This window comes from Myotis yumanensis, unplaced genomic scaffold, assembly GCF_028538775.1.
Source record: "Myotis yumanensis isolate MYYU_CA2020_CCGP unplaced genomic scaffold, mMyoYum1.0.hap1 SCAF_13, whole genome shotgun sequence".
Classification (NCBI taxonomy): Eukaryota; Metazoa; Chordata; class Mammalia; order Chiroptera; family Vespertilionidae; genus Myotis; species Myotis yumanensis.
This window is the reverse complement of record NW_027223764.1, coordinates 16,423,689-16,562,322: the sequence shown is the minus strand read 5'-3', so window position 1 is coordinate 16,562,322 and position 138,634 is coordinate 16,423,689. Positions and strand designations below refer to the sequence as shown.

The following is a 138,634-nucleotide window of genomic DNA, read 5'->3' as shown; positions in this document are numbered from 1 at the left end:
TGAGGAGGAACAAGGGGTGTGTCAGGCACAGACGTAGCCCAGCCCAGACTGTCAAAACTGAGTGGTTTATTACAAAGGCTTGAATCCCAAGTTTCACAAAATTAAATGGCTTGAATTTCAAAGGCTTGAATCCCAAGAGAAGCTTCACAAAGTTAAAAAAGATTAAATGTGATAGTACACAGTACTTTTCATTGTTTTCATTTTATTCCATTACTTATTTTCATTTTATTTCATTACAGTGTTTTCATTTTATTTCATTACCATTGAGTCAACAAAGCGATTGATTACCCATTGGCACAATGTTTTATAGTTGTGGGGTCAGGAGGCTTAGAAGTGGAGGAATTTCTCTGCCCTTAAGGAGATGGTTTTCTGAAGGATGAGAGTTGGTTGGACTCTCAGTCTTAGTTTCTAGCTAATATATAGTAGTATTGAGATGGTAAATTGGTTCAGTTATTCAATCAGACAAGATGCTAGTGGTCTAGGAAGTAGCTAAGGCAGGTAGAAGTAACTGACACGGGACTCTGAAGGTGCAGTGAGATGATGAGTGTTGCTACAGTTCCAGGAGGGAGCTTATCGGAGGAAGTACATTTGAAATAGAGATGATTACTCCTTAGATAGTCAACAGGAACCAGGGAGGGTCTGCAGCTGAGATTATTATAGGGAAAGAGAGAGAAGGTTCTTAGGAACGACCATGGCCTTTGGGTTCAGGGGTTGCAGAGACCAGCTCTCTTGATAACTGGTAACTTGATGACAGCCAGTATCCTTTCCCTAGGTTTTGCTTTGTGACCCTGAAGCCAAGAAGCTGATGATGACCCTGAAGAAAACCCTGGTTGAGTCCAAACTACCTGCCATTACCTGTTATGACGACACTAAGCCTGGTCTGCAGACACATGGCTTCATCCTCAGGGTCAAGGACTACGGCTGCATTGTCAAGTTCTACAATGATGTGCAGGGACTGGTACCCAAGCATGAGCTCAGTGCTGAGTATGTCCCTGACCCAGAGAGGGTCTTTTACACTGGCCAGGTAATACTCTTCCCTGGCGGGCCCCTACCCTTAGTGACCCCATGAACACAGATTTAAAGGAGTAGCATGGAGAACTATTTTTTAAGGGATGAGGAAAAGAGCATGTGGGGCACTGGGCCTGAGCCAGCTTGGTGTAGGAGATGGGAACAGAACAGAGAGAAACCCTCAAGGGGCTTCATTGGATGCTGGCAAACGAATGGACCACCAGGGGGCAGTGCCATAAAACCAGTGAACCTGGGTCTGTCTGGGAAAAATAATTTTTTAAAACTTGGGGTTATACCAAAGATTTATTCATGTCTTCTTTACCCAAAAGCTGACTCGGGGGGTGTTCTGTATAGCTCTTTTCACTGCGTTCTGAACTGATCTAGGACCTGGGTGGCTCTCCCAAGGCCCCTGCAGCGCTGGTGGAGGGCCTCTCTCCAGGTCCAGACAGGCCCGTTGGGAGGAGTTAGCCAACCAGGTGTGGTTTCTCTCCAGGTGGTGAAGGTTGCGGTGCTGAACTGTGAGCCATCCAAAGAGAGGATGCTCTTGTCCTTCAGGCTGTTGAGTGACCCAAAGAAAGAGCATGTGGGACAAAGTCAGAAGAAAAGAAAAGCCGTTAACGTTGGGCAGGTACCCAGACTTCTCCAGACAAGTTATTCTAGTTTCTGGTTGCTGAGAGCAGGGTGCCACTGACACATGGGATACTGAAACCGCTGGAGGGGAAAGATTGAGGTAGTTAGCTAAGATCCTGGGGCCAGAGGAAATTGAGGTTTTTGTGGGAGAACCTCATATGTTTTTTCCTTTGTCTCAGAGCAAATGGAAGCTGTCCAGGAAAGGAAAGTTGTGTCATGGTGTGGCTTTTTGGCCTTGTACTGCTGCCTTCTTTCCTCTCTGGTCTCTAGGGCCGTCCTGCAAGACTGTCTTTGCTCTGGGACCCTGAGGAGGGACTTGGGAGAGGAATGATATCACACAAATGGGTCCTGATGTGTGTGCATGTGCGTGTGCGGGCTTCCTGGGTCTTTGGGGATAATGGTGTGGGGTGTGGAACACAGCTTCTCTGATCTTGACCTTTCTATGGTTCCTGGTGCTGGAATTTGATGCCTCTGATCGCTGCCTGGCCCAGACGAGGCTGCTCTCTGTGCACAAGACAAGTGCTGTTTTTTTGTCTTTCTTCCCTGGTAGTTGGTGGATGTGAAGGTTTTAGAGAAGACTAAGGACGGGCTGGAGGTGACTGTCCTGCCCCACAACATCCCTGCTTTCCTTCCCACGTCGCATCTGTCAGACCACGTCGCCAATGGCCCCCTGTTACATCACTGGCTCCAGGCTGGTGACACCCTTCACAGAGTCCTGTGTCTGAGTCAGAGTGAGGGACATGTTGTATCCTTTACTGGTATCTGGGGAGCCATGGAAGGTTGTGGGGGAGGACATGGGTACTCTCGGGGGGGAAACTGGGTTGGGCTGTGCTCTTAGCTGGAAACTCCATGGAAAAAGTAGGCCATTTGACTACAGAAATACTTCCATAAAACCAAACCAGTGAACAAGCCTGCACTTTCCCTGTATTTCCCTGGTGGAAAGTAAGAGTAGGGTGCCAATCCTGCCTGCAAATGCTGGTGGTCAGGGCGAAGTGGGAGTCCAGGGGTGGAGGAGGCAGTGTGGCCTGCCATGCCCAGCGGGGTATTTCCAGTATCTCACTGGCCTTGGCAGGGCACTTGAGTTGGAATAATTAAGGTAGTTGCTGTCCATCTTTTTTCCCCTCCCCCCAAAGGGATTTGGGGCTCAGAATATTCCCTTTGACCTTGGGATGGGTGTTTTGAAGGAGAACATTGCCTCTTTTTTCACAGAACATAAAATCTGCTTGAGGTGAAGCGAGGCAGAGGAGGTGAGGTAGGGTGGTTAGTGTGAGGTCGGTGGAGAATTGTGTCATGGCCAGTCTAGCTGCCAAGCCACAGGAAAGAGCCATTCCCATTTTGGTCTCCCCCAGTAATCTGGAGGCGAGTTAAGGAGAAGAATAGCACAGGGATGCTCAAACTTTTTTTTTTTTTTTTTTTAATTAAATCTTTATTGTTCAGATTATTACATTTGTTCCTCTTTTTTCCCCCCATAACTCCCCTCCTTCCAGCTCCCACCCCACCCTCCACCCTCACTCCCCACCCACTGTGTTCATCCATAGGTGCATGATTTTTGTCCAGTCACTTCCCGAATCTCCCACACCCCTTTTTCCCCCAAGAATAGTCAGTCTATTCCCTTTCTATGTCCCTGATTCTATTATAATCACCAGTTCATTCTGTACATCAGGTTATTTATTCACTTGATTCTTAGATTCATTTGTTGATAGATGCATGTTTGTTGTTCATAATTTGTATCTTTACCTTTTTCTTCTTCTTCCTCTTCTTAAAGGATACCTTTCAGCATTTCATATAATACTGGTTTGGCGGTGATGAACTCCTTTAGCTTTTCCTTATCTGTGAAGCTCTTTATCTGACCTTCAATTCTGAATGATAGCTTTGCTGGATAAAGTAATCTTGGTTGTAGGTTCTTGGTATTCAGCACTTTGAATATTTCTTGCCATTCCCTTCTGGCCTGCAAAGTTTCTGTTGAGAAATCAGCTGACAGTCGTATGGGTATTCCCTTGTAGGTAATTGAGCCTCTTTCTCTTGCTGCTTTTAAGATTTTCTCTTTGTCTTTTGCTCTTGGCATTTTAATGATGATGTGTCTTGGTGTGGTCCTCTTTGGATTCCTTTTGTTTGGGGTTCTCTGCGCTTCTTGGACCTGTAAGTCCATTTCTTTCTCCAGGTGGGGGAAGTTTTCTGCCATTATTTCTTGAAATAGGTTTTCAATATCTTGCTGTCTCTCATCTTCTGGCACTCCAATGACTCTGATATTAGACCGCTTAAAGCTGTCCCAGAGGCTCCTTACACTATCTTCACACTTTCGGATTCTTTTTTCATTTTGCTTTTCCAATTGGGTGTTTTTTGTCGAATCTTTGGTTTGATTCTTGTACTCCTCTGGTCTGCTATTGGGTATAATATTCTTTATTTCAGTCCGTGTATGCTTACTTTCTAATTTCTTTATCGTAGCATCGAGGGTCTCATTAGTTTTCGTGAGGCTCTGCACAAATTTATGGCAAGCCCTCAAAATTGCGATTCTTAGCTCCATATCCTCCATTTCTGTCATGTTTCTTTGTCTCCGCATCTTTTATGCTTTCTTGGTGCACCCCCTTGTGGTCTCTGTGCGCAGTCTTGTTCTAGCCAAGCCTTAATTGTTGTAGTTAACACTAGAGGGATTTGACCCCCAGGCCGGCTGGCTGTAGGAATCAGCTGTATGGAAAACGTCTGCCTTCTGGGGAGGCGCTAATCCAGCCTTTGCCTGAGGCGATCGGCAAATGGCTGTGCGCAGGCTTTGGGCGGGGCGGGATCAACAGGGCGGGCGGAGGGAGCAGTTATGGCCACGCTCAGTCCCGTTCCCAGAGGCTCTGCTTCTCAGAACCCCGGCAGCCACTGCAAACCTCGGAGAGAAAGCTGCCCTCAGGTTCCAACTGATGCCGGATAATCCCGCTTCTCCCGTTTGAGTCTGGGTCCCTAGAGACTCGCCCGGATCTGGAGCCCAGAGTCTGAGACTCACTCCCGACCGAAAACGACAACCGCGCCCTCAGCCACCAGCCCGCTTTGCGCGCGCACCTCGGTACCTTTGTATTTTCCACACTGCGCCGCCTCTGAGCCTCGATTTGCTGTTCTCTTTCCTTCTAGTTGTAGAGTCTCTCTTCAGCCAGCCTTCCTGTGGTTCTGGGTGATGTCCGTTCAGTCTTTTAGTTGTATTTTTGAAATGGTTGTTTGCGGCAGCGGTCTCCGGTGTTTACCTACGCCGCCATCTTGGTCTCCCGGGATGCTCAAACTTGACGGCATCAGAATCATGTGGAGAGCCTGTTCAGACAGCTTGCTGGGTCCCCCTCAGAGTTTCTGATTCCTAGGTCTGGGGTGACGCTTAAGAATTTGCATTTCTAACAAGTTCCAGGTGCTGTTGCTGCTGCTGGTCTGCACACATAGAGAATCACGCTAGTAGCGGAGGGCGCATAGGGGAGAAGGATGGGAAAGACGGATATTTCATCTGCCCTTTCTGGAATATTCCTTGATGAAGCACCACTAGCTCCTTTGTAGGAAGCCAGCTTTGGTCTCCACAGTAGAGGGAGGCCAGGATCCCAAGACCTTCTCAGAAATCCATCCTGGAATGCTGCTCATTGGCTTTGTGAAGAGCATCAAGGACTACGGTGTGTTCGTCCAGTTCCCCTCAGGCCTTAGCGGACTGGCCCCCAAAGCTGTAAGTTCAGCTCCATGCGCAAGGGCACAGGGTCATGGAACCTGGGGTTGATGGGAAGGAGCAAGACATTCCCTTGAAAGATTTTCAGGGCCATGGCATGGAGGCGCTTGGCTCTGGGAGCGGGGCTCAGGTTCAGTCCGGGCTCCTATTGCCCAGCTGTGTCCTCCTGGAGGAAGGAATACCTTTCACTTCACAGCAGTGGGTAGATGGGCAGAGGCCCAGTATCCAGTGTAAGGATACTGAACTTGTTTTTATACTCTCGGCATGTTAGTCGGGGAAATCAATTTTCCTGAGCAGCCGAGTACAGGTGTTACAGCCTGCTGGGGTTTTTGAGGTGTTATGGTACCAGAATACCCTTGGCATTATCCCCATCCTTAACCACCATGTCTTTGAATTTTAAACTTTTCTAACTGGAAAAGAATCCTAGGGATCCCGTGGTTGAACCCCTCAGGCCTGCTGAATAAACTGAGCCAGAGCGGGGAGGAGTCTTACCAGAGTCCGTGTAACACAGTGATGAGCATATGGCTTGTAGCTCATTTCTGCCACAGATAATTCGTAAATATTTCTTCCCTTCCATAGATTTGTCTTTCTGTTATTTTGTCTGGGAAAATCACATTTGCATCTCCTGCCAGAACAGTTTAAAAAATGGGAGCAGAGGGGTGGACCCCAGAAACATACATAGTGAAGGGAGGAGGGCTGTCATTGGATGTTAGAGACATGGGCAGCGTGGGGGCACCCTGGCTTGCCCCTGATGTGCCTTCTTGGCTGGATGCTCTCCGGGAGGTTGTGTTGAGCAGCCTGGGCCTCTCCTGTTTTTATGGAAGGGCAGTGGAGCTGCACTCAGAGGGCCGGGGGCAATGTCCTGGGTCCTATGTGCCCTCCCCATCTCTCAGACTCCTTTCTGGGTACATTAACTGGATTGTCTTAATAGAGACTTCTTTTCCTTTTTAAATTTTCTGCCCATTCCTTTTAGATCATGAGTGACAAATTTGTGACCTCCACAAGTGACCACTTCGTCGAGGGGCAGACGGTGGTTGCAAAGGTGACCAACGTGGACGAGGAGAAGCAGCGGATGCTGCTGTCGCTGCGGCTGTCGGACTGCACTCTGGGAGACCTGGCTACCACCAGCCTCCTCCTCCTGAGCCAGTGCCTGGAGGAGCGGCAGGGCGTGCGCAGCCTCATGAGCAACCGAGGTGGGAGCAGGAGGGAAGAGGTTGAGGGTCAGGGATGGAGAGCATGTCTTATAACTTATGCCCGTCTGTTCCCTGAAAAGTTGGGCTTCCCAGATACTGAAAAAATTTTTGGTAAACTTTTCAAAATGGGTGTATGACATAAAGTGCACAAATCCTTTAGGGTACAGCTCAGTAAATGTGTATAAAATCAACACCCCTGTTTAACCACCACCCAGCTTCAGGTAAAGTTCATTACCAGCATCCCAGAAGTCCCCCTGTGTTCCTGCCCAGTCCAGAGCCAAAATTTTCCTTAGTTCTGTGGCCTCAGGTTTGCATGTGTTGTGAATCCATTTACCTCTTCACTTTTTGTTCCGTTTTCAACAAATATATAGTGGATGATAAACTGGAAAGGGACCCGCTAGAACACTTTGTGAGGGGTTATTCCGACCCTCCTAAGCTTTGAACCATTGTGTCAGATTGTTGGAACCCTTTTCGGGATTCAGGAATAAGAAGCTTGAGAGGGTAGATTCTAAATAGAAAGAATGAAAATTCAGAAACCAAAGGAAAGCATGTGTTACTGGCATTTGCTGGCTATATTCATGAATCGTGGCCAGGTAGGATTAGCAAGAGGCAGAGGTGTCTCCCTTTATGATAGGACTTTTCATGGGTATGGGACAATTTTACTAAAAGTGATTTTACCTTCACTGTGGTTCCAGCACTCCACTGTCGCTCTGTAGTAGCACATTTCTGAAGGAAAAGAATGTTAAGAATGTTTCTGCTTGCTAATTCCTGTTTCCTTTGGGTCTCTGGTAGACTCTGTGTTGATCCAGACGCTGGCTGAGATGACCCCAGGGATGGTCCTTGACCTAGAGGTGCAAGAGGTGTTGGAAGATGGCTCTGTGGTGTTCAGTGAGGGCCCAGTGCCTGGTCTGGTCCTGAGAGCCAGCAAATACCATCGGGCAGGTGAGTGCTTCGGTTTTGCCCACCATGGTTGGTGAGGGAAACCCTTTGCCCCTTGCTTCCTCTCCTGGATTCAGAATTTCCAAATATATAGGGTAGATGAGCTGATGCGGTAGAAACTTGTGGTATGCAATCAGGACAACGGACAGCAGGGCTCTTGGAGAGATGCTGTCTCCCTCCCCCCTGCTCCAGGGGGTGATCATGTTGTGTTTGGTTCTGCACTGTAGGGCAGGAGGTGGAATCTGGGCAGAAAAAGAAGGCTGTGATCTTGAATGTTGACATGTTGAAGTTGGAAGTACATGTTTCCCTTTGCCACGATTTGGTGAATAGGAAAGCTAAAAAGGTAAGCTTGCTGATGACTTTCATTTCCATGATTTTGAAGGCATTATATGCCCCTTCAATCCCACATACTTTGTTCCGGGATTCTGACACAAATGCTTGGAGGTAGGGTGGATTTATCTGCATCATTCCCACCCAGTTTATACCTTTCATCCCCGTGTAGTTATTAATAGCTCAGACTTTCGGGTTCAGATGATAAGTTTTATGGTCACCTGTTTTAAGGGCCAAGCAGGTTATGTAAATGAGGGAAGTGAGCCAGGTGGGTGGGTTATAGGGAGTGGTAGCAGTAAGTGCTGACAGCCTGCAGCCCGCTGAGGGACAGAGACCATTCGTTTCTATTTGGTTGTTGTCAGGTGGGAACATCTGGGTCTGGTGTTGCTGTCTCTGATTTTTTAAAATATAAATAAAGAGAAGGCAGAATTTGGATTTTTATTTGAAATAAGAGTGGGAAAGGTTGAAAACCATGTTTTAAAAACATCGTATGACCCAAACAAAACATGTCTGTGGGTAGTTCTGACCTCCAGGCTGCTCATCGACACCCTCTTCTGATACTTTTGTGTGAGAGAAGAATGGGTTCAAGGAAAATCTCAAAATTAGTAGTATTTTTCTCTGGATGACATATATTTGGTCATTGTCTAAAGTTTTAAGCACCCAGTTGCGTAGGGTATGGTGCAGAGAATTACATACATATAATCCTTAACCTCTAGTTACTTGTAAGTTTGAGACTTTGAAAGACAAAGAGAAATAGAAAGCAATACTAACCCCTCAGTAAGTGTCTTTGCAGGTCCTTGTTCCATTTTATCCAAGTGAAGCTGGTGCACTTGGATGCACAGTTTGGACATGAGCACAGTTTGGATTTGGGGGCAAGATAGACTGAATGGCTTGCACATAGTAAGCTCTTAGGAGTGACTCTATTTGTTGAGTGAAAAAGTAAAAAATTGGGGGAGAGCTGTAGAACTAAGAGAGTAGGAGCCAGTGTCTTAGAACTGGAGAATAAGTAGAAATCACCTGCTGATTCCACTAGTTCTAGGGTAAAACAGAAGCTAACGCCAGATGATTCTGATCTAGCCTTGGGTCCCTGGACTCCAGGCTCTTCCCAGCCCCACCCACTGTATTATAGCCCGGTGGGTGATGAACAGGTCCTGTGCTCTGTACGAAGTGGGAATGGTGGGTTTCCTCTGTTTTCCAGCTGAAGAAAGGCAGTGAACACCAGGCGATTGTGCAGCACTTGGAGGAGTCCTTTGCCGTTGCTTCCTTGGTCGAGACTGGCCACCTGGCAGCTTTCTCTCTGACCTCTCATCTCAATGACACATTCCGCTTTGACTCGGAGAAGTTGCAAGTGGGACAGGGTGTCTCCCTAACTCTCAAGACCACGGAACCCGGAGTGACTGGCCTTCTTTTGGCTGTTGAGGGACCAGCTGCTAAGAGGACAATGAGACAGACCCGGAAGGACTCTGAGACGGTCGACGAGGATGATGAAGGGGATCCGTCCATGGTTGTAGGGACTAAAAAGAAGCACACCCTCTCCATTGGGGACATGGTCACGGGGACTGTCAAGTCCATTAAGCCCACCCATGTGGTTGTGACCCTGGAAAATGGCATCATTGGCTGTATCCATGCCTCCCACATTCTAGATGACGTTCCAGAGGGCACATCTCCTACTGCCAGGCTGAAGGTTGGGAAGAAGGTCACTGCCCGTGTGATTGGAGGGCGAGACGTGAAGACGTCCAAGTATGGAGGCTTTTGGGGATGAGCGGTTTCGGGGGGAAGATTGTAATTGTGGGAGAAGGAATGGAAACAGGTAGGTTTCCAAAAGTTGCATAGGAATCAGATTTTTTTTTTCAGTTAACAAAAACATTCACCAAAGAATCCTTTTATATGCCTTTTTAAAATTTTAATGGTATAGTGGTCAGGAGCATCGGTCTAGAATCAGATCTAGTTTCAGACTTACCATTTAAGATTATGTGTCCAGGAGATAAGTAGATACTTCACTCTCTGAGTTTTATTTTCTTAATTTGTAAAGTGAGAGTAAGGGTAGTGACTACCTTGTAAGGATGTTGTGAAGACTGAGAGAGCAGCTAGTACGTATCGTGCCTAGCATCAGCAGTTATTATAATTCATCCCGCCCTGCATCCATTAGTTATATTCATTTACTTTAAATCTTGTCACAATATGTTATTGTAGCAGAAATCCTTGCTATAATAAGGAAAGCAAAAAAAGACTTCAACTTCTAGCTAATAACTTGCATAGTAATTTCAGTAACTGTGGAATCTTTACTAAGCCATTTATTCTCTCTAGACCTCAATTTCCTAATTTTCAGAATGAAGGAGTTGGAGTAGATAGTCTATAAGGAAAATTCTTTTCAGGGTTTCATATGACAATCCTAAAAGATCGGATGAGCTGGCTCCTTAACATGTACCGCACAGGATGAGAATGGGAACCTGCAGGCCCGACACGTCACCCATGGGTGGTGTGGCAGTGGAGCAGGTGGTTTTTTAAGCTTGGCTTGGTGGGGAGTAGAAAGAAACTGATCTCCAGAGTATGGTGTTACAGAGAAAAGAGAAATGATTTGACCTTATTTGTATTCCCAGGTTTCTCCCAATAAGTCATCCCAGGTTTATCCGAACCATCCCGGAGCTGAGTGTGCGGCCAAGGTGAGGGGAACCAGTAGCATGGTCTCCTGGGAAGAGCTCTGGGCCTTGGAAATAGGAACCCGGGACCTAGGGTTGTGACTGACTTTGCCTCTCTATCCAGGTTGACTTATTCTCTAGTTAGGATATTTGGCTCTCAGACAGCTATTTTGTGAGGTTAATCTGAAATTTAATGTAAAAACTGTATTCAGGGCTTAAGTATCATTTAAAGGCTTGATAGCGGTTCTGTTTGTAGGCATGTAACAAAAAGAAATAATTTTTGCTCTCGACCCAATTCCCTAAATAAACAACACCTAGCCAAGAATATCTGTTCTCTGAGTGAAGACTACTGTTTGGTGACTGGAATTTTAGGTCATGCTCTAGTGCAGTGATGGTGAACCTATGACACGCGTGTCAGAGGTGACACACGAACTCATTTTTTTGGTTAATTTTTCTTTGTTAAATAGCATTTAAACATATAAAATAAATATCAAAAATATAAATCTTTGTTTTACTATGGTCGCAAATATCAAAAAATTTCTATATGTGACACGGCACCAGAGTTAAGTTAGGGTTTTTCAAAATGCTGACACGCCGAGCTCAAAAGGTTCGCCATCACTGCTCTAGTGGATTCTACAGAGGGGAGTTCTAGGGGGGGATTCTAGGTGGAGAAGAAGTAAATGGTAGTTCCATGTAGTGGTGGGTGCAGTTTGGGATAATTTTTTCAGAAGATCTTAAGCATTTTGATCCATGGGCCTATCTGCTTCTGCTTCTTACATTAAAACAAAACACAGCCATTCAGAATCGATAGGCCATCAGTGAATGAAGCTAGGTTCATGGCTGTGCAAATGGCTCTGGAGACTTAGGGTTATTGTGGAAGGGCCTCTTAAGTAACTCTCAGGGGTGAGGTTTGGTCCGTGTCCTGAGATGATCAGAATAGAAGTGGAATATTTCTGAGAAGGCTTGTATCTGAGGTAAATATTCCTGAAACATTGAGTTCCAGATGCTAAGAACACTCTTAGAACTTCAAAGTAAGCCCTTTACTTCCAGAGCATTGAGATTTGGTAGAGCACATAATTCCTATTTGTTTAATATCTGGTTTCAGACACACACACACACACACACATATATTTTTATTGATTTCAGAGAGGAAGGGAGAGGTAGAGAAAAACATCAATGATGAGAAAGAATCATTGATCGGCTGCCTCCTACACGCCCCATACTGGGGATCGAGCTCGCAATCTGGGCTTATGCCCTTGGCCAGAATCAAACCTGGGACCTTTCAGTCCACAGGCCAACGCTCTATCCACTGAGCCAAACTGGCTAAGGGCGTTTTATGACTCCTTTGAAGTAAATTGTAGACTGATAACTTTCAGACCACATTTTCCTGTTGCTCTTCTGAGAAGAAAGAGAATCAGGAAAGTGATATTGGCAAGGTAGCATAGGGGACAAAGCCCTGGACTTTTGAGTCAGAGCCTGACTTCACCTTCTGCTTCAGTAGCATTAAATGAGTTTAATAATATCTACCCTGACTCATTCACACATGAGAGTGTTGTCACATTCAGTGAGAGCTTATTTGTGGAAGCAGTTCTGCTAAGTATAAAGCAATAGCTAAGTATTAAGAAATAATTAAAATACGTTTGTTTCCTAAAATTATAAAGATTATTGTAGGATACCTACTGTATAGCTTGCTCACACCTATGTGAGTGAAATGGAAAAGATTAGCTGTCATGCAAGTATTGTGAACCTTCCCCTGTAAGGAGAGAAATGGGGGTGTGGAGGGTGTGTATGAGTTGGGGTAATCCTATATAATCTGTCCATGGCCAGTTGGGGGAGGTGTTTTTAAGCCAGGGTTTGGTTTACTCTTTCCATTGCCTTTCTGCAAACAGTGTGCTGGAGAAGGATGGCCATGCTGCTCTCAACACTCACTCTGTTAGCCCTTTGGAGAAGATTAAACAGTACCAGGCTGGTCAGACCGTGACTTGCTTCTTGAAGAAGGTGAGTAGTGCATGCCTTACAATGTGATGCCATCCTTTTCTCAGAAGAAACGGAGAAGCTGGAGAGGGGCCATTAGCACTAGGCTTTGCTACCGTGGTGGTTCATGGGAGATGATAGGCCTTGCTCCTGGAAAACTTTCTGGCCTAATCGAGGAGCTAAATTTACAGCTTATGAAGCAACAGTTCAACATGTTTATAGATTAATTGTACAAAATGCAAAGAAAAATACACGATAGAGCAAGGTTTAAAATGAATGCGAGATTGGACTTTAGATTCTGGCCTTTTGTAAAGCAGATGTGATGCAAAACGATATGTAATTGGGTGACAGATAGTGTGTTCTAACCCCAAGTGGAGCGGGAGTTCAAAAAAGGGGAGAGATCAGTGAGAATTATACTGGTTGGGATATATTGGAGAGAAAGGTGGACTGGGCTTGACCTTGAGGAATAGCTCCTTCATTGTTGCCAGATTCTTCTATAAGTATCTGTCTGAGCATATCACTGGTGCTGACCCCTTTGTTTGCCTGTTGTAGACCTTCATAAACCCCACATGCCTTAAGGCTCTTCACAATCTGATCTCACCAATCTGGTGTACCAGTCGAGTTGAAAACCGCCTCTACCTCTTTCCCTTCTTACCTTTATTTGTATTCTATACCTGGAGTGCCCTCCATTCCTATTGCCTGTAATCCTTCAGGCTCCAGCACAGATAATCCTCCCTTATTACTGATTTCTCCTATATATTCCCATAGCATATTGTACTTTCTTCATGATGCTTGCTGCTCTAGTTATTTGCATACTTTCAATTGATTTATTCTCTGTAGACTGTCATCTCTTTGAAGGCAGGGCCTGGCCTTGATTTATCACTATCATGCCATGTGCATAATGGCTGCTTGATAGATGTTTTGTTAGATTGACTTGAATGTTGGGATGTGTGTTTAGAAGACTGTGTAAATAGTAAAGGATCAAGATCTAAACTGATCTAGAAATAAGACATTGAAGCTGCTTAATAGTCACTGGGCTCATCTGAGCTCTGTGGAGGCTGCGGAGGTCAGGGGAGGTGGTCCTGATGCTTGAGAGCCTCTCCAGGGTCTTTTTTGCTGAGCACCAAGAGGGAAGCACATCCTGCTGGGCTGGCGCAGGCTCTGAGCGAGACTCTGAGTGAAACCTATGAGAAGTAGAAGTTGAGCTTGGGCAATAGGATGTTGGAGTGGATTTCTGTCCTTTGGAACAATGTAGGATTAGAGTCCTTTCAACCCTGTGATTTTAGGAGATGATATTTTAATGAAGGTTAAAAAAGAAATGCTTGTATTTGTTTCATTCCATTTCTCCTCCTGTTTTTTCTCCTCAGTACAACGTGATTAAGAAATGGCTCGAGGTGGAGATTGCTCCAGACATCCGGGGAAGAATTCCCATGTTGCTCATTTCTCTTAGCTTTAAGGTCAGTTGCTCGAGATCCCTGGAGAGATCCTCAGGCGCCTTAAGCTTGGCTCGGTGTCTGCTGTGTGTTCATAGTAGGTACAAAGATTCAAGGATTGGTTTGGAGGACACTTGCTTTGGAGACTTAATGCTATGTGGTTTGGATAAATGATAGACCTTTCTTCAAACATGAGGAGTTTTCTTGTCCTTCCAGGTTCTGAAACATCCAGATAAGAAGTTCCAAATTGGCCAGGCCCTGAAGGCCACCGTGGTTGGTCCAGATTCCTCGAAGGCCTTCTTGTGTCTCTCACTCATAGGTGTGGTGATGAAATGGTACCTGGTCAGGAAGGGAGGGGGTGGAAAGGAGTGGGAAGGGGTCTTCTGTTATTGCCCAGGTTGAACGGTGCCTTGGGTATTAGAGTCCTCAGAAAGCTTCATGTGCTTGGTCCCTTCTTGTAACTATTTTCCTGGAGTTTTACTCTCTGGCCTGTGTTACTCAACTGCTGTCTGAGTCACCTTTACCTACACAGTTGGTTTCATTAGGTCTCAGAAAGGGTTGTCTACTACATAGCCCTGGGATCCTTGACTACATGGCATGTAATCTGGGTCTTCATGATCGTTCTGGTCCCAGCCAAAGTCTGGGTAGCTTACTCCCCAGCCGGTGGTTGGTGAGCATTCCACCTTCTTTCTTGGCTCATTTCCTCTTCCCTGAGTCAGGTTCCTTCTCCCTCCAGGTCCTCACAAGCTTGAAAAGGGGGAAGTGGCCATGGGCCGAGTGGTGAAGGTGACCCCCAACAAGGGGCTGACTGTCTCCTTCCCCTTCGGGAGGATTGGAAGAGTCAGCATATTTCACGTGAGCGACTCCTATTCAGAGGCGCCCCTGGAAGACTTCACCCCGGAGAAGATCGTCAGGTTGGCTCTGTTTTCTTCCTCTTTTCAGCTCTTTGTGGGATTGCGGTGTTTGTTTTTTTGTTTTTTAATTATAGACGTAATACATGATTATGTACCAGAAAAAAAATTGAATAGAAAATGAAAACTTATGTGGCTTCTTTTTTTTCTCTGCAACTTTTCACCATTACGTATTTTGGTCTTTGTCTTTCAAGTCTTTCACACATATATAGGTATAATTTCCCTTTATATAATAAAATTTTATTTATATACTTTTCTGCAACTTGCTTTTTTCTAATAGCAGCTTCTCATGATGTTTTTCTTTTCCCAGGCTAATATGTCTAAATCAACCTTGTTCTTTTACCTTATTTTTAACATATTTTTAGTATTCTGTCATGTGTTTTTTGTCATAATTTATTTAAAAAATTTTCCTGCTGATGAACAATAATGTTGAAGTAAATATCTTTGCATATGTTTCAATGCTGGTGTAAGTATATCTGTGAAATAAATCCCTAGAAGTAAAATGGGTCAAATGATGTTATATATTTTGCCTAAGTGCCCTTCAAAAAGATTGTGTTAGTTTATATCCCCATTTACACTAAATACAACTGCTCTTTCCTATCTCAAGCCATCAGCACCTGCCTGGCTTCTCAACCATTGATTAGAGCTGAACAGCACAAAAATATCCAAGGCCTGGGAGGACAAAAGGGAGTCAGAGAGAAATCCCGATCATCTCTGCTTTCTGTCTCTTAAGGCTAACAAAATGGGGGTGTGAGCTTCAGCGAAATATTTATTTTAAATAGGTTTATTTATAGCCACAGCTAAATAGATTTATTTAGTAACATTCAGTTATAATTCCTCCATTCGTCAAATGTGGATAGTAAATTAATTACGTAAAGGAGACGATCCCTCCAGGTCCTCTCCTGCTTTAGGGGTTATGATGCCGTGTTATAAAACGCAGACGCCTGTCACCAGGAAAATTTGGACTGTACCGTTGCTGAGATCCTTTCTACTGCTAAGATTCTATACTTTGTGACTTCAGGCTACTAATTGCCATTTTATATTTTTGGGTCTTTTTTTGTTAATTCTCACCCAAGGATATTTTTTCCATTAATTTTTAGAGAGAGTGTAAGGGAGGGGGAGAGACAGAGAGAGGGAAACATTGACGTGAGAGGCACATCGATTGGTTGCCTCTAACACATGCCCTGACCAGGGCCAGGGATTGAGTCTGCAACCGAGGTTTGTGCCCTTGACCCGAATCGAACCCGCGACTCCATTCCACGGGCTGACGCTCTATCCACTGAGCCAAACTGGCTAGAGTGAATTGCCATTTTAACGAACTGCCATATGTTTGGAAACCCTGCTTACCTCCTGGGAGCCTCCCCGTTCCGACCTTCCTGCCTGGCTGCCTGAGTCTGCACAGTCCTAGGTCATCCCCTCCTCACAGTTCCTGTTGCTGCTGTTTCTTCACTGAGTCACACACTCCCAGGACCTGACAAAGGGCTGCTCTCATCTCCTAAATACTCGCTATAAGACTGCGTCTGCCAGAGGGCTTACGTGTCTCCTCTTGTTTTCTTCTCTCACACCTTTTTGGGTAAGAAGAGGGGATAGTGTTATTTTTACCTGACAGACTAGTAAACTGAGGCTCAGAGAAGTGACAGGACTTGTCTGGAGTCCCTCAGCAGGTTTTCAACAGAAGGAAGCACAGAGCCCAGGCCTCCTGTCTCCTCGCTCTGGCCTGTTGGTCAGCCTGTGCAGAGGACACTGAGGCCCTGTGCTATCTCCTGAGATGCTCAAATGTCAGTATTCCCTTCTCGTTTGCTCTCATTCCAGGTGTTATGTCCTGTCCACTGCAGACGAGGTATTGACTTTGTCGCTGCGATCGTCCAGGTGGGTTTCTGTGTTTTGGGACAAGAGCAGGAGGACCACTTAGAGCACTGAAGAGGGCAGGGCCCCATGGATCTGATCTAGTCATTGGGCTTCCCACTTTCTTCTCTGATCGTCCACTGTAGAGCTTGCCCTATTCTTACCCCGAAAAGCCGAGCACATTCAGATTGCTAGAAGAACCTGTCTGCTAGGCTCTTGTTTCCAGGGAAGGGTTCACACATCCACATGTGGGTATTAAGGTCGCCAGATGGTAGCCCTGGTGAGGGAGATGACTTAGCCCCCAGGATCCCATAGTAGAAGTGAGTGTGTCATCAAGTGGATTGGCCTGAGGTCAGCTTGCTCCATGGTTAGAAATGGATGTTGATAAGGCCAAGGCTTTAGGTTTGAGGCTTGGTCAGCGTCTCCCTGTGTCAGCCAGCTCACAGCCATGTGTCCCTGGCTGACAGGACTTCAGGAGAGAGTAGGGCTGTGCTCTGTGTCGGCGATTTTCAATTGGTGTTTCGCTAGAAATTTTAAGACATGCAATACCTGACCAGTCAGGGGCACTGGCCTCTTTTCCCTTAGATTGTCAGTTTAGAAATGACAGTAGCCAACACAATAAATAGCTGTCTGCTGTGAATGAATCAAAATCATACCTATTTTTTTCAGATCAGCCAAAAACCGTATTTTTTAGTGTGCCGCAGAATTTTAGTAATTAGTTTATGTGTGCCATAAGATGAAAAAGGCTGAAAATCACTGCTCTCTATCTTATTGGACTTATTGGCAGGTCCAGAGTCATTCTTTGTACATAACAAGTTTGTATCCAGGTGAGGGGGGAGGATGGAGGAAAGGGGATTAGAGGTATGTGTATGTAAGCCTTTTATTCCTTTAGGACAAACCCAGAGACGAAAAGCAAAGTACCGGATCCCGAGATTAACTCCATCCAGGATGTTCAGGAGGGGCAGCTCCTGAGGGGCTATGTGAAGTCCGTGCAGTCACACGGCGTGCTCCTTGGGTGAGTGGAGTGGAGCCTGGGGTGTGGCCAGGCCAGTGCCCTCCCCGGGCCTGTCCTGGCCTGCAGTCCGCTGCATTCCTCGTCACCTTCTCTGAAGGGAATATGAAGAAGGAGATTCTATTTATTTTTTAAAAATATATTTTTATTGAGTTCAGAGAAGAAGGAAGGGAGAAAGAGAGATAGAAACATCAATGATGAGAGAGAGTCATTCATCAGCTGCCCCCTGCCCGCCCCACACTAGGGATCGAGCCCACAACCTGGGCATGTGCCCTGACCAGGAATTGAACCATGACCTCCTGGTTCATAGGTCGACATTCAACCACAGAGCCTTGCCAGCCGGGATCCATCAGTCTTTTAAATTCTAAGTTGTTTTTTCTTTTTACTTTAAAAAAGTTTTGACTTATTGTTATTTGGTGTTTTGGACAAAGCATATGGCATGTCAGTTTTAAGTACATGCAGATTTTCTTTGACTTAGTGTTTGATCACTATTTGTAAATGTTCTTTGAAATCATATAATGTTCACAACCACCAGCTATTACAGCCTTCTCTGCTATTAGGTTTCCTCATTTTTTTCTTGTCTTTCTATATATTGTGATGCCCTGGTGTGGGGTGAAAAGTACCCTGCGATCACATGTTCATTGTGCTTGATAATTTTTTCCAGTTTACAAAGCCCTCTGGGTCCTTTTGAATGCCAGGAACTTATGTCTGTCCTAAATCCTGGTCACAACTTGGGTGGTGGGACTCTTGTTGTTGTATTTGTGACCAGAGGACCCTCGTCTCTCTCCTGTCAGCCTTGGCCCCTCAGTGGTGGGATTGGCCCAGTATCCACGTGTCTCCCAGCACAGCCCGTCTGAGAAAGCCCTTTATGAGAGATACCTCCCCGAAGGGAAGCTGCTCACAGCCAAGGTCCTAAGGTAGGTGCCTTCTTCCCTCCCACCCCCTTCAGCCCTTTCTCTGGGAGGAGATTTAGAGTAAACAGACAGGACGGCTTGAGTAGTGGTGGGTGCAATGTTCTGATGAACGAAGCCCCTTTGTCTGGAACTTTCTCCCTCTGCTCTTAAAAGCAGATGTGGAGACATTTCTCTTCAGAGGCACCTGTTGTTGGGGACAAAGTAGGGGAACATCACAGCTGCCTCCTGTGTTTCACTACTAAGCCTGGGAAACGTGCAAATCGTTCCTAACCATACTAAATGGATTGCAAGATGGGTGGGGCAGGGCCCAGAAAACTGTGGGTCGATGAGGAGAGGACGGCCTGGCTGCCTGCTGTGCCGTGTCCTCTTCTGTTGCCTTCACTGTCCGCCCTCCCTCTCTTCCTGTCGCAGCGTGAACCACCAGAAGAACCTGGTTGAACTGTCGTTCCTCCCCAGCGACACTGGGAAGCCCGACGTGTTTCCTGCCTCCCCAGGACTGTCACCTCTAAAGCAAGGGGAGAAGCAAGTAGAGGTAGAGGAGAGAGACCACAAAGGAAAAGAAGAGAAGGAGAAGAAGAAGAAGAAGAACCAGAAAAGGAAGGAGAAGCAGAACCAGAAGGGGCAGGAGGAGGCCCAGCTGCCTAGCAAAGAGAAGAAAGAGCCCCAGAAACCACACGCAGAGAAGCAGGGCAAGCGGCCACATCGGGAGTCAGCAAGTGAGCAGGTACGTCCCCAGGGAGGATGGCCTCCCCACGTATGACAAGGAGAGCGATTCAGAAGCCCGGGGGCAGCTGCCTGGCCTTCTCTCGGACCCAGATTAGTGTGAGTTTGGAGGCTGGGTACTGGGTAGTGCCAGGAGGGGCAGGGGGAGCATTGCCCTGGGCTGTCCAAGAGTGCTCCTGGGCAAGTGGGGCGGCTCGGCATTTTCCTGCCTTCGTCTCAGGAAAGGGCAAACAAGAAGCAGAAGAAGGCTGCTCCGGCCGAGGAGGACGACAGTGGAGTTGAAGTGTATTATCGGGAAGGAGAAGAGGAGATGGAAGAGATCAGTGTGCTGCCCAAGGTGAGGGGGAGGCTGCTCTGGGGAGGGGAGACCTGGACTCCTGCCGAAGAGCTGGGTTCTTTTTGGCATCATCCTCTTTCTTTTTTTTTTTTTTTTAATATATTTTATTGATTTTTTACAGATCAGAAGGGAGAGAGATAGAGAGTTAGAAACATCGATGAGAGAGAAACATCGACCAGCTGCCTCCTGCACATCTCCTACTGGGGATGTGCCCACAACCCAGGTACATGCCCTTGACCGGAATCGAACCTGGGACCTTTCAGTCCGCAGGCCAACGCTCTATCCACTGAGCCAAACCGGTTCTGGCCATCCTCTTTCTTGTTTCCTGTAAGATATGAAGAGATGGGGCTGCTGGTTTCTTTAGTTGGTCATCAGCTCCCTGGGGAATAGGGACCCTGCCTTACCCATAGAGTGTGTTGCATAAAATAAATTGTAATCAGATTAAATTCTAATTTATTAGGTGGAACTGAATTAGATTAGTGGGGTGGGCAGGTAAAGAGGCGGCGTGGTGTTCCTGAGCTCGAGTTCCCCTCTGAAAAGTCAGAACAGTGCTACTTGAACTGAGGACTGGGTATGGAAGGGCTTCCCAGACTTTAGACCGCTCAGCCACGCTACCCGCCTTGGCTTCCCAGACTTTAGCTATCAGGTCTCTGCCACCCTCAGAACATTTATCATGTCCGTCCTAGCTTGACTGTTATTTTATACATGTGTTATTTTATATGTGTGTGACACACATGTATATGCACACATATATTTAAAAATGTGTCACCCAAATGAATTTATTTGCAAAGGAAGTTTTTTGTCACTACTATAAATTTACTGGGTGGACTGGGTTTGGCCCTGGGAGGAGGGCGTGGTGGGAGTCCTGCTCCTCCGGGCGAGATGGGGCTGGGGAACAGGGAGCAGCCTGAGCCGAGTGCCTTCCTCACACACCTCCATGCTCCTCCAGGGAAAGCAGACCAGGCCAGCAGAGGTGCCCCGGCTGCAGCTGTCTTCCGGCTTCGTTTGGGACGTGGGGCTAGAATCTCTGACCCCGGCCTTGCCACCTCGAAGAGAGAGCTCAGACAGCGAGGAAGACGAGAAGCCACAGCAGACCACGGTGTCGTATTTTGCAGGGACCCCTTGGTGCCAGTCTCCTGTGTCTGTCCTAGCCTGTGGGTGTCTCTTCTGGCAGGGTGGGGCGGTCTCGGGCTAGGGAGTATTTATAGACTTGGGGATTGCCCTGCCGACTCTTGGCTTCTATCACAGACCTGCCCAGGGTCTGAGGAGCTAATTACTCACTTGTTTTGGCCTTTCATAGCAGAAGAAGAAAAGCAAGAAGGAAAGGGAGCTGGAGAAGCAGAAGGCAGAGAAAGAGCTGTCCCGCATGGAGGAGGCGCTGATGGACCCTGGGCGACAGCCAGAGTCAGCAGATGATTTTGACCGATTGGTGCTGAGCTCCCCCAACAGCTCCATCCTGTGGCTGCAGTACATGGCCTTCCACCTGCAGGCCACAGAGATCGAGAAGGCCCGGGCCGTGGCCGAGAGGGCACTCAAGACCATCTCCTTCAGGTCTGGGCTTCGTCTCCCTGCTTTAGGGAGGGGCCTTTGGACAGGAAGGGCCTTGTCTCCCCAGGTTGCAGTCTGACAGCAGTTGGAGTGGCTGCCACCTGGGGTTCCCGGACTCTCAGATGTGCCGTCTGTGAAATAGATCTGCTCATCTAAAATTTATAGTCCTTTTCACTGTTAAGTTGGAGACTTAAATAATGTGCCCAACTTGGAGCAGAAGTAGAATAGGGAACACAGGGTGAAAACTCTGCATGTGGCCATTTTCCAGGCAGAGGGTAGAGTGAGTGCCCTGAGGCTGATGAAGGAGGAGTGGTGAACCTTTACTTTCATTCTCTTAGTCTGGGGAGAGAAGCAGACCAGAGATTCTGCTCCTTCCAGCTCAGACCTCAGCCTGATTGAGACCTGGTAGGCTTCCTTCCTGGGAATGGAGGTAGAGCCTCCGTCTGGGAGCCTCTGGCCCCGCAGTCAGGGTGGGGCTTCCTGCTGCTGTGAACTGCAGTGGGACAGGGCCTCTCAGGGCCTGCGCTTGAGGGCGGGAGCTGAGGACATGGTTGCAGCCTGGGGAGGAGGAGGATAGAGTTCCAGTCGACATCCCCGGAGTGGAGTGAAGGGCTCTTTGGGCTGAGATGATGGAGCTCATGCACCGACTGCTCTCCCTCCAGAGAGGAGCAGGAGAAGCTGAACGTGTGGGTGGCACTGCTGAACCTCGAGAACATGTACGGGTCTCAGGAGTCACTGACCAAGGTCTTCGAGCGGGCTGTGCAATACAATGAGCCTCTCAAGGTCTTTCTCCAGCTGGCTGACATCTACACCAAGTCAGAGAAGTTCCAGGTAGGAGTCTGGGCCTGGTGGCCTGCTGCCAGAGGGTCCCCAGCCACTCAGAACCTGTCTCCTCGGGGTCACGGAGGCAGCAGGGAAGAATCCCCATGTTCTGGATCCTGTTCTAGTCTTAAGACCTCTGTGTGCCATAGGATTAGTAGGGAGACTCCATCTTGTCAGGCCTCCTCATCTCTGGGAGCCTGCCCTCCCCTCAGTAGCTAGAATTGGGCCTGCGTAGCAGTTGGCATCTGTGAGCCCGTCTGGCTTCTCCCAGGGGAGCTGCCCGTCTTTATTGTTGCCCCCCTCTGTCGCATCACCTTCCCCAGCTTGCCTGGTCTTTCCCACAGGAAGCTGGTGAACTCTACAACCGGATGCTGAAGCGTTTCCGGCAGGAGAAAGCTGTCTGGGTCAAATATGGGGCCTTCCTTCTGCGGAGGGGCCAGGCTGGGGCCAGTCACCGTGTGATGCAGCGAGCCCTCGAGTGCCTGCCTCAAAAAGAGCGTGAGTGCCCAGCCCACTTTCGGCCCGATTCCTGAGCACATTGGGCTCGCCCACTTCTGGGCACAGGGGTTATGGGTCCCCTCATCTGAGGGTGGTGGCAGGAAGCCTCGTGGCGGTTACATACCTGTCTGTCTCTATTGATTGTATGCTCATGCATGTAATGCGTGTTGCAGTTAGCACTAATTCTGTTGCCCTTGCGCCCGGAGAGTAGGGTGTCTGCGGTGGGAGTCATAGGGCAGTGCCCACCTGTGTATGTGGCCCTGATCTACCCCACTGACCCTCTTGTCGCTACCTGTGTCTTGGGACACGAGCAGGGAGTCAGGAGTCAGACTCAGTCCCTGTGGCACATTGTGTTGTGGTGCGGGCTCTGCCTGTTTGTGTGCCTGAGTGTCCTCTCCCTGCAGACGTGGATGTGATCTCCAAGTTCGCCCAGCTGGAGTTCCAGCTGGGGGATGCAGAGCGGGCCAAGGCTATTTTTGAGAACACGCTGAGCACCTACCCAAAGCGCACGGATGTGTGGTCGGTCTACATCGACATGACCATCAAGCATGGCAGCCAGAAGGAAGTCCGGTGAGAGGGGCAGACAGACCGGGCTGAATTCCCCGTGGGGGTTGGGGACATTGGCCGAGCAGATGACTTTAGCACCCACAGCAGCTCCAGCATCCCCAGTTGTCTTACTCTGTCTGGAAAAACAGCTTTGACCTGACACGGCAGGTCCTATGGCATTCACTTTTCCAACGTCTTTTCCTGCCTCGGGCCAGCCTCTGGTCGGTATCTGGAACCTTGGGTGGGAGGTAGGCTGGCCACTCTCCTGGGGTCCGGAGACTTGGGTTTCCCTCATAATTAACACTGTACCTGACTCTCACTGTAGAGAATGTTCACAGGCATAACTCACTGTTGTCCGCCAGCATCCCCACAGGCAGGGAGGATTGGAGATGGGTAGACAAGTTCCAGAAAGAACTAGTGCCTCCCCTCAGCCCACCAGTGAGCTTTAAGCAGAGCTTTTCTCACAGATGCGTGTCTCATGTGTGTTCCCTCCCAGTAGCTTTGTCCTGATTTACTGTGTGACTTTAGGCCAGTAAGTCCTTTAACATTTCTGGGTGTCTGTCTGCTCACCTGGACGGGAAGGGTGGTATTCTCTCGCTCTCCCAGTGGACATGATGGGAGTGGATGATGGTAGTAAAAATGAAGCTAGAAGTGGGAGTGCTGGGTGACAGAGGGCCTGCTCCAGAGCCTGAGAGCAAGTGGGGAAGGTTAGCCAGGAGTCGAGTGGCGGGGGACCGAGAGGCAAACGCTGCCCTGCCCTCCTCACAGGGACATCTTCGAGCGCGTCATTCACCTGAGTCTGGCCCCCAAGCGAATGAAATTCTTCTTCAAGCGCTACCTGGACTATGAGAAGCAACACGGCACCGAGAAGGACGTGCAGGCAGTGAAGGCGAAGGCCCTGGACTACGTGGAGGCTAAGAGCTCCGTGTTGGAGGACTAGCTGCAGGCTGGCTCCGGACAGCCCCTGCCGCAGGGCCCAGCCCACCCAAACCTCAGGCACCCGGCAGTTGGCAACTGTGTTGCCTGGGGTCTCTATTTATATGCTGCTTTTTCTGCAGCAACTTTGGGACAATCCTGAGGATAAAAAGGCGTTTCTTATAAATTCCTTTTTTTACTTTGTTTCAAGTACCAATTGCATTTTTCTCCTTTTCTGAGACTGCTCCGGTTTCTCCTTCATGGGAGTTCCCAGCAGCAGGACGGCTGACTCCTGACCATCTTTGGCCCTGGCAGGCTCTTGGTATAGTCAGGGGGGTCAGCAGGGTCCAGGAAGTAGGCCCCTCCTTTAGATCCTGGAGTCTCTGGGCATTCTGTTAGCCTCAGCTCAGCCTTGTACCCTTTTGTGGAGGCTGTGAGTTGGGATGGAAGGACAAAGATAGAGCCCAGGAAGGAAAATTGAGGCACCTGAGAGGAAAGCCACCTGGTGATGTCACCTCTCAGCCCAACAGGGCCAGGTGACCCAGCCTCTCCAAATGGGTGTCTCATTGTATAATGCGGCTAAAAAGTCCTACCTTGCAGGGTTTTGTGGATGAAGTGAGAGCATGTATGTCGTATGCTGCCTGGCAGGCAGGAGTCTCGGTGAGGACCTACACTGGTGTGCTGTGTGGCTCTGGGGAGAGCCCCCTTCTAGCTCCTCTGGGAGAATGATTGCTGGGCGCAGGGCATTGACTGACTTGATGGTTATTCCTTGAGTCCTGAGGGAGAGGTGATATGATGGGCCCAGGCCTCCCTCATAAAATTCCCAGAAAGACAGTCTCTCTGCATCATTTGATAAGTAATGATCTCGTACGGTCCAGGGATCTTGGAGGCCAGCACAGACCCAGCTAGTTGTTAAAGCCAGTTCTTTTTTGGCTTGGTCTTAAGAGAGTGAATCATTTTCTTTGGCAGAGTTTTAAATGTCCCGAGAGCTAGGGAGCTTTTCCATGGGCAATGACTGAGTCATGTGCCAGGAAGCAGGGCCAGGACAAGGGAGGGCATCAAAGGTTTCCGAGGTGATGGAGGCAATCGGGCAAGGTGAGCGTGGGAGGGAGGAGGAGCCAGGGCTGGGCTATGAGAGCTAGTCTTCCCTACTGAGTGCAGGATCTTCTGACCCAAGAAATTAAAGCTGAGCTTCCCTCCAGGGGAGACTAGGCTCCCTCTGTTCCGCCAGATCAAGTGAGATACCTGAATCCAGCTGCTAAGGGGTCATCAGCCCCAGAGCTTTCCCTCCTGTGGGAGCCCCTGCCCTCCCTCCTGTCCATTTGAGCCCTGCCCAGGGTCTCCCTGTCCCCTTCCCTCTGTCCCCACGATCACCGATCCGCTGTGGCATGTCCCATCCAATCACATAGACAGCGAGTCCTTTATCCTTAGAAAAGCTTTATCAAAAATGTAAACATATAAAATAAAGCCAGTGGCATGCATCGAAGGGCAGCTTCCCAGCTGAGCACCACTGAGCTGGGTGTCCATAAGCAGTTAGACACAAATTAACTGCACAATATCCTATACAATGAGCCTGCTGGCAGGTTTCACTGTCACCTCGCTGTGCTGGCCAGGGCTTCTCAGCCTTGGAGCCCACCAGTAAAAGGTCCTCCACATCATAGCTGATTAAGGACCAGTTCTGAGTACGAGTCTTCCCTCCGAAGCTGTTGACCAGGTGGCTGATGGCAGTACGAGAGAGGAATTCTTTAGGTCGGAGAGCCTTCCTTTCACGCTGACCACATTGTGCATTAGCTCTCTCCTCTGTACCCAGATTACTTTGTTTCTTTCTCTTGGTCTGTTTTCCCAAAAAGCTATGGTTAAAAGAAAAAAAAACCTGATGCTGATGTGAGCAGACAGTGGGCTTCAGTGTTGGACCAAGGATTGCCATTTGCAAAGAGTGTGGGAACAGGAACCTTAGGAGACAAGCAGGGCCATCTCCATGTTGTCCGGGGCTGTGCCGTTGCCTGGCAGCCCCTGGGCCCACTTGTGCAGGCGGCTGTAGAGGGGGAGGCCCTGGTTCTCACGGTACAGATAGACGCCAGTGATGGCGTTCCACTGCGGCCGCGGCTGTGTGCCTCCCACGGGGAACTTGGCTACCAGCTCCTCATCGTCCTTGTCGAGGGCCACGAAGCCGAAGAAGCGGCGCACGTTGTTGGCGGCCAGCACCCTGGAGTGCACCTCGGCGGTGCGCTGGAAGAGCTGCTCCTCGTTGTTGCGGTACTGCGTCCAGTAGGCCTCCTGGCGGTAGCTGAGTGGTGAGCAGTAATGCTTGAGGCACTTGGTCAGGAACACCAGGACGGCCACCACACCTATGAGCAGCCACCCAAAGAGCTGGCCAGAGAAGGGGCAGGGTGAGGAGGGCAAGTTGCTGTCTGGACCCCCACCCGCCCAGGTTGAGATAGGGGCTGGGCTGGGCTGAACCTGGGCCTCAGAACCCCCTCAGAACTGGCCCTCACTTCCCTGAATGAAGATTCTGCTTCTATAAGGGAAGCAGGCCCTTCTGGTTATAATTTCACCGCTTTTTCCTTACTCTTTCGAATTCACAGTTTCTTAGACTTTGCCTCCTGCATTTTCTGCCATTTCTTTTCCTTTTTAAAAAAAAATAATTTTTTTATTTTTTATTGATTTCAGAGAGGAAGAGAAAGGGAGAAAAAAATAGGAACATCAGTGATGAGAAAGTATCAATTGGCTGCCTCCCGCACACCCCCTACTGGGGATTAAACCAGCAACCCAGGCATGTGCCCTGACCAGGAATCAAACTGACCTCTTGCCCTGACTGGTTTGGCTCAGTGGATAGAGCATCGGCCTGCGGACTGAAGGGTCTCAGGTTCGATTCCGGTTAAGGGCATGTACCTTGGTTGCGGGCACATCCCCAGTAAGGGGTGTGCAGGAGGCAGCTGATCGATGCTTCTCTCTCATCGATGTTTCTAACTCTCTATCCCTCTCCCTTCCTCTCTGTAAAAAATCAATAAAATATATTTAAAAAAACAACAACTCTGACCTCTTGGTCCATAAGTCAGTGCTCAACCACTGAGCCACACGGGCCGGGCTCTGCTGCCATTTCTTTAGCCCCAAGGTTTACCCCCCTCCATTACGTCATGTCAGCCCATCAAAATCCAGGTCAAACTGCCAGGCTCAGCCCAGATGCCACCTCTTGCCATCCCTACCTCCCCCATGGCCTGGTCCTTACTCTCTGCCTCGATTTGAAAACGCCCATGTGCTTCTCTCAAACACTTGCTTGGGTGTGAGCCTATTTCCCCATTTGCTCCTTTAGAGAGATCTGTGGGCTTTTGATCATCAAATTTTATTTCTATGTCTTTCATCTCCCATCTCCTTTGGTGCGTCTCCAACCCTGCTTCTCTGTTTGTGTTGCTTACGTACCTGAGAGACCTTATAAAGAATCTTATGCTCTTCCCTATCTGTTCCTCGTTCCCTGTTTCTCTAAGTCAATGCTTCCAGCTCAGTTTTTCTGTTTCTGCCCAGGTCTCTGCTCTTCTGTCCTCTGACCAACCTTCACTCCCTCAGGACTAAGCCAAGGCTGAGGCTAGAAGCAGGGCAGCAGCTTCCTGGGTCAAAGGACTGCCGTATGTCAGCAGTGCCTGAGGCTAATTCATTGCTGGCCCCGGCCTTCCTGGGATAGGAACATTCTGGTCCCAGGAGCTAGCCACACCCCACTATCAGCTCATGGCCCATAGCAAATATTTCATAGGCTTGCAGGATTTGTGCTCCATCTGGCTGGAGTAAGGGGTTTAATGCATGACTGGGATCAAGGCTCAGTCTGAGCCAGGACATTCCCTTTAACATTTAAAACGTATTAGTGACTGAATTGACCTTTGTCCCACCAGACACCAACCCATGGGGTTACCCAGCTCTGATGCCTGATGCTGATTAGTGCTTTCCTGGAGACCTTGGCCCCTGGGGACCAACTCCAGCTCTAGCACAGAGCCATCCCGACACCCGCCCCCTCCCAGCCACCACCAAAAGGAGAAAAAAGGGGTGCTTTCCTTTGCACACCTTACCTGGGACTCATACTTGAGCCTGCGACTGACCTCCTCCCGGAAGCCTGACAGGTTGGCGGGGCCCTCCCCGCAAGGGAACCTGGCCAGGATTTCTGTGGCATGGTCTCGCGGGAAGCCCTCTCCCCCGGCTGTGAGCGAGGAGGGATCCACAAACTCGCTGAGAGCACAGACATAGGCCTCACCGCGCAGCAGGGAGATGACAGACCAGGTGATGGGGGCCACGGCCGCGCGGCCCAGGATGGAGCTCAGGAGGAGGAAGGTGGGGGCAGCCGAGCAGTTCTTGGTTCTCCGGTACTGGCACTCGGTGACGAGGTTCCAGGTGTGGTTGTTGAGGATGACGCCGATGATGAAGAGTGCTAGGGCGGGCACCCCGATGGCCGTCAGCCCGTACAGGTAGTTCCTGGCCGGCGAGCAAGGGCAGTGGAAAGCCACCACAGAGAACAGCTCCTGGCTGCCCACCGTGCCCAGTGCCACCAGCCCATTGAAAATCATCACGTCCTTGCTCTTGAAGAAAAGCGATAGAAAGCGGAAGTTCTCGGCGATCAGGGCTGCCATGGTGAGAGGTCGGCTGGAGGACTGGCTGCAGGGGTGGAGACAGGCGGTGACAGGGGTCGACGGTGCCTGGTGAGACTAGCAAAGAGTGCAGGCAGGTGGGCACCTGAGGGCAGGGCACGGTCCTGTCATTCTATCACCTAGAGTGGCCGGCCTGGTACGCCCTGCGGAGAGCAGATAACGGATAAATGTTTGCCTCTGAAAATGGGGAGAGAGGGGACCTTGTGTGTTCAGGCTGGTGAGAAGGGAAGGAGATGGGGAGCTCCGGGGCCTGGTGGGAAGGATGGCAGCCACATTTCACTGAGCTCCTGCGTTACAGTCCTCGTTGCCCAGCACCAGGACCCACACTGAGCTGTCATATTCCTCGTGTATAGAAGGTGGAGGCTCCTGAGGGGGAGCGGCTTCGCAGGGCCACATAAGTGGCTGAGACCACACCTCAGGTCTATCTGCCTCTGACACAGGTTCGTGTTGCTACTGCAAGATTCTCTCGAGGTGGAGGTTAGGAATGGCCCTGTGGCCTTGGGGAATGTGGGACGTTGACTGGCTTTCCCACTGGGATTCCAGGCTGAGGGACCCAGGACTGTTTGGAGGGTGTGTCCTCAAAGGGGTATAGAAGCTGGAGTGGGTGTCCTGGTGGATAAGGGACTTGGACTTGACCCTGTGATGTGGGGCAGGTGGAGGAAGGTAGTGAACCTGGTTCAGCATCCCTGGTGTCCATAAGAACCTTTCCATCTTGGAGACCTCAGGCTCTGGACTGGTTTAGGACATCCTGACTCAACACTCTTCATGACTTTTCTCTGGGCCTCAGTGTCCTCATCTACGAAAAGAGCATAAATCATTCTGGTCCTTGCTCCCTTAGGAATGAATGCTGGAGGGGAGGAAGGGCATACACAATGCCTGCTAATTGTCCTGTAGGACACTTTGTCCCTCCATCTCTCTCACCCTGTGGAGCCTTCAGGGTGCTCCCAGAGGTGAGGCAGGGTGGGATGATTCTCCTTCCTGCAAAGATCAGGCAACTAAGGTCTAAAGAGGATAAAATAACTTGCTTGGGGCCATTCAAATGTGGAGGTGCTCAGGCGGGACTTTAACCACAACCTCAGGAGGCCTAAAAATGGACCAGGGTGAGTCAAGCTAAATGAGTCCTGCATTGCTCTGTGCCCATCTACGAAAGCCCTGGTGAACCTCCCCTTCCTCACCCACTACCCGTTCCCTATCCAGCAGCCCCCCAGCAGCCCTCTTGCACCAGGTCCCTGGACTCAGGGATCACACAGCTGCCAGCGACAGGAAGCCTTGATGAAGCTAAGGCTCGGCTGTGCTCGCCACTGGCTCTGCCCCACTGGCTCTGCCTTGGTCTGGGCTGCAGCAGCGCTGGCAGCCTGCCAGGAAGTGGTCGTGGCCTAGGCTCCAGGCTGGTTCCGCCCCAGCTGCCTTCCCAGGCTCCACCCACACAAGCCAGAAACAAGCCAGGGTGTGGCCTGGCCCCATGTGTCCTTCTCCCCATCCCTGGGGTGAAAAAAATCCATAGGCCAGGAGGGGGGTGGGTAGATGTGGAAGAGGGCTTAGAGGGGATAAATGGTGATGGAAAAATAAAATAAAAATTTTAAAGATCCCATAGGCCAGAGGAAGCCAGGGAGTTGGGGGCTGGTGTGGGCAGCTAAATAATGTGAGGAGACTTGCCCATATTTCCTACTATGCCTCCTCTCTGCCCAGGTTGCCAGATGGGCAGGGCGAGCTGGCTGACCATGTGTGGGATGCCAGGAGATGGAGGCAGAGAGGGATCCAGCTCACAGCCCAGGGCTCCAGTCTAACTCCCTGGAAAAGGGAGTAATATTGCTGGGGATGAATGGGTTAAAAGCAGCCCCTTCTCCCTCTTCCTCCTCCCGCCCCCGCGCCCCCCCCCCTTGGTTTCAAGGTTCCTAATGAGCTCTGTGGGAGGCCCTGGGTTTATAAACTACAAAGTGGGGTATAAGATGCCTGAACACTGGTGGGCAGAGGCGGGACCAGGCCAGCTTCTGAGACTACTGCCCCTTTCCCCCCAGCTGGGAGTGAGACCTCCAGCAACAGTCAGGACAGGGGTCAGGTGGCTGGGGGAGGGACAGGATTGGCCCCTGCCAGAGTTAGGGTGGGGAGGGGGGGAGCGGGTGCCGAGCGGGGGTGGGGGGGGGGGGGCGGGGATGCCTCAGCTAGGGGCCTCTCTCCAAGACAATCCCTCTGGGCAGCCTCAGATTGGCCCTGCCCTGCTCACCTGTCACCAGACACACCCCAGGGAGGGGACCTTCCTTACCTGGGACCAGCGGCAGACAGGCACGGCAGAGTGGCTTTGGCCTCCTTGTGGCTGGGCTCTCTGAGTGGCGCTCAGACTTGGGAGCGTGGGGCCTGTTGGGGTGGGGCTGTTCCACCGAAGTGCCTTCTGTAGACCATGCCCTCCAAGAACTCTCTCTCACTTTCTTCTGCACAGCTGGGGGAGCCCTCAGGAAAGTTTAACTCCAAAAAGAGGAGGAAACAGCGGGATGGAGCTTGCACGCCAGTGAGTGGAAAACATCCCCGAGCCAGGCAGAGGAGGGCGGGCAGCAGAGGGCGGTGCAAGAGGAGAGGAAGTTGGGCTGCCTGTTGAGCAGCTCTTGGCCTGCGGCCTGAGCCTGGCGCTGCCTGCCTTCCCGAAGAAGAGAGCTGCTGCCGGAGCCCACCTGGTAGTGCCCTACACCAGTGGGACTGGTTCCGGGGCCAGGCTGGGGGCCTGTGGGAGAACTGGCCTGGGCCTGCCTTCCCAGCCAATTACAAGAGCAGCCCCTATGCTTGACACCCTGCCCCCACCCTGGCTAGACAGAAGCTGCTGGGACAAAACCTGGCAGGGTTAGGGGAGAGATGCCATCAGACTGAAGCTGACCCATCACAGGATATGCAAGGCTAGGCCTGCCCCCTGCCCGCAGCCTCCACCCAACCCCACCCCTCTGCTGGCCCTTCTCCTTCAGCCACTGCCAGGACAAATCCTTCCATCCAGACTCCAGCTAACTCCTCAGTTACTGCTTCCAATCTCAGAGGACTGGTGATAGAATTCTGGAGTCTAGGGATTCTCTGAGGCCCTGTGGGCAGAACTCTGACTGGTTGATGGAAATTACAAGGAGGCGGGCTTTTAAGAAAAGCCTCTACAACAGTGGTTCTCAACCTTCCTAATGCCGCGACCCTTTAATACAGTTCCTCATGTTGTGGTGACCCCCAACCATAAAATTATTTTTGTTGCTACTTCATAATTGTAATTTTGCTACTGTTATGAATCGTCATGTAAATATCTGATATGCAGGATGTATTTTCATTGTTACAAATTGAACATAATTAAAGCATAGTGATTAATCACAAAAACAATATGTAATTATCTATGTGTTTTCCAATGGTCTTAGGCGACCCCTGTGAAAGGGTCGTTCGACCCCCAAAGGGGTCGCGACCCACAGGTTGAGAACCGCTGCTCTATAATGATCAGAGCTGCCCAGACTGTGCCAAAAAGTGGTCGTGAGCCCCCCATCTGTGGAGTGTGCGAGCTAAGGCTGAGAGCCATGGGTCAGGAATTCTGCAGAGGAGAGAGTCTTGTCCAAGGACAGGCTGGATGACTCCTAGGATCAAGGGAAAGACCCCCAGCTCTGTAATGCTTGCGGCTCTGTCACAGTGGAACTGCTGAGTGACATGCTGGCCTCTGAGCTGGACTTGTCCATGTGCAGGAGTGAAGGGCAAGGGACCAGTGTTTATTTTTCAGATCCTACCACGTGCCAAACACCGTTCCAGATTCTTCCTTCAAAGTTATCTCCCTTTATCCTCACCATCATCCGGGAAAGCAGATCTTTTAATGTCCATTCTACAGATGGACACCCTGAGGCTCGGAGGGATTCGGTGACTTACCAGAGGTCCTGCAGCTCTAGTATTTAAACCCACGTCTGCCTGACCCAAAGCTTTACTCTTCGCATTTTTACTTCCCAATACCTCCTGGCTGGCTTTTCCCATTGGAAGCCCCACCCCTTCCCCACCCCACCCCCAACACACACCTGATCTTTACTCATCTGAATCCTCCCCCTCGTTCAGGGTCTAGATCAAGTCCCACATCCTGGAGGAGCCCTCCCTCCCAGCTTGGCCTACAGGGATGGCCCTTCTCCCAAACCATTAAAGGGAGGGAGACCAGGCTTCACACGTGGAAACAGAGAGAAGGGTGCATATGGAAGAATGGAAATTATTAAAACAATGTTGTAGGGCTCAAGATCAAAATGAACTCTTAGCCCAGCCGATGTGGCTCAGTGGTTGAGTGTCAACCTATGAACCAGGAAATCATGGTTCCATTCCTGGTCAGGGCACATGCCCGTTGTGGGCTCAATTCCTGGGTTTCTATTTCTCTCTTCCTCTCTGAAATCAATACAAATATATGTTAAAAAAATGAATTCTTAGATGAGTAAGATTTGCATCTTTTTAAATATATATATATTTCTTTATTGATTTCAGAGAAGAAGGGAGAGGGAGAGAGATAGAAACATCAATGATGAGAGAGAATCATTGAATGGCTGCCTCCTGCACGCCCCCTACTGGGGATTGAGCCTGCAACCCGTGTATGTGTCCTTGGCCAGAATCAAACCTGGGACCCTTGTAGGCCAATGCTCTGTCTATTGAGCTAAACCAGCCAGGGCAGGACTTGCATCTTAAAGATAGGTGAGGGGACAAGAAGCCCATCTTCTTGGCCTATTTCCTCCTCTTCAACAAAAATGGCTGCAGTTCCTGATGTCCCTCCTCTCATGTCCAGGGGGACGAGGAGGTTAAGCCCACAGGTTCAGAAATCAACAAACACGTCAGCAAAACACACTGAGTGCCTACCATATACCATGGCCTTTATACACTTCACTCATTTAATCACACAACAACCTCGTGAGGGAGGTGCCCTCATCTCCATGGTACATAGGAGGAAACTGAGGCACAGAAATGAAGTATCCGGCCAAGGGACACAATTTGTAAGTGGTAGAGCCAGCTTCTGACCCCGTTCTATCTCACTCTGGACTCTTGAGCTGTTTCCACTCCAGGCAGCCCCCTTCCACCCCTGCACCCTTATCCCCACCTCAGGGCAGCGCCTCAAGCACTTTAGAGCCTCCACCCAGGAGGTGGGGCCTTTGAGAAAATGGGAAGACTCAGCTTGTGTCCAACTGCCAAGCCCTGCGGATGGCCTGATTTTCCCTGGAAGTGATGGAGGTGTCAGTGAGAGGACCTTCACTATGAGAGGTGCTTTGGTCTGAATGTGCCCCCTCCAGGATTCATATGTTGAACCCCCTAAAGTGATGATACTAGGGGGCGGGGCCTTGGTGGAGCCCTCACGAATGGGATTGGTGCACTTATAAAAGAGGCTCTTCTGCTGTCTGAGGACAGTGAGAAGGCACTGGCTATGAGTCAGGAAGAGAGCCTTCACCAGAACGGGGCCATGCCAGCACCACGGTCTTGGCTTCCAGCCTCCAGAACTGAGAAATAATTGTCCTTTGTGTATAACCTACCCAATCTGGGATATTTTGTTACAGCAGCCCAAACGGACTAAGACAGGAGGCCTTTGGTGTTAAATAAACGTGCAATCCACCCTGACAATTGTCGCGTGACCTCCATGGTGACCACATACCCTGGCTTCTCCCTAACGGACCTAGATTCTGGCATCTTTTGTGTCACACCAGGTGTGACCCACCTTGGCCTCGTCAGCCTCACTCAGGAGACTGGCCAAAAATCAGGGGACTGCTGTTTCATGAGACGGCTGGATGCCCGCTCACTCCCTGAGCCTTGAGCATACAGGAACGGAGATCTCAATAAGTCACAGACAAGCGTGGATCCTGGGGCAAGGGTGTCCGTAGAACCTGAGTGCAGATCATGAACCAGAAATAAAGTGGCCTGGGAGGGGATGGGGACGTGGGAGCTTGTCCCCTTCAAGCCAGTTTTAAACCTTTGACTAACACTGCTTGTGGCTCCACTGTCCACTTCTCTGGGGCCATCTAGGGCGTGTGACAGCTGCAGGAGTGAGGTCCCCTTCCAACTCCAAATTTCCAGCCTCAAATGGGCAGGTGAATGCCTGGGCACGTGGGTCTGCTCCAGGGCCTACTGCCCAGCACCTGTAGCCTTCATTTTTCCATCTGGTTTGAGGTCAGATGGGCCGTGAGCTCAGACCCCCATTCCTGCCTCTTCATCTGGCCACAGCTCACACTTTGCTGAAGTAGGTGGCCACCTCCTTGCGTGGAAGCCGGGGCCCGCCCCCTGGCCAGCCATTGCCCATCAGGGGCTCCTCCTGGCCCAGCTTCAGGGGCGGCTTGCATTTGTGCCAGCTCGTGAGCAGTCTGTTCATGGCACCTTGATCGGTGATGCCTCGAAGCTTCTCCCTCTCTTCCTTGGCACCGTCGGTGGTAGTTGGGGCAGCTGAGCTAGCAGGGGCCATGGCCAGCGCCCCATGGGTGTGACCCAGCTCCAGGTCATGGTTCATGGCCTCAAAGAACTGCTGGATACAGACCTTGGCGAAGGCCTTGGCGTGCTCCGTGCATGTCTCATCGAAGAGCTTGCGCTCAATGTCAATATAGTGGGACCAGTACTTGCTTTTGAGGAAGGCGGCCTGTGTAAAGCAGGGTCGCACAGAGCGCACGACAAATGCCAGCAGTGTGGTCAGCAGCACGAAGGACCAGCCCAGTGCCTGCATGGGAGAGAAGGAAGAGTCAGCAGGCATTGCCCTCTGGCCTCCCAAGTCTGTCCGCACCCCCCATAGCACTCTCTATGTCAGGCCCTTTAGTGAAAAGAGCACCAATTGGACAAGCGACTTCACCTCTTGGCCTTTATTTACGTGGCTGTAAAATAGGCACACATATACCCTTTCCATGAAAATCAGATCAGGTGAAGAATATGCCCCATGTGTAGGCCTGGCACTCAACAGGCAGGCGTTAACTAGGCAGACCCTGGAGTTAGGCTGCCTTGGGTTTGGATCCTGTCTCCACTACTTACTAGTTGACCAGGAGTAAGCTGACTTCTCCGTGCCTCAGTTTCCTCACCTATAAAATGGGTTGGTGATAGTTCCTATCTCATAGGATTGTTGTGTGTGGTACATAGTTGCTCAGTAACTGTTAGCCACTATACTTATGCCAATAGGCCCTTGCTGACCAGGCCTCTTCCTTCAGGAAGCCTTCCTTGACCCCCCCAGGCCAAAGTGACCCTTCCTCCTCTGAGTTCTCTTTCCCTCCATTGGCTCCTGGTATTCTCTGCCATGCAGTCGCCAGCACTGAGTGCCCACTCTCTGTGGGCTCTGAGCTAGGCCCTGGGGTCACAGACAAATCAGACAATCACTCAAACTCTGTGCTGAAGAGCTGTCACACAGCCCTAGGTGACCCGGAGAAGTGGAAGCTGGCTCTGTTCGGCCAACAGCTCCCTATGGGGTTGGGTCAGGAAGCTCTCCCAACCTGTGCTTCAGAGTCAGGCCCCAGCTGCACAGAGAAGCATTTGGCCAGATCAGAAGCAGGGAGGAGAGCAAATCCAATGACTATAATGGGTCTGGCAGGGCAGATATCCACCGGGGAGCTACAGAGCATGTGCTTGGTCCAAGGGGGGCGGGGTGAGGGGGGGGGTACCCCTGTGCTGCTCCCTGAGGAAATGTGTGCCCTGTGGGGCCCGATCTCCTGAAGTTTCAAATAAAGCTGGAAATCTGCTTTTTATGTGAAAATTTCTACTTTTCTAGATGATGCCAACTAATTCTAAAAATGAATTTTAATTCAACCTCCGAAGGCCAAATGGAATATGTGTATAGGCTAGGCAGCCTGTGCTCTGGGAGCCCTTTTAGCTTGTGATGTGATCAGGTGGAGGGACAGCTGCCCCAGGCCCTGAGGCCGGGGATGATGGGACAAGTGCCCATGGGAGAAGAGGCACAGGTTTGGGAGGGAAGTGGAGTTTGTTTATTTATTTACTAGGAGCCCGGTGGTGCCCAACATTCATGAACTGGGGGGAAGGGAGTCCCTCAGCCTGGCCTGCGCCCTCTCAGAGTCTGGGATCCCTCAGGGGATGTCTGCCTGCTGGCTTAGGCCCGCTCCCTTAGTGCTGCTTGCCAGCCATGAGCTCAGCTTCTGGCTGGGCAGCGCTCCCCCTGTGGGAGCACACTGACCACCACGGGGCAGCTCCCTGGTGTTTGAGCATCTGCCCCCTGGTGGTCAGTGCGTGTCATAGCGACTGGTCGTTCCACTGTTCTGTCAATTTGCATATTAGGGTTTTATTATATAGGATTTTTAAAAATATATTTTTATTGGTATCAGAGAGGAAGGGAGAGGAAGAGAGATAGAAACATCAATGATGAGAGAGAATCATTGGTCGTGGAAGCAGAGTTTGGATTGGACACTCAGAGTGTGAGATTCACTTGGGGCTGGTAGTGGTGCAGGCCTCCAGGAGAGAGTTCGGGCAGGGTGTCTGGACTTGCCCAAGCAGAGTATACAAGTTTCTCTCTTCCTTGCAGGGCAGGCCCAGCCCCAACTCCTTCCCTGACATCCCCTGGTCCACGGGCTACAAGGGCACGCTGCCCAGGCTGTCCTCCCCACACTGCGATGCCTGCAGGGAGGCCTGACGGGCTCTGATGGGTGAGTGCCCAGAGGGGCAGAGGACTCAGCTCTGGATTTTCTCAGTGGGCCCTCCAACCCTGCCTTCAGGGCACATCCCCACACTGCATCTCCCTCCTGAAGGGGCAGTGGACCCTCAGCTCCCACTCCCCAAGCAGGGAGACACCAGCTGGGGGCATTTGCCAGGGAAATGTACCCAAATGGCTTAGCCTCTCACCAGCCTCACCACGGTCCAGCCTGGGAGAGGAAAAGGATGCAAATTCCCCCAGGTTCCAAGCCGGAGCTCAGGATGAGGCTATGGCGCTGGCTGGGCCATTGGGTCTGCGCTGGGGACCTCAGGGCGGGAACAGGCCTCTGGACTGAAGTGGTCACAGCACTTTCCCCAGGTGGCCCCATCTGAAGAGACATGTGGCCTTCAGAAGCCCCTGCCTCTGCTGGGAAAATATGCCCCTGCCCCACAGAGCTCCATCTGAGGGGCCCACCCTGTTGGAAAACATGACTGTTTCTGAGAGAGCCCCGTTTTGAGAGGTGGGGGAATTGGGCCCTTGCAAAGACCCAGGTCTGTGCAGGGAGACCCAGCCCGGGCCACTGTCCCCTCACCTGGGAGATGCAGCGCAGGTAGCGCACGGCCACCTCACGGGCCAGCAGCCAGTCACCGTCGTAGATCTCCGGGCAGGGCACCCGGGCCAGCAGGCGGGCGAGCTCTGGTGGGGTAAGGCTGGGTACCAGGCTGCTGTTGCCCAGCACAGTCACGGGCACAGCGGTGCAGAAGGCACAGAGGAAGCACTTGCCATCAAGCAGCGTGACGGCCAACCAGACGACAGGCGCGATGAGGGCGCGCTGGGCCATGGAGCAGAACATGTAGCGGAGCACGGCGGGGTCCTTGGCCCGGCGGCCTGGCGGCCGCTTCCACTCCTCAGCCAGCATGGACACGTTGTTGTTCAGGACCAGGCCAAGCAGGAACAGCACCAGGGGCGGCACCAGTAGGATGCCAGCGCTGTAGGCTGCGTTGTAGCCGGGCAGGCAGGGGCAGTTAAAATCGAAGGCTGAGTATATCTGGGCGCTGGCCAGGGCCATGATGCCGCAGATGCCGTTCATGAAGGACTCCTGGTTGGACTGCAGGAACTGGAAGACCATCCGGAATTTGTCCATCGCGCCCCCCACGGAGCCTGGTGGCCTCCTCCCACCTCACTGCTGCCTCAAGGATGGTTCTTGCAGCCCACGGTGCCCACTGGGTGCCCACCTCATGGCTGAGACGGGTAGAGCTCAGGGCAGTGGCTGAGGTCACTGTCTCTCTGAGAAACCTTCTAGTTAGGTGCTGGCTGGGAGGCGCGAGGTGGCCAGTGCTGTGGGTGTAGCCAGGATTTTGCCCCTCCCCTCTGGGCTCTCTCTCCACAGCCACCTCCGGCACAGGGAAACCACCAGGGCCACACCTGATGGGGACCAGTTCTCTATGGGTGTGGGAGGAGGGCCAAGAGTGCAGACAGGCTGGGAAGACACTGTTTGCCGCAGGGTTGGAGTCTGGGACAATCCAGAGCTGCTGCAGAGGTCTGAGCTTCTGAACCGTGTCCCCTGGGCTCCAGGGAGCATGTCACCCTCCTTCAGCCCTTCCATTGGGTCTTTCCTCCATGCTATGCCAGGGTCCCCCATCCGTTCAGACAATGATGGTACGATGATGCAGTGATGGCAATTGTAGTGGTGGCTGTAAGGGGGGTGATCATGGTGGTGCTGGGGAAGGCAGTGTTGGTGTTGGGGATGGTGCTGATGGAGGTGAAGGTGGTGACGGCGGTGACGATGGTGGTGGTGTGTTAGCAGTAATGATAATGATGGCAGTAGTGATTTTGGTCACAGCAGGAGGGCAGCAATAGTAACGGAGACAGTGCTAACGCACAGCATGGCGTAGAGTAAAAAGCCCTGAATTTGGAGCCAGAGGATTTAAATCTGAGGTTGCTGGGTCTCCTCCCTACTGGGCAGGGAGCTATAGCCTGTGGGCATAACGCAGGTGCTTTTATATCTGGTTTTCTTATGTCTCTGTAGGTGTCCGTGTTTGTAGATTATGGAAGAAAAATCCTTTCCTGGCCCCGCCTCCTACTTCTACTCCCCCAGATTAAAAGATAAAGGGGTGGGGGGTGGGGTTTCATGCCTGAGCTCAGGCCCTCAAGCGTCTGTGGGAACCAGGCCAGGGCCCCTCCTATCAAAGTGGGGAGGAGCTTAAAGGGCTCCCTTTGATGCCCACCAGTTCTCCCAGAAGAGCAGGTCAGACCCAGCTCCAAACACATGGCTCCTGTCTGGGGTGAAAGGGTGGGGCCGGGGCTGACACAGAGCCAGAGCCTGGACAGGGTAGCTCTGTGCATCCCTGTGGGTGCTGTGGGTGCTCTCGGTGCCTTTGGGCCTCGGGATCTGTGTATCTGCATGTGTGCATGTAACCACATTAGTGGTCTGTGCGTGTCTGTGTGACCAACAAGAACTTGCATTGACTGGGCTTTCCCTGTGTCAGCCCGTTACAGGCATTGCCTGGTGAAATGCTCATAGAACCCTACGGAACAGGTGCTATTGTCCCCATTTTACCGAGGTGGGGACTGAGGCTCAGAGAGATTAAGTTACTAGCTAAAGTGTACCCAGTTTGTAGGTGGAGGAGTGGGATTTGAGCCCAGGCTAGGTGGGCGTGGCGGTGGGAGAGGGGGCGGAAAAGTGTTCTCTGGCCTTTCTTTTCCAGCTGCGTCAGTTCTCTGGCCCACTGGTCCAGGTGGAAAAGGTCGTGTCACAAACAGGATGCGGTGGAGAAGGATAGTGCTCTTTTCAGCCCTCTGGCTGGGCCTGTGGCAAATGGGGCCTCTAGGATGGTGGCCTCTGGAGGACCCTTGTCGGGGGCTCCCCGGGGGGGACCCCCAGGGGGAGAGCAGGATGAGGGTGGGATGTGCACTGGGCCCTTTGCCTCCTGTCCTGGCCCCCACCTCAGTGCTGGAGGAGTTAAGTATCATGAAAAGCAGCATGCAAAGGGGCCGCTGGGGAGCGGGTGCTGGGCCTTTAGGAAAATGTCCCATTTGCGTAGGAGAGCACGTGTGCATGGTGCTCCAGTGGGCACTGCTCTCCACCAGCAGCTGGAGGAGCACCCACAACTCTGCAGGTCTTGGCCCTTCCTCTCCTCACTCAAGCCTCTCTCATGCTTTCCATTCCTGCAGCTCAGCCATCTCAGCCATGTGGGTGAACCACAAGTTTCAGCCCCCCTCCTGAGCTTGCCTGCAAGCACTTTCTCATCACTGACTTCCTGCAGAATAAAGTCAAGGTCCAAACTTCCAAGTCTCCCACCATCCTTCCCTCCTCACGCAGAACTGAGCTGCCCAGGCTGTATGGGCAACATGGGGGATTTAGACAAGCCACACCCTCATGGCTAGTACATTTCTGCCTTGCCCACTGGCCACTGTGTCTCCTACGAGAGAGGCTCTATGTACAGGGTAGGCACAGGAGGGCCATCACCCAGAGTGCGACGAGGCTTGGGGAATGAACTTAGGCACCCCGATGGCTGCTCCCCTGGGAGGGAGGGTCTTCAGGTGCAGGTGGAAGCCTCCCACCTGTGTCCCTCTTTCCCAGGTGAGGTGGCACACGCTGCCCCAGGCATCTCTTTCTCGAGGGATGTGAACAAATGATGGTGTGGACGGACATTGGCTAAGATTTGGGGTTTGAAACCATGTCGTGTTTGGGGGCTAAAAAGGGTGGGGAGGCATTTGAGGACCATCCATGGCAGAGGATCCCAAGAATGCGTCCCTGGTCCTCTTGGTGGACTCCATGTGGGGTGGGCTCCTCAGCTCTCCAGCCAAGGTCCTCACTTTAGCCAGGCTGGATTGCACACCCCTTCACTGGCTGTTTTTTTTCACTAGCTCATGTTCTATCTTCCCTTCCAGACTGGAAGCTCCATTAAGATAGGCCCATGTCTGTCCTGCTCTCGGACACTCTAGGCATTCCATCAATGTTTGCTGAAAGAATAAATGAAACATGTGCGACCCCTTCCCCAACTCTTTGCCTTTGTTCTTGCTGTTTCTTCCCTTGAGGTGCTCTGCCCCACCCCACATCTTTCTCTCCTTGTCCAAACCCTCCCCATCCTTCAAGACCCATTCAAATGCAGTCAGTCGCCCGGCCTGGAGCGTTATTCTACATGCTCAATCCCCACGGCACCTGACTTGCCTCTAGTCTACCATATCACTTACACTCTTTGCTGTGGATTATAATGATTCCTGTACCCATCGTTGACTCTCTCTCCATTAGACAGCGGGCTTTATCATCTGTGTGTTCTCTCTTCCTTATTCCCTGGTACAGGGTTGTCTATGCAGTCGGTGCTCTGTAAGTGCTCAGTATTAGAAGGCAAGAGTATTGATGACAGTCAGTGGCTTTTTCCTGGTCCAGATGCTGCGTCCTTGCAGCCCAAAGTGAGGTCCCTGAGCCTCCTTTCCCCGGCTGGGATCTCACCAGCCATGACTGGGCCATCTCCAAGCTTTCCCCACCCCCTCCTGACCCAATCCCTGCTAACACTTTGCCTAAATCTTGCCCCACCTCAGTGCCATTTCTGATATTTGCATGGCCTGACCACAGCAGGGTAGGTGGGTGGAGGCTGAACTGCAGGGATTGTCTGGTCCTACAAGGTCCCTTGGCAAGAGGTCAGGAGAGCAGGTATAACTATCCTGATATGGAGGGGCCTGGGCTCTCGGGAGACATCCTGGGACTCCTGGACTACTCCTAGGCCTGACGACTAGAAAAGCACGGGTCTGCACCATTTGTGCTAATGAAGTCAACAGTGGGATGTGAGTGAGTGTGTGTGTGTGTGTGTGTGTGTGTGTGTGGTATGAGTGAGTCATTAGGGAGGAGCTCACAGGCTAGATCTTCCCCAACCCTTCCTGTTTGGGCCACCAGACATTGAGTGGCAGTTTTTTCACCCCCCCCCCCCCCCCCCAGCAAGATCAAACCCTGGTGTTTCAAGGGTTTTCATCCCGTAGCCAGACCCCACACCCACAGTTGGCCCAGAGTTTCTTCAACACTGGAACTTACAAAATCTTGTTCAACGTGGAGATGTCTAGGTCTGCCCCCACCCTGGTTTGCCGATCTGGTCCTCACACCACACACCAGGGGAAAGCCTCACCAGGGTGCCAGCTTCTTGCTGAGGGCCGTGGGTAAGATAGCCCTGAAGATATCTGAGGAAGGAGGCAGCCTTACACAGAGATGCTGAGCTCAGGTGTCAGGCCGCAGGTGTGGGGGAAGGTGGTGAGTGGAAAGGTGAGGGAGGAAGCACCTGCTAACTGAATGTGGGTAGAAAAGCTGGGCCGAGAAAGGAGCTGCATCTCAAAATGGGGTGCACCTTGAAGGGGGCTCAGCCTTGGTCTGATAGAAACAGAATTGGTGGGGCTTTATCACCTGTGCAGTCTCTCTTCCTTATTCCCTGGTACAGGGCTGTCTATGCTTTGAATAAAGCACTTTTGATGTTTTCCTTGAAATTACCATGTTTTCTTTGATTACAAAATTCGCATTATTAACGGGTATCCCCACTATTAACCGGTTAACGATTAATCCGCATTATTAAACAGTATCCGCATTATTAACCGGTATCCCAGGGCTTCCCCCCTTCCTCTGGCTCGGTTCGGTTCGGGCTGGCGGTGGGCGGCGCGGTGCCTCCCGCGCGCTCCCCTGGGGCCATAGAGTCAGAGCTGCTGGCGGGGAAGCTCAGAGGCTCAGCCTGCCCGGAGGCGGAGTCCATCATCTTATCCGCTGAGCAGTTACAAGTTTCCATCTGACTTCCGTTTCCCACTTCTCTGACGTCTCCTTTTTTTTCTTGCCTTGTGACCTGGGTTTTCACCCTCGTGACGGGGCTGGTCCACATTCTGCAAATATTTCCTGCCCCCGCGCCCTTCAGCGACACTCGTGGCTGTCGATCTGCTGGTGGGTCTCCACGGTGTGCTTCCCCACCAGCGCGGCCTCCACCGCCTTCTTCTCCACCTTCTCGCACAGCTTCCCCACCCGCTCCTCTGCCTCGGCGCCGGGGCTGCGCGCCGGGTCCAGGGCGCTCTCCGCCGAGGCCGCCAACTCGTTGTGGACCGCGTGCAGCAGGCGCTCCATCTCCTGCAGTCTCGCGGGGGGGGGGGGGGGGGGGGGGGGGCGCAGGTGCGCGCGCACGTGCTCGCGCTCGGGGGCGCTGACGTCACGGCGGGCGGCGGCCAGCCCAGGGCTCGGGACCCTCTCCCACTCCAGCTCGGGCTCCGGCGCCTCGTCCGCGTCCACGGGCTGCATCGCGCCGCCGCCCTTCGCCGCCCCCGAGAGGCCGGAGTGCAGACAGCGAGCGCCGAGCGCGGGGCTGAGCTCTGCCCAACCGCCACTGTGATGAGCAACAGGTTCTTTCAACTTTTACAGCAGAGACGGCGTCCTGCGGGAAGTTTTAACCTATTATTTTGAAGAAAAGTGCTAGCGATGCACACTTGAATAAAGCACTTTTGATGTTTCTCTTGAAATTATCGTGTTTTCTTTGATCACAAAATCCGCATTATTAACCGGTATCCGCACTATTAACTGGTTAATGATTAATCTGTATTAATAACCGGTTAATAATGCGGATTATCCCTAACTGGTTTGGCTCAGTGGATAGAACCTCGGGCTGTGGACTCAAAGGTCCCTGGTTCGATTCTGGTCAAGGGCATGTACCTGGGTTGTGGGCACATCCCCAGTAGGGGGTGTCCAGGAGGCAGCTGATCAATGTTTCTCTCTCATCGATGTTTCTAACTCTCTATCCCTCTCCCTTCCTCTCGGTAAAAAATCAATAAAATATATTTAAGAAATAATGCGGATTAACCATTAACCGGTTAATAGTGCGGATACCGGTTAACATGTTACGCGCTTGACTGACACTATACTTCCGGTCAGGAAGACAAAGCAGGCTGGGCGCTTAACGTGTTAATAATGCGGGATAACCGTAACCGGCTAATAATGCGGCTTTTGTAATCAAAGAAAACACGATAATTTCAAGAAAAACATCAAAAGTGCTTTATTCAAAGTAATGTCCATCGCTAGCATTTTTCTTCAAAATAAAGTAATGAATTAAAACTTCCCGAAAATGCTTTATGGCACGAAATTCGACATTTCGTGGAAGGGGGCCCACAAGGGTTAGGCTGCCCTGCCTCGGGTTCCCACAGCCTGGTCAGCGCGGCCACTACCCGTGGGGACCGTGCGCCAGGGCGGACAGGCTACACGTCCGTGTGCTGGGACAGCCTGGTCCCGGGCGCCGCCGGGGGAGCGCGGTGACTGAGGCCACGCCCCCCGAGGCCCGGGGGTGCCGCCAGGTCCAGAGGTGGTTTCCGTGAGTACCAGGTGCTCAGGAGATGGTTCACCTGCTCCCGGCTGGAGACTGCTCGCAGGTGGGCTTTCCCACTTTCGCCGTCCATGCCCTCCTGGGGCTCTGACGTCTCCGGGGGCTCTGACGTCTCGGGGGGCTCGGCGGCCCTGCCCGCGGGGTCCCGCCCCAGCCCCCGCGCCCGCATCTCGCTCTGCATGCTGGCGAAGAAGTGCAGCACGCAGCGGTGCGCGAAGTCCCGCGCATGCTCACAGCACGTCTCGTCGAAGAGCTTCTGCTCCAGGTCCATGTAGTTGCTCCAGTATCTGCGCTGCAGGAAGACTGTCTGGTCAAAGCAGGGCCTCAGGCAGCGGGCCAGGAAGGCCGCCACGATCAGCAGCAGGGTGATGCTCCAGCCAATGGCCTGGGGGGGGGGCAATGAGGTTAGGTGTGGGCGGGGCACAGCGCTGAATGGGGCGGCAGGCACAGGTGTTCAGTCTCTTCCTTTATCTCTTCCATCCTTCCTTAGATATATTTATCTTCCTATTTAGTCATCCATCCAACCAACAACCTCCATCCATTCTCCCTTCAATATCATCTCATCCTTGCATCCATTCATTTCCCCAGCTATCTCTCCCCCCATCCATTCAGTCATCCATCCTCCCATATGACTACGTTTCTATTATATTCCTATCCAGCCATCCTCTCAACCATCTTTCCACCTGTCCATCATCCATCTTCCTATCCAGCCACCTATTCTCCCATCCATTCACGTTCTGATACTCTCATCCTTCCTTCAATTTGCCTATCCTAACCATTCATGTACCCACCATTCATCTTCCCAATTTTTCTTCTGGAAATCAGAATAGATCACTCTAAAGTAGGCCTCTTGGACATAAAATTGTTTTGACTGAAGAAAATTAAAAAGCGGCAAACATAGGAGAAGCTCTTTCTACCTTCCCCCTTTCTGCCTAAAGGCAAGATATAAATTCTCCTTTTACTGGAGACAGACTCTTATCAGCCCAGAGGCAGCACCAGAGGAATGTGTGAACAAACCTTACTCTATTGGTAAGGAGTAAGAAACTCCATGCTTCCTCTCATGTATTTACCTTCCCACAGTTTCTGCCCTTGGAAGCCTAAAACCGCTTTCCTTTGTCCTGTCATTTCTCTACAAAGATACTACTCTTTGCTGAAGATGCTATATAAGCCAGAATTCTAAGCCACCACTTTGAGTTACTCTTTGGTTTAGGTTTCTCCTGCGTGGTGTCCACTGCACATGTTAATAAACTGTTTTCCTTTTGTTAATTTTTTTTTGTTAGCATCTCAGCTGAAAACCTAAGGTGGGAAGAAGTAAAGTTTTGCCTTCCCGACACTCCATCCATCAATCCATCCATCCATCCATCCATCCATCCATCATCCTTTCATTTTTGATTAAGTGCTCCATCCATCCTCACATATATTTATCCACCCTGTCTATGTATCCATCTATTCTATATTTGGGGGGAAGCACTGGGGACCCAGTCTTTTCTCTCAGAGAGCTCACACTTAAGTGGAGGAAACAACTAGTAGGCGATGACTGGCTATGTTAAGGGATGTACAGGGAGTCATGGGAATTTGCCCAACCTGACCTGGAGTGCTCAGGGAACAGTGAGGTTTAGGCTGAGACCGGAAGGGTTAGTAACAGTTGTGCAGGATACAAACAGGGAACAGTGTTCCAGGCCAAGAGTGAGAAACCATTAGAGCATCTCCCTCCTCTCTGCCCATCCACAGCGACAGTCTCTTCAAGGCCTCGCTTCAAACCAGAGCAACTGTGTGGACCTGGAACCGAAAATTCACTCCTCTCACACAAAGACATATTTGCATTCTTATCATTTGTAGATGTGATTTACAATCCCTCTTTTGGCCTCTCACAGAATCCTCCCCACTTACCAGTTTAAAATACTTGTGTGAGTATTTTACATTCTAGGAGCATTTAATGTGCCTGATAAATGTACAGCTGTGGAGTAAGGACTCCAACCCTGGTCTGATGGAAAATTCTACACTCTTTCCAAGGAGCTGGTGAAGCCTAGAGTGTGTCAGCCTGCAGGGACCATCAAGTGAAGGAGACCAAACTTCCCTTGATTTCGCAGGAGAAACCAAGGCCCAGAGGGAGAGTGACAGAGCCAAGGCCACAGCCTGAAGCAGAATCAGTGCATCCTGAGCACTGGTCCTCTCTGCCCTGCCCCACGGGCCTGCATCTGCCACCAGCCAGTCTCAGCTCCACAAAGGGCTGGGGTCATGTTTTTATTCTCTGTGGCCCCAGGGATACTGGGCATGTATAGGTTCAGGTAAATACTTTTTGGAGGACACAGCCGAGCCTGAGGCTCTGGGAGTGGAAATGGTAGAATCTAGAGTTTGGGCTGGGGTTTGTTCCCAGGATAATGGAGTTGATACCCTGTGGGGAGCCAGGCACCTAGGGAGAACCTGCATTGTATGGAGGTGGTTAAGAGGGTCAGGAGTTACAGTGTGCATCCAGATCCCTGTCCTGCCTCTTCCAAGCGGTGTGACTTTGGCCTAGTGAGCTAAACTCTCAGAGCCTCCACTTCCTCATCTGTGAAATGGGATGATAGTGACTGCATCCACCTCATGGGGTTGTTCTGAGAATTAAATGAAAGAATGAATATGAAATGCTTAACACAGTGCCTGACACATAAGTGCTCAATAAAGGGAAATTCGGCCCTGACTGGTTTGGCTTAGTGGATAGAGCGTGGGCCTGCGGACTGAATGGTCCCGGGTTCGATTCTGGTCAAGGGCATGTACTGGTTGCGGGCACATCCCCAGTGGGGGGTGTGCAAGAGGCAGCTGATCAATGATTCTCTCTCTCATTGATGTTTCTAACTCTCTATCCCTCTCCCTTCCTATTATAAAATCAATTATATATATATATAAAATTCGTATTATTTCTGAGGGATGGAAAGAATGGGGTGGACAGAGCAGTGTATCTGCAGTGCTTTCTGCCATCCAGCCCCCTGAGGACGGGCCTAGCTGACTCCCGGAGGATATGGGTACCTGGTCTCTGTCCTGGGGTGAGTCAGCATTGATGACCAAGTGCCCACTTCCTAGGGCCCAACATTGTTCTGTACATGAGTCAAGCTCCTGATCCCCCTGGGGACCACCTGCTCCTTGGTTGTGTCTCCAGCAGTAGGGAGGGGATTCAGACCGTCACCTGTACCTCCTCACCCCTCGGAACCCACTCAGGATAGTGGGAGGCTTCTCGGGAGAGGACTGTCCACATTACCTGTGACAGGCACCGCAGGTAGCGAGACACTGCCTTTCGAGCAGGGCTGTCCCTGACCAGCTCATCCTCCTTGCAGGGCACCTTGGCCAGGAAGAGCTGAACCTGGCTGGGGGTCATGTTGGCAAAGTCCAGAAACTTCTCAGGGTCCACGGAGCTGCTGAAGGCACACACGAAGCACTTCCCATCAAGGAGGGCCAGCAGGATCCAGAGAAGGGGGGCGGCCAGCGCTCTCTGCAGCACAGAGGAGCACATGTACCTGGGAGCAGAGGAAAGGGGGCGGGTCACAAAGGGCAGCTGGAATTCAGCTGAAGCAGGAAGGCTACAGGAGAGATGCAAAGATGGACTTCCCAGGAGGGCTGGGAAATACTAGTCGTAGTTACACCAAAGGAATGGCTGCAGCTTCCATTGCAGGGGTGCCAGCGGCAGAGGGCAAGGAGGAAGGAGGGCTGGGGGCCCTGGGTGTCCCAGGACTGCACACTGGGAGCTGGGGCTCTTCTTGCTCCGGGCCTGGTAGCAGACTCTGCTGGAGAATAGTTCCTATTCACATGGAGGCCAGAGGGCCTCTGCCTCAGCCGCCTCAACCACTTGCATGGCTCTGCCTGAGGGCTAGGCTGCAAGCGATAGAAAGTTCACAACCCCAATTCAACCTTCAACCCAAGAGGGATGGGGCCTGGTGAATAAACACCCCATCTTCCTAGACCAGGGATGGCGAACCTTTTGAGCTCGGCGTGTCAGCATTTTGAAAAACCCTAGCTTAACTCTGGTGCCGTGTCACATAGAGAAATTTTTTGATATTTGCAACCATAGTAAAACAAAGACTTATATTTTTGATATTTATTTTATATATTTAAATGCCATTTAACAAAGAAAAATCAACCAAAAAAATGAGTTCACGTGTCACCTCTGACATGCGTGTCATAGGTTCGCCATCACTGTCCTAGACCCTCAGTGCGCCATTTCTGAGGTGTGTCCCACACACTCTCTTAGAGGGTCCCCAGTAGGGCTGAACTCCAGTTGCCCATTCATTATCACATTCTTCCCAGAGCCTGCTTTCGAGGGAAGCCTAAACTCAGACAGCCCTGCCCAATGTCCCTCCCAGACGTAGCACCTCCAACACCTCTCCTAGCATCCAGGGAGCCCACTCTCTGACTGTCCAGGTGTCTCCCCTGACCCACTCCGCTCCTCTCTGGCCTGCATGGGGTGTTGGTCCCAGGATAGGAGCCTAGTGGAGCTGCAACCACTGACTCCCAGAGGAAAAGGTCACGGGCACGCCCAGTGTATGTGACCCTCCTTGTGTGGCTGGATGACAGGGAGCACAGAGCCCCTGAGGAACACGAAATAGTGGCTGCTTGTGCACAAGATGCAGATGTCTCTAACTTGCACTGTAACAAACATAAAATGATGTATGCTGTGTGTGTGTGTGCACGCGCACATGTGTGCAAGCGTGTGCATGACCTGCCCTGCAGAAAATTATAAATACGCTGTAGGTAGGGGCAGCTCCAGCATTTTCTTCGGGGGCAGTGTAGTCAGAAGGTGGAACTGAGGGCTTCTCATGACATTGGCTTACATACCCTTGAGGACACCTCAATGGTCCTTGCCAAAGCATAGGGCAGAGAGGAGATCATGAGTGGGCGAAAACTCACCAAGCTCCTCCCGCCACTGCCCATGGGTCTAGAGCACTTAGATGTTTTGTTGAAAACACGCAGGGCAGCGGAGTGAGCTGTGCTTCTTCCTACCTGTGGGAGCTCAGCTGAGTTACTGAACTTCTCTGTGCCTCAGGCCCCTCATCCTTAGACATGGACCCTAATAGGAACAGACCCAGGGCCGAGGTGAGAATCCAGAGGCCGTGCACACACAGTGCTTGGCACAGGGCTTGGCACCAAGGCGATGTTTAGTGTTGACCAGGGAGCAATTCAAATTGCTAAACTCCATCAACTGGTTTTGACAGAGGGCACCCACCAGGTGGGAGGCTCTAAGGACAGTAGAGCTGCCCTGGGGAGTGTATGGGAGAGGGAGGCAGCCTTTAGGCCAAGCATGCCTCTCACTACAGGCAAAGCCCCTATGCATGTCAGGGGATGGCCCTTCACACGTGTGGTGAGGTATAATCCATGGCAGCGTGATGGATGTGACCTGGGAAATTGTGGGGAATTCTGGATCATTCATGTGTCTCTAGCACTGGCCACAGAAGGGAGACAAAGGACAGGAACAGAAATGTCTGTTTCCAGAGTGGAAACTGCAAATGGGTCTGGTGAGCTGATGATGCTTTCGTTGGGGAAAGGAGGGGGCACATGTGAGAGTACCTGGAGGGGGGGGCAGGTGAGGAGCCCTGACAACACCCATGGGGGTGATGGGGGTTTGGGGGGTCACCTAGCAGTGTTTGTGCAGGTGGGGAGCCTGACAATGCCCATGGGGGAAGGGTAGGGTTTGGGGGTGTCCCTGACAATTTCTGTGCTGGTGGGGAGCCTGAGAATGCCCATGGGGGAAGGTCAGAGTTTGGGGTGCCCCTGGCAGTGCCTGTGCAGGTGTGGGCGGGGCCTGACAATGCCCACAGGCCTCTGGGTGTATGGGACCGCACACCTGATGATGCCTGGGTCCTTCCTCCGGTGCCCCGCGGGCCGGCGCCACTCCTCAACCATCACCACGGACTGCCGGTTGGCAAGGAGGCCGCAGAGGAAGAGGACGAGCGGGGGTGTGAACAGAAGGCCCAGGCCGTAGAGGGTGTTGTAGCGCGCCAGGCAGGGGCAGTTGAAGTCGAAGGAGGAGTACAGCTTGACAGTGACCACGGCCAGCACCAGGCAGACGCCATTCATCACCGACTCGGAGCTGGACTGGAAGTGCTGGAAGAGCATGCGGAACTTATCCATGGCTCCTGCCTGGTGGGTGTGGGCAGTGAGGCCTCAGCCGCCTTCCTGGCCAGTGCTGGGGGTGCGTCCGATCCCCAGGAGGTTCTTCTCTTCCAAGAACCTCCAGCTCTCCACGAAGGCTCGGATGCCCAGCGATTGTCCCCAGTGCCGCTCGCTCCCCTCCTCTCTGGGGAGTGAGTCACTGCTCTGTGACCAGCCAGCCCAAAGCACCTCTAGGCAAATGTGCCCTGCGCTGTCACCCCATCCCTCCCCTGCCCGTTCCCTCCTCTCTTCAGGGTGTGGATACTGATGCCTGACAGCTGGCAGGGTGTCCGGTGAGGTCAGGCAAATTCTGGGTGTGGTAAGGCCAAGACACAGATGGAGCCAATGATGTTTTCTGGTCTCGGTCAAAAACATGATTTGATTCAGCTGAGCCGGGGGAGCGTTCATGTTGGCTTTTGTGACGGGAGGGGTACCTCCTCTTGCCTGAAGGTTTCCTGGAAAAGAAAGCCCTGGAGAAGAGTTTAAACCATGTTTCAGCGTTTGCCAACGAAAGGCTTTGGACGGGGAGGGCCTTCCAGGCAGAGGAACGCATGGGCAACGGCATGGAGGTGAGAAGCAGTCCGGTGTGGCCGGCGGTGTGGGGTTGCTGGAAGGTAGTGGCAAACAGTGGGTGTCAGGAGTGGGGCTGGAGGGTCAGGGGTGCCCGCAGCCCTCCGCTCCCCTATATTCTGCTGCTCTCCGGGCCGGGTTTCCCCAACGCACAGCTTCCATTACTCACTCCCCCGTGTGACCGCGGCTCCCTCAGCCTCCTTGGCTTGGCATCCAAGGCCCTCCTAACTGTACTCACATGTGTCTTCCCACCTCCACTGAACACCCGTGTCCCTTCTTCCCACCTGCTCTTCAAGAGGCAGCTCAAATGCAGCCCTGTTGCTAAGCCACCCCTGGTGATCTCAGTCTGTGGGGGCCTTGATCAGCCGCCCGGCCCTGGGAAAGGCCGCCTCGGCCTCTGAGGAATCTTTCCTAGTGTGGGGACTTGGACCTGCATTTTGCTCTCTGCAACATGCAGTGTGGCGCTAAACATGCAGCAAGGGACAGCGAATGCTCGTTTTTCGTGATGTTGGCACTCAGACCCTGTCTCTAGCTCTGTCTTCCCTGTCCACCCCCTGGCCTGTCCTCGTGGCCCTGTCTGGTCCTAGGAAGCCAATGAGTGGAACGTGTGTCCTGCCCTTAATTTCTCTCTGCCTCTCTCTCTGTCCCTCTGTCTCTCTCCCCTTCATTCTGTCGCCCTTTCTGTCTCTCTAATGACCTTTTTGTGTGTGTGCATGCACAGTTAACTCGCTGTGTCCCTCAGTGTGTGTCTGAGTCTTTCTGTGTCCCTCTGTCTGTCTCTCTTTGTGTAGCTACCTCTTCCTGTCTTTCTACCCTTTCCTCCTCCTCCCCTGCTTCCCACCCCATAGCATCCCTGTCTTACTGGCCCCAGGCCTCCCATTGGCTACCTGGCTTGGGGAAGGGAGAGGAGGCATCTACAGAGGTGATGTGAGCCCTGGGGTCACAGATCAGTGGGCCTTGGGCCTGGAGCATGGGGGGGGGGGGGGGCGGGCAGTGAGGTGTCCAGGCCCCAACCATGGAGGCTCTTCCTCAATCTTCATCCTCTGGCTCCCTCACTGCCAGCCCAGGGCCGTGCTGAGACAAGAATAACCTCAGGGATTCGGATGGCCTTGACCGCACTGACCCCTACCCCGTCCAGCCTGGACCTGCTGGCATCCTGGATCCAAGCGATGGTTTTAGTTAAATGTGTGTGTCCGCACTGTGGTCCTTTCCCCAGACCCTGGGTCCTCATGGTCATGAGTGCAGCTTCCCCCCAATCCCCTAGAGCAGTGAGGACAGCGTCCTGTATCCTCCCCATCCGCAGAGGCCCGGCTCCGAGCTGTTACCTCCACAAAGTTCACCAGGACCTCTGCCCTTGTGTCCATATTCCCAAACGCCTTTTAGAAAATGGAAATATCCCCATTTTCCTGATTAAACACACCACTATGAAAAATGTAAATATAGGGAACATGAAAGTGTCCCGGTCAGAGCAATCCCCAGAGAGTCTCCCTGTTACTGCAAGGTGTGTGTCCTTCCAGATTTCTCCAGGGCCCACACGGACACTCGCCGGCTGGCCTGCCTGGCGTTCCTTGGGAGAATCGTTAACCACTGTTAATGAACCACCGGGTGCCCAGGGGAGAGGCAGCTCAGGACACCTGTGTGACTGTCCATCGGAGGCGTGTCTGTCCTTCTCTTTACACTCGTCACACAAGTCTCTCACTGTGTCTCAGTTTCAGCTTCTCTGAAGGGTGACAGCCCAGCTGGTTGAGGGACAACCAGGACCTGCAAAATAAAATTTGGGTAGGTCCCTTAGCCTGTATTTTAAGTCACACCATTCCAAATATGACCTGCAAAGTTCATCACGGTCGGTGCCGATTATACCTCTGGTGGGGTAGCAATAGAGAGAAATCTGTCTGTTGTATTGCTTTGTATTTTACCTAAGACTGGACTCCCTGCATCAGGGGAGATAGGGAGGGAGCCAGCGAGGGCGGGAGAGCCGTCAGAGGCAGGCAGGTGTGACTGTGTGGAGGAGAGGGTGGGCCTTTGAGGAGAAAACCTCCAAGCTCATTCATTCTCCGGGGCTCCTCTGGAAAGCACAGAACCACCACTGCCAACTGCCACTTTTTCCAGGGGAGGCTGGTGCCAGGCAGAGTGGACACAGCCTGGTGGGCACAGAGCCAGGAAGGAACACAGGATTCTCCTTCTGTGCCTTCCAGCCTCAGGCGCCTGCTGGATGGCTGACAGGAAAGGGATCTGTCCTGGCCCCAGACCATGCTTCTGAACCCTGAAACACAGGGCCTCTGGGGCAGAGGGTGGAGAGAACAGGGCGGGGACGGGCTGAGTGCCTCTCTCCCATGCTAGTCTCAGGGGAGTCTCCAGAAAAGAACAAGGTAAGAAACTGGGGCAAGGTCTCTCCCAGGCCAGCTGTTCACAGCTCCACCTCTGACAGGTGAGACAGAGCTCCCAGGTCAGCCTGCGGCCCTGTGCCCGGTAGCGGGTGTGTGCTGTGTGACTGCACTGGCCCCCGCTAGGTCTTTACTGGAAAACACTCAAAACTAAGAGGCGAGAAGGAAGCCCACCACACCTTAAAGAAATACCTCAGGGTGAGGGGTGGCCTCACATGAACAAATCTGTATTTTCTAAATTGTCTATTTTTATATTAATGATTTTAAAAATATTTCCAAAAAAAATCATAAAATATTTTTACTGGGAAAAAAATCAAAGGGATTAAGGAACAAAGTAAAAGGGGAGGGGATTACATTTGTTGCCTAGAGCCCTGGACCAGCTGAACCAGGAGAAACAGAGGAAAGAAAAGGAGAACCCTGGCCGGGTAGCTCAGTTGGTTAGAGCATTGTCCCTATACGCCAAGGTTGTAGGTTTGATCCCCAGTCAGGGCACATACACGAATTAACCAATGAATGTATAAATAAGTGGGACGACAAATCAATATCTCCCCTCCCTCCCCCCTCCCTCCCCCCCCCTCCCCTCCCTCCTTCCCTTCCACTCTCTCCAAAAATCAATGAAAAAAATATCCTTGGGTGAGGATTAACAACAACAAACAAAAAAAGAGGAGAAAACTGTTTTACTCATGTGTGTGGAGAGATATTACCATGTACATCTGCTGCATGATAATATCTTAAGTCAGACTTTCCCAATCCCCTGTCCCATCCCAGGGGTCTGCAGCTACATCCTTGGGGGTCTTTTAATTCTGGGGAAATTTAAAAAAAAATCACCACCCTAGGATATTCTTTCCATTTATTGGAAGGGAGGGAGAGAGGAAGAGAGGAAGAGCAAAAGAGGAGAGAGAGAGAGAGAGAGAGAGAGAGAGAGACATCGAAGTGAGAGTCACATTGAACCTGAGACCCTTTGCTATGCAGGGCAATGCTCTAACCACTAAACAGCATCAGCCAGGGCTCTGGGGAAATTTTTTTAATTCACATTTTATTTTAATGATGACAAATCTTTTTAACAGTTTTAAACATGTATTAACAAGCAATCGGAATATTTTTATAGAATAAGCCTTCATTTTCTTTTTCTCCAATTGAGGTATTGTAGATACATGCTTGGGGGTCTTCTAGATTTTTTTCCCTTTAAAAGGAATCTGGATGCTATGTGAGAAACACTGGCGGTACCATCCTTGGAGTTCCTGTGATTGAGAGGGTTCTTTAGGCCTGGGTGCCCCCTACTGGAGAAACTCAGAGTATCTGATGTGTGAGTGGTGTGTGTGTAGGATGTGTATAAATGTGTGTCTTCAGAAATACAGGTGTGGTTGTGTCTCTTCTTTCTATATAGTGAGCACACTCTACCCTGAGGTTTCTCTCTCTCTCTCTCTCTCTCTCTTCTTTCAAAAGGAAGACATTGAATGGGTGTCCCCCTTCTCTCTCAGGACTGGGAGGCTTTTGTCCCCTCTTGTCTAGCAGAGCAGTGGTGCTCGCTCCGTCTCTGAGAGACCTGGCTTTCTTTCATCCTCATGACAGAAACCTCTGAAGGATCAGTGTGACAGGCCTTGCTCGTCTGTCTCTGGCAGACCTGGGGGAAAGCAAGGTGGATTCCACTCTGGTGTCTATATAGAGCAGGGGTGGGGATCCTTTATTCTGCCGAGGGCCATTTGGATATTTATAACATCATTTGCGGGCCATACAAAATTACCAACTTAAAAATCTGCCTGCTGGCCCAGCCAGCGTGGCTCAGTGGTTGAGTGTCGACCTATGAACCAGGGGGGTCACGGTTTGATTTCCGGGCAGGGCACATGCCAGGGTTGCAGGCTCTATCCCTAGTGTGGGGCGTGCCGAAGGCAGCTGATCAGTGATTCTCATCATTGGTATTTCTGTCTCTCTCTTCCTTCATCTCTGAAATCAATAAAAATATATTTAAAAAATTAACCTGCTATATTTGGTCAAACTTTTAATTAACTCATCCCTAATGCTTTGACAGGGCCAGACCAAATGATTTCGAGCCTCATATGACCCAAGGACCGGATGTCTCCCCACCACCCCCCTACCATATGGCCCTTGTAGAGCCATGTGGCCCCTACGGGACTGGGAAAAGGGAGGCTATCTAACAAATGCATTGGAACAGCTGGCTAACCATTTGGGAAATCTTAAACAGAATCTCTACCTCATTCTTTCTACCCAAATGAATTCCAAATGGCTCAAAGACTTTAACATGAAAATTTAAATCATGAAAATTCTACGAGAAAATATAGGTGAATTTATTCATAGTCAGAAGATACGGAAGGCCTTCGTGAACAGAGCACACAGTTCAGTAGCTATGAAGGCGAAGGTCGGTCAAGTAGGCCTCAACTTCTGTTGTCAAAATGCCAATAAATAAAGTAAAAATAACAAACTGGAAAAAGGTATTGCCACCCACATGCCACACAAAGGCCTGTTTTCCTTAACTTGTACAGGGAGCAAATCAATAAAAAGGAATAATCCTAGAGAAAAATGGTCAAAGAATGTCAACAGGCTATTTACAGAAAAGAAGGACAAGGGCCCCAAATCCTGCAAAGATTCTAATTTTCACTCATAATTCAATAGGATCTAAATAACCAGGTGCCTCTTTAAACTCACCATGTTGTTGGAAATTAAAAGATTGACCCTCATTGGTGTGGCTCAGTTGGTTGGGTGTCGTCCCCTGAACCAAAAGGTTGCCGGTTTGATTTCCAGGCAAGGGAACCTGCTGGGGGTTATGGGCTCGGTCCCCAGCAGGGGGCATGGAGGAGACAGCAGATCCATATTGCGCTCTCACATTGATGTTTCTCTCTCCCTTTCCCTTCCTCTCTCTCTAAAAATCAATAAGCTATTCTTTAACAAAATAAAAAAAATAAAGGATTGATAATACCCAGTGTCAATGAAGGCTTAGGAAAATAGTCACTTTTATACACCGATGATAAATGTACAAACTTGTAGGATTTTTCTAGGACAATTTGACAATATATTCAAAACAAAAATTTAAATGCACATGTCCTTTGACCTAACAATTCTATAGCTCCGAATTGGCCCTATGGGTAGATAGATAGAAGTAGCTGAGATAAATGAACAAGGATGTTCATTATAGCTTTGTTTTAATGGCAAAAAACCGGAAAACAATGTACGTTTCATTAACAGGGGACTATTTAAATACATGATGGCACTGCCATAAATGAGATCTATACAACCACTAGAAGAATGAGCAAATCTATGTGTTCATATGAGAAAACCTCTAGATTCTGGTCAATTAAGAAAGCACACATATATATGTAATAATTTTAGTATTATGCATATACTTATTGCTTGTAGGACACACAAGAAATGTGGACAGTTACTGCCATTAGGTAGTTGGAGAGGGGAGCTGTTATTTTCTTCCCATTTTCTATCTTTCTGTGTTGTTTGACTTTTCAAACAACGTGTACATATGAATTTTACTTTTAATATTTTTTTTAAAAATTGATTTCACAGAGTGAAAAGGAGCGGGAGAGAGAGAAACATCAATAATGAGAGAGAATCACCAATCAGCTGCCCCCTACTGGGGATCGAGCCTGCAAACTGGGCACTTGCCCTGGCCAGGAATCTAAACGTGACCTCCTGGTTCATGGGTCAACACTCAACCACTGAGCAACACCAGCTCAGCTGAATTTTACTTTTAAAAGATCAACAAAGGCCACAGGCCAAAGACTGTGGACCAAAGAGTTTGATTCCTGGTCAAGGGCATCCAGCCCCAGGGCCCATGTGGAAGGCAACCAGTTGATGTATCTCTCTCACATTCATGGTTCTTTTTCTCTCTCTCTCTCCCGCTCCTACCTTCCTTTCACTTCATTCTCGGGTGAGGATTAAAAAAAAAAAAAAAAAGATCAACAAAGGTTATCTGGGCAGTGGATTTATGACTTATAAAACACACATTTCTATATATAAATAGATATATAAGATCAAAATATTAAAAGAAGATTAAAATGTTATGACTTACACAAAATAAAATGACCAAATTCAATCCTGAACATTCTTCTACACTTAAATTTTTCTTCTTCACCCCACAGGTTTTACAGAATGTGGAACAATTTTCTTGGTTCGCATGACATTTCTAACTCCTTTCCCAGAAGAGACAAGCCTGGTTTTACATTATTTTCACTTGAAAGTTTTTTTTTCTTTTGTTAATCCTCCCCAGAGGACATTTTCCCATTGATTTTTTTAGAGAGAGTGGGAGGGGGAAGAGACAGAGAGAAACATCTACGTGACAGAGACACACCGATTGGTTGCCTCCCACACATACCCCCACTGGGGCTGGGGATCAAGGCTCCAACTGAGGTACGTGCCCTTGACCAGGCCACAGCCTGAAGCCCTATCCACTGAGCCAGGGCAATTATTTATTTATTTATTTATTTTTAACAGAACGGACAGGCTACAAACATGGATTTTCTGACTCAACTGATATGTTGTTTCTAGACCCTGCTGGGGTGGGCTGGCTTTTTGGCACGGGACCCTGGATGTTGGGCAAAAACAGATGAGCTGCTCTGGGAGGAGGAGCACCCGTCTAGCTGCATTTTCTGAATTCCACTTCTCCTCCATAAATACCAACGTCAGAGTGGTGGCAGGGTCTTCTTTCCCTAGTGGCCGGCACGCACTAACTCGTGAGAGTTCTGAGACTGCCCCTCACCCATTGTGTTGGGTGGTGGAGTAGATGAAGAGGCGAGTGTGGGAGAGTGCTGGGCCGGGTGTGGCAAGTCCCCGCTCTGAGGGTAACTGAGTGTTCAGAGGGCCAAGCTAGGAAGCACACCATCTCAAGCTCTGTCCACAGAGCAACAGATGTTCACTGGGCATCTGCAGGGGAACAGGTGCTGTGCTGGTGGGTAACATGAGAAGGTGGCCTCAGTGAAGCCAATATGCCCGGAGGATAACATCTAAAGAGTAGGGCTAATTTCCTCATTGACAAATTTTCTTTCCAACGAAGTGGTTCATGGAAGCTATAAAGATATATTCCCCCCCAAATGCTCTTCTGTTTTGAAAGAGTAAAAGAGCAACCTGTAAACATTTTTAAAGGTGTTTTGATTGACTCGAGGCCTTCCCCAAAATTTGCCAGAAACAAAGGGGATTCTAGTGGAGTTCTAGCGCTACCTATTGGTGGCTGGAGAGAGAAATGGAGAGGAAGGGGAGGGATTGTGGGACACACCATGGTAGAGAGAAAACTTTCCACAAGCTACACTCACTGGGAAGAGAGGCCCCCCTGAGGCGCCTTTGGGTGAAGGTCGGACCAAGAGAGTGCTCTGGGATCTCTCTTAGAAAAGGTGGGTAGAAGTGAGATGTTACCCTGCCAACAGGAACCGGGAAATGTCTGTTTCCTATTCTGGGTCTAGGATGAAGGGCATTTGAAGTGACGGAAGGCTAGTGGCTGCTTGGACATGTGCCTCATGACTCCTATTTGTCTTTCAACTTTTGCCATGAAGGAATTTTACATTCTTATGTGGTCACATTTATCATACTTTTCCTTTATGATTCTCTGGTCTTTGTAACATTCTTGGAAAGGCTTTCGTGCCAAGTAGAAATCATTTAAAACATCTATGAGAGAAGAGGGATGCTGGGGTATTACCACCACTTTGAGCATTCTTCTTTGATTCCAGTTTTGTGGTTTGAAATCTGTCTTGTGTGCGCCCTGGCGAACTTCCTGAGAGCTGAGCCAAAGTGCCTGGGCGTCCTACGGGTCTCTCCGGTAGCAGGGGCTGGCTCAGGAACTCAGGGAGGACACCTTGCCTGCCCCAGGTTGTCTTCCTCAGCCTGGGCACTGGAAGGACTCTCATTCTGGGGCGGGTACAATATCACAGGGGTTGGATCCCGACCATCTTAGGCTTGTACCTCAATGCTTTACTTATCAGCTCCAAGCCAAGTGTCTTAGCTTCCCTAAGTCTCAGGGTTTTCATTTGTAAAATGGAGATGATGATGATGATAATAATAAAGTAACAGTAGCAATAATAGTACCTACATCACAGGGTTCTTACCCACCACCACCAGCCTGGTCTGTTTGGGTCAGTGGTTAGAATGTCAGCCCGAGGAACGAAGGGTCCCAGGTTTGATTCCCAGTTAAGAGCACATACTCGGTTGTCATGTGCAGGAGGCAAACTATTGATGTGTTCCTATCACGTCAATATTTCTCTCTCTCTCTCTCTCTCTCTCTCTCTCTCTCTCTCTCTCTCCCCTCCTCTCCCTCCTACTTTCTCTCTTAAAATCAGTGAGAAAAATGTCCTTGGGGGTAAGAATTAAAATAAATTTTAAAAGCCACCACCTAAACTAAGACCATCTAGATTTTCTCCTATGTTATTTTCTAGGAGTTTTATATTTTTCTTTTCTTTTTAAAATTGATTTTAGAGAGGAAGGGAGAGAGAGAGATAGAAACATCAATAATGAGAGAGAATCATTGATCAACTGCCTTCTGCACACCCCACATTGGGGATTGAGCTGGCAACCTGGGCATGTGCCCTGACTGGGAATGGAACTGTGACCTCCTGGTTCATAGGTTGATGCTCAACCGCTGAGCCACGGTGGCGGGCAAGTTTTATAGTTTTGAATTTTACATTTAGGTCTGTGATTCATGACCAACTAGGTCTGTGGATGTCTAGTTGGTCCTGTACCATTTGTTGGAGAGAATATTCTGGCTCCATTGTATTCTCTTTGCACCTTTGTCAAATATCAGTTGACTTCTTTTATGTGGATTTATTTCTAGGTTCTCTAGTCTGTTCCATTGATCTATATTTGCCTGTTCTTTCACCAATCCCACATAGTCTTGATTATTGTAGCTTTATAATACTTTTTGAAATTGGGTAGTGTCAGCCCTCCAGTTTTGTTCTCCTCCAATACTGTGTTGATTATCCTGTGTCTTTTGCCTCTCCAGACACACCTTAGAATCAGTTTGCTGATGTCCACAAAATGGCTTGCTGGGAGTTTGGTTGGGATGCACTGAATCTCTAGATCAAGGTAGGAAGAACTGACATCTTGACAATATTGAGATCTACTGTGTGTTTGGCCCTAAACTTAGCTATGGGAGGTGGGAGACTGGATTGGAGTATACAAAAGCATAGGGTGGGCTCCCCTATGCTGCTGGCAAGGAGACTTGGTCTCACACAGTGCCAGGCATGCAGGTAGTTTCAATAAATGGTTATGAGGGGCAATGAGCAATGCCAGATTCCAAAGCACCTGGGAACAAGGTAGTATGGTACCCATTTCATGCTAAGATGGGTACACAGGCTCCCATCCCTCAGAGGGCAGGCCTGGCCTCAGGGATACTTTGTGGGAAAGGTACTATTGAGAAAGGAACTAGCCAGGTGGGCTGGCTTGAGCAAGGCTCTCTGGCTGACTGGATGGCTGTATTGATAGGTTAATGTACTGATTTATTCATTGATTCATTGAATAAATATTTATTGAGTATCAGGCACTCTCCCCCTTAATGTGTCCAGAGACCCCCTGCAGTTCAGGCAGGAAAACCCTGTATAAGTTTTCTCATGCCATGATAGCTATGGGTGGGCTTTGGGGATGTCGGGGGACCCCTGTATTATGGCTAGAGATGGTTGTAGCTGTTTGCTATTTTAATGTTAGTTTCTCGACATGGAGGGAAGTGTCACACTATTGACTAGGGTGAACTCAAGTTTAGGGGAGGTCGAGCTTGGCCCAGATGAACCCCACTCTTGCCTGCCTGGTGGGGGATCATCCCTGTGGCTGGTTCTGGGCTTAGCATCTTGGAGCTCGGGAAGGAAGAAAGGAGACTGTCTGTCAAATATTTCATATCAATATGGAGACTCTTCAAGACTTGAATGGATCTGGGTGCTGTGGGGAGTGAGAAAAAAGAGGAAGAGAGAGGTGAACTAGCCGGAGGATACAGGGCAAGGAACAAGGAGAAGAGAGACAGCCAGGAAACACAGGAACAAACAAGGGTGGAGAGAAGCAGAGAAGGGCAGGGAGAAGGGCAGAAAGACAAAAGGAAAGAGGGAGAGAGGGAGAGAGGGGGAGAGATAGAGATAGATTGAGAGAGAGAGAGAGAGAGAGAGAGAGAGAGAAAGAGAGAGAGAGAGAATATGAATGAATGGAGTTAGCCAGAAGGGAGAGAAGTGAGGGAGAGAGAAGAAAAAATGGAGGCCGGAGCTGCTGCTGAAGGAGCCCCTGTGGGTTCTCTCTGGGTCCTTGCTGGGGTCCTCTCTCCCCTGCACGCTGGTGTGAGTGCTCAGAGCACTCACACATGTACACACCAGGACACACGCATATACACACTCAAACACGTTGTTACACTCACACTCATCTGCTTCCATAGGCACCGCCTTCAGAATCCACACTACTAGGGAGGTGGGGTTGCCATGGTGACAGGTACTGGCGTACCACCTTATGGGTATTAATAGTTTCCATTGAAGCCAGCAAAAGGGTGACTTCATCCAGCCCCTGTCTCCCTGGCAGGTCCTTTTTCCCTCCTCCCTTCCAGGATGAGGCTGGGAAGGGCTCTCAGGGCACGAAGGCCACTTCCCTGCCTGCTGGCAGCCCCCTTGGGGGATGGCTTGAAGGCCTCTGGGATTCTGCCCAGAGTGTGTGTGTGTGTGTGTGTGTGTGTGTGTTTGGGGTAGAAGATGAGGGGGGAGAAGAGTGCTGGGTTATTTGCTTCTCTAAGCTGGGTCTAACCACAGCCCCTGCCAGGAAAGGGTTTCTGAGGCACAGGACCCCTCAGAGGGGCCACTCTTGGGTTCTCTGGGCCCCAGTCAGTCACATCACCTTTTCTAGGACCTGGCCTGGGCTGGCCAGAGACTTGCACCCAGTTGACACTTGACAGTGGTGTCCCCTCCCATAGTACATAGCTCCCTGGAAGGGCTAGGGCCAGGCTAGGGAGGTTCCCCCTGTGCAGCATGGCAGAGGCACTCCTCCTCAGGCTGGAGCAAGGGCAGGGTTGGCCCTGCATGACCTTGAGGGCCTGGGGCTCCTCACATCTTACACCAGAGGCGCCTCTCTTGCCTCATCCTAATCCTGGCCCTGGCCCAGCTGGTGTGGCGCAGCAGTTGAGTGTCGACCCAGGAACCAAGAGGCCACTGGTTCGATTCCCGGTCAGGGCACATGCCCAGATTGTGGGCTCAATCCCCAGTGGGGTGCATGTAGGAGGCAGCCAATTGATGATGTTCCTCTCTCTCATCAATGTTTCTATCTCTCTATCCCTTACCCTTCCTCTCTCTAAAAATCATTAAAAAAAAAAAAAAATCCCAGCTCTGTTGATACTCCCAGTGTCGCCTGAACCCTCTTGGGTTAGGGGAAGTATCTATCCTGTCCTAAGCTCTCTGCCTCGGACCCTAATGCCTCTCACCTTCCTTCGGGGCCCCTGGTCTCAGGCTGCCCTGAGCTGTAGGGCCTGTTGCTGCCTCCGGACTCCTCAGGCTCTCACTTCTCTGTGACCTTCTCCATCTCTCCCTTGCTTTGCCCATAGCTCCAGGTTTAGACCACGTGGGCCCGTCACATTTCTGCTGTCCTCTACCTTGGGGGCCTCACTCCCTACCATCCCCTGACCCAGCTTCTAGCTCCTCCTCCCTGAAGGGAGGGTGGGACTCTGGGAAGGGCCTGAGCCTCCCCTCAGCCACTGTCTGCAAATCCTACCAGGGGCCTCACACTTCACACACACACTCCAAGGGAATTAGTCTCATCTGTACAGAGCCTTCAGATTTATTGTGATGCCAGCAGCAACTCCCAGTGACCTCATTCCAGCAGACTTCCTGGGGCACATGAGTGCGCGTGAGAGTGTGTACCGGCTTGTGTAGAAATGAGTGTGCAAGAGAGTGTAGAGGTGTGTGTGCAAATGTGTGAGCGTGCTGCTATTCAGAGCCCAAGGATTTCTGACGCATGAGTCATCGGTTAGGAGTGAGCCTCGGGAAGATACGCCCATAAATAAGACAGCACCCCTGACCTGCCATGTCCATTCTGCAGCTGGCTGGGCACATGATCCTGGGCATCTGAGAGGCTGGAGGTGGGGGAGGGGGCTGTGTTTTCCTCCAGACCCCAGAGAGCAGCTGTCACCGGTATTTCTAGCTCCCCTGGAGTCCCAGACATTTAAGGATGAGATGCCTGCCATAGGGTGGGGTGGAGGGCAGGGGAGGGAGATAAAGGGCCGTTTGGTTCAGAGGCTTTCCTCCCAGGGATCTTAGTGGAGTTCTGCTGGCAAGCAGGGGGATTCATCCATTCCACAAATACTTTTTGATAGTCTATCCTGTGCCAGGCACTCTCCTAGGGACTGGGGAGGGTATGGGGAATGGAGTTGACCTGCTCTCTCCCTCCCCTCACAGAGCTTAGGTTCTAGTTCGGGAGGCAGAACACAAACAAGGGGGAAGGGCTGCTTTCAAACTAATTCTAGAAAATGAAGCCGAAGAATGGTATGAGAAGTGACGGAGAGTGGCGGGGTTCTTTAGCTGGGGAAGGTCAGGGGGCGTGTCTGAATAACGAGGAGCCATCACATGGAGCCTTGAGGGAAGAACCTTCCATAACGGGATGGATGAGATGCCTGTTGCCAGCACAGGTCCTCACTGATTCAGGGCTAGAGGTGACCTCGAGGAGCAGGAAAGCAGAGTCTCTCTGAGTGGAGTGGTGTGGGGGCAAGCGGGGAGAGCTGGGCTCATCTACCCCTGATGGACTGGGAGAGGGAGATGTCCCATATACAGGTAGGAGGAGAATGACTCCCTCTTCCCTTCCTGCAGGCCTCCTGGGAGCAGTGTTGAGTCACAGGATGGAAGAGTCACAGTGAACAGGAGACTTGCTGAAGCCTCCTCCTCCAGAAAGCCTCCCCTGACTGCTCCAGGCCCCAGAGGTCCCTCTCTCCCATGCTCTTATGGCTGACAGAACCACTCAGTTCAGAGTTGGTTCTCTGATTGTCTGTTTCCCGAGCTTGGCCTGCAACCTAGTCTCTTTGGTCCGGTCTGTATTCACCCAAAGGCCCCCAACACTGTGTCCAGTAGCTGGACAGCCTGGGGTTCTTGTTCTGAGCCCTTGCCCCTTCAGATGTGACTGAGAGTGGAGGGTCAAATGCCAGGGTGCCTAATCTCACTTCATGTATTCAATCATCCATTCAATCATTTAAAAAAATTATTTTTCTTGAGCTTTCACTATGTGCTGGGCCCTGTACCTGGTGTGGGGAAATGGTACGGTAAATTAGAGTTTTCTCACTGCGCCTGGCACCTGGGAGCTCAATGTTCTTGCTGTACCGGTTCTCCTTTTCAAGACCGCGTTCCACTGTCCGTGAGAGGGATAAGCCCAGCCCTGGAGCCCCACCTCTGCCCCATATCTTACCCCGACCTGGGCCCGGCACCCCCCTCACCCCCCAGCGCCCCGAGGAAGAGCTCGGGGGAGCCGGGAAGCGGCGCGCCCTGGAGCCACAACTGGCTGAGCGGGCGCGCGCGTGTCACTAAGACGCTCATTCACCAGCGCAGCTGTCACCATAACAACCGGAGCGAGGGAATCCTGGCGACGGCGGGGGGCGAGGGGCGGGGGCGCGGCGGCTGGAGCGGCGGCCAGAGGAGACCCACCACCAAGGGAGCGCCCAGCACTCTCCGCGCTCCCCGGAGCCCCGCTCCATGCAGACCGCCCGGCGGTAGGACGCCACGCACAACACCGCAGCGGCCGTCCCCGCGGGCGGGGACCAAGCCTGCCGCCCAGCCGCCGAGCCGCCAAGCCGCCAAGCCGCGAGCCGCCGGGCAGGCCGAGCCTCTGAGCTTCCGCGCCAGGAGCCCTGACTCTATGGCCCCGGGGGAGCGCGCGGGAGCCGTCGCGCCGCCCCCCGCCAGCCCGAACCCGAACGCGAGCCAGAGAAAGTGGGGAGCCCCGGGCGCCGTGGGCCCCGACCCAGGGGCCTGCCCGCGGCCCCGGCCCCCGCCGCAGGCGATGGCAGGCAGGTAGACGGCTCACGCGAGGACCCCCGAGGCGGGCTGGACCCGCGGAGGACCGCGGAACCCAGAGCCAAGGAGGAGAAGAGCAGCCCGCCAGCCCCCGGCCGCAGCCTCACCAGGGCCCTCCCCCGGCGGCGCGCGCCCGCGCGCGCGCACACACTTGCACTGTGCCTCCGCTCCTGCCCAGCCTCGTCTGGCCCCCACGAGCGCCGAACCCCCTGGGGCCGGATGCCATGGGTAACAACTTCTCCAGTATCCCCTCTCTGCCTCGAGGAAACCCGAGCCGGCCGCCGCGGGGCCACCCCCAAAACCTCAAAGGTAAGGCTCCGCCGGGCCGGGCGCAGCTGGAGGACTAGGGCGCAGGTGGAGGGGCAGGGAGAGATGAAGATGTATAGTTAGGGAGGCCGGGCAGGTGCCACCTGTTGTGCGTATTTGGAGACAGGACCTGCTTATTTCTTAGGCCGTGGAGGTGGGCTGGGGGTGGGGGCGGCCTGTGGTGATGGTGGAAACCCCGGAGGATGGCGTTCCGCGGGGTCTGCGCAGTTCTCCATGCCAGTACCGGGAACGCCACTGGAGTCCCCTCAGGCCCTGATGTTTGGTGAGCGTACTGGCTGAGGCATACGGGCTGAGGAAGGGCATTTGCTGGGTGGGTAGGTTAGTGTGGCAGGATGCTCAGGCTGGTCAGCTGTGCTTCTCAAGGGAAGCATCAGCGTCTCCGTTTTCATCTGCCCTGAGCTGGAGAGGTCAGGCTGGAAGCACTAGTTGCATTTCCAATTGGAGGGTCTTAAAGACCCAGGACTGATTTATAGCAGCCTGGAAGAAAAAGCCAGAGCTGCTGGCCTCCGGGGTCCTCTGCAGTTGTTGACTTTTTGCATCCACGGAATCAGCTTGGTTTCTGGTTCCCCCAAAGGCCAGAGGTTCAGTTGGAACCATAGAAAGGAGGGGCTGGGGACCTTGAAGCAGAGGAACGTTTACCAGGAAAGTCTTTGCCCTCTGAGTCCTGGACCCACTCGGCACTCTCAGGGAGACCCTGGGCCCAGTTCTCGGCCCTGCAGCATCCAGTGCTGTCTCTGACCTCTGGGTCCTCAGACCCCACGGATTCCCTTCAGGAAGCTTTCTTACTCTCAGAACTGGCCAGCGCTTGTTCTGGGCAGTCCCGTGACTAAGAACCAGGAAAGGACGTTCTTGGGCTTTCACAGAGAACAACCCACTTCTTCAGCCCCCCAGGTTATGAGAAGGATACTGATAATGCCCTTTGACAAAAAGCATTGTTGTTTGCGAAGAACTTTCACGGGAGCAAGGAAACTGCTCTGGGGTGTGAGCAGCACCAATCAGACCCATTTTACAGTTCAGGCGAAGAGAACCGATGCTTATTTCAGTTCCCCAAACCAGGGAGAGGCAGAGTTAGGCTGCAGACCTCTGTCTCTGACTTGGAATTCTGTCCTCTTTTTTGCTGGACAGTTAACCTTCAAGACTAGGGGAGAGGAGAGATGGGACCACTGTCCTGCATTCTAATTCCTACCCTTTCAGAACTTCAGCTCTCACTCGGCTTGGGAAAATCAGTGGGCTTGTTGTGTCTTTCCGGAAATTCCTATGGTGGTACATGTCAACAGCTTTTAAAATATCACATTTGTTGGCCTTGTGATTCCACCTAGAGGAACTGATCCTAAGGAAATGGAGATGCTGGCAGGTGTTCATGCACCAGGCTAGGATGTTCATGGCGGTGTTATTTATATTAGGAAAACAACCTAACAGTCCTGTGGTCATGGTATATCCTCTTGGCGGAGTATTATGCAGTCTTTACAATTGTATTTTTGAAGAATATTTCATAACTTGGGAAAATGCTCACAGCGGCATGACAGTTGAAAAGGCAGGATACAAAGTTGTATAGACTGTAAGATCCCAGTTTTGTTACAGAAAAAGATACAAATGCCAAAATACCAGCCATAGAAAGAACGTTTCCAAGGGTTAGCAATGGTTTCCTCTAGGTAATGGGATCATATATTTTCTTCCATTTTTAATATTTTGCTCATTCCTGAAATAAGCAAGTATTATTTTTAAATAATCAGAAATAAGCTGTTAGTATTAGCATGTATAAAAATTGTTTCTGAGCATGGGAAACAGATTCCTAATGATGGAGGAAACTGTGGACATCATCCAGTTCAGGAACAAGTGAGAAGAATGAAGGAAAAGGATAGTGATTTGCCCAGTTACTCAGTGGGTCAGTCAAGAGAAGGTGGCAAAGCCAGGCTAAGACCTTCAAGGGCCGGAGTTAGCTGGGGGCCAGTGACCTGACTCAGTGCTTTAATGCTCACAACATGTCCCCCAAAAGGTCCTGTTCCATCCTTGACCCTAGGGAAGCCCAGAGAAGGCCTTGATAATTGCACCTCTTTTACCTAAAGTTTGGGATTGTAGGGATGTGAGGTCTTTGTGGCCGGGGTCTTGGCAAGGGAGGGAGTGGCCGGGAAGAGGGTCTGAGGCCCTTTCACCTCCTGGATCCCAACCTAACTTACTCCTCTGCCTGACTTCCCATTTATCTGACTTGGAAAAACCTCCTGCTGCTGCCTCCTTGGTTTGCAGGGATCAATTCTTCCATGAGAGTAAATGGTGGAGAAATGCTTTCCCAGCCGTCTCCCTCTCCTTGCCCGTCTCCCTTCAGGCTTGATCTACTGGAATCCACCCTCCCGTGCCCCTCCCACACACCTGCTGGAGGTGGTCATGCGATTTTTATTCTGCTTCTTCTAAGCCTGAGGTAAAGGATTAGAGCATGCCCTCCACCCTTCATCCAGGGTTTACTGACCCTCCTTCCCAGCCTGACTTCTCTCCACCCCAATAGAGCCATCAGCTCCATTCTGTGATTGTTTTAGTGTTCAATCCAATTCCCTTCTACTGGTAACTGTATCAGCACTGACCTAGGTGTCTTCTGTGTTATCTCAATGGTCATCTAGAATTCCATTCCACTTTTATTGTTGTTGGCTTTGACACTGGTTTCGATGCTAAGATAGTCCACCCAGAGTTCTGCTGGAATTCTTTTTATATTCACCCAGACCTCAGCTCTACTTCTTAGCCGTGTCCATCCAGAAATTTGCTGGGGGCAGGGAACTCTTGATTTCTCTCTCTCCTATAATTGCAATCTCTATTGATTTCTCAACGTTTTAATGAAAACAGCTGCAAGGAGCCTGGTGTGATAGGGACCCCGGGACTCATTGGTCTGGCTGTCAGGCTGACATGAAACAAAGCTCGTTGGTCATGACCTGTTGGGTGGTAGTCTTTGGTCCTCTTCCTGGAGGCACACTGACCTCATTCTACTTCTGGCTATTCCCACTGGGAACTGAACAGTGTTGGCGTAGGAGTGTCCAGGAGAGAGGTCCAAGGTATAGCTCTGGGCTTAGGACCAACAGTTACGAGGCGCTGAATGCTCCTGAGATCCCTGTGCATTCACAGGCCGGAGATCTACTTGAAAAGGCAAGGCTGAGGGGAGAATGCCATCAAGTGCTGGGTGGACTGTTGAAATGCCAGATGCGTGTGGGCAGAGGTCAGAAATAGGAGATCAGGAAGGGTTTGAGCTGGACACGGAGGGAACTTGCAGAAGTTGGGTAGATGGCAAGGAGTGCAGTGGGTTTCCTAGGTGTGGGAAGGAGTAGGGAAAGGGACATTCAGCAAAGCTTGGAGGTGGAAATGAGTACTTTTTTGTATATATTCTCAGTGATGGGCATAGGGTGACTAGGTAGGGGGTTCATGCTTCATGGAGATAAATACAGAGAATAAAGGTCTTTCTCCTTCCCCAGCACTTTCCGAGTGCCTGTCTGCTTGGTGCTAAGTGTTGGGGGAATGGTAACTAGGAGGGCTCCTCAGTCCCAGTGGTCACCCATAACTGGGGACTGGATGGGCCACCTCCCATCTTTTTCTTTTATTATGGCAAAATTCACGTAACAGAAAATTCACCATTTGAACATTTTAAAGTGTAAAATTCCATGGCATTTAGGACATTTACAGTGTTGAGCAACCACTACCTCTATCCAGTTCCAGAACATTGTTATCACCCCAAAAGGAAAGCATGTACCCAATAAGCAGTCACTCTTCCTTATCCCCTCCCCTGTATCCCTGGCAACCACTTTCTGTCTCTGTGGATTTGCCAATTCTGGACATTTCAAATAAATGGAATCATACTGTATTTGTCCTTTTGTGTCTGGCTTCTTTCACTGAGCATAATGTTTTCAAGGTTCATCCATGTTGTAACATGTCTCTTTCCTTTTTGTGGCTGAGTAGCATTCCATTGTGTAGCTATGCCACCTTTTGTTTGTCTGCTTGTCCGTTGACCGACACTGGAGTTGTTTCTACCTTTCGGTTATTGTAAATTTTGCTGCTATGGAGATGTGTGTACCAGTCTTTGTTTGAACACCTGTTTTCAGTTCTTTAGGGTATATACCTTCCATCTCTTCAAAGCTGATGTTTTTTGAATTGGACATTTCACAAAGCTACTGGTTGTAACAGCCACAGGGAGATCGTCCCTCTCCAGCTTTGGCTGGGTGTGACACCAGCAAGACACCTGTTGTTTCCAGAGTCTTTTTTCCATGTGGGCGGAAGCTCCTGGCCAGCAGAGGGGCCTCTCAGGTCAGCCTGGGTTCTTCCAGGTGGGCCAGAGTGAGCCACATGAACTTGTCTGCAGTCCCTGAACTTCCTCACTGCTCTCCGAGGGTGGGGGTCAGGTGCATCCTCTCAGGACACGGTCCTAGCCATTCGCCAGCCTTCATGTTCTCACTGCGACTTCCCTGGTCTGTGTCCTCATCCCAGATGTTGCAATAGCTGGCCTTTCTGCCTTCAGCTCCTCCTTTGATGCTGCCGGAGTGATCTGCCTAAGGTACTCCTTTTATCATGCCCCTCTCCTGTCCACAGCCTTCAAGGTTACGACCAAGATTGTTATAACCAGGTAATCAAGGCCTCCTTTCTTTGGACAACCCATAGATATTTTCACAGCCCTTGTCTGGGCTCCTTCCTTGGTTGTCATGATGCTTACCGGTTAGGCGAGCTCATCCAGCTCTCCACCCCCAGCAATGCAGCAGGCAGACCTGCAAGATGGGGCTGGGGGCCCCTTCTGCTACCCCAGACTTCAGAGAGTCTGGGCTGAGACAGCCCCCAAGTTGAACCCTTAGCATCTATTTTGAAAGCCTTGGTTTTTAGTTCAGCCTGACCTTTGAACCCTGTATTGTTAATCATAACAATAATAATTTATATGTACGGTGTATTGGGTAGCTACTGTGTGCCATGTACTAAATATAGATTATTTGCATTAATATCCTTCTGACAACCTGCTGGGGGAGGTATCATTGTCAGCATTTTGTAGATGGGGAAAGAGAGGCTCAGAGAGGTTAAGTAACTTGTCCTAGACTACACAGTTAGTAATGGATGGAGCTGGGATTTAATACATAATAATACAAGAATAAACTCTGTGTTTCACCTACTTACAATTGTAAGCTTCCTTTTGCTCCACCCTATACCCTATCCTGCCCCCATAGTATTCATTCTTAGTGAGCTCTGTCTTTCATTGTGAGAAAGAAAATGGGGAACAATATCCAGGTCTCTGGACAGAGCCCCAGAGGAGGGACAGGGAGTACCGTGGAGTTTATGCTGCTCCTTCCCAGCCCCTGCCCCTTACACCTTCCTGCAGGGTTTCAAGCCATGCACACCTGTCAGCCAGTTATCAGACAATTTCAAGGGAACTTTCTGTTTCTTTGGGCCAGTGTTTCTCAAAGGGAGGTGTTTCTACTGCCTGTATCAACTCCAGCATCAGCTGGAAGCACGTCTAAAATGCAGGGCCCCAGACCCCAGGCCAGGCCCACTGTCTCAGAATATTTTGTGGATGGGGCCCCCAAGCCTGCATGTTTAACAAGATCCCCAGGTCATTCTGATATACCCCAAGGTCTGAGAACTATCAAGGCTGTGGGGCCTCAGAACAGACATACTCTGTCACTCCTGGAGTGGATGAGATCAGGCATCTCAGAGGAGGGGGGCCTGGAGTTGAATAGGGAAGGTTTGGAATGGAGCTGCAAGGGCAGAGAGGCAGGGCAATGCGAGGTGCGTGCAGGGACAGTGAGCAACTCCTCTTGCCTGGGGTGTGGGTCCCCAGTGGGGAGATGAACAGGTCAGTCTATGAAGGTAGCAGGGACCAGATCTTGGATATGAGGATGAATAGGTTAGACTTTGTCATGTAGGAGTGGGAGCCACGGATGGCTTTTGAGCAGAGGGGTATAGTGATTTCATTTAAATAGTAGCAACAGCAGCAAAATAAAGGCTGAGGGATGGAGGGAATGAAGCACCTTGGGCTGCTAGGAAGTTAATGGAGGCTGCAGGCCTTCTGTTGTAGGCCTAGCTAAAAGGGCTGGGTAGGGCAGCCAAGCCGACAGCCTCATCTAGGGATCCCATGGGTAAATCTGAAGCATTCTGACTTATGGCCATGGTCAGCAGGGCCATTGCTCATCAGAAAGAAAAAGCATTTTTAAGGAGTCCAAATCCTGATCCTAGTAACTATGTTAAGTACATTCATGTAGGTTAATTCATTTAATCTCCTAATTAATTTGAGGTAGGTACAATGGGGCCTTGACTTACGAGTGTCCCGACTAACGAGTTTTTCGAGATACGAGCCATCTCTCGGCCGATTTTTTGCTTCGAGTTGCGAGCTAAAATTCGGGTTACGAGCCAGCTTCAGATACCCCACCGCTAGTTGGCGCAGCGAACATCACAGTGAATGCCACAACATCAGCCCAGCATCACGTGTCTCACTCGTTCACTTTTGATTTGACATACGAGTAATTTGAGTTACGAGATCCGTCATGGAACGAATTAAACTCGTAAGTCAAGGCCCCACTGTATTATTATTCCCATTTTATAGGTGAGAAAATTGAGACTAATCTGTTTTAAAAATTTATCCAGAAACACTGAACTAGGAAAGGGCGGAGCTGAGATTTCTACCCAGGACACCAAAGCCCACAAAGGAGAAAATTGGTCTTGGGGGGAATTTCTGCATATGAGGACTCTCTTTGCCCTGACCGTCTGAGAGAGTATGTGCCCACTTCCAAGATGTGCACATTGAGGCCCAGGCATTGGCTCCAAATCACAGAACTCAAGATGGAGGCAGGATGAACAAGAATGATAACAGAGGAGGAAGACTGGGGAGGAAGGCAGGCAGGAGCTCCAGGGGTGGGCAAACTTTTTGACTCGAGGGCCACAATGGGTTCTTAAACTGGACCGGAGGGCCGGAACAAAAGCATGGATGGAGTGTTTGTGTGAACTAATATAAATTCAAAGTAAAACATCATTACATAAAAGGGTACGGTCTTTTTTTTTTTTTAGTTTTATTCATTTCAAACGGGCTGGATCTGGCCCGCGGGCTGTAGTTTGCCCACGGCTGAGCTAGTCCCTGCCCAGGGCATACCTCCACCTGGTGTACCAGTTGCCTGGACTTACTTCCTGTTGGTTGGTGATTCTCTCATCCCTGATCCTGCACACCCAGGAGCTAGAGGATGTGGGGCCACTTCTCACTGAAACAGGTTGCTTTGGCAACCCTGGGCAGGGTGCAAGTGGTCTCCTTGGTAACACCTGGGAAACCTGCCTGCAGGGACGGAGAGAAGTGGGCTGGCCAGTGGTCAGGCTGCGTGGCACAGGAAGAGCCAGGCCAGGCCACTGAGAACCCAGGCTCATGAGGAGGGTCTGGCTTGTGGAATAGCCTGGGCTGCCTGTTGGCCATTTTCCAGCAAGCCAGAGCCCAAAGGCCCTGGGGGCCTGCCTGGTGAGACCAGAGCACTAATGGGCCAGCCCAAGTAGTGGGTAGAGATGGGGTAGGGGTGGGAACAGGATGTGAGCGGGAGACTAGAGGCCCTGGTTGACAGATCCAGCTACAGGGTTTATTAAAAGATGCTTATCAGAGGTCATTACCGGGATCCTGCTGCTCCGGGAAATGAGCAGGTGCTCAGGCCTGTGGGGGTGGGCTGAGAGAAAAGAAGGGCTCGGAGAAGAGGAGGAGGGGGAGGGGGAGGGGGAGGACGAGGAGGGGGAGGAGGGGGAGGAGGAAGAGGGGGAGGAGGAGGAGGGGGAGGAGGAGATGATGATGATGATAATAGATGGCGTCTCTGGGAGGCAGGTGGCAGCCTTGGCTTTCTGCTCCAGCTGCAGTTCTGGGGGTAGGCGGGGCTCTGTGCTGGGCTCCCGGATTGAGGTTCTCCCAGAGTGAGGTTGGGGTTCCAGGGATGCTGTGATGCTCGTTCTGTTGTTTAACAAACGCATACTAAGTATCAGTGATGGGTCAGATGCTCTCCGAGGCGTGAGGATGCCGTGGTGCACAGAGCAGGCGAGGGCTCACGGCCATGGAGCAGATGGGAACAATGACATTAAACAAGCACGAATCGGAAGAATGATCATAATTACCAACGTGCTGTGTTCCAGAGCCTTTTTCACCTATTATCTCATTTAATCTTTAAAACAACCCCCAATTGAGAGCCTGGAGCTGGGCTTGGAGGGCACTGGCGAAGGGTGTTCCTGGTCGGAGGCCTAGCACAGGCCTCTGTGCCTGGGGACAGAGCTTGGGGCTGGCCCACCACCCCAGCTAAGTTGGAGGGGCTGAGCCCAGGGCTGTGTCATCCCAGCCCTTCAGGCCAAGGAACTTTCAGCAGAAAATCATTAAGCGTCTGCTCCCTTGCCCCTCTGTCCCCGGAAGAAGTTGCTGACCACAAAGGCTGTCTGTGTGGGGCTGCGGCAGGAGGAAGAGAGAGGAGCCTCCTTGGGACGAAGGGAGAGGGGGAGGGAAATATGTCTGCTGGCTTGCCTGGGTGACCTTCTTTGCTTCTGTTGCCCCCAGGATGCCACCCTGGCTGCTGCAGAGGTTGGGATGGGGACAGGAAAGGGGGAGCATTGCCAGGGGAAGGTGCTATCGTATGGTGAGGGCGGTGGCAGTTCCACACGCTGCTGGCTGTCACCTTCCTCTTTTCCCCTTGGCTGCCCGGCCTCTGGTGCGTCTGCAGAAAGGCTGGTTTCTCCAGGGCATGGGCCAGTCTAGAGTGTGTGTGTCCAAGTCGGGGTGCCCAGGTGCCCTGAGAGCGAGACGAGGAGCCACTTTGCCCCGATAGAGTGAAATGGCTAGGATGTCCCAGCCAATTCATTTCAGGCATCGGTGCCTCCTCTGTGCTGGGCATGGGGCTGGGTGTGGAGAACGGAGAGGTGAGTACTGGGCACCGTCTCTGCCCTTGAAGTGCTCATAGCCCAGCCTCATCCAGTTCAGACATCCGTCCGTATGGGCAGCGTGTCCTGGAGCCCTTCTCCTCCTCTGAGTCTGCTTTCTTTTGCCTTTTCTTTCCCTGATCTTGCCAGCAAATGCTCTTTTAAACACATTCTTCCTGAAGGGAGAGGACTGGCAGGTGGTCAGGTACCTGCATGGGGCTCTATATCCTAGAGATTGCTTTGCCCTCTCTCCTTTCTCACCCCAGGTCTGGGGTTCTCAGCCCCAAAGAGGGGAAGTGACTTGCCCAAGGCCATGCAGCTGGGTTGGACCAGGTGGTAATAAGGTCTCGAGGCTCTGACCTGTGGGATGTTGTTCTCAGGAGGTGGCAGAAGTGAACTCTGGGGCATTCACGGGGACGAATGCTCTGGGGCAAGAGAGAGGCAGGGAGGGACCAGGCAGGAGGCTGCTGCAGTCCTCCAGGCCAGGCGAGGTGTGTGACTCCTACCAGTGCGGGACAGTGAGCAGGGAGGCATGTAGATTGATTTGGGAGAGCCTGTAGAACAGTGGTTCTCAACCTTCTGGGCCTTTAAGTACAGTTCCTCATGTTGTGACCCAACCATAAAATTATTTTCGTTGCTACTTCATAACTGTAATGTTGCTACTGTTATGAATCGTAATGTAAATATCTGATATGCAGGATGGTCCTAGGTGACCCCTGTGAAAGGGTCGTTCGACCGCCAAAGGGGTCGTGACCCACAGGTTGAGAACTGCTGCTTTAGAAGATCCTGACTCCAGGGCAGTGGTCAGTGAGGCGCGAGGTGGCTTAGCATGGAAGAGCTTGGATACACTGGGAGGGTGAGCCTCTTGGGAGGTCAGGGCTGTGTGTGTTCCCTGGAGAGCTGTGTCCCACAAGGCCTTGAGGTCTTCGAGCCTGGAGGATCAACAGGTGAGCAGTTCAGGGCTGGCCCAGAGCTCTTGGCTCCAACCCTACCCCCTGGGACACCATCAATAATTAATGTCCCCTCTGCTTTTCACAGGTGGCTCCTGGGTGAGCAGAGGCAGGGCCCTGGCACCTGTGGTGTGATGTGCATCTGACATCTGCTGGTCCCCGAGCCAGGGGCCTGCAGTCCCACTCTAGCCAGGCTATCTCAGGTGGCTCCTCACCCCTGTGGGGGCCAGGTTCCCCCGCACACACACACAAACCATAAAAGGTGGCCATAAATCAGCCAGAACTGGAACCGGCCAAGGCTGCTCTGGTTTTCCCAGAGTTGAGATCAAAGCCCCAGATCCTCACCCTGGGGCTCAGTACTTGTTAAATTATTAATCTGTCAAGGGAGACGCAAGCAGGAGGGACTGGATGGATGGCCATCTAGCAAAACAGAGTGTGGAAAAATGGGTTGAGAAATGAGATAGCAGGTGGGAAAGAGGAAGAGAGGAGAGAAATAAAGCTGTTTGTCCCCTGGCCTTTGACAAAATTGTAACATATTTAATGTGTACAACGTGATGTTTTGATATATTTATATATTGTGAAATGATTCCCACAATCCATCAACACATTCATCACCTCACATAGTTACTTTTTATTTTTTTTTGGTGAAAATGCTTAAGATCTACTCTCTTAGCAGATTTCAAGTAAACAATACAGCATTATTAACTATAATCACCATGCTCTATATTAGATCCTCAGAACTTATTCATCTGATAACTGAAAGTTTATACACTTTGATCAACCTCTGCCTATTTCCCTACCCTTCCTCCTCCCAGCCCTTGGCACCATGATTCTACTCTGTTTCTGTGAGTTCAACCTTCTTCTTATTTTAGATTTCACATATAAGTGATGCTATGCAGTGTTTATCTTTTTCTGCCTTAATTCACTTAGCAGAATACCCTTCGGGTTTATCTATATTGTTGCAAACGGCAAGATTTCCTTCTTTTTTATGGCTGAGTAATATTCTATTGTATATGTATCACCTTTTAAAAATTCATCTGTCGACAGTTAGGTTGTTTCCCTATCTTGGCTTTTGTGACTAATGCTGCCAAATAACATAGATGTGCAGCTATCTCTTCAAGATAGTGACTTCGTTTCTTTAAGCTATAGACCCGGAAGTGGGATTTCTGGATAATGTGCTAGTTCTATTTTTTAGTTTTTAAGGAACCTCCATACTGTTTTCCACAATGGTTGTACCAATTTATATTCCCACCAACAGTGTATAATGGTTCCTTTTCTCCACATCCTCATCAATATTTATCTCGTCTCTTTTTGCTAATAGACACCTAACAGGTATGAGATGATATCTCATTGTGGTTTTGATTTGCATTTCCCTGATGACTAGTGGCTTTAAGCATCTTTTCATGTACCTGTTGGCCATTTGTACATATCATTTGAAAAAACGACTATTTCAGGTCCCTTGCCCATTTTTAAATTGAATTGTTATTTTTTTTGCTATTGAGTTGTAAAGAGTCCGTTATATATTTTGGATATTAACTGCTTTTCAGATATATGGTTTGCATATGTTTGTGTGTGTGTGTGTGTGTGTGTGTGTGTGTGTGTATGGACATTTTTTAGTTTGATGTAGTTTCACTTGTTTATTTTTTCTTTTGTTGCCTGTTCATTGGGTGTCAAATCCAAAAAAAATCATTGCCAAGATCAATGTCAAGAAGCTTTCCCCTAAGTCCTTGTAGGAGTTTTATGGTTCCAGTCTTATGTTCAGCTCTTTAATTCATTTTAAGTTGATTTTTGTATATGGTATGAGATAAGGGTCCAGTTTAATTCCTTTGCATGTGGATATACAGTTTTCCCAACACCATATTTTTAAGAAACTGTCCTTATCCCATTGTATATTCTTGGCACCTTTGTTGAAAATTAGTTGACCATAGATGCGTGGGTCTATTTTTGCACTGTCTATTCTATTCCATTGATCTGTATTTCTGTTTTGATGTCAGTATCATGCTGTTTTTATTACTATAGCTTTGAAATATAATTGAGACTAGGAAATGAGATGCCTCCAGCTTTGCTCTTCTTCCTCAAGATTGCTTTAGCTATTCAGGGTCTTTTGTGGTTTCATATAAATTTTGAGATCCCCCCCCCCTCCATTTTTCTGAAAAATGCCATTGGAATTTTGATAGGGGTTGTATTGAATCTGTAGATTACTTTGGATAGTATGGACATTTTAACAATATCAAGTCTTTTAATCCATGATCACAGAATATCTCTTCATTTATTTGTGTCTTCTTCAATGTCTTTCATTATAGTTTTCAGTATACAGATCTTTTACCTCCATGGTTAAATTTATCCCTAAGTATTTTTTTATGCTATTGTAAATGGATTTATTTATTTATTTAATATATTTTATTGATTTTTTACAGAGAGGAAGGGAGAGGGATAGAGAGTTAGAAACATCGATGAGAGAGAAATATCGATCAGCTGCCTCCTGCACACCCCCCACTGGGGATGTGCCCGCAACCAAGGTACATGCCCTTGACCGGAATCGAACCCAGGACCCCTCAGTCCGCAGGCCGATGTTCTATCCACTGAGCCAAACTGGTCAGGCTGGATTTATTTTCTTAATTTCTTTTTTTGGGGGATAGTTTGTTGTTAGTAACTTTTGTATGATTTTATATCTGCAACTGTATAGAATTTGCTTATCAATTCCATCGATTTTGGGGGGTGGAGTTTTCAGAGTTTTCTACATAAAAGATCATGTCATCTGTAAACAGAGGCAATTTTACTTCTTCCTTTCTGATTTGAATGCCTTTGATTTATTTTTCTTGCCTCAGTGGCTAGGACTTCCAGTATTATGTTAGGTAGAAATGGCAAGAGTAGGCAACCCCCCCACGGCCCCTGGGCTGAGGCTGACAGACCCTCTGGGGCTCAAAAGACCGACCAGCCAGGCACTCTGGTGTGGAGCCAAGAGGATGAAGGAAATAGTGGGACAAGGCTGTGAGTGACCAGGATGCCACGCAAATTGCCACTCACATAGAAGTTTCCGCATCAAACTGGAGCCCTCCTAGAAACTGGCGCTCTGGTTACATGACATTCCTCTGGTTCTGCTGTAGAACAGAAAGAGTCCGTCCACCTGGTGCTGGCAGAGCTAAACACTAAACACCTAGAACTGCAGTGGAGAAATATTGGCTATTTTATTGATGAATGGTGCCATCCAGGAGAATGGGAAACTAATGCTCAATAGCCCAAATCCCTTGGTGGTGTGTAGGTTACAGATGATATAGGGTGAAATCACAAGATGCCGTGGGTTAGGGGTTCGAGGTTGTGCTGGGAGCTGATTGATTGGAGGTGAGGTATTTAGGACAGTTCTTCAGGTCTTGAGGAGCCTCTCACTGGAGATTGAGCCAACAACCTGGGATTGTGCCCTGACCAAGAATCAAACCGTGGCCTCCTGGTTTTTAGGTCTGCGTTCAACCATTGAGCCACTGGCTGAGGACAGCTCTGAGGTATTTTCCAGCATTCCTCCATCTGGTCTCATACTTGAGAGTAGCCAGGGGATCTTTCTAGAACTTATGAGCTGAAACATAGGTCAGGATGTTATCTTAAGTCTGCCAAAAGTCCGGACCATGTGATAATTAGTCAAGTCGAGGTTACTGTCTTCTGCCTTGAGGGTTGCTGATTATCCAGGGAAATATCTAGGTCTTCGGGGGGAGGGGGGAGTAAGAGGTGGAGGGAGAGAGAGAGAGAGAGAGAGAGAGATGATTTCTAGAGATAGGATTTAAAACTAAATTTAATCAAAGTCACTACCAAATGTGAAGGAAAATGTTTTGGGAATTTGTGTTTCCTTGTCTGGTCCCCAAGTTGAGTTTATGCTAAAGAAACAAAACCTAAGAAGAATCTAGATTAGCTTTTGAGAAGAGTCTCCCCAAGATTCAGGGCTTGTTCTGAAAGTGGGGATTTCTTGTCTGGTGCTAAGGTTCAGTTCCCAGGTCACAAGGTTCTATTTTGGGGTGAAGGTACTGTTTCTGCAGGCAGGATTCTGGCTTGGTATTGAGGTGCCTGTTTTGGGGGGTCTGTGTTCCAAGCTGGGGTGAAGGTTCCATTCCTGGAGGGGAGTTTTCACTTCAGGGTCCAGGATTCATGATTACCGTTGAGCTTTGAGTCTTGGGGCCTAGAGTCCATTTGGAGGCTCCATAGTCTAGGATTGAGTTGAGGTTTCCTTCTTGGGCTTGGGGTTTGATTATCAAACTGGAGGTCTTGTACCTTGCGAGGAAGGGAAGAGCTTGAGGGTGCCCCGGAAATGTCCATGCAACTGGACCCCCTTTTGCTTCCAGTGAAGACTTTCTGAGACCAGCAGCAGAGGATTGGGCCTATAGGCTCATGAACTGGCGATTGGAGGCCCGGGTTTCAGCCTCGCCTGGATGTGAGACAGAGTAAATCACTTACAAGCTCTAGGTCTCTGATGAAAGCTTGGCCAGGCAGTGGTGCTGACTGGTAAAGCACCATCCCAATTCTCTTGATCTTCCCAAAATGACATTAATGATGGCTCCATAGGCACCAATGACCATTGCTGGGTGAGTCAAATCCACGATGACAGTACTCAAGCCGCCCTGGGCACGGCCAGCTTAGTCCAATTAGTCCAATCAGCTCTTAACTTGTGCTGCGGGGCTCCTGGGGGCAGGGAGCACACATTGAGTGGGAGCGCACACACGTTAAATCTGGGTCCCTGGGGCTCAGGCGGGCAGCAGCCGCTCTGGGCTGGGCCAACAGCTTCCTTTCCTAGTGGGCAGCTCTCACATGGCCCAGGCAGTGGGTGTGGACATGGTGTGGATCTGTGGGGCCCTGCCTCTCGGTGCTTTCAGAGCATCTGGGATGCAGAGGGATTGCTACGTCCTCTGGTACCCAGCTGAGAAACAACTGCTCTCTATAGACAGCCACCACCCTACGCCCCTCTCCTGTTTCTCTCTCCCGTTACCTCAATGTGGATCCCCCTCTCAGAGAGCTAGAGTTGCTGGGAAGAAAAAAATTCCATTACATTTCCTGAACTTTCCACTTTGGGAAGTCCTTGTGTCTCTTCCCTCTGGGTCTTGTTCCAGATCTCTTAGAGGTTGCTGAGACAGGTGGTGTTGGTCCTACTTCCTGGAGGAATACTTGGGGTACAGTTGGGTGGAGTTTCCAGGGCACCTCAATGTTGCGAATACCTACTTGCCCAGGGTCACACACCAGCTGGTGGGCCTTGAGTGGGGAGCTCCTGCCTCTTGGCCTCCTAACCCCCATCTACCCCTATAGCAGGTGGATGTTCCTCTTTTCTACCCAAATGGGAGACAGTGGTGAATGGTGCAGAGCTGTCAGGGTGAGGCCATGCAGGGAGTTTCCAGCTCAGGGGCAATTTCCTTAGGTTCCAGAAGAACTTCTCCTTTGGGATGGAGTCCCTTCCCTGTGACCCAGGACACTCTGGCACCTGAGAATATGGGGGAGTTTTCTGTCCCAGGGAGATAGAGTGGCTTTGTCTGGGTCTTCAGGGACACCCAAGCCCCACTCTCTGGGTCTGGCCAAGGTACGTGGGAAACTGGGAGGCCTGGGGGTCCTGTTGGGCTATGGAAACCCAACCCAGATATTGAACTCTGGTGTGGCCCAATAGGCCTCTGGAGTTCCCCAAGTTGCATCTGGGGGGACCCGGCCAGTCAGTTGTGAGGAGGGAGGAGGAAAGACAGGCAGGGTGGAAGACACTGCACTTGAGGCATGAACTCCGGAGTCAGAATTCGTCTTTGCTACCTGTACCGCCTGGAGCCAGAGGCTTACCTCCTCCATATCCTAATTCCCTATTGGAGATAATGCTTGATTACTAATAACTACTAGTTATTATTGTCATCATTAGGTTCAACCTTCAAGTCTCGGCTTAGACATCATTTCCATCAGCAATACTTCTCTGACCACCCGGCCGGGGTGGAGGGCCTCCGTGTCCGCTCCCGCTACCGCCCTGGGCTCTCTGCATACCACTGATCATAGTAGTTGTCGGAGCCTGTTGCTGTCTGGCTTGCTCACCGTTGTATCACTGCCATCAGTGCTCGGCGCACAAAGTAGTCACTTGAAAAACATTTCGAAATGGGTGCAAGATTGGATTGATTCCAGGGAAATCAAACCTTTCTTCCACGGGCCCTCAGGGCTGTACAACTGTGTTCTTTTCGTTGTTGAAATGGCATTTCCTGAATACCAGGCTCTGGAACCAAGACCAGAGAGGATGAGAGCAGTCTGGAGCCCTTGGTTCACTCATTCATTCCCTGACCGCACAGGCCTGTGCTGGCCTCTGGGGACAGACAGGTCCCTGCCCTCATAGAGCTTATAGCTGGGGCTGAGCCAGGTCAGAGGGGAGGAGGTGGTCGTTTGGCTGGGTGGAGTCAGGGAGGGGCTCACCGGAGGAAGGATTGGTTTAGAATAGTGGTTCTCAACCTTCCTAATGCCGCGACCCTTTAATACAGTTCCTCATGTTGTGGTGACCCGCAATTTCATTGTTATAAATTGAACATAATTAAAGCATAGTGATTAATCACAAAAACAATATGTAATTATATATATGTTTTCTGATGGTCTTAGGCGACCCCTGTGAAAGGGTCGTTCGACCCCCAAAGGGGTCTCGACCCACAGGCTGAGAACCGCTGGTTTAGAAGCATGGTGGGAAGTTTGGATAGATGTGGATGGGCAGGGAGGAGATGGAGTGGCCTGTGCATGCACTAAGGCAAGGCTGGCCAATGACAGTGCAGGTCTGAGGGCCTTGACTGAACACGGATCCAGAAGCTGTGGGTGCCACTGATCCTAGCTCTGCCATCCACACACCAGTGCCCTTGGGCAGGGCAGGGCACTCCTCTAGGATGGGAACTGTGATGCCTGCCCCTCAGGGTTGTCAGACCACAGGGGCAAAGAGCAGGGTAAAAGGACATGGCCCAGGTCATGGAGGGAGGAATGGAGGGGCAGGGCCTGCAGGGTTAGGCCAGAAGGCAGGAATGTCTGAAAGGGGCCTCTATGGGAAAACAAGAAGGCAGCCTGCTTCCTGTTTTGTAAATAATTAAATTTTTATCTCAAGTTTGTGGTGTCCATACTGCAGGAGGCAGGTGGGGCAGCTGGGAACAAAGAGCTGTATTGTCCAGGGAGTGGTAGAGTCTCTTCCCTCCCCTTTTCCTCCCTCCTGGCCTCCTGGCATGGCAGGTGGGGTGGGGGTAAGAAGGAATCTGCTAGGGTCTTCTGGTCGCTGGCTGCCTCACTGCTCCCCTGCAATTTGCTCTTCATGTTCTCATTGTCTGGACCCCCTTCACGTTCTCACCTCTGCGGACACCAAGGACCGCTCGCTCCTCTCCCCCAGGCCTGGCCCCTTGGCACAATCACCCCATACCCGCCCCACATTGCTGCCTGCTGAAAGCCTCTCCCTCCATCCGCAGTGGTCCTTCTCAAACACCCCTATCTCCACGGGTCTGGCGCCCACCCCCAGGTGTGCCGAGCTCTTGGGGGACCTCAGGGGAGCTCCGGCCTCTCCCTCACCCTGTGCTTCAGAGACAGTCGTTTTTTTTCACGTTTAGTGCTTAATACTGAGAATGTGAAGGTCTGTTTAGTCTTGTCCAGCTAACATAAACCAGCCGGAACTGGGCCGGGGCAGGACTGTGCTGTAAGTTTCCTTGTTTGGAATGAAATTCATTGTTTTTCACTGAGAAACAGGGGGGCTTTGGGGAAGCCCCGCTGGACCCCACTCCCCAGGGTGTGGCCTGAGTGGCCCCTCCAAAGGTCACCAAGGTGTCAGGGAGCGTGTCTTATCTGTGATGGGCTGTGTGACCCAACTCAGGTAAGGTTTTGGCCAGGTTGCCAGAACCTGGAGTTCTAGAGGGAGCAATGAGGGTCTTTGCAAGGATGATATCAACTCATGTATCCAAAATGTCTGTATCGAGTGCCCGGTAAATAGAACGGGGCGTGGGGCTCAGGAAGCAGGCATGGTGGCCTGTGACCTCAGAGCTGCACAGCTTCCCAGGCCCCCCTTGGGCTCTCTGTGGCCGTTTCCTTTGCTGTATCCTGGGCCTCTATCCTTAGCTCTATCCCAGGTCCCTACTCAAATTTCAGCAAGTGGTGCCCTAGTCAGTTTGGCAGTGGATAGAGCGTCAGCCCACGGACTGAAGGGTCCTGGGTTCGATTCTTGTCAAGGGTGTGTACCTCGGTTGCAGGCTCGATTCTTGCCCTGGTCAGGGTGTGTGCGGGAGGCAACCAATCGATGTGTCTCTCTTACATGGATGTTTCTCTCTCTGTGTCTCTCCCCCTCCCTTCTACTTTCTCTAAAAAAAAAAAAAAAATCAATGGAAAAAATATCCTCAGGTGAGAATTAACAACAACAAAATTTCAGCACTTGGGTGTTTAGATGATCTCTCTAGAGCAGTGGTTCTCAACCTGTGGGTCTCGACCCCTTTGGGAGTCGAACGACCCTTTCACAGGGGTCTCCTAAGATCATCGGAAAACACATATATAATTACATATTGTTTTTGTGATTAATCACTATGCTTTAATTATGTTCAGTTTATAACAATGAAATTGGGGGTCACCACAACATGAGGAACTGTATTAAAGGGTTGCGGCATTAGGAAGGTTGAGAACCACTGCTCTAGAGAAAGTTCCCATTTAACTTGTTTTTTGTTTTTTTTTTTTTTGACCAGTGTAGGAATTCCTGAGTCTGGAAAAAGAGAGAGATGTTAGAAAGTGCAAGCCTGAGAAATCCTAACTGCGAGGCCCCTGGTGCTGGGGACGTGAGGGCAGGAGACCCTGGGTTGTTGACTATGAATATCCCATTCACCGCTCTGTTAGCAGTAGTGATAGTACTAGTACCCAAGGCTGTTTATAAAGGTACATGAGCCGCTGGCTTCTACACCCTCCGGGAGGCATCCGTTTACAAAAGATCGCCTCGTTGCCAAGAGAAAACCACCACCTAGTGAAACATTAAACACAGCGTTAAAAGTGGAAGGAGATGATAAATGGACCAACGTCCACAACGGCCCTGGGTGTCTCAGGGCAGAGGGAGCCATTGAAGGTTTTAGATTTGCTTTATGGACGGATCAGTGTAGCTGCCCTGTGGAGGATGGATTTCAGAGAGACAAGATGGGAGCAGGGAGACCAGTTATGATGGGGATGTGGCTGTCTGGGGGAAGGATGCCAAAGCCTGAGCTATGATGTTGGGGAAAGAGAGGAGGTGCACTTGGAAGCTCTGGTAAATGAATGAAGGGGTGGTAAGGGAGAGGAATGAATCCAAGATGGTGCCCAGATTTTCAGGTGGCTGGGAGGATGGCGATTCCATCAGGGACCCAGCCAGGAGGGGTGGTTGGAGGGGAAGATGGTGGGTTGAGCTTTGGGTTGTGTTAGAGGAGCCCTGAGACATCATCCAGAAATATTTGTTGGATAAATGCCTTTGTTAATAAGGAGTTTTTGTAATTCCTTGGCTCAATCAGCTCTCTAGCCAAAAGCTCATAAAATCAAAGTAGGTCAGTGTTGATGGAACAGGGATAGAATTTGGGGCCAGTCACTGGCCCATTGCACAGTGGTCTATTGCTAGGAACTCCCCACCAAAACCCACATTCCAGCCAGAATGAGAAGAGCAGAGTCTCCATGTAAAGTATCCCGACTGCCCCGAAGTGTTAATATACACCCCCTTCCCCAACGTCTAATAAAACCTATTTTAAAAATAAAAGTGAGCCTGGCTGGTGTGGCTCAGTGGTTGAGCATCGACCCATGCACCAAGAGGTCACTGATTTGATCCCCAATTAGGGCACATGCCTGGGTTTCGGGCTTAATCCCCTGTTGGGGACATGCAGGAGACAGCCGATTGATGTTGATGTTTCTTTCTCATCAATGACTCTATCTCTCTCTCTTCTCCCTTCCTCTCTCTCTAAAATAAATAAATAAATAACATATTTTAAAGTGAATTGGGCCTAAATCAGAAGCAGAATTGAGAAGAGATCGCCAAACTCAGTCATTGCAGGATCCCATTTACCTTTACGTGAGTAAAAGGAACATTATGCATAGCTTTGTACATACATTTCCTTAAATATAGCTTGTATTCCTGTAAGTAATAAACATGCAGTTCTCCTTGCTCAATAAGTGAGGCGGATCTTTTGAATACCTTTTAAGTAACCTTGAAAAGCCCAAAGTTTTGCTGTTGTTGTTTGTTAAACCAAAAATCTCTGCAGGTAGGAGTCCATCAAGGTAAGATGAAGTAAGGGAGATCTGGGACGATTCCCATTTCTGAGGTTTAACTCAAGGGCCTCAAGGAGTTGGCCAAGTTCCTGGAGCAGCACTAGGACCCCCTCTGGCCTCGCCCCTCCCCCAAGGGAAGGCGAATCTACGAGGCCACCAGGGTTATGCTGTCGTCCAGTGTCTGAAGGCATCCGAAGCCCTCGAGGTGATGGTGGTGGCCAGCAGGGTGAACACAGTCTCTAGCAGATAATGTTTTTTTTAAAAAAACAGCTTTATCACAGTGTAATTGACATACAGTATATGGCACAACTCATAATGTATATTTGATGTGTTTCGACCTCTGTGTACATCTGTGAAACCATCAGCACTGTCAAGTTAGTGAACATCTACATCACCCTCAAAAATTTCCTTTTGCCTTTAGTAATTTCTCTCTCTGACTTCGCCCTCTCCCACCCCCCACACTCAAGTAACCACTGATCTGCTTTCTGTCACTATAGGTTAGCTTGCAGTTTTAGAGTTCTATGTAAACCATGCAGAATGCCAAAGCCTGAACTATAATGTTGGGGAGAGGAGGTGCGCTTGGAAGCTCTGGTAAATGAATGCACTCTCTTTTCCTCTGGCTTCTTCCGCTCAGTATACTTATTTTGAGATTCGTTCATGTGGTGGTGTGTGTTAATAGTTCATCCCTTTTTCTTGCTTAGTGGTATTCCATGATATGGATATACAGTTTATCTGTTCACTTGTTGATGGACATTTGGGCTGTTTTCAGCAGTGTGCTATCACAAATAACATTGCTAAGATTTGGCTACAAGCCTATGGGTGGACATGGATTTCCTTTTCTCTTGGGTAAACACTTAGAAATGGAATGACAGGATCGTATGGTAGGTGCATGTTTAATTTTTAAAGAAACCTTTCTAAAATGGTTGTACCATTTTATGTTTTCACCAACAGAAAAGGAGAGTTCTAATGTCTCCACATTCTCATGAACACTTGGTATGGTCAGTCATTTTAATTTCGACCATTTTAATAGGTGTGTAGTGGTATCTCACCGTGGTTTTCATGTGCTTATCTGTTTTCCCTAATGACTAATGATATTGAGCATTTTTGTGTGTGCTTATTTTCCATCTGTGCATCTACTTTGGTGGAATGTCTGTTAACATTTTTGCCAATTTTTTCCAGCTTTATTGAGATATAATTGACACATAACATTGTGGGAGTTTGTGTAGGATGTGTTGATTTGATCCATTTATATATTCTAAAATGATTACTACCATCATTAGTTACCATCTCCATCCTATCACACAGTTACCACTTCTTTTTTTGTAGTGAGAACATTGAAGATCTGCTCTCTCAGCAACGTTCAGATATATGATGCAGTAGTCACCATGCTGTATATTAGATCCCCAAACTTTTTAATCTTATAACTGGGAGTTTGTACCCTTTGACCAGTATCTCCCCATTCCCCCCGACCTTTAACCCCTGTAGCCACCACTCTGTTTCTCTGAGTTTGACTATTTGAGGTTCCACATATAAGTAATACCATATGGTATTTGCCTTTCTCTGCCTGACATTTCACTTAGCATAATGCCTTCAAGGTTCATCCAACTTATCACAAATGGCAGGATTTCCTTCTTTCTCATTGGCTCTTTTTTTTATTGCATTACTTGGTTCTCTCTCTCTCTCTCTCTCTCTCTCTCAGCTCTTTATATATTCTGGATTCTCTATTAGATAAGTACTTTGCAATGACTTTCTCCCATTCTGTGGCTTGTCTTTTCAGTCTCTGAAAAGGCATTTGATGCTTTATATGTAATAGTTAAATAAACTGCACTGTTTCCTGGAATAACAACCACTCATAAACAAGTTAAGGGACAACTTCTCATATGGAGCGAACAGTTCAGCTGGAGGGAGCTCAAGGACCCCAGGGAAGACCCCATCAGTTTTGAAGATTCTATGTGCTATGGGCATCAGTCATAATTTTTCCCCAGAAAGAATGGAGCTTATCATTATGGCTGAGGACCCTGTTTTTATTTGAAGTGTCCAGTGAAAAGACTACATATTCCAGTTTCCCTTGCAGCTTGGTGTAGCCATGTGACTACATTCTGGCCGGTGAAATGTACATTAGGATTGTTGGGAGGACTTTGCATGAAGCTCCTTTAAAGAGAGGCAGCTAACTGGTGTAAGTCCTTTGATTTTGATTTTCCATGCTCCTCTTGCTTCCTGCCTGGGATGTGGACAGGGTGGCTGGAGCTTCAGAAGCTATCTTGGATCGTGAAACAGCCTCAAATTGTCATGTGGAAAGGTGAAATAGAACGATAAAAGAAGCCTGGGTCCCTGAAGACTGCAGAGTTGCCACAGATTTCTTCTATATGAGAGAAAACACCTTATGTGTTTTTTAAAAACTCCATGTTATTTCTGGTATTTGTTACCAACAATCAAATGCAATTCCTAAAGGAATTTGGTTAATATGGCAATGGGTCAATGAGAAGTCTGCTCTGCTGCACATATATTTATATCATTGAGGTTATAGTGTTAGAATATTTTTTATCCCTGCTTTTCATATTTATCTTTATCATTACTACTGTTCTCTCCATCATCACAACCATCTTTACATTTATTGTCCTCCTTTTCATATTATTATTATTGTGAATAATAATCATTTTCATTGCTTTAACAGTCTTTGAGAGGGTTCACTTCTTGTTGATGGAGGGTTGTTTGTGTGTAAAATGTATTTCTCTTGTTAAATATTTCATTGGGGAGGGATTGTGGGTAAGGAAAGGGAGTCTGAGGGAGGTTTTGTCCTTGAGGATCATCTGTGGAAGTGGGTGGAGTTTTTGGTACTGCAGTTTCAGTGTTCATTGGGTAGAAGCCAGGTCAATCATTTCTGTCCTGCAAATAGCCAGCATTGTCCCCACATGGGGAAAGCCTCCAGGTATGTAAGTGAAACAATGGGAATGGATTTCAGTTTTCTGCCAGGGTTTGGGTTTCAGTTTTCTGTTGGGGCGGGTCCAAGTCAGCAGTACCTATAAAGAAAGGTAGAGGAAATTAAACCCGATGGTGTAAGAAATAAGAAATGATTGAAGGTTTTGAGTAGGGAAGTAGCATGGTTTGTATAGGAAGGATTGGGAATGGGGTAAAGGGGACCCAAGATGGGTAGGGCACTTAGGAGCCTCTCATGGTGGTCCAGGCATGAGGTAATGAAGATCATGTGTTAGGTGGGTCATGTATTAAGCAGTTAAGCAGACATTAACCAGTTAAGAGGGGATGAACCATAAATAATAAATAGATAGATAATTAATTAAATCATCCGAGGAAATGCCTGTGTGAGAAAAAATAGAGAGGAAGCAGGGAGAAGCTGGGTGAGCCATCAGATCTCAATGCCAGTGTAACCCCGAGTGAAGGAGAGGGGGAAGAAAGGAAGGATTGGTGGAAACATTTTAGACTGCAGTACAATTCTAAGGGAAGGTTGGTAAGGCCTTTGGGGTATCCTCAAGCCCAAGCCACAGTTACTGGTCAGAGGATTCCCACATCCCCGAGGAAAGGGTGTACCTTAATATTCCTGCCCTACCTGGTCATTGGCTCGAAGCAACTGTGGGCAGAATGGCATTGGGGCAAACGCTGGGATGGATTTGAGAATTCCAGAGTTGGGGCCCCCAGTCAGTTATGTTCCCCGTGGTAGGAGGTCTAAGGGGGATACAACTGGGGTGGGGATATGAGGAAGCTGACTGCTGCTGTCCCAGGGCTGTCATTGCAAATAACAGATGCTGACTTGGACTGACTCTGCACTATCTCAGATCACAGGAAGTCGAGGGGTGGGTGAATGTCAGGGTTGGTTGAGTCTGGGCTGTAAGATAAGGTCAAGGTTGGGGTACTTTCCATCTCCCTGCTCTGCCATTTGTGGGTTGGATTTCTTCTGGACTGGTCGTGACATGGAATCACAACCAGATACAACAGTATCTAAAGGAAGAACAGCCTCTGTCCTGTGCTTCTTTCTGAGGAGCAAGGAAAGCTTTCTCAGAGGGGTCTCTGCAGATTTCCCACTATGTTTCATTGGCCAGAAGTAGGTCACATGGCCACTATTGACCCAATCACTGGCCCGAGGAATGAACCTCTGTGGTTGGGTTCTATCAGAGGGTGGGAGCCCTAACTGCACATTAGAACCACCTGGAAAGTCATTAGAAGTACCCATGCCTGGCCTTCCCGCTCAGAGTTTCTGTATAATTGGTCTGGAGCGGGGACTGGCGTCTGTGGTTTAAAACCTCCTTAAGTGATGCTCAGGTGCAGCCAACGTAGAGAACCACTATCATCTTGGAGTAGAACAGATGCTGGGGACTCAGCCACGTGTCCATTACTGTCATTCACTGGTTTTGCGTGGCGTTGGCCAGTCACAGCACCTCTTGGAGTATTGGTTTTCTCATCTGTAAATGGGGGCTGGGAATAGCTCCCTCCTGCACTTTCTGGGGAGACTGAATGAGCTCCTGGATGCTTGTAGACTTTGCAAACTGTAAGTCCCTGACACCTGAGGGATACTCATCATCCTTCAATTTGGAGGGAAGTTTTAGCTTCTGTGCTGTGAGGAGCAGCCTGGGAGACATTTCTCAGGCACAGCTTCATGCCATTAAAATAAAAAATGAAAGAGAAGGAAAACGACAGACCAGGAAGCCACAGGCAATCGCAGCAGGCGTGTTTTCTTCTTGGATGATGTGGATTTGAATGTGCTGCTGTGAATGGTTTATGCAGATGAGTTGGAGGGGCTCTTCCCCCTGTCGCCTTCATCCAGGAGAGGCTGGGAGGGAGCCAGGCACGTGCTTTCAGCATTTCCTCCTTGTTGTCCTGCACTGTTGGGGGCTAGTGGATGCTCTCCCATTGACTTCAGGGAAGATGGTCAGATAAGGTGGTAGTTCCTCAGTGTTCCAGGACACACCTGGCTGCTTGGCTTCTTGGCCGTTTCTACCTGAGTGAGCACTGGCTGGTGCTGCCAATAGTACTGAGGGAACAAGGAGGGCCACCGGCAGGGGTGGGGTTGGGTTCTGAGGTCATGATGAGGCAGTCTGTTGCCTTTGGGTACCACTGTGTCCACAGGGACCGGAGGCATCATGGCTGGGAGGGTGCCCTCGGTTCTGAGGCCTGGAGCCTGGAGAAGGGGCAGACAGGAGCCAAGTAAAGACTACCCACCATCAGCTCCAGCCTCTCTTCCTCCCACGTCTCTCCTTTTCTTCTTCCTTCATAAAATATGTGTTGAGCACTACCCAGTGCCCCCTGTGTTAGGTGCTGGGGATCCAGAGCTAAAAAGACATGTCTTCCCTCAGGTTGCTCCCAGTATGGGAAGGGGACCCTTATCATCACTGCAGGGCTGGGGCTACACAAAGGTTTATGTGCCTTGGAGAAGGAAGGTCTAGTCTGCCCTGGGCATTGGAACGACCTCAGAAAGATTCCTCTGAGTGAGCAATGCAGGTGAGGTAGGAGTTTTTGAGTGACCAGTGTAGGGGGGAGGGCATTCCAGGTAGAGGAACAGTGTTCAGAGAGTTGTGGACCTGTGCGACGTGGCCATGTCCTGGGTCAGATGTGCTTCATAGGCCTGGAGGGTCGGAACTTGGGGTCGGAGGTGAGGCCAGATACGTGGGCGAAGGCCAGTTCACAGGAGACTTTGCTCCTCAGAGGATATCTGAGCTGGGCAGTGACCCGGCCAGATTTGTCAGGCAGACAGGTCAGCCTGGCTGCCCTGAGGAAGAGGAACAGGAGGCCAAAGGCTGTTGGAGGAATGTCCAAAGCAGGATGAGACTGGTGGCCTGAGCTGTGGGAGTAGCCAGGGGATGGATTTGAGAAGGACACAATGACTGCTCAGATGCGGGAATCCAGGCTGACACCGGACCTCTGGCCTGGCAGGTAGCACTCAAGGCATAAAGCAGGTCGTGGAACTTCGGGGTGATGCTTTGTTGGGTGGTGTCAGGAAGAGGACTGAGAAGCAGAGACCCCAGCTAAGATCAGGCTGGCTTGTCCTTGGTTTTCCACCAGGCCTTGGTGGGAAGGGGGTGAGAAGGAGAGTCTGCTGCTCCAGACAGTGCAGGAACTCTTGGTTGCCTCTCCCCAGGTGATCCCTCTCCACATCCTTGATTCAGGGAGCTCCTGGTTCAGAGCTAAAGGTGCAGGAGTCCAATGCCTCCATTCTACAGATGTGAGAACTGTGGCCCACAGAGGAAAATCACTTGCCCAAGGTCACACAGCACATTATGGAGGTGGTGTCATGACTAGCAATAATAGACGCCCCCCCCCCCAAAGCTAATGTAGCCCAACTCCCTTAATTGGCACTAAGTTTGTTTGAGCAGGGCTGAGGGGTGGGGCATTTGTTTTAGACAGAGAGGAGGTGCCCTGGGGAGAAATTCCTGCTTCTATTTGCCTATCCCATCTGCATTAACCCACTTCCTGGAGCCCTAACCACCACCCTCCCATAATCCCCAGGAGGAACGAATTTAGGCAGACATTAAAAGAAACTGCCCTTCCTGAGTCTCCCCAAATCCAAACAGGCTCCCACAGAGCTCCCCACACCTCGGTTGAGTTTGACCACAAGCCACGGGACCTGCCTGGAACCCAGGAGCCCTGACTCCAGGGAAGGCGTTGTCCTCTGAACTTGATGTTGAGGAGTCCACCCTGTGCACTCCTGGGGTCTCTGGTAGCTTGGCTGACCCTGGGCTCCAGTAGCTAGAGTGAGCAAAGGAGGGAGAAAGTCATCCCGACGGGTGTGGCATTGTGGGGGATGAGCCTGAGATGTGTTACAGGAGAGACAGGAAAGGAGGGTGGGAGCAATGGATGAACATGCAAACTGGGAGCTGGGACAGCTGCAGGGAGGAAAGTGGGTTTTCTGTCACTGAAGTCACCCTGTGGTGGCTGCCCTACCTTGGGCTGTCCTTTGGGCAGGAGGACCACAGTCCCAACAGCCACCTTCAGTCAGCCACACCTGAGTTCTGGCTCCAGAGTGAGAGGAGGCCACTGCTGAGCCAGCCACAGGCTCATGGTCCCCAGGCCTTTAGGGACTAAAAGCCCCTGTTTGTGGGGCTTCCTAATGAAGTGATGTGTGATGTCTGGGGGTGGGGTCAGGGACTCAGTCTGGGCCTAGGGCTGGAGGAGTAGTGGCAGGGGACACAGTCCCTCCATCAGCTCAGTGGTCATGAAAGCCACTGGCTTCTCCTAAGAGGCCCTGAATGGATGGACCCCAGACCAGGGAGCCTACCTTTGACTCTGCAGCCAGCACAGCCAGTGTTCGCTGTGCTGCAGGGCATGGGCCCTGGTGGTGGCCACAGAGCTGGCATAGTTCAGTGGCTGGGCCTCAGGTCAGTCACTCACTTTTGCTCTGTGAGAACAGAAGCTGAGTGACCCCCTATCCTTGGCTCCTAAAAAGGAGCTGCCATCCCTTTTATTTTTTCAGAGTTTTTCTAGGTTTGTGTCTCAGGGCCTGTGGTAGCCAGCACCCCACTGCTCCATCCCCCTTGGCCTTTGGATTCATGCATGTTGGCAAGCTCTGGCTCCCGGAGCTCGGATGACGCCGGGGCCTCTGTATTGAGTTCAGGACTGTGTCCCACCAACAGCACTGCCACGGACGGCGTGGCACTTCCTGTGTCCCACACTGTCTGAGCACACTCCATGGGTGAACTCACTCCATCCCCCCGCAGCCTATGAATCAGGCACTGCACCATCAACCCCATTTTTCAGAAGAGCAAGGAGACACCAACTAGGTGTCAGAACCGGGATCTGAACCCAGGCCTTGACTCCAGAGCCTGCTCTTAACCACCAGCAGCGCCTTGTGTAGACACACTCTACAGGTGGCAATGCGTAGGTTGTCGGATCACAGAGGTGTGGCTGCCAGTGGCCTTAGGGCCTGGCCCTATAGGGGACTGCACCCTCACTCTCGTGTGTCCCCTAATGCCCAATGTCTGAGTGTTGGAGCGAGAGGCCCCAGTGGGCAGGAAGCAGGGCCAGGGAGCAGAGGTGAGGGGCAAGGCGGCTGGCCCTGGGCTCTGCCAGCCCTCAGTAAGCCAGACCTGGGAGGGGAAGGAAGCAGGAGAGCCCCAGGCAGCTGACTCCTCAGAGGTGGGAGGGGGGCTGAAGGGGAGCCTCCCAGCCTGGGGATGGTTTCAGCTGGCCGAGGTCTGTGCACCAGAAGGGGTGGGCACCAAGAGTCCTGGCTGAGCCATGGAGCCTGACACACACACACACACACACACACACACAGAGAGAGAGAGAGAGAGAGAGAGACAGAGAGAGGTGGATAGGGTTGGGGGAAGGTGGTCTGTGCCTGCAGAGGAGAGATTTAACTTGCTCTCAGCTTTTCTCATAATCCTGGCAGGCCCAGCAGGATTGGTGGAGTGTGTTTACTCGTCTCCCTATGGATGATGGACAATGGGTGAGGCTCATGTCCTGCTCCAGCACTTGTGTCCTGTCCCCTGCATCACCTAGGATCTCCTCGTCTCTCTACCTCAGCTCCCCCAAAATGTCTCACTGTCCACCCTGCCTGACCCTCCTCAGCAAGGTTATAATTTAGGTCATTTGTCACTTGCGACTGTTGAGATGAATGCTGGCTTCATGTTTAAAATTCAGTCTACCCCAAACAAAAACAGCACTAACCAGGTGACAAGGGGCGATGTTTAATCTGCTTCCTTGGAAGCACCTGCTCTTACGTAACCAGCACTCTGGAATGGCATTTGCATAAAGGCGCACATGCGTAATACATGCAAAGCCCGGAACAGTGATGGGTGCAGGGTACGCGGTGCTGAGCAGATGGTGCTGGCAAGATGATGAGATGGTCATTATCTCATGAAGCTGGCCCTCCCTTTCTTCTCCTTGGTGCAGCATTTATACTTGGTGCTATCCTCATATCCTGGGTCCTAAGTCACTCCTCTGAGGTTGGGGCAGGGATCTTAGCTCCTCTAGGTTCTACCTGGATTCCTGAGTTCTCTGGGTCTCTGGATTACTCTTCTTGTTGAGCCAAGCCCTGGGCCTCAGAGAAGCTCAGTAGCTTGCCCAGTCATGTGACAGTAGAGCTTGCCTGTCTGACCTCAAGACCAGAGCTCCCAAGCTCCATGAGGATGGGGTGGGCACCACCATCCGGCCTTCTTGGCCGGAGGCATAGATCTTATCACAGGCAAATGTTTGCTTCCAGCTGGGGGCTCTGTGGGTGTGGGCTCCATCTGGCACACTCTGTCCTGGGAATTGAAACCTGGTTTCTTCCTTGTCCTGTCCTTTCTGCCTGGCGCGGATGGTGACCCCTGTGTAGTCCAGACCATCCAGGATGGCCCTGAGACCCAGACCTGGGGAGCAGGAGTAGGTGTGTTTGTGTCTTAGACTTAGAGGGTCTGAGAAAGGGCTGCTGGGCACTGGGCCCACAGCCTGGGAGGGGTGCCCAACTCCAGGCTGTTTTCTCAGATTCCCTTTCGGTCTCCGCCCCCGCCTCTGCACCTGTTGTGTTCCCATCATCCTAGGCGGCTGGCAGCTGTCATTGCTGGGGCACCTGTCCCAGCCCCAGTGGATGCCCTATGGACTCCCAGGCTCCAGTTTCCCTGCAGCACGCAGCGCATGCTCTGTCTCTGTGTCTTTGTCCTCATCTCCATGCACATCTCTCTCTCTCTCTTTCAGACTCCGGGCAGCAGTCTCCATGCTTATCCTGGTTCTGGGCATGAGAGGAAGCTTGGGAGGGGTGGGCTCCCTGCTCTCCATTCTCCAATGCCAGTCTAATAGGGCAGGGAGGATGGCCCTGGCACATCGGCCTTAGGCCCCATATGCCAGGTGACTCATCAGCTCAATCAAATTAGCCCTTGTTCTTGATGAAAAAGACAGGACAACAGCCAGGAGCCCTCTCCCAGCTCCTACCCAGCAGGGCTGCCTCCCTTCCTGCCCCCCCGCCCCGCCCCGCCCATGGACTGCTCCAGATACCAGTCTCCTCTGCCCACCAATAAAGAGAAGTTATCCCCTCTCCTTGTCCAGTCTTACCTCCCATGCCTTCTGATGCTCTGAAGTCATTAAATTGAGTTCAAGTCCTTCTTATCCTCTACCCATAAAGCAACCACGGGAAAGTCTACAATTACTAGGCCTCCTTTGTTTTATCTGTAAAATGGGTACATTACTTCTTGGCTGCCTGAAGGCAGTGGCTGGACCCAGTGCTCTCTGTGGCTACTTTCCCTCAGAGATCTTGGAGTCTCTGAATCCAATGGTTTCTGTTGTCTAGTGAACTTGTTTTGGGTTCTGTTCTGCAGTTGCTGGGTCTGCTCTAGGCTGAATTCTAAGAGGGTAGGCTCAGCCTGGGGCTGAAGGTGCTGGGCCTTGGGGGACATGGATGAGAAAGGACATGATGAGGAGAGAGTTGAGCTGAGCAGCCCACCACGGAGACCAAGATGGTACCATCCTCAAGAAGGGGAGGGGTTGGGAGATGGGAGATGGGGGGTGGCAGGAAGAAGAGGAGGGCCTTGGTCGTGGGAGGGTCTTGGAAGCTGAATAGGTTCAGGGAGCCAAGGAGGTAGAGGTTCCCTGGATGGGGCCAGAGAGCAGATGCAGCTGGAGGCTAGCCAGAAAGGGAGGGTTTCTTTCTGAATCCTGAGACCAAATGCTCCCCAGGGGCACAGCCTGCTTTCTGCCTGTAGGCTTTGAGGTATTACAGTCCCCACCCAGCTCAAGGACAGTCTACTTTCTGCAAGATTTCCAGGATGGGCCACCTATTAGTGGCCAGGAAGTGTAGTTTTATGCCTGGCCACAGCCTCCCCTGCTTTCATTTAAGCTCCATTCTGGGATGCCACCTTCTGTCCCTTGGAAAACTGCTAGGCTCTGCCTTTACACAGAACCCTTCTGATTCCCTAAAAGGAAGGTCCATCATCCCCTTGTCTTCTCTTCCCCAAGCTAGAAGTCCCCTGCCCTTTGACCTTTTCTGTCTCTAGACTGTGAGTTTTAATGTCAGACAGGTCTGGGATTGAACTCTGGCTGGTCTTGCCTTCATTGTAACCTCTCTGAACCCCAGTTCTGTAGCCTGCAGGATGGGGATGATTATAATCCTACAGGGGTGTTGTGGGATTGGGCGAGATTAGTGTGTGAAATACCTAGCAACGTGCCTGGCGCACAGTTAAGTGTTCAATCATTTATAGCTTCTGCTGTAGACTTCCTTATTGGGTCTCCATTCTTCTTTCACATCGTTCCCATCCTGTCACATCCCCTTTTCTATCCTTTCATTCTCCTTTTCCACAGAACAGAACACTGAAAGGATTCAACCCGTGCCACAGGCATCTCAGCATGGCTCCTGCTTGGCTTCTGAAGGGTGGAAGTTGGGTCTTGCTCACCAGTAGGTCCAGAGTTGGCACTCAGTGAATGCTGAATGAACGAATGAGTGAATGATGTAGGTCAGTGGTGCTCTCACCCCTTTTAGTAACAGAATTCTTCAGCCAAATGAGATTTTATGTGGTGCCTCAATGAAAACAGAGAAGGGGTGCAGTGCTGGCTCCCACATCCTCTGTAGAGGCCTGGATACTGCTCTGCGGAGGGGATGGGGGACCCCTCAGACACAGAACACTGCCACTTCCTATTTAAGTTGGGGGAAGTGGCTTATGGAAAACAGAACCTAAGGAAGCCTGCGGGTAAACCCTGCAGACAGTGGTGGGGTGAAGGCCCAGGGACTTCCTGGGCTGCGTCCAATCCTCTACTCCATTCTCACTCACGAGGCCAGCGTGAGGGTGCCCCCACTTGAGGACTTGGTTTGCTGAACCCTCTCCCTGCCCCCATCCCTGCTTGGTTACTTCCCTCTAGTCCTGTTTCTGGAAATTTCCATGCTATCAGTTCCATCGGTGAGATATTTTCTGAGCACCTGCTCTGTGCAGGCATGACACTAGGCCCGAGGAGAGCGTGGGCAAGTCAGTACAGACCCGGCCCTGCTGGGGGCCACTTCTTTCTCCCCTGGTGTCTTTTGCCTCCTCCCATGCATGCTGCACACCAGAAGGCATGGTGACCTTTTAGAAATGCAGTCTGCTCCTGTTGCCTTCCTGCTGAAACCTGTCGGGGTTCCCTATTACTCTCAGAAAAAAAGGCCAGGTTCTTCACCCCGCTCTTTGAGGCCCAACTGGGGTGTCTCCAGCCCACCTTCGCTGGCCATCAGAACATTTCCCCAGGATCCTCCTGCGCTCCCTGTTGCAGCCATTCCAGCCTTGCTTCGTGGAGATGTGGGGCTCACTCCAGTCGCTGCCTGGAACATTCTTTCCTCAACTGACCTGCAGGGCCACGCACATGCCTGCTTCTCCTTCACCACCGATGTTCAGGAAAGCCTACCCTGAGCCCCCCGGAACCTTGCTCCTTTGTTTCAGAACCCTTTCCTAGGATTGTGATGATATTCTACTTGATAAATGTCTATTTCCATCAGGACTCTAAGTCCACAAGAGCCAGGGTCTGTCTACTGTTGATCATCATGGCCTCCCCAGTGTGTAGCGTAGTGTTCAGCGCATGGTAGATGCTCAGTGAATGTTGGTCAACTTGAATTGTTGAGCTGTACCCAGGAGAAGCCAAGGCAAGTAGACAACGCCACAGCGAGGGTGCAGTAGGATGAGAGGTTGGGAGAGGCATCGCTTGGGCTCGGAGAGACAAGCTCCAAGAAGGGGCACCTTACTGTCTACCTGGGGCCCTGGGGAGGCTTCCTGGAAGAGGTGTCACCAGTGCTGGGCCTTGGGAAGACCAGGCTGGCCATTGGAGGAGATGGTGGGGAAGGGCCCAGCCAGATGCACCAAAAGTCAGGGGGGTTGACCGTGTTGCTGCCGGAACTGCCTCCAGAGCAGCCTCTTGTATCTGTTTCCTCATCTATAGAATGGGCATAAAAATGTAACCGATCTCTTAGGGTTGCCGTGAGGATTGGACACGTTATTAATATGTGTAACGTGCTTAGAACTGCCTGCACACAGTGAGGCCTTGTGTTTGCTGTTGTTATGATTATTTACTGCACAGAAGGAGTTTGTGTTGTTTCCTCTTGGTCAGACTCTGACTTAAACTCCCTCCCCCAGAGGAAGAGGGTATGTGTGTCATTTAGCATGTGTGTGCATGTACATGTGACCGTGAGCAGTCATGAGCCAGCATGTGACTGTAGAAAGGGGAAGCCTTGTGTGTCCTGGCTCTTCCCAGGAAGTGACAGGCATGCCTCTGGTCTGGGGGTGGGGGTGGATGCGGGGTTAGCATGCTGGGCTTGTGGACAACTCCCACCCAGGGTCTGCCCAGCCCTCTGGCTGATGACCCTAGATCATCTCCTCCTCTTCCCTTCCTCTTCTCTCTCCCCTCTCTTCCCCTCCCCTCCCCTCTTCTCTCCCAGACCAGGCCTGGGCGGCAGCAGGGTCCTAAGCGGAGGGCTCAAGGCCCAGCACAGCTCCTCACACTGTCCAGGCCTCTGAGTTCCATCTGATAGGGGGCAGCCCTCGTCTTTCCCACGGCTCCTTCCTAGCTCTCCCCACTCTGCCCACCCGTTCTTTCCCTTGGAGTCCAGATTCCTAACCCCGAGGACAGAGGCTGGGGGCTGGCCAGGGCCTGGGAAGAGGAGCTGTTCTGCTTTCCTAGGAGAAGCCCCTGTCCTGCAGACAGCCTGTGACTGTGATATTGTCCCACAGCCCTGGGCTCGAGTCCTGCCTCTGACCTGCTGGGTAAACCTCAGGCACGTTCCGGGGCCTCGCAGAGCCCCCAGTTTCTTTTCTGTAAAATGGATGGAACAGCAGTCTCAGCTGCCGGCGTGTAAATCAGCGCGTGCGCGCAGTGCCTGGTGCCCAGTGAGCGCACAGTGCATGTGGCTACTCTTTCGGTGGTGCCTTGGGCTCCCAGTGGGCCTGCCTAGAGCTAGAGGGCCTGCCTCCCGCCCTTTCTGTCTGCACCCTTTTCTGGCTCCGAGTTCTGCATCTCAGGATTGCTCCAGAGATGGCACGGTCTGAGGGGATGTGCATGTGTGGGGTGTGTTCACTGTGAGGTGTGGATGTGTCGGGTGTGTGTGTGTCTGGTGGGCAGTAGGTGGCTAAGTGTGCACAATCGTGAGTGCTTGTGGGCCTGTATCTGTGTGTATACATGTGACATGGTATAGATGGGTAGTGTAGTCTGTATATGTTGGTGTGTGTTTGTGTATGTTTATGATCGAAGCAACAGTTTGCTGTGGGGGTAAAAGTGTGGATTCTGGTGCCTGACTGCCACCTTCTAGGTAGGTCACGTCTTTATCTTGGTGTTTTTGTCTTTAAGATAATAATAATAAGGGTGCCTATTGATAATAACAATAATACTGACCTCATCATTCAGCCCGTGGGGGGACCAAAGGAGTTAATACTCCTAAAGCAGTTGTGACAGAGCCTGGGAGAAGATAGAAGTGGGCAGATTTTTGTAAGCCCCATGTCTGTTTTGCTCATCCTGGTATCATGGCCTCACCTGACGTCTGTGTGTAGTAGGTACATAATGACATGTGAATGGCTGAAGGCCTTGGTAAATGGTGAGGTTGTGTGTGTGTGATGAAGTGTGGATTGGGGAATGCATGTGTGTGTGTGTGTGTGTGTGTGTGTGTGTGATGAGATGTGTGATGGGGAGTGTGCATGTATGGGTGGATATGTGCATGTGTGTGCATACGTGCACAATGAGGTATGTGATGGGGGAGTGCACTGTGTGTGGATGTGTGCATGTGTGTGCATACATGCATGTGTGTAATGAGGTGTGTGGTGGGGAGTGTGCATTGTGTGTGTGCATGAGTGTGTGTGTGTGAGATGAAATGTGTGATGGGGTGTATGCATGTGTATGTGCATATGTGTGTGTGTGAGGAGGTGTGTGATGGGGAGTGTGCATGTGTGTGTGATGAGGTGTGTGAATGTGTGTGTGATGAGGTGTGTGATGGGGAGTGTGCATGTGTGTGTGTATGACGGGGAGTGTGCATGTGTGTGATGAGGTGCGTGATGGGGAATGTGCATGTGTGTGATGAGGTGTGTGATGGGGAGTGTGCATGTGTTTGTGTGATGAGGTGTGTGATGGGGAGTGTGCATGTGTGTGATGAGGTGTGTGATGGGAAGTGTGCATGTGTGTGTGCACACGTGCATGTGTGTGTGTGATGAGGTGTGTGATGGGGAATGTGCATGTGTGTGTGTGTGCATGCTCAGGCTAGGGCATCTCCAGTGCTTTCTGGAGCTGGCTATTTCAGGAAGCCTCTGTCTCCTCCTCCTTATGTAAATAAACATGACAGATCCTGTTGCCTGTACCAGCGCTGGGAGGTGGGGGAGGCTCACAGGGGTGTGTGTGCCTGTGTGGCTGGCCTCGCAGGCAGACGCTGTGTGCGGGAGGGAGCTCCTGGGGGCACGGGAGGGGCAGGCTCAGCCCTGCCATGCCTGCGGTCAACTGTAGGGGAGGAGAGGTGGCAGAAGGAGAGGCACTGGCAGCCAGGGCAGCTTGGTGACGAGGCCGGCTAGCCAAGCGGAGGTGGCCGTGCTGCCTGCTGCCCGTGATGGGGGGACAGATCACCCGGAGCACCCTCCACGGTAAGGCCCCAGCTGATGCCTGGGGGTCTGCCCACCCCCAGGCTGGGGACCACCTGGTCTGAGAGGCACTGGAGCTTGAAGCATAGTTATCCCCTGCCTCTTCTCTCCTTGTGGGGACTCCTTTGGGTGGCAGGAACTGGGTTGGAGAAAAGCAAGGGAGGCTGGGAAGAGCAGGAAGAGGGGGGCTTTCCCAGGTAACCGGTGGAAAGTCAAGCAGCTGAATCTCCCCACAAAGTCTCCTTGTCCTCTTATCGCCCCAGGGTGCTGGCAAGCCCCCAAGTGAGATGTGAGGTACTGGGTGACCGTACCTCCCTTTCTCAGGACTGGGGCAAAGCACCGTTTGACACCTCGGGGGGATTTGTTTGTGGGCCCTGGGCTGTGGGCCCTGGAGGTCAGTGCTGAGTTCCATGGTGGGGCTGTGGAGAGATGTTTGGGCACACACAAGTGCGCATGAGTATACACGCGTGCCTTTGCTCATAAGTGTGCATTAGAGGTGTCTGTGGGTGTATACCTGTGCCTGCTGGTGCCTAAGCACATGAGGGTGCAAGTGACAGCTCCCCATGTTGCCTGATCTCAGTTCTCTAAGTGTGTGCTCTGCTGGAGAGGTCAATGAACTTTTGACCCCTGGGGTTCATGTCCAAGGTCAGACAGAAAAGACCAGCAAGCAGGTGAAGGGGTGGGTGGGAGGAGTGCCCGTTGGCTCCCTGATCACAGGGCTCCTGCTTGCCCCAACTCCTGTCCCCTCATCCACCTGGCTCAGGTGCTGTGATCTGGGGAGTAACGGGCCGATGTGGCACCAGACCCAGAAGGGGAAGCCTTCGCAGGAACTTGTTTTGTCATCATTGGGACACAGGAGCCGGGGTTCCTGTAAAACTGGCCGGTGCCAGGACAGTGAGGGCTGACCTTGGGGAATCCTGCCACACTCCCTTCTCGGCCCTCCTCCCCTCAGACAGGGCACTAGGGGATGGGGCGGCCTCCATCTGCTCAGTCCAGTGGGCACCAAGCAACCAGCAAAGGCCCAGAAGGGAGAAGGAGTGGGCAGCCGTGGCCAGGACTGGTGACCAAGTGGCTTCCCCTCCCAGGCTCTGGACGTTTGAGAGAGTAATTTCTAATTAAAAAGAAAAAGTCAGGGAAGGAGACATGGGAAAAGCAAATCATTGGCTCTCCTAAAAGGAAATGAATTTTGTCCTGGGCCTGGAGGGCTAAGTGACAGATGGAAGGCCCTGCAAGACACATAATCCGGAGCCAGCCAGGGCCAAAGCCTGTGGCCGGGGCCCTGGCCTGAGCCTCGGACTGGGCTGACCTGGGCCTGGCCCTGCCTGTCTGTGGGGTGGGGGTGCCTCTCAGCGCCCACTGGCCCAGCGTGGCCTGTTGGCAGAAGGTCTGAGGCAGACTGGCATTTTCCACTGAAGTCAGACTTGGGCAAGCCCGTGGCCTGGAAGGACAGAGAGGCCCTCGGAGTGGATTAGGACACAGCACACCGTCCTCCAGCTGCCTTGGAGCACAGGCTTCAGAGGGGAGTGAGGACCCCAAGATCTCTCTCACCCTTCTTCCTCCCCCAGACTGCATATGGCCGTCAGGCGCTCTCGCATTGGAGTAGATAGCCATGGCACAGTGAAGGCAAGTGTTTTTCTGAGCCTCAGTTTTCTCATCTGTCAGTGAGGCTGATGGTACCCTCCTCATAGGAGTCCTGTGAGGACTACATGACACGATGTAAGGACTTAACATGCGGAAACCCTAAAGGGCTTAGGAAAGCATTCTGAGGCCAGGGTCACGTCCCTTCCTCTCCGCCTGGGGACAGGAGGAGAGCTTGGGTGTGCTGAGAACTCTAGGAGTCGGTCAGCCAGGCTGGGTGGCCCTTGGCGAGCGCTAATCAAACGTCCCATCTGCTTTGGTCTCCACCCCCTTGCCAGGACCACTGTCCTTAGGTGGGTCCCTGATAAGCTGGCACTGGCCCCTGCCTCAGCCTGCCATCAACATGAGTAGGAGACAGCAGTAGGGTTGTGCAGGGGGGGTGTTTGCCTGTACCCACACTACCCCTTAGCAAGACCCCTGCATGCATGTCCTCACGTGTCCTCACCCACGTCCGCGTGTACCCATACCTGTGCGCGGGCCATCCCAGCGGCTCTGGTTTTGCTTCCTTCCTTCTGGGAGGTGAGTTGGGGAAAGTGGGAGGTGCAGGGGGTTTGTTCCTTCCTGGGGTGCTCTCGGCCTGCAGCCCGCCTGCTGAGGACATGGCGATATAGTTTCTGATTGTGTTTATGGGAACCTCGGGGGGTTGGGTTTGCTTCAAGCTGAAGATTTTGGATTGGGGGGTTACAGTGAGAGGTGAGGGGGAAGGGACCCCATCCTGTTCATGTGTGGGAGGTTGTGGACGTGTCTTGGCGGTCTGTGTTTCTAGTGGCTGCAGATTATGTATCTGTGTGTCAGGCCTCTGTATGTGTGTACCCACGTGATGTGTATTTATCTGTATAATATTTCGGTATAGAGTGTTGTCGTGTCTGCGTTTCCATGTGTGAGCAGCCACATTTGTGGGACTGTGTGCCTGTGATATGTCCTTATTCTGTAGATGTCAGTATTTCTGCATGAGTCTTGTGAGTGTGTGTGTGTGTGTGTGTGGCTACTGGTGAGCAGTCAGCTCCTCTGGGACCAGCCTGGCAGGGGCCCCATGGGAGAAATTAATTCCCATTTGGAAAATGGTTTTGGCACTTACATGCTTGATCCCTTTCACTGGGCAGATTTCCAGAGCTGCTCCCCCGTCTTGAGGGCAGGATGGGCTGAGGTAGGAAGAGCACAGAGGGAGGCAGCTGCACCTCCCCGCTCCTCTCCTCTCCTTCCCCGCCCCCCCTTCCTCCTGTCCCCACTTCAACACTCCCCCCAGGGTAAAGAAGTGACCCATTGCTGAGGGGTTGGTGTGATGAGTGGATGACACCCACAAATGTACCCAGACATACATGTCACCCTCAGGTTGGTCTCTGGACTAACAGGCTCTAGATGTGGGGGTGCAGGGACCTGGGCGATTGGTTCCCACACTAGCCTGTCACAGAGGCAGCTGCTGTGACCTAGAAGGAAATGGCTGGCAACTCAGAGGGGAAGCCAGGCCTTGTCCCTTCTGCAGCTGACTCCCCACTTCTCCTTGGTTCCTTGATTCTCAAAGAGGCAGCAGGGGAGAGGGCCTCAGATGGATTTATGAGACATGGGATTAGCACGGACGGAGCCGCCTGTCTCCTGGCAGCAGCTCTGGAGGCTTAAGGGCCAGGGCGAGCCCGGCAGGTGTGTCTGTGACCATATGTACACACGCGCACCACACCCCACTTGTGCTTATGGGCTCCAGGAAGGCAGGGGTCAGGCTGATCCATCTCTGTATTATCTTTTTATTTAAATATATTTTTTATTTATTTCAGAGAGGAATAGAGAGGGGGAGAGAGAGAAACATCAATGATGAGAGTCGCTGATCGGCTGCCTCCTGCACGCCCCACACCGGGGATTGAGTGTGCAACCCGGGCATGTGCCCTGACCAGGAATTGAATTGTGACCTCCTGGTTCAAAGGTTGACGCTCAACCACTGAGCCACGCCGGCTGGGCCATCTCTGTATTATCTTAGCCCAGCCAGTGTCTGGCACACAGTGGGCACCAGCAGCTGCTTGGTCAGTGTGTCAGGGGGCAGAGTGTGGGGTACAGGCCCTGGGCTCTGGACCACATGGCAGTGGGGGCTGCGGGTGGCCGGGGGAGGCAGATGAGATGGAGCCATCAGGCACACTTCAGAAGATGAGACCTGAGACCAGACAAGGTTGGAGAGGAAGAGGAACGTGAGTTGGTGTTCTTGGTGAAAGTTGGAATCCCATTCCTCTCTTACTGGCCATGTGACTTTGACCCAAATTGGGGATGATAAGGTTTCCCCCAAAGGCTTATAGAAAGGATTAAGTGAGCTAATACGCATAGGGGCTGTACACGTAACCACTCATTCAGTAAATGGATGTGCTCTTGTGAGTTTCCACGGAGGCTTCTCCAAGCTTGTGTGTGCTTGCGAGTGTGGACACCACACACACCTGGCTGCCTCCAAGGACCAAGATCACATCTTCTGCCTCCCTGGGGGGGGCGGTCCCCAGGAAAGAAGGTGCTTGTGTCTGCCATTGGGCACACATTGACTGTGTGTATGCATGTGTGTACACATGAGCGAGTGTGGATTTGTGTAAGGGGAACGAAGGAAGATGTCTGTGTGGTGTGTGGATTTATGTGACTGAGATGTGCTCCCTCTCATTCTCTCAGGCTGGCCTGGGGGCTTTGGGGAGGATCTGGGAAGACTGGGACAAGGAGCTGAACCCGAAATAGATCTCAACTAGAATCCCCTTCTGGAATCTTGGGGTGGATGGGAGAGTGGGAGGAGTAGGAGGGTTGGTTCCCTCCTAGCAACTAGGGTATTGGGAGCACATCTGTATGCACATCTGGCTGCTGGAAATGTCAGAGACTGGGATGTTGCAGAGTGAGTGAGAGCAGGAGGCTCAGTGTGGAGATTAACTTGGCTATGAGGGTAATGATCCTGCCCACTCCCTGCCACCCACCTTGTCGTCATGAATTTATTTAGTTTTCCAGGGAACAGCAGGACCTGCTGTAGACATAGCCGGGCATCTGGGAGAGAGGATGAGGTGTTTGGCCCCTGCCCCTAAGCAACAGAGGTATAGGCATGGAGGCTCAGAGGTCATGCAGCAACTGACTAGGGTGCAGTGGTCATGGAGCGGGGAGGGCATTGAACATGCTGGCCAGCTAGCAGGGGCCCAGGAAGGACACCTTGCAGTGATACAGACATGAGTTCAGAGCCAACCCACCACTGTCTAGCTGTGTGACCCTGGGCAGGTTATTATCTTTCAGAGCCTGTTTTCTTTCTTTTCTTTTTAAAAATACTTTTTTATTGATTTCAGAGAGGAAAGGAGAGGGAGAGATAGAAACATCAATGATGAGAGAGTATCATTGATCAGCGCCTCCTGCACACCCCCTACTGGGGATCGAGCCTGCAACCCAAGCATGTGCCCATGACCAGAATCGAACCCAGGACTTTACAGTGCTCAGTCCAATGTCGGAGCCTGTTTTCTTATCTATAAAATGTGACTAATGGATGCTGTATTGCTGCATAATATATCTATTACTGCATAACAAATCACCCCAAAAGTTAGTGGCTTAAAATAACATTTAATGATCTCATATCTCCTAAAGTCAGGAATCTGACACAGTTTAGATAGGTGCCTGCATCTTCCTGTCTTGTCAGGTTGCAGTCACATTGTTGGCCTGGGCTGTGATCTCATCTGAAGGCTTGCCTGGAGGGCATCCATATCCAAGCTTACTCATGTAGCTACTGGCAGTCCTCGGTTCTTCCCCATGCGGGCTTCTTCTCAGGCCTACCTTACTACGTAGCAACTCGTTTCCCCAGGGGGAGCAACCCTGGAGAGGCAAGAGAGAGTAACCAAGATGGAGACCGAAGGCATTTTATAACCCCGGCTTAGGAGTGATGCCCATGACTTCAGCTGTATTCAGTTTGTTAGAAGCTGGTTGCTGGATCCACTTCACACTCAGGGAAGGGGATTACAACAGGAAGGGCATGACTGCCAGGTGGTGAATGTGGGACTCATTGGGGCTGTCTTCGAGGCTGCTTCCCAGAGATACCTGCCTTTCAGGGCCTGGGCGGGTGAGGCAAGGTTGTACATGACAGGCATCTGGTACAGCATCTGATGTGCAAGAAAAAAAATCAACCCTCGTAGCCTTCCTTTTCCCCTTTTTCCCACAGGCAAGTGGGGGAGCTATTGAAGGTTCCTGAGCAGGCAGGGCTGTCGGCAGGCATGTGGAGTGGGGGTCTTGGTGCTAGGCAGCGAAGGAAGCTGTCCCGTAGTCCTCTTTTTCTTTAATTTCTCCACAGGACACCAGAAAGGGAGAGGTACAAAGTGGGTGCTCCTTGGACATCTGTCAGTTGATCAGTAGATTGAAGAATTGGGCAGTGGCAATTCACTCAATAGCTTTCATTGAGCGCCTGCTGTGAGTGTGCTTTGAGCTAGGCACTGGGGAAACAGCAGGGGGAAGGACAATGGTTTCACCTTAGCTGGTTTGCTCAGTGGATAGAGCATCAGCCTGCAGACTGAAGGGTCACGGGTTCAATTCCAGTCAAGGCCATGTAGTAGGGTACGTGTGGGAGGCAACCAGTCAATGTGTCTCTCTCACATCTATTTTCTCTCTCTGTGTCGGTCCCCTTCCCTCCCACTCTCTCTAAAAATCAATGGGCAAATATCCTTGGGAGAGGATTCGCAAAAAAAATAAAAATAAAAAGACAATGGCCTCTGTCCTCAGGAGGCTCACAGTCCGCTAGGGCAGTGGTTCTCAACCTTCTGGCCCTTTAAATACAGTTCCTCATGTTGTGACCCAACCATAAAATTATTTTCGTTGCTACTTCATAACTGTAATGTAGCTACTGTTATGAATCATAATGTAAATATCTGATATGCAGGATGGTCTTAGGCGACCCCTGTGAAAGGGTCGTTCGACCCCCAAAGGGGTCGTGACCCACAGGTTGAGAACCACTGCGCTAGGGAGACACACAAATGACCCCGAAGGCTTTTCTAGCCAGAAAGCTGCACTGAAGGTGATCTGAGTGGCTCTTTCTCAGCTGTCCCCAGGGTGGCACGTTCTGGGCTGGAGAAGACAAGTCCGTGCATTGCATACAGGGGATGCCTCGGAACATTTGGGCTCAGTTCTGTGGAGGAGTCAGAGTTGAGAAAGGTTGCTGGGGTGCTGGATGCTTTGTTAGGGGTGTGTGGAGTCCCTGGAGGTCCATAGCAGGGTCCCTAACCTAGCCTGGGGTTGGAGAGACTTCTGGGAGGGAGTGGAGCTTACTGTCAAGGCCTGAAGGATGAGAGAGAGAATATATGGATGAGGAGGAGGAAGGAAAAGTTCCAGCAGAGAAGAGGGTGTGGGCCAAACCTACAGGCAAGAAACAGGTGAGGGAAGTGGGCCCCTTGAAGGAACCCAGAGAAGTTCAGATCTGCCCAGTTTACAATCCTTTCTCTTTCCCACGGCCTCGCCCCACCTGCTCCCCCACCCTTCAACTGTCTCCCAAAGTCTTTCCACATAAGCTAGTCCCAGTCAGGACCACCCTGCCAGTCTGGGATGAGGACATTTGGGATAAGATGAAACAGAAGTGCCTGGACAGAAGTGAGCTGGTCATTTCCTCTGGTGGGGGTTGTTGCTTTTATATGAAAAAAAATAATAAGACCTGATGTTGGCATCAGGTGTTAAAGTTTGTAAAATTCTCTTGCATCTGTGAACTCACTGGGTCCTCACAACAACTTGGAGAAGTGGGCAGGGCAGCTCTGATGACCCCGTTTTCCAGAGAAAGACATCAGGTCCAGAGAGGTAAAGTGAGTTGCCCAAAGTCACACAGCAAGTCTGTGGCATGGCCAGGGTTGCTCCGCCCCACTGTCCAGAGGGTGAGGCAAGCCTCTCTCATAAGGGATGCAGATGGTCATGCCAGCACCGGAATTCGGGGCCATGGGTTCAGAACAAGGGGATCCTGAACGCAGGGGGATTCAGCGGGGCTTGAAAGATGGGTGGGATTTGGAGAGGTGGGGCAGGGAAAAGATACGTGGGATAGGGGAACGGCTTGAGCAAAGGTGTGGAGGTGGGAGAGCACAGATTAATGTCAACAGCAATAATAATTATTATATAGTAATTGTAATTAATAACTATTATTATATGTAACTATTATTATTATAGCAGCCACGTACTGGGGTTCCTTTTACATACATCATCTCATTTAATCTTCACAAAAATCCCACGAGGAAGGTCTGCTGTGGCCCCCTTTTACAGATGAGAAAAGTGAGGCTCTCGGAGGTCTCACAGTTAGTGACAGAGCTTCTGGGTTTGCAGGCAGCAGGTTCAGGTTCCAATCTGGGCTCTTTACTTTGGCTGGGTGACCATGGTAACTTCTCTTCTGAGGACCTGTGTCCGAGTGGCATTGGGGCGGATGAAGAGTTGCCTGTTAAGCCACATAGAGTTCGGTCATAGCCATTCCTATTGCTCCCTCCCTGTCTCTCCTTGGCAACTCAGCTCAGCCTGGCCTGCGCATCCGCATCCGGGGTTCTGCGGGGATGGTTCTGGGGCAGAGCTTGGCGAGGGCAGTGGGGAGGTCACTCTGGAGGCTACCCTGTGTGTGGGCATCTCCCCTGGGTCCCTACTGAGAGGCAGGAATGAGGTCTGGAGCTGGTTGAAGGTCACCTGGAGGGCTGGCCAGGCTTGTGTCTGGCAGCTCATAAATGCCCAGGAGGAATGGGCTGTGTGTGTGTTGTGTGTGTGTGGGGGGGGGGGGGCTGGGGGGGGGGAGTTTCCATTGTGTCAGCAGCAGCCTCGCCTGTGGGGGGTACCCCCACTGTGGATCCCTAGAAGCTTGTAAACCTGTCACTAAGGTGGGGCTGGCTGGGAGCCAGATGGTAACACTGGGGCTCCACCCAGGACCAGGGGCCCCCAGGAGAGCAGTTGCCTAGCACACAGGCCCAGGCTGCTCCCTCTGCTGGGACTGGCCAGTACTTTCCCCTCTCTGCCTGCCACCTTGGCCTTGGGAAAATGAGCACTAGCACTAGATGCTGAGTGTGGTAGAGGACTCTGGCCGTGGCATTGGAAGACCAGAGTGCAAGTCTCAGCTCTTCCACTTAATTGCTCTGTGACCTCAAACAACTTGGTCAACCAGTCTGAATCGCAGCTCACTCACCCATAGAATAGGGACCTTAAGGGGTCCTGGTGTATGTCTCAGTGCAGGGAGGCCGCTATTTGGATGGTATAGGAAAGGAGCCCTGCCCCTAGCTGGTCCTTGGCATCGAGCTGTTCTCAAGGTTAATTCTCATTTTGCTTTATCTCCTTCCTCCCTCCAGATCATAATGCCAGCTGAGGTGGAGAGAGGGGGAGAGAACAGAAACAGGGGGCGGGGAGGTGGTGATTCCCTGGTCAGGGCTGCCATGTTGCACATCTGTGAGGGCACCATTCCTGTTGTAATCCATGAGAATAGTGCCCCCTGGAGGTAAGCAGGGCAGCACTTACGTTTCTACACATGGTGGTGTTGACTCTTGTTCAAAGAGAAATTGCTGCCATTATTACTAGATGGGTTTGGAGGCAGGTCCATGTGTGATAGATGTGTGTTTTATGTGCAGTGTTCTGTATGTCTGTGTGTACATGAGTCCAGCCATGTGTGCACAGTACATATGGAAAGGTGAGATTTCTGGTCTAAGGGATAAGGGAAAAGATAAGTTTCTCTCCCTTCTCTGTCTTCTAGGGTCTGGATTACCTTCATGCCCTCATGTGCTCACAGGCGTGTGTGTGCACTCCTGAGTGTGCATTTGAGACCACAGTTCTGGGTGCACATTGTGCCTCCAGGGACCAGGGCTCCCCTGTCCCCTTCCCCACCTGTTCTGCTGTCAGCCAGGGAGGCTGGGCTCTGGCCCACCCCACATTCTCCCTGTGGAAGGGAGGCCTGGGAATGATCCTTCCAGAGCCTGGGTCTCTGGACCTTGGGTGTCTCCACTATATTTGCTCAGCACCAGTGATTTCTATGCCTTTATTGAGGGCCCCAGGACCCCAACTGGGATGAGTGGGAAGAAGAGGAAGCATTTTGAAGGGATCTGAGGGCCTGCGGTTGCTCCATGGGTTACATACACATTTTTTTGAAACTGGCTTATTTTATTCAGCATAATTATTTTGAAATTTATCCACGTTGCTGTCCATAGTTCATTCCATTTTTGCTGCCGAGCAGTATTCCATTGTATAGATGTGCCACAATTTGCTATCCATTCACTCAGCAGGCATTTTTTTCCTTTATGCTTTTGTTTCTGTATATGTATATGTCCCCAAACAATGCGTAATGTTACCTTTTACCAGAGGTATTTTTTAAAATCAAGAGTCAAGCTGGCCCAGCTGGTGTGGCTCAGTGGTTGAGAGTTGACCTATGCTCCAGGAGGTCGCCAGTTCGATTCCCAGTCAGGGCACATGCCTAGGTTTGGGGTTCAGTTCCCAGCGGGGATTGTGCAGGATGCAGCTGGTCAATGTTGATGTTTCTCTCTCATTGATGTTTCTCTATCTTCCTCTCCTTTCCTCTCTCTCTAAAAGTCAATAAAAACATTTAAAAAAAGAGTCAAGTTGTGCCTGAGGCTGGTATATGCCCAGGCAGGGCACCTACAGCCAGTGCCACCCTCCCTTTGCCCTTCACCCCAACTGACCCCTTCCCTGGAATGATCTCCCCAGGGGCCACTTAGCCTCTTCCAGGTAGCCTTCCCAGACTGTCCGGGTCTCCTCCGAGCAATGCCAGCCCTCACCGCTTGGTGGCTTTCAAAGTCCTTGCGCACTGTTGGACAATGCTAGTCTTGTCTCCTTGGTAGAAGCAAGGCAGCTCCTTGTGCCACCCTCACCTCATGGGCTTGGCCTTCAGGAAGCTGCTACCAGGGAGGCCTGGAGGCTGCTGACTCATAGGGTGCCCAGTTGGCCCAGGACAGTGGGCACTGGTGTCTGGGCCTTCTGGGAAGGAGGATGCAAAAATGCAAAGGGATGCAAACACGGCCTGGAGTGCAGTCTGGGAGCCCTCCCTGCTGCTCTCTTCCCTCCCTGCCTTCCTCTCCTTCCTGGAAACCCCTCCTCCCCTTTAGGGAGAGGCAGGCTTTCTGGGCAGGCCTGATGCTGACCGAGCTTTCTGCATTTTTTTAAGGGTTTTATATTTAAGCTTTATTTATTTGCTTATGAATAAACAAGTTCAAAAGATTTCAAAATTCCAAAAGGCAAATGGGTAAACCAAGAAAATGATTTCTTCACCATTATCATCTAGCCGCCCAGCTGATTTTCCCAAAGCAATCGAGTTATCAGTTTCTTGTATGTTTTCCATTATGTATTTGTTTCCTTATTTTCTTCTTCTCACACAAGAGATAGCAAAAATACTTTGTTCACTTTGCTTATTTTATTTTTTCCCCTTTATTGATTAAGATATTACAAATGTGTCCTTATCCCCGCAATGTCCCCTCATCCCCCCCAATCCTGCCCTCACCCTCACCCCCTGTTGTCCACATCCATCGCTTATGCTTATATGCATGCATACAAGTCCTTTGGTTGATCTCTCCCCCTCCCCCCCCCTCCTTCCCTCTGAGTTTTGAGCATCTGATCGATGCTTTTTTGTCTCTACATCTGTTTTTATTCATCGATTTATGTGGTTCATTATAATCCACAAGTGAGTGAGTGCTTTCTGCATTTTTAAATGCCTGCCTCGGAGGGACCAAAACTTCCCAGGCCTCTGTCCTGTTTTGTGGCTGTCTACTTCCCCGCCTCCATCTCCCCCTCCTCCATGTCTCTCCTCAAGATGATGGGGTGGGAGGGGGCTGCCCTTCCTGATGGGTGGTGCACAGATCTTGGGGAAGAAATGAACACCCTCCCACCCCCAAGACTGTGCATTCATAATGTCAGTGCTGCTGATACATGTCTTAGAGCCACAGGGTAGAGGCCACCCATTGTGCCAGAGAGAGGAAGTGACTTCCCATGGTCACGTGACCAGTAATGACAGATCAGTCATCTGACACCTTGTCCTGTGTTCTTTCCTCTCTGCCTTGTCTCCTGTTTATAAAGCACCTCACATGTTTATAAAGCACCTCACATGGTTGTAAAGCACCTTTTGTGGACCAAGTCCTGTCCCATACTCGATCCCACTTTGAGCTGTGGTGGAGCTGTCTGTAGAAGAAAGAGCTGTACCTCCCTGGCCAGGGGTTCTTGAGGCAGATCTGAGTTCCTTTAGGAAGCCTAGGTGAAGAAGGAAGCAGCCTCGGGTGGAGGAAGGCAGCCTGGGGTGGAGGGAAGTGGTCCCAAAAAGAAGAAAGAGATGGGTATGGTCCTGGGGCTGCAACGCTTGCCCCGCCCACCTTCCTGGTCTCCAGTGGCAGCCCCATGGTCACCTGTTCACTACAGCCTTGTCGTCCAGCTCCATTGCCTTCTCCTCCTCCTCCCCTCTTCCTTTCCTCCAGGATGTCTCTCTGAGAGTGACCTGCCTGTGTGTCCTTTTGGCACTTAGCACTGTCTACCATTTGGATTGTGATTTCTGTCCAGGTCTTATCTCCCTTCCTGGGCCGTTGGCTCCTTAGGTGTTTCATGCCTATATCTCCAGTGCCTCGGACGGGGCTCGGTGTTCAGCAGATACATAGTGAATATATGTTGGGAAAAATAAATGTTGGTGGTAGTGAGTGACAGTGTATGGTGGTGGATGTTGGTAGTAAATGCTGATTTGCCACAAAGGTTGATGGTAGAAGATAGATGGTGGGAAATACTAGGGAGAAACAGTAGATGGTAGTTCTTGTTGGTCATGATGGTGGTGGTGGGAGGTGATGGGTGAAGGATGAGGGTAGATGATGGTGGTGGGAGGTGATGGGTGAAGGATGAGGGTAGATGATGGTGGGTAATAAATGGTGGTATATGGTGAAGTGGGACATAGCAGTAGATGGGAGCAGGAGAAGGATGGTGGCAAATAGTGGCAGTGGTGGTGGATTGCCCTGATGGTGGAAATACTGGGCAGTGGGTGACTTCCTCCCCATCTGCCTTCCCTAGGGGACCCTAGTCCAGCTCTTGGATTGCCAAGTTCTCTGACATGGTGGCTTTTGTTTTATTTGCAGACTCCATCGGGGGTCCCTTCCCTGTCACCTCTCACCGATGCCACCACAAGCAGAAGCACTGCCCGCCGGTGCTGCCCGGCGGGGTGCTCCTGGCCACGCCGCTGCTTTTCCACCCACACACCAAGGGCTCCCAGATCCTCATGGACCTCAGCCACAAGGCGGTCAAGAGGCAGGCCAGCTTCTGCAACGCCATCACCTTCAGTAACCGCCCGGTCCTCATCTACGAGCAAGTCAGGCTAAAGGTGGGGCTTCCCTCCCCGCTCTCTGTCACTGCTTCCCCCTGGGCCTCTGAGCTTTTTCTCACCGTTCCCCCCGCCCCATCACTGCCTTCTCTTATGGCCATTACTACACCCTGTACCTTCTCTTTCCTCTCTGCTCCCTCTGTTGCTCTTCCTCGTCCCTCCTCTTTCTGTTCCCTCGTCCGTACTCCTTTCTCAACCTTCCCCGCATGGCAAAGAAGGAAGGGGAGCAGGGGGAGTGGCCATGGGGGCCACTAGCTCCTGGGGAGGGAAAGGAGCCCAAATGGTGGGCAAGCTGGGCAGGGCGACTCTCCATGGGGGTGGTCTGCAGGGAGGGGCAACTCCCTTCCCCGTGGGCTCGCTGAAGTCGGGGAGAGGCTGGGCTGGGCTGGGCTGGGCTGGGCTGCGGGCTGTCTGAGGCCACCCCCCTGCCGTCCAGATCACCAAGAAGCAGTGCTGCTGGAGTGGGGCGCTGCGCCTGGGCTTCACGAGCAAGGACCCCTCCCGCATCCACCCTGACTCGCTGCCCAAGTACGCCTGCCCGGACCTGGTCTCCCAGAGCGGCTTCTGGGCCAAGGCGCTGCCCGAGGAATTTGCCAACGAGGGCAACATCATCGCCTTCTGGGTGGACAAGAAGGGCCGTGTGTTTTACCGCATCAACGACTCGGCTGCCATGCTCTTCTTCAATGGGGTCCGCACGGCAGACCCACTCTGGGCCCTGGTGGACGTCTATGGCCTCACGCGGGGTGTCCAGCTGCTTGGTGAGTGCCGCTCTCTTTGGCCCCTTAGGTGCAGGGCACACCTCCAGGAGCTGTGATTTGAAGGGGAGCTAAGACTCTTCTGGCTGCTCCCCCCACCCCGGCCTGGTCCAGGATCCCTCTTGCCTCGCTATACTTGCACCCATAGACCCTGGGTACAAATCAGCCCACGCATCCCCTCTCCAGAAGGAGCCTCGTGAGCTTCAGCAGTCTCATCTGTAAAATGGGTTGGTGGGAAGATTGAATTCAGGTCAAGAGGCTGTGAGTAAAGTGCCCAGCACAGTCCTAGGTACCAAGTCAGTGCTCAGCCAACACCGCTCTTCCATCTCCATCCCTGCAGAGCAAATGTCATGGTGGTTGAAAAACTTTTTGTCTTTTTTTTCCTTCCTGACTTCAGAGCCTGGAAGCAGTGAAGCTGCTGTTTTCAAAACACCTTTATTTAAGTAGAAAAGACAGGTAGTGGGGGAAGACTGTGAATGTAAAAACAGAGAAACAAGCCATCATCAGAAGCCTTTCTGTTTGTTGAGTTCCAAAAACAAGGAGGCTGTTTTTTTTTTTTTTTAATGAATAGTTTGGGAACTTTCTGGTTTTCAGCTCAATAAAAGTGTTTCTGCATTCACACGGACGGATGGAGGGACGGCCTCAGCAAGTGAGGCGGACAGCAGCCTGGCTGCCCGAGGCTAATCTGCCTTCCCTTCCTTCTGTGAAACCCTGAGCCTGCCGGGCTCCCACCTGCCAGCGACAGACAGGCTAGAGTCAGACACACCCAGGTTGGACCCTGGCCTCACCCTTTTGGTATAGCTAGTGCTTTGAGACCTCCGTTTTCTCATCCCCAAAGTGGGGGTAGTAATAACTGTTTCAGGGTTCTTTTGAAGGCTCAGAGAGCTGTGATGTGAAGCCACTGACACAGTCGGCATCAGTGACTGTCATCACCTCCACTCATCTTGGGCAATACTTAATGAACACCCTCCTGCCGCGGTGGTATCCTTAGGGCCCCACGCTTCAAGGCACTGGGGTCCCAGAGCTCGCGTTTGCGCTCTATCCTGGACACTTCTGTGTGAGCCTCAGTCTTCTCATGTGCAGAGTGGTTGGGAAGGCTATGCCTTAGCCCAGGGCCTGGCCACGTGGTGGGAGACAGAAGAGTGTCCCAGGTTTTGAGGAAGCCACAGTTTTGTCGGGGGAAAGAAGGGGAAAGGAAGAGGGAACAACATTCTGGCTTTTCCATAAGCAAAGAATGCCCTTCTTCACGGTCCCCAAAGATCAAAATGCCATTCGGGCCTCAAGGCCCAGCTCGTAAGCCACCTCCTCCCTGAAGCCTCTCGGGGGGATTCTCTTCTCCGTTCCTTGTGTCCCACCGCTTGGCACCTGCACTTCTCTAAGTGCTGAGGCATTGGCTGAGCCTGTGTCCATCCATATGTCTGTTCCCAAACAAGACGGGGAGGGCTCTGAGGGAGGAATCCATGTTTCAAGCACCCAGCTTCCCCTCCAAAGAGGAATCTTGTGCCGGATGGGTGGAGAATGCTGGGGAGTATTTACAGGGTGGGTAGGGGAGAGGACTGGAATGGAAGGATGGCTTGTTAGATGGAGGTAAGGGTGTGGTGCATGCTGAGGTAGACCCAGCGTGCTCAGAGCCCCAGACTCACTGGAAATCAGGCGAGACAAAGCGAAGACTCCAGACACCATCAGGGCATAATCTAAGAGAACACAGTACATCGCTAAGTGGTGTGGTCATAGGATCCCTTCCATTTGCCAAGATGGTTCCCCTCCAGTTATCTCATTTAACCTCTTAGCAGCTGGCTTGGAGGGGGTGGTTTTTATCCTCATTTGACTGGGAGTGAAGTGAGGCCCAGGGGAGACCTGGTTTGCCTGTGTAGGGATGTGGCAGAGCTGGGACTTGAACTGGGTGTTCTGATGCCAAAAGCAGTGCCTTTCCCTTTACCCTCCAGTGGGTTTAAGCATGAAGGGAGGCAGGTAGTCAGAGGAGGCTGAGGTCAGTGAGAGAGGATGAAGTCCAGGAAGCCTTCTTGGAAGAGAAGGCTTAGGCTGGGTTTTTGAGTTCCAGGAAGGTGGGGGCCGGGGGCGGGGGGGCGGGGGGGAGAGTGAGGGGAGTAGGAACATGCCAGGTGAGATGGGGCTTCCAAACCTCAGGGGCTGAGGGAGGGGCCTGGAGAGTAATCTGAAGGGCCCCACCCTGGGGCAGAGCCCAGACATCCGACCGGGCCCAGCCCCATTCCCCCTCTTTGACTATAAATGGGTTTTCATGCAGCATTTTCAGTTTCATTTGGATTTCCCGGCAGGCTCCTCTCTGTACACCCGATAAGGCTGAGGCCCCAGCTGTAAATCACCATAATCCCTGGGCATTTTCAAACACTGATTACGGCCCCTAAATTCAATTATCAGATTAAAAATATCTCTTCATTTTGTTCTTCCTAAATGGGTTTTTTTTAAAAAAGAGATCCATCCAAGAATTCTTCAGTGGTGTCCGTGCTGCTCTGTGCCTCCTTTAGCCCCTGCCCTCTGGGGATGCCCGCTGCCGCTGCCCTATGTAGTCCCAGGGTCAGTTTTCCTCCCTCTCCTCTCCCCCCTCCCCCTACTTCCCATGTCCCCCTCTCTTCTTGCTGCCACTTCCCTGCCCTTGTGTCCTCCTGAGCCTCCCTCCCTCCTATTGGTGGCTCTGAGGATGCTCACAGCCCCAGACTCACTGGAAATCAGGCAAGACAAAGCGAAGACTCCAGACACCATCAGGGCATAATCTAAGAGAACACAGTACATCGCTAAGTGGTGTGGTCATAGGATCCCTTCCATTTGCCAAGATGGTTCCCCTCAGGGCCTGTCTTTCCTGAGGTGATTGTCCCCCAAACCAGTGTCTTATCTTTAGAGATTTCCTGCTAAGCCGGCCCCTTCCCCTCCTGCCTTTTTCCGGAATCTCTGGCAAAAACCCTTCAAACCCCACCTGGCCAGTGTCTGCTCCTCAGACCAGAGACACCCTGGGGTACCTGGCACATAGTAGGTTTGAAAGTCAGGCCATGGGCAGATTGGCCATCTCCCCTGACAGAGTGGAGGCAGGGCTGTTGTCTCTTCCCTGATTGACACCTCTGGGCAGGTGTCCCATCCCCACCTCCCCAGCCCTAACTATAACAGGGCTCCACGGGCCTTCTGGGCTCCCGTTATGCAGATCACCCTCTTCCCTTGGGGCGCCCTGGCCCAAGCCTGGCTGGTATCTCCAAGAATAACAGCTTCCTACCTCCAGGAAGAAGGGCCTGCCAACAACTAAATAAATACAACTTTTATGGGGTGATTAATACTTGGAGAGATAAGCTCCTATCCCAGCTTTTCAAACTCTCCCTGCTCCTGTCAGAAATGTTGGCTCAGGAAGAGCAGCCATATTTCTTGGCAGAAAGCTGGTGAGCCAAGATCTGCTCTCAGATCCTCCCGAGCACCCCTCTGTGACCACCGCAGCCAGGGCACTGTGCAGGAGTGGGGGGGACACAAGTTGGAAACCCCGCTCCTTGAAGAGTGTTTACATTGGGGGGCACGCCATATAACTGTTCTGAGGTGTCCTAAATCCAATTCTGTAATTAAGTGTGGCTGAAGAGTAAAACTGGGGTGGGGTTGGAGGGGTGCGACTGGGGAGCAATCCAGAAGGACTTCCTGTAGGAGATGAGTTTCAAGTCAGGAACCAAAAGAGGTGAAAAGAATGGACTGGTTGAGGAGCAGTAATTTAGGCCAGACAGGAGGGGTGTGCATAGGCACAGGGAATTAGCAGTCATTCAGGGAGCAGTTCCTTCAGGGGAGGGGGTAAAGCGGAGAAGGGGTGTGCACAGGTGGGGGGGGGGGTGTCCATGAAAGTAGAAAGTTTTCAGCAGCTTCTGTGCTATCAAGTTTTTCAGTGAGAGGAAATGTGGCCCAGAGATGGGAAGGGGCCTGCCCAAACGCTCCCAGCCAGTTAGAAGCCAGGCGGGGCCTGGGATTCCGATCTCCCAGGCTGATCTGGGCACAAGGTCAATGTGAGATTTATTGCCACATCAAAATGGCGGTGGCCGAGCCCAGGCGTTGGGTGGGGGCTCCCAAGGCCGCGCGGCGTTCTGCTTCTTTCCAACGTCTGCCCAGGTTTCCGGGTCTTGCTAAACGGTCCCACCTGCCTACTGAGGAGAGAGAGTACAGAGACGCCCAGGATAAGCTTTCTGAGGGCCAGTCCCTGGGGTGACAGGGAGAGACCTGGGCCTCTCCAGAGATGGGCCCTGGGTCAGGCCCCCCAAAAGCTTAGCGGCTCAAAGAGTGTGAGCTGTCCCCAGTTGGCTGAGGACCACACTGCCATCTGGGGCTTCTGCTTCCCAGGCTAAACCAATATTTACCTTCAGCCGTGGCTGCCAGGGGCTGAGAGGCAAATATTAGTTTAAGGAGCCCGAGCCAAGATCTTGGGATGGGAGGAAAGCGGAGGATGCTGATCGCGATTTCTCCCTCTTTGACAGTTCTCAACCCTTCTCGATTCAGAAATGAGCTTGCTATTCCTTCTGCTTTAGAGACTCTTCCAGGCACTTTCTTTCTGCTCACCTCAAATTCTGCCAGTTATATCAGGGCCAACCCCAAACCCTCCCCTCCACCAGGGAGACTTCCCTGACCTCCTCCTTCCTCCTGACTGTTTGAAGCGCATGTAGGTCCAAGTCCCCATCATGCACTGTGCTCTTTAAGAAGACAGCATGAATCCTCTTTGTATATATTATAAAGAAAGTTATTATTGTGTTCATTTTGCAAATAGGGAAGAAGGGCACCTCTTAGACTTCAACCAGAGCTTTTGGTTCCATTGGGCAAAAGGATTCCGCTGCCTAAAAAAAGTTTGAGAATCACCAGACCAGATGGTTCTGGCAATCTATATGTCTAAGATTCTGTGGCTTGAAGATTCTATAAATCGAAGAGTCTGTGACTCTGGCACAGTCTGCCCTGCCCTCCATGAGCCTCAGAAAGTGTGTGTTGCTAGCTTTCCTGTTGTTGGGTTTATATGGAGAGGGTGGAGGCGGGTGTGGGTTTGGGGTAACCCCCTGAGGGGTGGAGAACCCCTCACCCATCCGAGTCATGCACCGCCCTCCCGGCTCCTTCCCGGCCCCTTCCAGGCCCCGTGCCAGATGGAGACCGGCAGAAGGATGTTTATGGAGACAGTAAATGGGCTGGCAGCGCCTTCCACACAGGGGCGGGCAGATGCCCGCTAGCCGGCTTGGAGGCTGCAGGCTGACCCGTGGTTAAAGATTATCCAGAACTCCGGATGTGAGAATCTAAACAAACAAGACTGGGGCTGATGGCAGGCCCTGCTTCAAAGGAGCCCCTGGCCTGCGCCCCGCCACCGCCCCCCCCCCCCCCCCCCCCCCCCCCCCCCCGCCCCGGCCTCCAGGCCCCCTGCAGTAGCGCCCAGGCCCTGCACTGGCTGGCAACCTGTGGGAGGCCTGGTGGGTCTCTGGGTGGGAGCTGGCCCGAGTGCCCTCCGCCTGGCCCTTCTCCCCTCCCTTCCTCTCCCCTCACTGGTCTTGCTCAGACGGTTCTCCAGGTGTTTGCAAATGCACTTTCCCCTTCTGCCTGTCAATCTAACACCCTCTTGTTCTTCAGGGCCCAGGCCAAATCTTGTTTTTTTCCAAGATGCTGTCTCTGATTCACTCTGAAACAGGAAGGGGACCTCAGCCTCAGTCGGAAAGCATTACCTTACAAAGGGATATTGGCCCTAAAGAAGAGAAGCCTCTGTTTTCTTCTAAAGGGGCCCAAGGAGTGGATATAAGGACACATATGAATCCGCGCAAGGAGAGGTTTCCTAAGAGTCACAGTTGTTCAGAGATGGGAGGTGGTGAGCTCCTTATCCCCGGGGGCATTCTAACAAAGCTGGGTGGGGACTTGGCAGAGATAAATAGACCTCCTCCTTTTTCTTTAAGGTCCTGTCTAACCCGGGACACTAAGCATTTTTGTAATGAAATTGTATTCAAATGTTTTCATGCCTCCAAGCTTCAAACCATCTAAGGCAGCGGTTCTCAACCTGTGGGTTGCGACCCCTTTGGGGGTCGAATGACCCTTTCACAGGGGTCGCCTAAGACCATCGGAACACACATATATAATTACATATTGTTTTTGTGATTAATCACTATGCTTTAATTATGTTCAATTTGTAACAATGAAAATACATCCCGCATATCAGATATTTACATGACGATTCATAACAGTAGCAAAATGACAGTTATGAAGTAGCAACGAAAATAATTTTATGGTTGGGGGTCACCACAACATGAGGAACTGTATTAAAGGGTCGCGGCATGAGGAAGGTTGAGAACCACTGATCTAAGGGCTACTGGCTCTCCAGGGCCCAGGTTTTGGCTTCTCCCTTTCTCCTTAACCCCTGCCCAGGGTTGGGCACACAGTGGGTCAGTGAGTGGGTGCCCTGAGTGCCGCCCTGGCTCAGGCCTCCCTGCCTTTTGCAGGGCCTGGTTGTTTCCGCCCGGCTCCGGGGATCTGCAGAGCCACCGGCAGGCACCAATTAGGCAGAGGCTGAAGACTAACAAATGCCTTCCTGCAGAAGGGGACAGGAGAGGGGCAGCTTAGCAGCTTCTCCCATGGCCTGTGCCGCCCCTCCCCCCACCATAAAACCTCCAGAGTGGGCAGCCATGTGTCCCAGGCACCGATTACATAACGTGTTGCTTCCAAATGCGGGGCCATCCCACTGCTTGGGGTTATAGGTTGCCTGTCTGGTTTTTCCAAGCTGTCTCTCAGAGCTCAGCCTTGGGCTGAGGTTGGTCCCAGGGTGTTCTCCCCCGGCGTTGGGAGCGGGGACCTTTCCCTGACCTCCGACTTGATGTCAGCTCACCCGGCTGTGACCCTTGCTGACCCTTGCTGTTTCTTCGGAGGGTGCTCTGACCAGCTCCTGGATCTCAAGTTTCATCTATTTCAGGGCCCTGGCGCAGCTGGACACACCAAGGGGATTGTTATTTTGGAGCTTGCTGGCGGTCTGCAGCTGCTCCTGACCCCAAGGGGTGGAGGGGATGGGAGAGAAGACATGGTTGAGCTGGGCACTCGCCCCGGGGATTCAGTTTTTAGCTGTTCCCCAGCATCTCTCAGCTCCTGCAATATTTCAAGCAAGGCCAAAGGAGTCATTTTCCTGTCTCTTCTCTCTCTCTACCTCCCACTGATTTCTCCTTCTTGCTCTTCTCTAATCTCCACTTGTAGCTTCTCCCTCCTGGTCTTCTGTCAGCGATGTCATGCAGTGATTATGTCTTGGCTGCCCCTCGTGACTGCCATAAAGTCCTGCATTTAAGTCCAAAAAGTTAATTGCCTGAGTGCCGGTGGGCCTGACTTTGTTTGGCAAACTCAACCTGAGCAAATACTAATATCTGAATTTATCAGGTACCCAGGTGCCAGGGGCTTCTACTCGCCCTCTGATCCCTGTAACAACATCAAAAGACAATTACCCTTACCCCTGTTCTCTGTGTGAGTGATCTGAGGCTGGAAGAAGGTTGCTTACCCACAGGCCACCAGCCAAGGACTAGATCGGACACTTAAACGCATGCCTGAATCACCCCAAAGCCCATCACTTTCTTCTGAGCCACGTCCATGTAAGAAGATAATAACAGTGGCTCATATGAACCTGGTGATGATTATATGTCTATGTATCTTATTGCACCTCATCTTCACAGCATCCCTTCTGAGGGGAGTATTAGAACACAGATGTGTACCAGTCAGTAAATGTTGATTTTACTGCTGAGGAAGAGGGGCCCAGAGAGGTTAAGCTATTTGTCCAAGGTGATACAGCTAGGAAATGGCAGAGCCAGGATTCGAACCCAAGCTGATGACGTCACAGTCTTGCACTTAATTATGCTCCCATCTTGCTTACCAGTATATGGAAACTGGTTACTAAAAAAACCTAGGCTACGGTTAGGTTGCATCATTAGAAGTATGGTATACATATCAAGGGAGGTGATGGCCACACTGTGCCTTGAGCTGGTCAGGGCACATCTGGAGAACCAAATCTGGTTCTGTTCATTGTCTAACAGGTGGGAAGGTATGTGGGGAGTCTGAGTATTCCCTGAGGAGAGCTGTCTTCAGTGTGGGGCTGAGGTAGTGGATATAAATACAAGGAGGTATATTTCAGTTTAAGAGAAGGAAAAAAATATTTTATTGATTTTTTACAGAGAGGAGGGGAGAGGGATAGAGAGTTAGAAACATCAATGAGAGAGAAACATTGATCAGCTGCCTCCTGCACACTCCCACAACCAAGGCACATGCCCTTGACTGGAATCGAACCTGGGACCCTTCAGTCCGCAGGCTGACACTCTATCCACTGAGCCAAACCGGTTAGGGAAGGAAACACTTTCTTAAAGTCAGAGTAGCTCAGCAATGGCGCAGGTTGCCTGGGAGGTAGTGAATACCCACTAGTGGGCATATTCAAGTGGAAGAGGACTCTATATTCAAATAGAAGGGGCAGAGACCAGGAAAATGCACATCCAGTCCCACTCAGAAATCTGTTTTGAGGGTCTTCCCAGCTCCACGGGCTCTGACTGATTGTCCTGAGTGTGTGTGGGGTGGGAAGAGAAGTGTGGGGGTGCACATGCATGTGGGCCCCGTGACAGCCTTGTTCCTGTAGACCTGGCTGGGCATCTCTGAGCCACTTGTTTTTTCCTCACCCTGCTGCCCCTGTTCCTTCCCCTCCCTGTCTCCACCTCTCCGGAGTCCTCAAGGCCACTGCCTGGAATCCCGGAGGGGGTGGGGGAGCAGGGCCTGTTCCCTGGAGTCCACAGCCTTCCCAGGTTTCCACTTTGTCTCTGGTGCCTCCCCCTCCTGCCTGGGCCCCCCTCGCCTCTGCTCTCCACAGCCCCCCAGCCTCTCTGCACCATTGCTGCCACAGAGTCAATTCCCTGGAATAATCTCATTTTCCGGTTGGCTCCCTTCTCCTTGCCAAGCATGATGCTGGGAAATCCCAACCAGCCAGGCCCCAAGAGGCTTCTCCAGAGAGACAGGGGATTGGGGAAGGGCCCAGCACCCTCTCCTTGCATGGACCCAAACAACACTGTTCCTGGAAGGGGCCAGGGCTGGGTAGGAGAGGACACAAACAGGGAGGCTTTAGGGACGTCTTGAGGGTTAGCTAGAGCTGGATTCGGGCCTCTGCTGGCCATACCAGTCTAGTCCCCCAAGCTCTGCTCTCACACTGTGCATCCCAGCCATCCTTACTCAGTTCCTAGAGGTAGCACAGTTCCTCCCAGAGGGAGGCTCAGAGAAAAGGCTCCCAGGGAAGGATTGGCTCATGATGTCGCCTACAGTGGCACTAGCCCAAATTTGGGGACTCCCACAGAAGGGGTTCGATAAAAAGGAGGGCCTGAAGCAAAGACTGTCATTGGAAGTTGGACAGTTGGAAGTTGCTTGAATCCTGGATCTGCCACTTGGTGACTATCATGTAACATCTCCGAGCTTTGTCTGTGTAGCAGGAACACCTCCATGGAAGGCTTTGGGGATGAAATGCAGGGGTAATGCCACATGTACACTGACTTTAGTATAAATTACAGGACTCCATAAAGCTGGACATAGCACAGCCATTTTAAAAATATGCTGTCAGAAACATGGTCATTGGCATGAAAAGGTGTTCAGGACATACATAGTAAGTGGAAAAGCTAGTTTTGAAAAGGAAATCTGTATGGCAGGGTCCTTAGCCTGGAGTCCATGTCCATGGATGGTTTTATGCGATTCGCAGATGCCCTAAAATTATCCAAAGAATTTAGGGAGGATGTGTATTTTTCTGAGGAGGGGATAAGTCAAAGTTATTCACATTTTCAAAGGGATTTGTTACGCACACATGGTTAAAAACTACTGGCATTTATATAGCATGATTCAATTTTTGTATTTAAAAAATGGTAGCAAAAATTATATTGAAAAGACTGCAAGGTCATACATCCAAATATTAATAGTATTTTTTTTCTGGATGGTGGGCTGATGTGCGATTATTTTTTCTGTATGACTTGTATGATTAAAAAGAGACAGGTTTTGATTTCCTATTACGTCACTCTCAAAGAGGATAGCTTGGGTAAACTTGCTCAATTTTTCTCAGCTGAAATGCCCTTCAGTGGCAACAGTAACTTCAAAAGGTACTTGTTAGGATAAGATGAGAAGATTTATGTAAAGAGGAGTTCCAGGGATGTCAGCAGTGCATTCAGCACATTTATTTACTACTTTTGTATATGTGTGGGGCTGTTCTAGTTGCTGAGGATAAAGAGAGAAGGTCTCAGGAGTTAAAATTTAAAAAATATCTTTTATAAGCGTATCATTTAGCAGCAATCATGTTTTGTTTTTGTTAATCCTCACCTGAGGATTTTTTTTAATTGATTTTTTTTTTGAGAGAGAGAGAGGAAGGGAGAGGGACAGATAGAAACATCATCCATCAGCTGCCTCCTGCACGCCCCCTACTGGGGAATTGAGCCTGAAACCGGGCATGTGCCCTGACTGGGAATGGAACCCAGTGATGGAACTTGGTGACCTCCGGGTTCATGGGTCTATGCTCAACCACTGAGTTGGGCACCTGAGGATATTTTTTCCATTGCTTTTCAGAGAGAGTGGAAGGGAGGGGCGGGGGTGAGAGAGAGAAACCAATGTGAGAGAGACACATCCACTGGTTGCCTCCTTCAAGTGCCCTGACGGAGGGCGGGGAGTGAACTGGAAATCCAGACACATGCCCTTGACTGGGAATCAAACCATGACTCTGGTCTTCAGGCTGACTCTCTAACCACTGAACCACAGCAATCATGTTTTTAGTTTTGTTACCAGGACCCTGATATTTGAGTCTGCTTGCACACATTGGCCCAAAAGGAAGGCAGGAACAGGAATTTGCAGTATAGAAAGAAAAAGTTTAATAGTTAATAGGCCAATCCTCTAAAGATCCAACTCCCCAAATGGCATCCAAGTTACAGATTATATAGGGAAAAATCACAAGGTACCTGGGGTTAGGGGGTTCCAGATTGTGCTGGAAGCTGATTGGTTGGAAGTTAGGTAAGGGTAATGAATGATTTCTTCAGGTCTTGAAGATAGCTCTGAGGTCTGCTCTGGCATTCCTCTGTCTGGTTTCATTGAAAAGTAGCCAGGGGCTCAGGAGCTGAAACATAACGTAGGTCAAGATATTATCTTTAACCTGCCAGAAGTCCACATCTTGTGACTATTAGTTAGGTTCCTGCTATTGTCTTCTACTGCCTCAGGGCTTGGGAGGAGAGGCTAGGACCTAGCCGCTAGGTCTATGAGGGGTGTAGAGAAAGAGATGATTTCTAGAGCTAGGATTCAAACCTAAATTTAATCAAAGTCATAAGGACCCTCGGTTTCAATTTTGGTGTCTTTCCCTCCAGCGTAATCTTTTGCTTAAGCAAATAGTTTAGAGGTTCTGTACAACTTTGGTTGCTGATTTGCTCGTTAGTTTATATCCTAAGCATTGTCTATGCCTTTAAAAGTCCATTGTTGTTTTTTTAAATCTTACTGTTGAGAGTATTACAGATGTTCCCTCTTTCCCCCCCATTGCCCCTCCACCTGGTTCCCATCCTGCCCCAGGCCTTCACCACCCTATTGTCTGTGTCCATAGGTAATGCACATATATAAGATCTTTGGTTAATTTCTCCCCCTCTTTCCTCTGAGATTCGTCAGTCTGTTCCATGTTTCCACGCCCCTGATTCTATATTTATTCACCAGTTAATTTTCATTAGATTTCTTTTTCACTTATTTTGATTTTTAGATTCAATTGTTGATATGTATTTATTGCCTTCTTTTTCTTCTTCCTCCCCCTCCTCCTCCTCATCCTCAATACCCTTCAACATTTCATGTAATACTGGTTTGGTGGTGATGAACCCCTTTAGCTGTTTCTTGTCTGTGAAGCTCTTTATCTGACCTTCAATTCTAAATGATAACTTTGCTGCATAGAATAATCTTGGTTTGTAAGTCCTTGCTATTCATCACTTTGAATATTTCTTTTTTTAAAAAATATATTTTATTGATTTTTTACAGAGAGGAAGGGAGAGAGGTAGAGAGTTAGAAACATCGATGAGAGAGAAACGCTGATCAGCTGCCTCCTGCACACCTCCTACTGGGGATGTGCCCGCAACCAAGGTACATGCCCTTGACCGGAATCGAACCTGGGACCCTTCAGTCCGCAGGCTCACACTCTATCCACCGAGCCAAACCGGCTAGGGCCACTTTGAATATTTCTTGCCACTCCCTTCTGGCGTCCAAAGTTTGTTGAGAAATCAGCTGACAGTCATATGGGCGCTCCCTTGTAGGTAACTGACTATTCTTTATTTCAATTAGTGTATGCTTAATTTCTGACTGGTCCTTTTTCATGTCTTTGAACTTCTCACTAAGATCCTTGAAAGTCTCATTAAGTCCCTTGAAACTCTCATTAAGATCCTTGAGTAACCATGGTTTTGAACTCTGTATCCAGTAGTTTGCTTGCTTCCATTTCTTTCATTTGTGACATGTTTCTGAATTTGTCTCTGCATTTTGGCTGCTTCCCTGTGTTTGTTTCTATGTATTAGATAGAGCTGCTATGTCTCCTGGAATTGGTAGTGTGGCCTTGAGTAGTAGGTGTCCTGTAGGGCCCAGTGGCTCAGCCTCCCGTCACCTGAGCTGGGCCCTCTAGGTGTGCCCCTTTGTGGGCTGTGTGCACAGTCTTGTAGTTGGCCTTGATTGCTATTGGCATCACTAAGAGGAATTGGCTGTGAGGACCAGCTGCCACTACAGTGGAAGAGCAGCTGTGCAGGAGATATCCTTATGGAGCAGGACTTGCCTCAGTGGGGCTTTGATGCTCACTGAGTCTGCCTCTTGAGTGTCACTTGTGGATGTGTAGAGTTGTAATCTAATATGTTGTGGTCTAAAGCTGTCCACTGGGTGCATTGGCTCTGGGGCCTCCCAGGAGGTGCAAAGTCAGCCACTGCCTGGAACCACCTGGCAGGAGTTATAGCAAGGTCTGCAGATGGCTGCTACTTAGAAGTGCCCAGATGAGGTCCAGCATGACATAACAAGGCAGGCTGGTGCTAGTGCTGGGTCTTGGGCCTTTTACTGATAGGTTTCAGGCATGCTCACACCAGCTGCTTTTTGAGAGAGTTTAGCAAAATCTGAAGCCTGAGTCAGAACAGGCCATTCATATGGAAAAGCTGCTGCAAACAGCTTGGGTGGAGTGGGGTCTCAGGGAATCACCAGGGCTGAGCAACAGTGTGAGCCAGGCTGATGGAGACGGATATGGCTGCCAGTCAGCCCTGTAATGCGAGAAGGTCTCAGCACAGGAACAATGACCCCTGTGAGCACCCCATCTGGAAGATAGCCACCCCTGAGTTCCTGCCGGGATACCAGATCCTCCCCGTATGTCCCTGGGTCCTCCAATGCCGTCTGGTGCCAGCCCTTTAAGAGGAACACTTGAGTCCCCAGCAGCCTCCATGCCACTTAGCCACAATCCCTGCTGGTTTTTACAGCCCAAAGTTAAGGGTTCCTAGCTCTGGAACCCTGGGCTGGGGGTCTGGTGTGGGACTGGGACCCCTTGCTCCTCAAGGCGGGGGAGGGGGGGGGGGCGGTGGCGGCGCTCTGCGGGGGAGATATCCTCAATTTTAAAAAAAACAACAGCACATGGGTGTCGGACCAGACCAGCGGGTTCTGTGCCTGTGCCCATCCTACCAGTCTCAATGTGCTTAAAAGTCCGGTGTTTTGATGCCGCAGACTAGTTGGAGGAAGGGTGCAGGTGATGGGGACTGACCGGGTGTCCCCGCTTCCTTGCCACAGACAGCGAGCTGGTGCTGCCCGACTGCCTGCGGCCCCGCTCCTTCACCGCCCTGCGGAGGCCGTCGCTGCGGCGCGAGGCCGACGACGCGCGCCTCTCGGTGAGCCTGTGCGACCTCAACGTGCCGGCGGGGGAAGGCGAGGAGGCCCCGCAGGCCGCGGGCTGCCCCATCCCGCAGAACTCGCTCAACTCGCAGCACAGCCGCGCGCTCCCCGCGCAGCTCGACGGCGACCTGCGCTTCCACCCGCTGCGCGCGGGCGCGCACGTCCGGATCCTGGACGAGCAGACGGTGGCGCGCCTGGAGCACGGGCGCGACGAGCGCGCGCTCGTCTTCACCAGCCGGCCGGTGCGCGTGGCCGAGACCGTCTTCGTCAAGGTCACGCGCTCCAGCGGCGCCCGGCCGGGCGCGCTCTCCTTTGGCGTCACCACGTGCGACCCCCGGCACGCTGCGGCCGGCGGACCTGCCCTTCAGCACGGAGGCCCTGGTGGACCGCAAGGAGTTCTGGGCCGTGTGCCGCGTGCCCGGGCCCCTGCAGAGCGGCGACATCCTGGGCCTGGTGGTCAACGCCGAGGGCGAGCTGCACCTGAGCCACAACGGCGCCGCCGCGGGCATGCAGCTGTGCGTGGACGCCTCGCAGCCCCTGTGGATGCTCTTCGGTCTGCATGGAGCCATCGCGCAGATCCGCCTCCTCGGTGAGTGCCCCTGGCCAGGTGCCAGCCGCCTGCACAGCACCCAGAGGCTGGCTGCAGCTGCACTCCGCCACACCCGGCAGGAGCCCTTCCTGGAAGAGGGTGCCCATCCGGATAGGGGATTAGAGGGGCCACCCGCCCTGCGGGGTTGTCTAGAAGCCACACACCTGAAATGAGTTTGGGGCAGGACTCCTCGGCCCTCACATCTCACTAGAGCAGTGGTTCTCAACCTTGACTGCACATTAGAAGCACCTGGGAATCTTTTTAACATCCTGATTTCTGGGCCTCATCCTCCGGAAATTCTGTTTCTTTGTTACTAATGTTGTGGCCCCATCCCATAACAAAGAAACAGAATTTCCGGAGGATGAGGCCCAGAAATCAGGATTTTAAAAAGATTCCCAGGTGCTTCTAATGTGCAGCCAAGGTTGAGAACCACTGCACTAGACGCACCCGGGGAGGGAAGAAAGGATTGCTGAGTGTCACTCTCAGAATCGGATTAACCCCCCGTTCCCACCGATGTGCCGCAAACAGTCCAGGTACAAACACTCCAGTGGACACTTCAAATGAGAAAATAGTTTCCACCAGCTCAGTTTTAATTCTTCCAAATGGGAAAAAAAATATGCCTTTGCCTCTTGGTATGGTTGTGTGCTCAAATCAGGAAAAGAGGTTGGCGAGTCCGTAGTCAGGTGTCTGTACAGGGTGGCGCCTGGGTTGGGGCCTGTGGGGAATCTCCGAGCAGAGGGCCTTGGAGGAGATGGGGCTGCAGAAGGCCGAGCTTTGCTCTCCTGCGTTTGAATGGACAGGTTTGGATGGAAGCCGTGTTTCCCGGAGTGTTCGGTGGGTTAGGTATCAGTTGCAAAAGGGCTCTTGGGTTAAAGAAGCCTGGGAAATACTGAGTTTTTAAAAAGCAGGGGGTTATTTATTTTTTAATGTTTAAATTTAGCTTTTATTATAGTAATACATGCATATAACACATAAAAAATGATAAAGCCCGAAAGGTTTACACAAAAACTACCAGTGCATTCCCCACCCCAAAGGAAACCACCTCCAGTTCTTTTACTTTTTCAGTGATGTACGCATGCTTCTTTCTCATGTTGATTTTAGATGTTATTCTTTTCTATTATGACAAAGGGAATTTTTAAGTCTCTTATGTCCCCTCCTTCCAATTCTTCCACTCTTCCTAATACTAGAACGCGGGGAAAACGTTTCCTTTGTGTAGAAGTCCACAGATAGTTCTCCACACACAACCTAGTCCTGAGGATATATTTTTATTGATTTTGAGAGAGAGAGGAAGGGAGAGAGAGAAAGAAACACCGATCATTCATTGGTTGCCTCCCATTCACCCCCTGACCAGGAATGGAGCTTGAAACCTCGGCATATCCCCTGCCTGGGGATCGAACCAGCCACATTTTGGTGTACAGGATGATGCTCCAACCAACCGAGCCACCCCACCAGGGCTTAGAAAGCAGGATTCTGTACTGCAGAACTTCTCAGAGCCTTTCATATGCAGAGTGAATCTTTAAGGAGGGAGTGGTGGTGGTTATGGTATACAGCTTTTCCAAACAAAAATATTTTTTTTTTACGAAGCATTTCCTGGACCTCTGTCACCCCAGAGTGGGCAGGTATTCATGCTTTCCAGTGCTGGTCTGCTCATCACCTGCAGTAGAGTGGGCTAGTTTCATTACACTCACTGCAAGAACCCACTAAAGTGCAGATTCTTGAGTAACTTCAGAGACTTTGATTCTGTACATCTTGGATAGGTCCCGGGCATCTGAATGTTTTTAGCAAGTTTGCTTTGACAAGTTTAAAGACCCCTGGGCCTTACAGCCCCAGCCTACACCTCACCCCAGGAGGCTTCATAGACAAGATAATGTGTGTATGTGAGTGAGCATGAGTTACACTGTAAGATTGGCACACCGTGTGTAGGCACATGTGAGTACCTAAATGCGTATGTTATTTGTGGATGTAATGCTGTTGGTGATTGTGGGAGTGTGCCAAAAATCAGATAAAATCAGTGGGAACTTCCTACTGTGTTCCAGAAACCAAAGGAAGATAGAGTTAAAATAAATTTTAGAAAGAATGAAAAGAAATGAGGCTGGGATGCTAAGAAGTTAGGATTGAGGGAAAATAAATCAATGAGGAATGAATGAAAAGAAATCAAGCTAGATGAAAAGACATCAGTAGGAAAGAAGTTGGGGGTGAAAGTTCAGGATGGAATAAAAAGAAATCAGGTGCAGTAAAAACCAGGCTGAGGTGAAAAGCTATTTGGCTACACTCACCAGGAGCCACTGCTCCTCAGATGAAGTAAATTACTTAAGGGCAAGGTACTCTCTTGCCTCAGCACCATCTAATAATAGATAAGTAGCTTTCCAGTGAGGCTTCTGTTGCCCAAAGAGGCTTACTAGACTGGAGCAAAGAAGATGCTTAGAAATAATATCAGGACTTAAATGTCTCAAGAGGTAAGTGGGCCAAGATGGGTGTTGAAGAATAATCATTCAGAATTCAGTATACAAGGTGCTCTGGAGCTGTTTGGAGGATTGGGTATCTCCACCAGCAAATTGGTGTTAGGGCAGCCGTGGGCAAACTACGGCCCGTTTGAAATGAATAAAACTAAAAAAAAAAAAAAAAAAAAAAAAAAAAAGACCGTACCCTTTTATGTAATGATGTTTACTTTGAATTTATATTAGCTCACACAAACACTCTATCCATGCTTTTGTTCCGGCCCTCCGGTCCAGTTTAAGAACCCATTGTGGCCCTCGAGTCAGAAAGTTTGCCCACCCCTGTGTTAGGGGATCCTGACTGACTCCAAAAGAAAAGTAAACCAGTGACCCTGTATGAAGGGTAACGGTTTACCTTATAGAGGGATGCTTTGCTTTATTGAAGACCTAAGTGAACTAAGAATGGAAAGTGTGAAGTTCCTTCACTCCCACACTATAGCACATTTTATAATGGTGAAACACTAGAAATGCTCTCACTAAAGTCAGGAATCTGATAAGGATGCCTTTCAGTATTGTTCTGAAAATGCTAGCGAGTGCAGTAGGCAAGAAAAACAATTAGGAGGTATTATTCTGAAGGAGGTAATAATTAACTTGAAAACTATTAACAATAGTAAGAGAAACCCTGTGGATATCTAATGAATATGCTAGAAACAGTGACTAAATGGGTTAGAGCAAATAACTGATTTTAGAGATCTCATCAAGTACTGGTGTGTAGGGCATTCTGGCAGTGGTTCTCAACCTTGGCTGCACATTAGAAGCACCTGGGAATCTTTTTAAAATCCTGATTTCTGGGCCTCATCCTCCGGAAATTCTGTTTCTTTGTTATGGGGTGGGGCCACAACATTAGTAACAAAGAAACAGAATTTCCGGAGGATGAGGCCCAGAAATCAGGATTTAAAAAAGATTCCCAGGTGATTCTAATGTGCAGCCAAGGTTGAGAACCACTGTGTTTGTTAAGGCCTGTGAGAGAGTCACAGGTGAATAAGATTACCTGCTCGCAGGAGGCTCATGGTTTAACTGGGGAAACAAAGGACAAATAATACCCCAGTCTGTGGTGGTGTAGTCCCCTTGTGTGTGATGTGTGTGGCTGGTCAGTGCCAAAGAGAGTGATGTGGTTGGGGGAGAGGGTCAAGGGGGTCAGGAGGAGGGGGTTTGAGGACAGCTCCGAGAGGCTCCCTGGATCATTAGCTGTTTGAGGGCAAGAGCTCTGTGGGTCTTGTCCCCAGTTTTATACACATACACACAGTGTATGCTACCTGGTAGGCCCTCAGGACTACTTGGGAGGAGGGAGGAGGGAGCGAAGGGGAGGTGAGAGGTAGAAGAGGGAGAGGTGTGAGGGAAAAAATGTAGGACAGACAAGTGTGGGAGATGGTGAGGGGCATTTCAAAGGTGCCAGTGCAAAGGAGAAGTGGGCGCGATATCCGGGGACAGTGATGAGGGTGAGGCTAGGGCTGGAAGGGCCATTCTGGGTGGGAGGAGGGTGACTTTGTTCTCTGGCTGGGGAAACCTTGCAGGTGAAGGATGCCTGGGGGAGGATGGAGGTGGGCTTCTAGGCGGGGGGCTTGTTTGGAGATTGCTGATGTAACGCCAGAGAGCTGGGGCAGGATGCTGACCCAGCCTGTGGCATCCTGCCCTGAGCCCAGTGACTGGGGTGTGTGCTCAGACTGTGGCCCCCACTTTATCTCCTGGGAACCTACTGGAGGGACGGAGACTCGAGCTTTCTCCCAGTGGGCCTTTGTGTTGCTAGTACATCCCTCCCTCCCCTTCTACAGGCTCCACCATCCTGGCAGAGCGGGGCATCCCATCACTTCCCTGCTCCCCCGCCTCCACACCAACCTCACCCAGTGCCCTGGGCAGCCGCCTCTCTGACCCCTTGCTCAGCACCTGCAGCTCGGGACCTCTGGGGAGCTCTGCTGGCGGTAAGTGGGCTGGCCCCTCCAGGCCGATGGTGGCTGTGCCAGACCTCCTGCCCTGAGACCCTGGCCAGGGAAGGCATGCAGCTCCAGTGTCAGGGCTGGGGCCCTGGAGGAGCGGGAGTGGCCTAGTGAACCCTTGTTGGATGGCCATTTCTGGGGTGTATCCCCTTCCGTCCCCTAGCTGGGTACCTTTCTCCAAAGGACATTTTTAGCTTACAGGGAACACCAAAGGATAGCTCAGGCGGAGCCTGCCTTAAAAGATTTTGGGCCCCCTTTTTTCCTCTCCGCCCCCTCCTCCAATCCTGCTTCATGGACACCCTGGCCCCTGGTCTGGGAGCTGAGGGGCCAGCAGTGGGGCTGCCCAAGGTGCATCCTCTCCCCTCTTGTGTCCAGGAAGTTGGGGTGTCAGAGTAAACAGGTAGATCTGATAAGTGGAGGGGGGACAAGAGGCCAGGGGGCCCCCTTCCCATGAACCTGGGTCTGGACTGGACCACGTCTCCCTTGACCGGTGTCCCCTCACCTCCAGGGACAGCCCCCAACTCGCCGGTGAGCTTGCCCGAGTCGCCAGTGACCCCAGGCACGGGCCAGTGGAGTGATGAGTGCACCATTTGCTATGAGCACGCAGTGGACACGGTCATCTACACATGTGGCCACATGTGCCTCTGCTATGCCTGTGGCCTGCGCCTCAAGAAGGCTCTGCACGCCTGCTGCCCCATCTGCCGCCGCCCCATCAAGGACATCATCAAGACCTACCGGAGCTCCTAGCCCGGCGCGCCCACCCCTCGCGCCGCCGCCTCGGACTGCAGCCCAGCGCCAGCTGAGGGGCAAGGCACAGGGCCCTTCTCCTCTTCCTCATTTTGGAAACTCTCTTCCCTTCTCCATTAAACTTGGGAAACTGAGGTCCCTGAAAGTTGGGGAGGAAAGGGGTAGCATACAGGTTTGGGGGGGAACAGGGGAGCAGGAGCAGGTCACCCGGCAGAGGGGAGGGGAGGGGAGGAGTCTGCACTTTGCCTGCCTTTCCCTTCTCTGTGCTCAGCTCTTCCCTTCATGCTGAGGGACTAAATTGGGGGCTCCGCCTGTTCTAACCCCTCCCCATCTGGGACCGACTTCTAGCCCGTGTGGCACCTTTGTGAGAATTAGAAAGTGTGTCCCTTCCTCTGGGCAGATGTGGCCCTGGGCCAGGGCGTGTGGCTTGGCTAATGGAGTGTGGACTGGACATCAGTTGGCTTCCTTTGCCAGCTGCCCTTGAGCGGTGCACGGCCAGCTAGACAGCAAACCCTGGGCAGGTGGCCCCCGAGCTGCTGCCTTACTCTGACCTGCTCTCACCTTCTCCCTCTCCTCCCGCCCCCTGGGCCCGGCAGCCCGGGGAAGGAAGGCCAGCGGGTGCCTCTCCCAGACTGGCCGCAGGAGGCCCCAGGTTCCAAGTGTCTGGCCCCGTGCCCTGGCAGAGATGCAGCGGGCCGTTTCCTGGCCGTAGCCTTTCTGCCCCAATCATCTCGCCCCTTGGTTGGCTGGAGAGCAGGGTCTGTCTTCTGTCAGGGTCTCTAAGAGCAGGTCTGCATCTCCTCTCTGTGACCTGTCCTCCCTCAGCGCTGTCCTGGGCCTGGCTGATGCTCAGAGATGTGGAGCGTCCCCAGGCAAGGCCAGGGCCCTGGGTTGGGGGGCCGGGAGGTTTCCTGGAGTGAGACCAGCTTTTTTCTTTATTGTAATTTATTTATTTATTTGGTTTGTGGGGTAATTTTGGGGGGGGGGGCGGGGGGTGAGTTTCCACCCTTCAGGCCCCTAGAAATGCTGCCCTGGTATGTGTGGATTGAGAGGGGCAGCATTTCCCAGCCTCCAGCTCAAAGTCCACAGTGAGCTCTGCTTGCTATGAGTTGGAACCCCTTAAAAAGGGGCTGAATTGGGAGGCCTCCTGGTGAACTGTGCCCATTTTAGAGGCAAATTGAGCCTCCTTAATTCTCTGGACTGGTGGGTCACTCGGAGCCACAAAGTGCAGGGTTACAGTCAGCTCAAATACGGCAGGGGGCCCAAGAGTGCCCCCTCCACAGGACATAGAAAGTTCTGGGAAGGCTGAAGGAGGGGAGCCCAGCTTGGGCCAGGGAACAGGGCTGGGGAGCCTAGTGAGAGGCAGGGAGCCTGTTCTTAGGGGAGGCACTCCATCCCCAGGAAAGATGAGGGGTAGGGACAGGGTCCCAGCACCTCTGGGTTCTTATTCCTGGTTCTGGGGTGAGGGAGTGCCCCCCACGTGCTCTTAGGCTACAGTCATCTCTGCCCTGCTCGCCTTGTCCTGATAGGCCATGGGCTGGGGCCAGCTCTCGAGTCTCCCCCAGCCTCCCAGCCCTCTGCCCCCTCAGATGGCTTTTTACATCCCCGGGGCCAGGTCCAAGCCCCTCTGCGCCTCAGCTGCCACCTCTGTAAAATGATTGGGGCGGGGGAAGACTTTGTGTAACTCTTAGTTCTTTGGTGAGGGGCTGTGGGGGGTGGGGTGGGGTCTGTCCCAGCCTTGCAGTGGGTCTTTGAGAAGTCATAGTTCTGCTACGGGTCTCCCCAGTCTTTGACCCCTGGTGACCCCTTCTGTGGGGGTGGGGGCCCTATCCAGTCAAAGGATCCATTTCAGAGGTAAGTACAGGGGCTGCCTGGCCTGAGGGTTGGGGAGAGGAAGCCACCCATCCACCCATCCATCCATCCATCCATCCATCCATCGTCTGTTAGTGTGGGGTAGTTACTGCCTCCTTTGTGAACTTGGGTCGCTGTGATTGTGAATAAAGGTGATTTGTACCAGCCTCAGGGCTGTGTTGTGCAGTGTGGAGGGCTGGGGAGGGAGGGCCAATGTGTGTGTGTGTGGGGGGGTGGGGGTGCATGCAGTGTGGGGGCCAGAATGCCAGGTGAGCCTTGTATAAGTTGAAAGGGAGAAGCCATGCCCTTTGGTAGCCTCAGGTCTCTGGGCTGTTGAGCAGCAGTGTTTGTTGGGGCGGCAGTGGGAGTCCCTGAGGCCTGCTCAGCTTTCTCTTGGCTGAGCTGAACCCATACCTGGCCTGCACCCCTTGTGTGGTGGTGGCGCCACCTAAGGGCTAATGGAAGGATGACAGGTCCTCAGGTCAGCAGAGAGTGCTGAGTTCCTCAGGAACAGGGCCTCCCATCCCTCGCCCCTGTGCCCCAGCCGAGCTCCGGTGGGTGGGTGCTGAGGCCTACACCAAATGGGTGGCACAGCTGGGCAGGAAAGACAGGCCTCTGGCCTGATACCTTCAGAGAAACTTTCTAGATGAGCACGACTGGCTGTCTGCAGAGGCTGGGGGTGGCAGATGGGATCTAGACTCAGTGAGGACCCTCTGCCCAGCCTCTGCCGGGCCTTGAACAGCCATGGTCTGCTTCCTACATCAGGATGGCCCAGGCCTGTTTATTAGAGTTCAGCAAAAGTTGGGAGGGTTGGAGGCTTCTCCTTCCCCACCCGCTCTGTCCCCAGAGGACGTGAATCCTGTAGTTCATTCTGCATTGGGGATGCTTTTGCCATTCAGCTGGACGGGTTTTCTGGCATTAAGGAGAATGAAGAGGTGATTCTGTTGAGTTAAAAAGGTCAAAAACTTTATTTAATTTTCAGGGAAATACAAGAAGATGCATGTAAACATAAACAAAATACAAAACAAAACAACCCAAATCTTACAGTCTAGAAGCATGCCAAGTCATAGTATTTCTGCAGACCAAAGAGTCCCGTCCAAATGATAAAGGACACCTGGAAAGGTGCAGGCCAGGAGGCTGGATCCCTTCCCCAAGGACACTGCATTTTTGTGATGAGAACAATAATAATAAAAAAAACACCCCACTATTAAAAATAATAGAAACATGGAGATAGTTTAGCACCACCATTGATCCTGGAAATTTTTTTAGTGCTCAAATTGACTGCATTCAATTTAATGCCCTTTCCTTCAGTTTCTCTGCTGAGGGCGGAAGAGGAAACAACGTGACCCCCACAGAGCCCACTGGGATCTGGGAGGGAGGGGGGTTAAGCGGACACCACGAGAAATCCCCCAAAGTTCTGGAGCCGAGGCTTCCAGTTCACATGCAACCACGCGGTCCACAAACCCACACTGCAGGGACCTGCCACTCACGTGAGCATCACTCGGTCACCTTCCTGCGAACCTCTCAGTAACTAGCAGCGAAACCCTTTCCCATCCTGTGCCCTGCATGTAAAGAAAACCTGTTGCAGAGAACAAGATGCAGATTCAAGAATGGTGGCTGTTTGCCCTTCTTCCTCTGAAACACTTAAGAGCAGTGTGTCTTGGTCATAGGCCACTAAACACGACAGGACATATCCATGGATGAGTATGCACTGTAAAACACCCCCCCCCCGCCCCCCCCCCCCCCCCCCCCCCGGTCTTCTAAGTCACACCAGTGGGCAGGCTCAACCAACTGAATAACCACAGGCATCATCAGAGACACCTGAGAAGAACAAACCAGGTTGCCTTCCTCCCAGATGAGCTTGATGGTATCTGGACCCTGAGGTTCCAATTTGGGGGTGGTGGGTCTCTACATGACCCTTTTGGTCTCTAGTCTTTGATTTAAACAATTTGAGAGGTTAGCTGTGTATTAGACAAAAAGAGGTGGGCAAAACCAGCTGGGAACCTGGGAGGTGGATGAATATTCTGGAGCCAGGGCCTCCAAACTCAAAATACAAGTTGTTGCTGGTGACTTACTCTCTCCACTGAGTAAATCAGTGACCGTTCATTAAGAACTTGCTAGGGACCCAGCTTGTGGCACAGCAAGTAGCGTTTCCTCTGGCCGGCT

At 51.2% G+C, this 138,634-nt stretch overlaps 6 protein-coding genes across 10 annotated transcripts in view; 2 read left to right on the top strand and 4 right to left on the bottom strand.

Annotated features, from left to right (window-relative positions):
- The window catches only part of PDCD11 (programmed cell death 11), a 40,002-nt gene extending 15,899 nt beyond the window's left edge, over positions 1–24,103 (top strand). The window contains exons 13-36 of one of the 2 annotated variants that reach the window (XM_070432358.1): positions 773–1,024; positions 1,502–1,636; positions 2,189–2,383; positions 5,150–5,320; positions 6,294–6,513; positions 7,306–7,455; positions 7,680–7,795; positions 8,981–9,522; positions 10,383–10,445; positions 12,311–12,419; positions 13,763–13,852; positions 14,045–14,147; positions 14,565–14,742; positions 16,552–16,608; positions 17,477–17,599; positions 18,391–18,513; positions 18,922–19,234; positions 19,454–19,570; positions 20,520–20,669; positions 20,874–21,121; positions 21,781–21,949; positions 22,285–22,438; positions 22,843–23,008; positions 23,753–24,103. In XM_070432358.1, coding sequence (XP_070288459.1) covers positions 773–1,024; positions 1,502–1,636; positions 2,189–2,383; positions 5,150–5,320; positions 6,294–6,513; positions 7,306–7,455; positions 7,680–7,795; positions 8,981–9,522; positions 10,383–10,445; positions 12,311–12,419; positions 13,763–13,852; positions 14,045–14,147; positions 14,565–14,742; positions 16,552–16,608; positions 17,477–17,599; positions 18,391–18,513; positions 18,922–19,234; positions 19,454–19,570; positions 20,520–20,669; positions 20,874–21,121; positions 21,781–21,949; positions 22,285–22,438; positions 22,843–23,008; positions 23,753–23,924 — 4,116 coding nt within the window. In that variant the 3' untranslated portion in view covers positions 23,925–24,103. Of the gene's footprint in view, positions 1–772; positions 1,025–1,501; positions 1,637–2,188; positions 2,384–5,149; positions 5,321–6,293; positions 6,514–7,305; positions 7,456–7,679; positions 7,796–8,980; positions 9,523–10,382; positions 10,446–12,310; positions 12,420–13,762; positions 13,853–14,044; positions 14,148–14,564; positions 14,743–16,551; positions 16,609–17,476; positions 17,600–18,390; positions 18,514–18,921; positions 19,235–19,453; positions 19,571–20,519; positions 20,670–20,870; positions 21,122–21,780; positions 21,950–22,284; positions 22,439–22,842; positions 23,009–23,752 lie in introns of both variants that reach the window. The other variant, XM_070432357.1, reaches the window with a different exon arrangement.
- A 1,115-nt stretch (positions 24,104–25,218) lies between these two features.
- On the bottom strand, positions 25,219–31,085 carry CALHM2 (calcium homeostasis modulator family member 2). Of its 4 annotated transcripts, XM_070431825.1 has the most exons (4): positions 30,794–31,085; positions 29,203–29,326; positions 27,958–28,673; positions 25,219–26,269 (listed from the first exon to the last, which is right to left on the bottom strand). In XM_070431825.1, exons 3-4 carry the CDS (start codon positions 28,510–28,512, stop codon positions 25,853–25,855), a joined length of 972 nt encoding a protein of 323 aa, XP_070287926.1. In that variant the 5' UTR covers positions 28,513–28,673; positions 29,203–29,326; positions 30,794–31,085; the 3' UTR covers positions 25,219–25,852. The 4 variants fall into 4 exon arrangements, with proteins under 4 accessions (XP_070287926.1, XP_070287927.1, XP_070287928.1 ...); XM_070431826.1 differs by lacking the exon at positions 29,203–29,326; XM_070431827.1 differs by lacking the exon at positions 29,203–29,326 and having other exon boundaries at positions 27,958–28,587.
- Positions 31,086–34,708: 3,623 nt separating this feature from the next.
- On the bottom strand, positions 34,709–38,240 carry CALHM1 (calcium homeostasis modulator 1). The gene is made up of 2 exons (XM_070431824.1): positions 37,689–38,240; positions 34,709–35,191 (listed from the first exon to the last, which is right to left on the bottom strand). Exons 1-2 carry the CDS (start codon positions 38,238–38,240, stop codon positions 34,709–34,711), a joined length of 1,035 nt encoding a protein of 344 aa, XP_070287925.1.
- Positions 38,241–42,983: 4,743 nt separating this feature from the next.
- LOC139022170 (MORF4 family associated protein 1 like 2-like) lies at positions 42,984–43,361 on the bottom strand. Its single transcript, XM_070433240.1, has one exon. The coding sequence runs from the start codon at positions 43,359–43,361 to the stop codon at positions 42,984–42,986; it is 378 nt and encodes a 125-aa protein (XP_070289341.1).
- Positions 43,362–44,308: 947 nt separating this feature from the next.
- On the bottom strand, positions 44,309–50,535 carry CALHM3 (calcium homeostasis modulator 3). The gene is made up of 3 exons (XM_070431823.1): positions 50,249–50,535; positions 47,672–47,927; positions 44,309–44,818 (listed from the first exon to the last, which is right to left on the bottom strand). Exons 1-3 carry the CDS (start codon positions 50,533–50,535, stop codon positions 44,309–44,311), a joined length of 1,053 nt encoding a protein of 350 aa, XP_070287924.1.
- A 14,547-nt stretch (positions 50,536–65,082) lies between these two features.
- NEURL1 (neuralized E3 ubiquitin protein ligase 1) lies at positions 65,083–136,639 on the top strand. The gene is given in 7 exon segments (XM_070432356.1): positions 65,083–65,779; positions 113,993–114,234; positions 114,671–114,992; positions 128,751–129,184; positions 129,186–129,441; positions 133,709–133,855; positions 134,379–136,639. Coding segments are annotated over 7 exon segments (1,725 nt in total). The 5' UTR covers positions 65,083–65,694; the 3' UTR covers positions 134,618–136,639.
- Positions 136,640–138,634: the final 1,995 nt, after the last annotated feature.

What these genes read in the sequence shown, in the direction of transcription:
- LOC139022170 (XM_070433240.1), bottom strand. Translation starts at nt 43,361, where the DNA reads ATGCAGCCCGTGGACGCGGACGAGGCGCCGGAGCCCGAGCTGGAGTGG.
- CALHM1 (XM_070431824.1), bottom strand. Translation starts at nt 38,240, where the DNA reads ATGGACAAATTCCGGATGGTCTTCCAGTTCCTGCAGTCCAACCAGGAG. An exon ending in ACCTGCGCTGCATCTCCCAG is followed by an intron (nt 35,192 to 37,688) that starts GTGAGGGGACAG and finishes TCTCCCATGCAG; the next exon opens with GCACTGGGCTGGTCCTTCGT.
- CALHM3 (XM_070431823.1), bottom strand. Translation starts at nt 50,535, where the DNA reads ATGGATAAGTTCCGCATGCTCTTCCAGCACTTCCAGTCCAGCTCCGAG. An exon ending in AAGGACCCAGGCATCATCAG is followed by an intron (nt 47,928 to 50,248) that starts GTGTGCGGTCCC and finishes CTCTGCTCCCAG; the next exon opens with GTACATGTGCTCCTCTGTGC. An exon ending in ACCTGCGGTGCCTGTCACAG is followed by an intron (nt 44,819 to 47,671) that starts GTAATGTGGACA and finishes CCCCCCCCCCAG; the next exon opens with GCCATTGGCTGGAGCATCAC.
- CALHM2 (XM_070431825.1), bottom strand. Translation starts at nt 28,512, where the DNA reads ATGGCAGCCCTGATCGCCGAGAACTTCCGCTTTCTATCGCTTTTCTTC. An exon ending in GGCTCAAGTATGAGTCCCAG is followed by an intron (nt 26,270 to 27,957) that starts GTAAGGTGTGCA and finishes TTCTCTGGCCAG; the next exon opens with CTCTTTGGGTGGCTGCTCAT.